The 127842-nt window shown below is 37.2% G+C and overlaps 5 protein-coding genes across 9 annotated transcripts; 3 read left to right on the top strand and 2 right to left on the bottom strand.

The window, feature by feature from the left end:
- The first annotated feature begins 24888 nt into the window (after positions 1 to 24888).
- mkxb (mohawk homeobox b) lies at positions 24889 to 37652 on the top strand. Of its 2 annotated transcripts, none has more exons than XM_065265983.1 (7): positions 24889 to 25095; positions 25271 to 25528; positions 26428 to 26575; positions 28573 to 28726; positions 29972 to 30289; positions 36835 to 36868; positions 36982 to 37652. In XM_065265983.1, exons 2-7 carry the CDS (start codon positions 25356 to 25358, stop codon positions 37172 to 37174), a joined length of 1020 nt encoding a protein of 339 aa, XP_065122055.1. In that variant the 5' UTR covers positions 24889 to 25095; positions 25271 to 25355; the 3' UTR covers positions 37175 to 37652. The 2 variants fall into 2 exon arrangements, with proteins under 2 accessions (XP_065122055.1, XP_065122053.1); XM_065265981.1 differs by having other exon boundaries at positions 26425 to 26575.
- Positions 37653 to 39454: 1802 nt separating this feature from the next.
- On the bottom strand, positions 39455 to 46614 carry rab18b (RAB18B, member RAS oncogene family). Its single transcript, XM_065269967.1, has 7 exons — positions 46458 to 46614; positions 45397 to 45452; positions 45176 to 45237; positions 44842 to 44914; positions 44638 to 44756; positions 43702 to 43768; positions 39455 to 40989 (listed from the first exon to the last, which is right to left on the bottom strand). The coding sequence occupies exons 1-7, from the start codon at positions 46523 to 46525 to the stop codon at positions 40817 to 40819; spliced, it is 618 nt and encodes a 205-aa protein (XP_065126039.1). The 5' UTR covers positions 46526 to 46614; the 3' UTR covers positions 39455 to 40816.
- A 20-nt stretch (positions 46615 to 46634) lies between these two features.
- On the top strand, positions 46635 to 51598 carry ptchd3b (patched domain containing 3b). Its single transcript, XM_065269965.2, has 6 exons — positions 46635 to 46741; positions 46837 to 46938; positions 47400 to 48737; positions 48887 to 49008; positions 49579 to 49724; positions 49823 to 51598. The coding sequence occupies exons 3-6, from the start codon at positions 48033 to 48035 to the stop codon at positions 51337 to 51339; spliced, it is 2490 nt and encodes an 829-aa protein (XP_065126037.1). The 5' UTR covers positions 46635 to 46741; positions 46837 to 46938; positions 47400 to 48032; the 3' UTR covers positions 51340 to 51598.
- A 1788-nt stretch (positions 51599 to 53386) lies between these two features.
- yme1l1b (YME1-like 1b) lies at positions 53387 to 64818 on the bottom strand. 2 transcript variants are annotated; one of them, XM_065269963.2, is made up of 18 exons: positions 64666 to 64818; positions 64157 to 64282; positions 63857 to 64034; positions 63418 to 63510; positions 63203 to 63312; positions 62884 to 63034; positions 62665 to 62748; positions 62259 to 62432; positions 61789 to 61941; positions 61510 to 61642; positions 61335 to 61397; positions 58316 to 58428; positions 58042 to 58197; positions 57789 to 57940; positions 56682 to 56808; positions 55279 to 55352; positions 54825 to 54911; positions 53387 to 54626 (listed from the first exon to the last, which is right to left on the bottom strand). In XM_065269963.2, the coding sequence occupies exons 1-18, from the start codon at positions 64696 to 64698 to the stop codon at positions 54483 to 54485; spliced, it is 2151 nt and encodes a 716-aa protein (XP_065126035.1). In that variant the 5' UTR covers positions 64699 to 64818; the 3' UTR covers positions 53387 to 54482. The 2 variants fall into 2 exon arrangements, with proteins under 2 accessions (XP_065126035.1, XP_065126036.1); XM_065269964.2 differs by having other exon boundaries at positions 63442 to 63510.
- A 2908-nt stretch (positions 64819 to 67726) lies between these two features.
- mib1 (MIB E3 ubiquitin protein ligase 1) lies at positions 67727 to 124574 on the top strand. 3 transcript variants are annotated; one of them, XM_065269961.2, is made up of 22 exons: positions 67727 to 69048; positions 71177 to 71348; positions 73986 to 74115; positions 75294 to 75398; positions 75996 to 76062; positions 77216 to 77420; positions 77534 to 77717; positions 79900 to 80044; positions 80238 to 80371; positions 82628 to 82735; positions 86595 to 86792; positions 88225 to 88376; positions 109861 to 109993; positions 113429 to 113515; positions 114107 to 114265; positions 118938 to 119119; positions 119208 to 119397; positions 119476 to 119554; positions 120147 to 120266; positions 121786 to 121857; positions 122233 to 122333; positions 123073 to 124574. In XM_065269961.2, exons 1-22 carry the CDS (start codon positions 68820 to 68822, stop codon positions 123211 to 123213), a joined length of 3093 nt encoding a protein of 1030 aa, XP_065126033.1. In that variant the 5' UTR covers positions 67727 to 68819; the 3' UTR covers positions 123214 to 124574. The 3 variants fall into 3 exon arrangements, with proteins under 3 accessions (XP_065126033.1, XP_065126034.1, XP_065126032.1); XM_065269960.2 differs by having other exon boundaries at positions 67733 to 69048; positions 121711 to 121857; XM_065269962.2 differs by lacking the exon at positions 121786 to 121857.
- The last annotated feature ends 3268 nt before the right edge of the window (positions 124575 to 127842 follow it).

Here is a 127842-nt window from a genome sequence, read left to right as displayed (position 1 = left end):
CCAACGGTGGATTAGTTCAAAACCACCACTCCTCCCTAACCTTCCTCAAACTGATAAAACACACCTTAAATTGTTCTTCATCTGCCAAATGGAAAGGTTTCACTACTTGTTTAATGAGGCAGATAACCGCGCCACGAGCATCGCCCTGGTGCCCTACACGCAGGTGTACGTCGAGGCTTTCTGTAAGTTGCTCACCCGGCCTTTTCCAGTGGCATGATTATGTTGGCCATAAAAGTGAAGAATTCCCCACAAACTTGTAGTGTTTAACCAAGCACGCATAGATTTCTGTCTCTCGCCGCCAAACGGCGGACTAAAGCGTGTAATCATTCTGACAGCTGGACAGTTTCAATTAAGCGTTATTTATGGAGACTTGAGGAATACAAGACACACACTGGAGAAGCAGAGGGATTCTAAACATATCGAGAGCCAATTACAACAGATTCAGACTTACTTACGGCTGACTGGAGCACATGAGATTGATTAGTTAATGAACCGCCGTATTCTGGGCGAATCAGACCTCATAATCAGTCGGTAAGCAATTCTGTGATCAATAAAGATCAAGATGGATAAAACAGACCACCTCTTAGAATGAAATATCCTCGGGATGGAAACATGTCATGAATGCTTCAATTTTATGAGAACTTCACTTAAACTCGAATCAGTGAAGGTTCTCCTCCTGCTCAACAAGCTGGGCTTGGGTCACGATCATAACCGTCAAACCACCGTCCTGTGTGTGATTCGTTTGAAAACACGAACCTTCGTTGTGGTATTTTGCCCCCTGCTAGTAAATGACAGACTGTGTGCTTGTATTCCTGGACTCCTTCTTCATGAGCACGCGACCCTGAAACCAGTAAGAGTAGCCTCTACGTTCCCGCTGGGATGGCTGTCTGTCAAACTGACTGCTTGCATATACTGTACATTCAATGTAAACTTTTCCAGAAAACCAGTGGGTGACTGCCAGTAACATCTACCTTTGCCATCAACTCCAGACTCGTTGCATTAAGCATAGAAATGTAGTTTCTTTAATAAATCACCTCCTCATTAAAACTCACGATGGACCATGAAAGCTCGATATGCTAAAACACCTTTGCCCATTATTTCTTTTTGCCCTTTGAATGAAAGTCAAACTTTAGGTTTCCACAGAAACTGATTTACGGCAATATCCGATCACTTTTTGTTAGTACAGAACCTTTGGGTAGCATGTGAGCAGAGCCGTGGGTCTGTAGGTTTAATGGACTATGACCAAAAAGCACATAAAGATCCAGAGAAACCCTTCAGTTTACCTCTTACCAAATCATTCACAAGACCATTAAAGGTTAAGTCTGGGACTACTAAAGTGTGTTTTTCTAACAGTTTTCTCCTGTGTTGTATACGTTCACATGTAAATATACGTTTGGGTGTAAAGTAAGCAGGGAAATTTGTGGCAGATTTGTATATGGAATATAACTTAAGTCCTTGGACTTTTCTGTTTTACTACACTGTAAAAAGTTAAAAGTTTAACTTAAAAAGTTACTTCAATTGGTAACACCTAAAAATGTAAGTTTATTCAACTTACATTTTTACCTAAAGTAAAAAGTGAAACATTAAGTTGAAAAAAAATTGACTTTTTACAGTGTTATAAGATGTGATAGCCTAGAAAATATATGATCCAGATATAAAAAGGATATTTTTTCAGTAAAAATGTATTTTGTATATTTGTTTTATATACAGTAAAAGAACCAAATAAAGCTTTTTCCTAAAATCTGTCCCCAGTTTTACAAAAAGACAAAATCTGTATAACAGCAAGGAAGAAAATCATAATGTTTCACATATTTTTCTTAAAGCACATCACATCTTACTGCAATATACGAGCAGAAAAGTCCTAAAGCATAAAATTATATTTTGTACACAAATCTGCCACAAATTCCACTTCTGATATTGTTGCTATTGCAGTAAATCGAGCTCTCTGTGGAAACTTTAACAAAAAAAAACCTTAATAGCATTCATGTTTCTGGCACTTCAGGATATTAGGGGAGGTGACTCGTGTTTTGGTTGCATACAGGATGGAATGAGGATTTCACATGCACTCAGTCATTTTTGTTTATGTTGTGCTGAAACCTGAAGTCACTCTAGTAAAGACTTACACTGAAATAAATGTAACCTGTCTCACTCTTGTGTTTAACTTAACTATTAAATCTGTAAAGTGGCATATTGGTGATTTTGCCATTGCCAATTTTAGGGCTCAATATACAGTATCTTATTTTAAGTTTTGACTTAAGAAAAGTTGACACCACTTATAAAAACAAGTTGAAATTGTTTAACTTAATTTGTAATCATAGGGGAACCATTTTTAGTGCTATATACGCTGCTACAGTCTCACGAGGTTTCGTGATGTAGTCACATATTTTTTTGATTCTTTTTTCGTGATATACGAATTTAAGCGTTTTTTCATGATCGTATAACGAATTTATTTTTTTATATGTCGCCTGGCGTTAGGGTTATAGTTGGGTTTGGTTAGGGATGTCATTTTATGTAAATCTAACCCTAAACCGAAGGGACAATGGTAAGAAAATAGGACAAAACAGTTATGTAACCAATACGTGATAATCACACGAAAACAGGAATTTGTTATACGATCACGAAAAAACGCGGAAATTTGTGACAATATCACGAAAAAAGAATTTAAAAAAAATACGTGACTATATCTATAAATTTCGTGAGACTGGGACCATATGGGGGTGATATAGCACCACTTTAGCACCACATAGGGTTCTACATAGCACAATATGGTTTTACATTTAGGTGCTATATGACACTTAAAATGGTTCCCCAATGATTATGAGCCAGTGAACCACTTTTAGTGCTATTTAGCACCGAGTGTAGGTTGAATTGACTTGTTTAACTTCATGCTGCATTTTTTACAGCATCATAAACCTTGTAATAATCAGAGGCAGACACTACTTGAGTATTTTAAGTACATTTTTCAAGCATTTGTGCTTTATCAGTGTTTGTCTTATAAAATTAAAAAAAATTACTTTACTTTACTAAAAAAATATTCACTACATTCTAAATCATATAGAATCATATGGTGTATTCCTTTTATATTGCATATTAAAATTGATTTAATACCTAATTTCCAAAGAAAAACACAGATAAAATATGAATCCTTAAAAATTTACTTTTATGTAGAAAGTAAAAATACTAAAGTAGTGTCCGCCTCTGATAATAATGCCCTGTAAACAGTCAGCTATAAATCTTTATTTTTATCTTACTTAATTTTTGAAAGAAACCAAACAGGCAATGAATTTAAACATATTACTGTGCTTTCACTTTGGTGGTTGTATTGTCCATTGCACTTATTTTTCATTAATTCCCATGTATGAATTTCTAAGACAAAATTGACGAATGTAAAGTTTCAGAAACGAAACCAATAAGAGCGCTTTAATCTTTATCCCATTGTGCATGCAACCAAAACACTCCCATGAGTCACTTCTCATATTTGAAATGGCAGAAACATGAATGCATTAATGAATGTTTTTGTAAAAGATCCACAAAGAGCTCTATTTACTGCAATAACCACCATCTACTTTCAGGTCATCTATTCATATGGATTTGGCATAAAGAAGCATTGGGCAGCACCTATTTTCCAACAAAAACACTCCTTTATGTGGCTATTGCAATATGGTGGCCATTCAAAGTGATACAAGACTCCACAAACAGGACGCCGTTCTCCCAGGAGTCTTAAAACATGCATGTAATGGTTTCTAAAGATACAAATAGACATTGTAAGCAGGTATGCAAGCAGAAGTGTCGCTTCTTTAGTGCCTAGGCATATTCTGGGATTTTTAGCCAAAAACATCAATTCAGAAATGAACACGAGAGCACATTTGTCTAAAACAGCTACGTTATGTTTTGTCAGGAGATCGCTTTAAACGGCACAGAGTATTCACCACAAAATCAGCAGGTCCTCTGAGAAGACGTGATTCGGACCATGACTTCAGCATCGTTGATTGTAGAAACTCCCATCGTGGTGATTTACGGATGTTTATTTTCCGACACGACGAGAGGCTGTGAGAGAGGCAGCAGCCATCTGGAGTGGTCCTCGGATGGGTATTAAGTCAATCTGCCCTGTTAACGAAATGTTATGCCTTTTACTCATGCATCAAAAGAGTGGGAAGAGGCTCAGTCATGCATTCTTCAGAGTTCTGCCTGAAACCTGAAGTCACTCAGACTTACACTGAAATAAATGTAACCTGTCTCACTCTTGTGCTTAAAACATCTTGATTTTTTCGTAACTATTAAATATCTCAAGTGAAGTGACATATTGTTGATTTCACCATTGCTATCTCATGGCAATTCGTAAGTATTTTACGAAGTGGCTAATTCGTATTAATTCGTAAAACCACGTTTTTGTACGGTTTGCTTTTATCCATGTGACGTTGGGGTTAGGGTTCAAGGCTTTTTTAAGGGTTGTTTTAATCGTATGTTTTTGTACGATTCACTTCATATGAATTTGTCAACTCGCAAAATATGTACAAATTCTCAGGAGATGGAATTCACACACTATTGAGAATGAGGACATGCGTCACGGTAGCTTGCTGTCACGTGACAAATTGAGCCCGTCCACCATTTTGGGAGGGCACGCTAACGGTTGCCAGGAGCAACAGTGTATGATCAATTCAAAGACGGAGCGGGAAAGAGCAGAAATTGTAATATAAATTTCGAGGAAAATTTAGCAGAAATGGAGAAGAATGCGGCAAAAGGGTCCTTACAGGGAGAAGCTTACAACCAATGCCAAACAGAGGTATTTAGAGAAGCTTTGCGGATATTAAAAACGTTGATCCATACGAGGTGCCTGCAGCTGAATGGAAGAGAGACCTAGACTCTTTACCACTGCACGTATTTGGAAATTGTTAATTACTTGGTTTTCGGCATCAGTTATTACACTATGCAAGAATTTAAAAGCCTGAAGTCATTGGAAAGCTACGAAACATTCTGCTGCGGCTGGGTGCGCGACTTGGTCATCTAACGTTACAAGCCTTCAAATTGTGAAAAATAACATTGTACTGGCAAAGGTAAGTTGCTTCACCTTTAGTCAAGTCACTTTTATTTATATAGTGCTTTTTACAATCCAGATTGTATCAAAGCAGCTTAACAGAAATAACAGGAAAATAACAAAGTTTGCTTCTGTGGATCAAACAGTGATGTATCATCCAGCTCAGTTAAGTTCAAATGAAGTAGTGATATATATAATGTTCGTTAATGTATTACATGCAGTGATGTACATTTTATGTCTTTGTAAAAGAGTACAAAAATAGTGTCAATGCAGGCAGATGAATTTTTTTTATTGAATATAAGGTGAATATTACTTTGTATGTTAATGAGTTTTAACACACTCTCATCGACTCGGAGATGCGGTCAAAAGTAATGTCCTTTCTTCTTACATCCACCCAAGAAATCCGACGTCGTCTTGTCACATAGGAGACATGCTCTCCTTGAGTCTTTTTCCATTTAGGGAAACGAAAAAACCGTAACAAATGGTTCCTAGACTTTCCACGACAATCGTGGGAGACACTGGTGCAAATTTTTTACACAGCAGTGTTTTCCAGGCATTCTAAAATAGCGCGACAACCTCCTCTACTACCAATACAAACAATGAACGAGTTTGGCGGGTTACCACCCAAAATGGTGGAAAGGGGAGGATGACTCGGTCTCTGGGGGCGGGGCACTGTGTCGTGACGACATCTCCTCATTCTCAATAATGCAGGCTGATCTCACGGAAAGTCGTGTTATAGTCATGAAAAATCCAATTAGTTTTTTCTTGTCCATGGCACAAATTCAGCTGCCTTGAGCATGAATGTCTTTGTCGTGTCACTTGCACAAATTTCTATAAATAGAAATTTTTGTGTTTTTTGTGTCTGTGGCACGACTTTATGTATTGTTTTCTCATTGTTTTTTTTATTTTCTTACCATTGTCGCTTGGGGTTGGGGATAGAATCACTTTCTGTAAAATTTTTAGACATCCAAACCCCAACTCTAACCCCAACTCCAGGCGAGAATAGTTTTAAAAGCGGAAGAAAAACATGTAGAAACCAATATATAAAAGTACAACCCCAAATCTAACCCCAACCCAAAGTGACAATGATTTAAAAATAGGGAAAAAAGAGAAAATAATAAATAAAATGACACGAAAAAGAAAGTCGTGCCACGGACACTAACTATTTATAGAAATTCAAGTGAGGGACAAAAAAAAAGACGTGTGCTCAAATCACGAAAAAAAGCTGAATTTTGTGCCAAGGACATTAATAATTATTCAAATTTTTTGTGACTATAACGACTTTTTGTGAGATCATGTTGCAATAATGTTAACAGGAAATGAATAAACTGTACTTTTTAGTTATTACTGAATATTAGTCTCATACCGCCGAATATAATGACTGAATTTTATGTTTATAGCTATCTTCTTCAGTAATACACAAATGTAAAGGATCGATGAAACCTGACTTATAAACATAAGGCAGAAGCGTGGCATTTTGGAAAATATGTTGGATTGCTAGCACTTTCAGCTAAAAAAAGTAACTTACAAAATTCCTATGCATGCAGCCAAATGTTATGTTATTCCAACGTGATGAGAGATTAATTTTCCACAGCAAAGTATCCTAATTTGTGTGTCTGGTCTTCAATTTTGGATGGTCTTTATGGAGGATTAGGCTTTGAGTTGTTTATCTTGGTTCACCTTAAAATATCGGGAATATCTTAAGTCTTTCTAAACCTAAAAAATAAAGATGATATTTAACCTGTTAAAGCCAGAGGGCCATAGTTGCCAAAGGCTCTACCACTCATTTTTCATGTGTAAATATTTTTTGCAGGACTCTGAAGGTTAGCTGTGGTTTGTTTTCATGTGGCGGTGTTTGATTCATTCATTTTTGGTTGTTTACACAATGCACCTTGCTTACTGTTTCAGTTTTGCACACATTTCTATATAAACAGTGTTCCTATAAGTGATAGAGCATTGTGTTAGGAGCACAGCAGTTAATAGGTTTTGGGGCAAATTTGTTGAATATATGAATAATTTGGATGTTACATTGATTGGGAATGCAGAGGTGATAATGTAACTGATTTACTGTAACACATTATTTGTATTTTTTTTTTGCTCTTACTTTTTTTTATGCATCTCAAAACTTTATTATAATGTCCATAAGTGTTCTGTCTATTAGGTGGTTGTAAAGGGGTGGGAGGGGGATTAGAATACTTTTTGTATACTGAATTGAAGCTGTAAGTCATTTTGTGAAGAAAAAAGGAAATAAACATATTGATAAAAACAAAGAAGTTAATAGGTTAAATCCTAGGGATTACACATATAGATTGTAGTTCACTAGTCACTTTAAATAAAACCATCTGGCAATGCATAAATCAAAATGAAATATAAATATAATGCACACACATGGTCCTTAACTTGTATATTTAAACATTTTATCTGGGTAAAATTTGGGCATTAATGTCTTAAAGGAACTGTGAAAAACACTTCAGTGTACATACTGTACAGTACAAGCTGGCATTGAATATGTGACCAAGCTAAAGTCTGTTTTTTTGTGATTTACTGTGTCCTACATAAAATCATCCTGCGTAGTAAAAAATATTCTGTGAAAATATAACCTTGGTGTCTTTAAAACTGACTAAGACCATACAACGATTGAATTCAATGTAAAATCAATGAGTGAGATCAAACATTGATGCTCCTAATCTCATAATTACAATAGATTATTACACTTTAGCCTGGATTTTACAGACAGGGTCACATATGTAAATAATTTAAATCTAGAGAAAAACAAATGCCTGTTCATACACCCTTTAGTTTCTGTCTGTACAATGATGATTACCACATGGCCCTCTACAATGCTGTGAGGTGCCAGCTGCCTCACAAATGTGCCAAAAGCAGCTTGACACTGTAAGTCACTACAGACCAGAATTATGCCATCATCATTCTCATCATCTTCAAGACAAACTCATTATCATCCCGACACCTCATTAGGCTCCATTTGGGCCAAATTACGCTCTAAACAGGGGGCCATAAATAACAATGATTACAGTAATGAGGGACATAATTGCAAGTGCAGTTTCCGTCGCGTCTTTAGCTCCATGTTCGACACTGACCCGTAATGTGTCCGATGAGAAACGTGAAATAACAAAGGTTTCATGGAAGCTCACCTTTCCTTTGGATCATATAGTCAATTGGCTGTGAGAGGCATAAAATTGCCTATATTGCTTGTCGACGGAAGCCAGCATGATGCTGAGTAAGATGAGGTTAATGTGCTACAAGGGATTTCTAACCTGAAGCTGAGGAGCTAAGCACAGAAACGTGAAAAATGAAACGAGAACGCTGGAACAGAAGGGGTGTCGGACAAAATTGCAGACCCTTTTGTTTATAAAAGAAACAAGGTATGGAACAATCTAAATAGAGATGAGAAATTGTACATTGTTCACGTCCAAGATTTAAGACGGATTGTATTTGTGACTTCACGACACCAACCAAACACTGACGAGACAAACCGATTCTGGTCCTCAATAAAAAAAAAACCTCTTGTGTAAAAGCACTCCAAGGAAGCCAGGAACTGGAAGAGGAAACTCTTGACACATCCTTGAAAAAGGATACATTCAAACTAAATTATCAATGACTGCCTAACTGGCAAACATGACCCAGCTCATTAGAGATGTGAAGCTGATGTAGCCCATAAGGTAGAGCATACACATAGGTATACACAGCTCTGTGGAAAATCATGTGGCAGGGATACAGGATTTGGACCAGAGGACTGGGTCTGGATGAACATATGTGAGCTATTTGTTGGGTTAATGATGCATTAGTATGAAAATGTGATTGATGGCGAAGTCATAATTATATGATATAGTAACTACAGTGTTCAAACACCCAGGGACTTCTGGGAGTAGACGTGGCACAGAGCAACACATTCACAAAGCAATTCATCACTGGAATGGCACTTCGGGCATTGACTCTACAGGCTTATTTTTCGGTAGATACCAGAAGTCTGAGGAAATGAATGTGCTTGATTGAGGCAGACTGTTTGAACTTTAGTGCGCAAAATTTTAACAGCATAAATAGAGTTTCCTGAATGATTTCTGTATCATCGTATTATTAATCAATTAGAAAATAATATGACTATCAGAGTTCATCAACAAAATATACATTCAGAATTCAATTTGAATCAACAGATGGTTTCAATGGATAAATACACCAACGCTGCACTAATATCGTACAATAACAATCTCAAAGAAACTTTTTTACTGTATGCTTATTGTATGCTGTAAGTACAATAGTGACAATTTTAACCCTTATGTGTGCACTGTAAAAAATCCAATTAATGAAATGTTGGACGGGCAAAAATATATAAGTTAAACCAATTTTTTGTTTGAGCTAGTTGAGAAGACATATTATTTTAAGTCTAGATAAATCTGTGTTTAAAACATTAAATGAATGGTTATTTTCAAATCCAGTCAACATTCAGAATGGCTAGTGTTGACTGAACTAATTAAGACAAATCAGGTAAATATGTGGACTTAATGACAGCTTTGTTTCCTGACAACAAAATGCTCAAAATATTACCGTTATTTGGTCACAAAATGTAATTGTAAGAGTTGTTCAGGCGTGAATGTATGCGCTTAAAGTTTAAATATGCGGTCGGTTAATAAAGATAGCGTCTATTTAAAAATTTGCTCGAACACTTTCGGACGGAGCTCCATATGAGCTCAATATGAGCTCCAGAAAATCACCGGCGCTTAAGCGCTCACACCCCGCCCAGCGCAGCCTCGCCTCGGCAAGCGCATCAGAAATCGACTGCTGGCTCAGATATCTCTGTGGCGTTTAAACGTGATTTAATTCATTTAAATTTCTCATACTTAACAATGAAAGGGTTATGTTTTAAATCATATTTTAGGATTGCACTTAATTGATATCGCTGTTGAGTGATGTTTCATATCTTTTACATTTGTTATAACCGGACTGCATGCGAATTTGAACTTCAGAGCTGAAGGAGCGGGTGGAGAAATAGTCCAAATATCATAACAATCTTAAATAAAACTTCTAAATATACCCGTGTGTGTACCCGTGTGCGCGCCTGCGTGCGCGCGACCCGCTCGCGCGCGTTTGTGTATGTACAGTATGTGCGTGAGTTTTTAATTTAAAATGTCTTAACTCGGAAGGATCTGGAACACAGGTCATTTCATCTGAGATCAATCCGCACCTAACAGCCTGAATCACTTACTGATTCACATGACACAAGTCATCAGCCGTTTCCTCAAGTTCACGTCAGGTAAGTGTTTGTAAATAAATGTTAATTTTAGACTATATTAATTGGCAAAGACGCAAATACTCGACGTTTTTGTAAAGATATAAGTTATATAAAGGTGTGTTATGTTATGTGTCCGAGTTAAAGTGAAGCTATTTTAGTTAAGATTACCGGACAGGGTTTATTACTCCATCTTAATTATAATTGGGACATTTTTACAAACAAACCTTATAAAATACAATACTGGCGTGCATTTTGAGACGAAACAATAGCACTCATAAGTTAAGAGATGTCAGTATTTTAGTCAGTGATAAGTCCTGTTCGAGAAAACCACCCAATAGTGTTTAATTAAATAACGTGTGATGTCTGAGGGAAATTTGGCAATTTTAGGGTATAAAGTCTTTCACCGTCAAGCTTTATAATATTAAACATCTATTTATGTATGTATTTATATTCCTCTGTTTATCAAACCAGAGCGGTGATGATGTGGAGAGAGGCAGACCAGAGGGTTACATGGCGAAAGAAGTTCTGCTAAATGGCCCTGCAGATGTTCTGACTGATTTTGGAGTGCTTTTTGGACTGTTTTATGCCTTCTATTTAGAGAAGACTTAATTCTGTATGTTCAGTCTGTATGATAAGTGAATAAAGCTTTTGTTTTTATGTGACTGAAGTTAATTATTTGTTAACAACACCAGCATAAATTATTTGATAAATAATTTAAAAAAGTTTATTAAGTATTCCCAAATAATAAATATTAATTGAAGTAACACATAAAACATTGAGTAAATACTTAAAATTTAATTGACAGAGTCTTTCCTGTAAGTTTTTAAAGATTCAACTGATTAAAACATTTTAGTTGAATGAGCTATAAAGCTAGTTGAGCAAACATACTTTTTTATATTTGAGTCAAAATTGGGCCAACTAAAAAACATCAATCCAGGTAACACTTTAAAGTCAGAAATTGAGTGAACGTAAAATTTCTGTGGAACTAGTTACTAAAAAATAAATAATTGAGCCAACATTTTATTTTTTACAGTGTGGTTGGGGCCATTTATTTTCTTAATTTGGCCACAACTTTCTCTGTGTTTCAGCAAATGAAATTATTTTTTGTGACAAATCTTATACACTGTAAAAAATGCTTGTGAAATCTACAGTAATTAACTGTGTTCATGCACAGCAAATAACTGTAATAAAGTTCACAGTGGATTACAGTGCATTCAGTGTGAAATCACAGTAGTGTTTTTAAACTGTAAAAATCACAGTAAAAAGGTATGTGCTGTAGAAAATCACAGTAAATAAAATATCCTGCAAAGATTCACAGTAACCAGCAATGTACTGTAGAGACTCACAGTAACCAACATTGTACTGTAGAGACTCACAGTAGGGGTGAGCAGGGGCGAAAGTACAATTTTTCAGAAAAACTTAATTTTAAAAGATTTTAGACAGATACATTTTTGCTGTGATCAGAACTCAAGTGTAGACTATGAATTCCAGGTGAAATTTTGGAAACAAAATGGCCTTAGACTCTGTCAGCAGGGACGAAAGTAACACACAAGTGGCTCAAAAGCAGAACAGAACAAGATAGATTTTTGAGTTACACTTGTTTTTAGTAAATAAACATGACTATGATCTTATATGTATTTTTGGTTAAATTTTGGTTTCATCAAATGTTTCTAAAGCAACCTGACAGTACAAACTTGAATTGTTGAAAAAAACAAACATTTTTAACAGTTTGAACACAATAAAATTAAATCAAATAAAAAAATATAAATTTTCAACATAATGCAACAGTATTGCCAGTAGGAGAAGAGTAACAAGTGTTACTTTCATCCCGACAGGAACTCCTGACATTTAAACCCGATTGACTTTTATTTTTAAAAACTCTGAGAAATCAAACTTCATGATGTGTTACAGCACATTTTACAGTAAATGTATTTAAGTCCAGTCAACAACAATTTTTGTTAGCAACATGCTGATGTCATGATACACAAAATAAATTGAAGAAAATTATTTCTTCAATAATCTTTGTTGGGAATACATTTTAAAGTACATTTATTATATTATATTTTAGTATTATGCTAGTAATGACAAATTAGATTTATTTTCTATTTCTTTAAAGGAGAAAGTCACTATGATTATTGTTTTGTCTACAATATGGTACACACTACATTCCATTAAATATGCTACCACACTGAAATAAATTGTAGGTTACACTTAATACTTATACAACTATAAATAACTTTTCAAGTATGTCAACCAACTTTCACTAATTTGCAACTATATCTCAACTAACTGTCTAACTGTCCTTAGAGTATTAGTAGACTGTTAGGGTTAGGGAAGAGGTTAGGCTTAGTGGAATAAGTTGACATGCACCTGCAAAGATACTTATCACAATATCATCACAATAAAGTGTGAATAGATATTAAGGAGACAGTCTACTAATACGGTAAAGATTGGTAGGATAAATAGTTGCAAAGTTACTTATAATTAGTAAAATGTCTAAAGTGGACTATCGAAAAAAAGTGTTACCAAATTGTATTGGCTGACTCGTCATGTTGCTTTGAGTATAATTGGTTAATATGACTTTCATTCAGTAAACTGGCCAATGACTGCTGTGTGAGCACTGGTTTAGTTTGAACAAACTGAGGGTGCATCCCAATTCAGGGTCTGGATCCTTTTAAGGCTGCGGACTTTGAAGGCAAGGCTCAATATTTGAAGGCAGCAGCCTCTAAACGCCACGGAGTGAAATGAAATGAGACGGTCTAGCCTACGGGGGCATCACTTGCTTTTCCCGCCCACTATGCTTGTCACTGGGACACAAAAGCTGAGACCTATCAGACTTTTAAAAATAAATATGGTGGCAGATTTTTTTTATTTTACTTTAGAAAATATAACACACTGATGCAGATTAAACTATCCAACAGTATGTAAAATTCACCAACCTTAGAAATATACAAAAGCAAAACGCAACACACAACATTGCAGCAATAATATTAATTTACATCACTAAAACATCATTTATAATAGTAAAACAGACACAAGGACCTTTAATTAGCAAAATATACAATTTTATTTAACTACAGTTTTGAATGTTTATTTCAAAATACCCAGACTTCATATTGAATTTTAGGATAGCCAAGGCTGTGAAGGATACATCTATGGATCCTCGGTAGGGCTGTAACGATTTATCGTGCAAATGCACGTTTTCTCAATTAATGAATTTGCATGAATTACGGTGAAATGCCGCCACATCCAAAAGCCAGGGGGCGCTCTCGTGCAGAAACTAACTTTGTGCCACAGAAGAAGTAGGCTAGCGTTGCAAACGCTGTTCCAGGAAATGTCTACAGGAATATTTATATTGCTGTTCTTCAAATAGTTTCAGATATTTTCATGATAATAAAGAATATTTTGAATGATTTTGTTTTATTTTGAATGATTATGATTTTTGATGCATAGGCTAATCAGGCAGGTCTTTATAATGGGACAAGCTATAGCGTTACAGCCCTAACTCGGTTTCAGTGGGGAAAAGGCCACAGTAAGAGGCTTTTATATGAAGGAGCCTTCGAATTGTGACAGCCTTCGTCACAGCCCAGTGATGTCATTTGCCTTCAGATACGGCCTTGGAAGGCCACAGCCCCTGAATTGGGATGCACCCAGTATGTCAGTTTAAAGGGACACTTCACCCATTTGCATTAAGCTTTGTATAGTTAGAACCCCAGTCATGTTTTTGAATGGTCATGCATCATTTCCTCAGTTGTCGCTGAGACAGGAGAAATACAGATTTCAGTGTTGCACTTCCTTCTTTCAATGATGTAAAAATCATCATATTGCATCATTGAAAGAAGGAAGTCCAATATCTTTGTTGAGGGAGGGAGACTACAAACACCCCTTTTCTCGGTCAGATAGGCACCAAATTCTAAATGTATGTTACATTTTGACTACAAATATGACACACTTTCAATAAAGATTAATGTTTCTATGGGTGAAATGCTCCTTTAAAGGGCGATTTATAGTCGTGCGTAGGTCCGTAGCCTGTGCATAGCTCTGCGTAGCCTGACGCGCACCTCACAAAATTTTTAACAGCGCGTCAGATCTACGCAGACCGCAAGCGCTGTGATTGGTCCACCAGAACCCCTCCCGTCAGGTAAAAAAAAACTGGGTCATAGGTATTTCCGTTTGAGACGGTGAAAACAAAGATGAGCCATGTTGAGGAGTGATTTAACTCAAACTGCAACATAAGTCGCTGTTTATTTACTTCCATCATTGCTGGTCTTCTCAAATTATACACAACAAGTTTACTTGTAGTGTACTTTTGATTTATAATTAATTATTTAGTTTTATTTACAGATTGTACTAAATTATATTTAGATATTTTTAGATTGTAACAAAAGTTTAAGATGTTTTAAGATACATTTCTTGGGAATTCATACTTTTTCATCCAAATTAAAATGTTATTTTACAAATGTTTTTAATTTAGTACATATCTGTGAAACAGTAGCATTTTCCCTCAAATCAGAAAACTTATTGTATTGTTTTGTAATTTAGCATATTTAAATTAGATCATTAACGTTGTGACATGATCACACAAGATACATGTTTTACCACTCATTATATTGTGACTTATGTATATTTGAGTTTAAATTAGTTTTACATGTTTTCTTAGCCATTTTATCCTTTTGCTATTTTATGTGTGTATGTCTTTTATTTTGCTTCGTCTGCCTGTCATGTGAGGGGTCACATGACATGGAACTTTGTATAAAAGGAAGGAGCAGGAGCACATGGTTAGCTGACGCTATAGCTAAAACAAGCGGTTGCTGGTGTGTGGAGTTTGTGTATTTGGGCTTACCTGTCCAGTTACGTTTTATGGACTTTGGATATCACTTTCTTGGATTTTATATACACAGTGGAAACTTTGCACATTTGGACTTTTAACACGCTTGGACTTTTATATTGTTTTAGATTTGTTTTTTGTATTTCCTTCTTTTAACAGTCTTGAGTTTTTAAATAATTGTAACTCAACCTTTAAGGCTGGCCGTTACAACTTTATTTTAACATTGATGAATGTTTACAGAAAATAACTAACCAATCAAATGCTGTAGGGAAAACCACAATGAACTATATATTAAAAACATATAATCTCTGCTTAGTTACTTGTCAATGACTGCCAGTAAATTACTGTGGAAAAAAATCACAGTAGTTACCTGGCAGCCATTGACAATAGTAATTTACTGTAGAAAAGAAATCACAGTAGTTAACTGGCAGCCATTGACAAGTAACTTACTGTGGAAAAGAAATAACAGTATTTAACTGGCAGCCATTGACAAGTAACTTACTGTACGGAAAAATCACAGTAGTTAACTGGCAGCAATTGACAAGTAACTTACTGTACGGAAAAATCACAGTAGTTAACTGGCAGCAATTGACAAGTAACTTACTATAGAAAAAAACACAGTAGTTAACCGGCAGCAATTGACAAGTAACTTACTGTGCTTTTTCTAAAGTAAGTTACTTGTCAATTGCTGCCAGTTAATTACTGTGAATTTCACAATATGTTTTTTACAGTGTATTTACACATATTTTAAGAAAATGCTTTAATTTTTTTAAAAAACTCAACAATATACCGTGAGCAAATCACCCTTTTGTGTTGTTTGTGGATGAAAAAGACACTGACTTAAAATGCTGTAAAAATTATCAGATTAATCAGATTATTACTTTTTTTTACCTATTAATCAACCTCAGTACTGATCAAAACTACCAAATGTTTACAAAAATTCCATGATTTTAACTCTTTAATTGCCAAGTTCATAAGTGTTGTCTCTGATTTGGGGAAATAAAAACCACAAAACGACAATTTTCAATATAAAAACTGATTGTGGACAATTTTTTTTTACCTTTTTCACAGTCTTGGAAATGTCAAAGATTAGTAAAAAACATTGGCTTTTGTGCAGCATCAGATAAAAAAAATTTCTCCCTCATTTATTGTTCGTGGCTGTTTTTGACCCATTGACGTCCATTATAACGACATTTTTTGACTGCAGGGTCATGACACCTTATTATCATGCATTTTTTATTGTTTGTGGTTTTTCCTTTTGTAAAGAGGTAACATTTGTAATTTTTACTGTTGATCACCATGTGGCACCATTAACCCTTTAGTAGGCCTGTGCAAAAACAGAGATTAATTTTTGGTTTGAAGAGAGTCCTGCTGGAAAGACCAAAACCCCATTCACACAGACCTCTGGTCCGAGAAAATACCCGTAAAATTGCCAGACAAGCGTCTGTGTGAACAAAAACTCGTTACGTTAATCTTCTGGGATCGTTGCCGGAAAGAGGACCTAGTAAGATACGCGGGTAACCCTCTGTGTGAACAAGAATCCCGTAAAGGGCGTGTCGAAGTGAGGACGCGCGCGTCATCATCACAACACAAGTTATGGTTCAGCTCCTTACAACGAGAGATAACATGCATATACACATTCACCACGAGAAATGTTGCAAACTAGATTGAAGCAGTTATCAGGAAATGATATATGAGACCCATAAACAATGACGCACGTGCCGTAGTGAGGACGCGCGTGTCATGGCAACATGAAGTTGGTTCAACTCTTTAAAATGAGGGATTTACAACATTCACTACGAGAAATGTCAGCATACTAGACTGAAGCAGATATCAGGTAAGTTAGCTCGTTACTTACTGCGTTGAAACGGAGATCATTCAGCAGCATAAAAGAATATCGCGTCACGTGCTCATTTGAGCTATAATAAACGAAAATACCCGCATGTCATCCCAACGAGATATATTGTTCAGCTCCTCAAAATGCGGGTTTTAAATGCATATAAACAATCACGATGAGAAATTTTTCTGAAAACTGTATCAAAGCAGAAATCAGGGAGCTTGTCAAATATCCACTCTGAAGCTGAGATCATTCACCAGCATAGAACTGTGCGTTCACGCGCTCCTTTGTAGTCTTATCATAAACAAAAATGCACGCGAGTTGTTTCTGGAGAGAGAAATAATATATAATATGCAAACTTCTGACGCTGCGTAGAAGAGAGGGCGGGACTTTCAACATGTCACGTGTCTTTCCGGGACCATCAGATGCCGTGTAATCTTGGCAGTGTGAACGAACAAAAACTCTAACTATTCCGGAAAAATCCAGAATGCATTTTACGGAATTTCTGTGTGAAAAGGGCTTAACACACACGTGCACACATACATGCTAAGAGTTAGTTTGATTGTTTAGTTCTCCATCCAACTCTTGCTTCATTTTTTCAGTTTATTTGAAGTTGTTTGTGTTCATAATAAATGATGTTCATAAATCTGATGCAGTGTAGATTTTTACAGAAAATCTTTTTTTCACGCACACACACGCACGCACGTACACACACACAGACACACACACAATAATGTGCTTTTATGGAGTTATACTCCATATAACTCAATGTACAAACCAGAAATGAAGCTCTGTTTTTCCCAGGCCTGCTAAAGGGTTAATGGTGCCGCATGGTGATCAACAGGAAAAAGGACAAATTTTACCTCTTTGCAAAAGAAAAAAACAATAACAATCAAAAATGCATGATAATAAGGTCATGGCTCTGTAATCAAAATATGTCATTATAATAGTAAATGGGGCAAAAACATCCACAAACAATAAATAAGAGAGACAAATCAAATCTGATGCTGCACAAAAACACTTTTTATATTGCAAATCAGTCATTTCACCTTATGAAATTGGCAATTAAAGAGTTAAAGTCTTGGGGTTCTATAAAGATTATCAGTAGTGAGGATGATTAACAGATTCATGCAAAAAATAGAAAAAAATTTACCTGCTAAATTTAATTTATTTGAGATACGTTTAATTTAGCGTTAAATGTATGTGCAGAAGTCAATCTGCAAATTTTGGAAGCATTCCGATGTTCTGCACTTGGTTTGCATCATTTGATTTGTTACAGGGAAACTATGAAATCACTTTACTGCCATGATTGTTATAATTCAACCATATCTCACAAAGTCTGTCTGTAATATTACAATCATCTAAACACAGTGCAGTCTTGTGTCAGCTTTAACACGCTGTCCTGGCTTATGTTAAACTAGAAATAAGAACAATGCTTTGAAGCTCTTATGTGTTGCCATTTGGCACGAGTATTAATTCTGTTTTTCTCAAACACAATGTCCAAAACTTTCGTGGTCATGTACCGTGCTAAAATAAGGTGAGCCCTTAAAGAGAGCCACCTGCACGCGCAGACAAAATTACACCTGTCCCAGTTATTGTCCTTGCCCCCAATACATTTAGCTGCTCCCAAATGGGTTAAAAGAGCAATTTTCAACATAACTTTAATGCAAACACTGTGGAGGTTCAGATACTATTGGAGACTATTCTATATGAGTTTCATCATCTCAAAGCTTTTTGTATCTTAAAGATTAGGAGCGGTTTCCCAGACAGTGAAGTACTGGATTAAAATTCATGTTTGATCTGCATTAATTTAAAAACTCTTCGTACTGACATATTTTAAAAAAATAAAGTACCTCAAAATGCATTGTTTTTTGTAAGGTTTGTTTGTAAAAACTACTTAAATGTCCTACTAAGGCCTAGTCCTGGATTAATCTATACCCTGTCCGGGAAACCACCCCTATGAGTTATACAGTCCTATTTAGCATCACATTGGGTTGATGGACTGTACGATTAGCTATAAGAAATATTCCAGAAAATAATTTATGGTCTGTTCTGGGACTTAAAGAAATACGTATACACAACATAAGAATTTTCATTGACTGGCAGACTATTATGGTACATCTTTCTAATGGATAATTCCCAAGCTAGCTAATGGGCAAAAGACGCTAACATTTGTATGTCACTGGGTTTAATTTACTCTAATTACTGTACTCTGTGGATATAATTTAACCTTGGTGGATTTATTAGCAAAGAAAAACATATGACGCATAAAGGCTCCACTGGGATTTAAACTTTTGTTAGACATGGAATTATGTTGATTTGAAAATGTTTAAGAAATTACGAGCAGACAATATTAGTGTGGCTGGTCACATATGGAAACGAAATTACATCAGGCAAGCTGCTAAAAGCAATGTGATTTTTTTTATAGTCTAGCCTTTTTAAAACAGGATTACAACCTTAAGCGCAGCACACTATTTATACATATCTTTATAACAACTTTTCATGTGCCAATGAAATTTTTTTGCACCTCAATTATCTAGTGTGATTTATGTCTAAGGGTTTTGATTATTTATTTATTTATATTTATTCATTTGGCAGATGCTTTTATCCAAAGCAACACAGTGCATACAAGGCATACATTTTACCAACAGGGGTTCCCTGGGTTTGAACCCATGACCTTTGCGCTGCTAATGCAATGCTCTACCACTGAGCTATACATTATTATTTACTGCTGCATCTTCTTTTTTTAATGTTTCAATTCTTAAATTTTTATAAAAAAAACATGTTTTAGTGCTGGGCAAAGATTAATCGCGATTAATCGCATACAAAATAAAAGTTATTTTTTGCATAATATATGTGAGTGCATTGTGTGTAATTATTATGTATATTTAAACACATACACATACATATATTCATTTCAGAATTTTTTATTTATATATATTTAAAAATAATTATATATAATATAGAATATATAAAAATACAAATAAATATATATATACAAATGTAACTGTTTCTTAAAAACATACATTAATGTGTGTGTATTTATATATACATAATATAATTACACACATGCAGAACACATTGTGTTACAAATCACTTTTATTTTGTATGCAATTAATTGCGATTAATTGTTGCCCAGCAGAAGTTTTTATACACCAAATGTATGAAATGTGCTACTTTAAACATAAAACATGAAATCCACAGCTGTTCTAAGTAAAGCACAATATTCAAAGTCCAAAAAAGTGACTTTCTCTACAGAGTAGATATGGCAATAAACATGACTGATTCATTGTGAGTATAAAAACAGAACTAAACTCAACTAACTAGTATCTATACTTCACAAAAAAACTACTGTTTTAGTAATATAATCTTGCGCTCCACACTTATCCTTCTTTAATGCTTCTGTTTCATTTTTGTATTCATTGGCATTACTGTCTTATCATTCAAAGAGAGATTTTTCCTCACCATGTAAATGTGGTATTAATGAACATAATTTGCTCTAAAGCCTTGAGGGTAATTCTTCAAAGGATTTAAATGAAGGTTTAATACTGTACAGCTATCAATTACTTAATGAACTACTTCATTTCTGTATGCGGTAAATGAGACTTCCTGCTCCTGGCTAAAAGTAATTTACTTTAACTGTACGGTGTACGAAGGTGAGGAATCACTATAATTTCTTTACATGAATGGTGCCGCAACTTCATGTGCCAGTACCAATTTAATTTTGATGTCAAAGACAATGACAAGGTAATCTGTATGTCTGGCTAGCACCGGGTGAAATGTGATCTGTCTTGGCGTGGTGCATATTTAGATAAGGCATGTGGAGTTGGTTACAGAGGGTCTGAGACAGTGCAAGGCTGTAGCAAAATGCTTTCTACAGACAGACAGTGATAGTCAGCTTTGACCTAGAGCTGCATGAGGATACCATGACATATCAGATCCACTGTTACTTTCTTAAAAAAACAGCAGCTGCCCATTTAACAAAATAAATGAAACTGTGAAAGCAACCTCTAACAATTGAATCTAGAGCAGCTATAAGGGACCAAACACAAATCACAGTGGAAACATAATATCCCACCATCCATTGGCTTTTAAAGGAAATGTACTGTAGGTGTTCTAAATCAATAAACTATAATATATGTGTGTTACATGCTAAGTTCACGTATCTGTTTCTCTGAAAAACAATACTGTAGCAAGTTATTCTCTTTTTGAAATGTGCCTTCCGGTCCGTAATGTCTGTTTTTGTTTTGGTCTGTGTCATACTGCCCACTGCCAATTTACCCAATGGTGTATTTCGACAGCTCGGTCGCAAGTTATCACGGATGGTTAAATGAGACCGCAATGGCCCATAAATGCGACCTCCAATGGACACAACCTCCGAAATGAGCTGCAAATTGAGTTATAAAATCCACAGTTTGTAATTTGAAGACAACAAAAAACATTGCAAACGTGAAAATTAGGAGATAAATGTATGCTTTACATTGTCAGTTTTATCAAATTTTAGTCTACCCTCTAGCCTCCTGTATGCATTTGGCAACCCAAAAAGGGGACAGGTGAAAAATGTCTCCAATATTTTGAATTTAGACTGCAGTATGACAACAAATACCACAATAGCGATTCAAAAGCTGTGCTGTTAGACTGTTCTCACCAAACGGCCAGTGCAGCGCTGCATGATGTCGAAGTTTTGCTGTTTATGAAAATATCGGGCCACGAACACTAAATTTTTTTCCTATGCCCAATCAAAATTGAGTTCTCCTTGCATCTCGATTTCTAGCTTTCTCTGACTTTCTCGGTCTGTTTCACAGACGTACTTTCTGTGATTTTCATCCAGCATGAATCAGAAAGCCATGTTATTTCCTCACACATACTGTAAAAACTCCAGAGCTGTCAAATTACCTGCTGATTTTGCTGTCTTCTGAGAAATCCTTTCAGAATGTGATGCTTTTTTGGCCTACGCGCATCTTCTGGCTGTTGAGCAGGTGGATAGGTATGATGTCGGTTGAAATTTTTCGAAAATTACTGCAGTCTTAAATAAAATTGAAAAAAGAAATGGAAAGAGATTTGAGTACAAAAGCAAGAAATTAGCCAAACCTGTTCATTTAATGTGCAAAGTTGTTATATTGTCTCAGTGTTGCGTAGGGCTGGGTATTGGCAATGGCCTCACAATACGATACATATCACGATACATTGCGCCATTATACAATGTATTACGATACGTTACAATACGTTGCATGTTATCAAAAATGTAAAAATAGAGCTGATTTTTTTTTACTTTTGTTTTTAAAGCCAAAGTGCTTCCTCCACACATCGACTTTGAAAGCTGCAGGTGTTTTTATATTTTCTGCCATTTTCTCACTCCCGCTAAGTTCTGAGACATTGGCCGAATGGCCATATATGACAGACAACTGGACAGCGTCAACTACAGCAGTGGCGGAGGAGGTCATTTGACACACACAGAAGGATTTGATGTTTTTTCCCTTAAATATCGAAAGTACAGATTGAAATATTGATACACTATCGATATTTTTGCACAGCCCTAGTGTTGTGCAACTTCAAAGCAAACAGCTCAACCTGAACGCATTCCTGCTTTTGTGTGTGAATAAGGAGGCTGCGTGTAGCTAACATCAACAAATGTGGTTTCGAGGCTATCGTTGAGAGAAAAGGATTTATGGTGTGTGTTGCCATGTTGGGCTACTGGAGAGGAATGTGCTGTCTGCTTTAAAGTGTCATATGGGGATGCTCTATGTGATTAGAAAAACTAAAACTAAAACACCCCTATCTGAGACCATCTGTGCTCAGGTCTGGAAGTCTACATTTCACTAAAGCCATAATGATTTAAATATAAACATTCCCATAAAAATAACATTTATTTTCAGCCAATGCTCCCTTATGCATTAAATCTAGCAAATCTAGTTAGAAATCATCATAATTAAACTAAAGTAAAGTAAGCCTATGGTGGGTGTTTTTTGTAGATTTTCAACACTAGATTTTCACTTTTTGATTTGCTATTAAAGAGTAACTAAACCCTAAACCAACTTTTTTAGTTAATGATCTGTAAGAATGATACTTTATTAGTGCTGTTCATTGATTTTAGTAATTTTTTGACATTTGGATATAAAGTGTTTCAATACTACAATATATGGTGTAAAAACGTCTGATTGCTGCCCTCTTCAGGTTGAACGGTGGTTACTGCAGTTGAATTTTCCCATTGGATGTTGGGTCCAAAAAATGACTCGTGACGTAAGCAGGTTCAAGATCACCACGCCCTTGTTACGATCTCACCACACACTTGATACGAGCTTAGTTCGTCCCCTCTATCTTCGTTGGGATCTGCCCACTTTTCTTGCATTTTTCAATTATTGCAGTGGGTGGAGTCAGGCTCTGACCAGGGGTTCAGTTACGCTTTACAAAGGGGACATATCGTGAAAATTTGACTTTTTTTCCTGTTTAAGAGCTATAATTGGGTCCACAGTGCTTCTATCAACTTAGAAAATGTAAAAACAGTAAATCATAATAAAATATGTCATTCAAATGTGGATCCCCTTGTGATGTCAAAAGGGGATATTATTATAATAAGATTATAATAAGATAATAATACCGCTGCTTAATCTTTACTATCCAACCACAGCACTGCCATTTAGTGCAGAGAGAGAAATAAATAATTGACACCACATTTGAGATATGAAGGATGTAGTACTACTACGTACTCCAGATTTACATCAGATATGCAAAAACAGCGTGCGTTTTAGGAGCTTTAACAACTAAGTTAAGCAGAAACAAATGGGTTTTATGAATGCACTGACAGGGGGCCCCTAACAAAGGTTTTCTTAGGGCCCCCATCATCTAGGACTGACACTGTTCCTGTCATGACGTTTATCTGAGTAAAACGGCTTCTGAAATGAAATAAAAAGGTAGGGCTGGACTTGAATTTCATTAAGTGAGAATTGATTGGATCGTTGTAAGTTGGGTCATGTTGCTATTTGCACATCGCTGTGATCTTTTCCCAGGCCATACCCTGTGACCGGAAGTAAAGAAAGATTGTTTGAAGGAGGGGATCCTTGAGGAGATTTGCATTTTTGATGAATTATTATGAGGCACATCACTTTTTTAATAATGAACTTCACAGATAAGTAATTTTATAAAAAATACCACAATATTACAAAACAAATTACGTTTTTAATTTCAATTTTATTGTGACAAAGGTTCTTGAAATTTCTTTCTTACCTTAATACCTTATTCTAAAGTGAATAACCTTTATCCATTAATGTTAAAGAACCTTTTGTGTAGCCTAACAGAGAGGTTCTGTGGACATTAAAGGTTCTTCATGGAACCACGCAACGACCATTTAAGAAATTTGTATTTTTAATACGTTCATTAAAATGTCACAGAAAGTAGTGCATGTGATTGATATTAACGTCCCTGTGGATAAAGCATTGCGATTGAAACGCCAAAGTCGTGGGTTCAACACTTTAGGGAACAAAATAATAAGCGTCTGCAAAATCAAATGCTCAGATAAATTACCAGGCAGCATTTTTGATCATGTTTAAAAATGGCCAAACATTTTTACGCATCTAGCCAAGTCAATGCTACGTTTAAATCGCTATAACAGACGTGTTTCATGTGACATATCAACTCCATATAACTTTTCATCCCAGCACATAGCATGAAACATGAAGACAAAAAGGGTTCATTTACCTTTTCGCTCGAAGCCAAAAGGTCCTAATTAATTACCAGTGCTGAGATGAGTTTCAACAACGCACCAATAAAAATGCTTTCCATAAGATAAGTCAAAAAAGTCTGCCTGAAAACTCCCCTGAGTGGAGTTTGGAGATTGTCCAGCCCGCTAACAGCCAGATGCGCACAGTAGCTAAACGGAGACGAGACCGCCAGACTCTCTCACCTGCAGTGCGGGAACAGGCATACATCATTTTCATGTTAACCTGTGGGCTGCACTTAAATATCTGGGAAACTCGAGAGGGTCTGTATATTCAGGTTCCGGGGTGCAATACTCTCTAGTGTTGGTTGATATAGTGGGGAGTCAGACGGCAGTTTCACAGTAGCTGAGCGTAGTGCTGTTGAATAGGGATGGAGGACACTGTGCACCACTAAAATAATGCCGTTGTAAACGGAGCTAACAGGATATGTTTGTAAGTGCTCGTGTTAAGCGAACATTTCCTTCTTTTTATTTATTTAGCTTTTATACGATTTAATTTACGCTAAAGTGCTGTATTGTTAGTCTGAAACCTTTTTTTTAATAAAACATAAAAATATAATGGAAAAATCCACATAAAAAATTAAAAGTAACATCTTATTCGTTCACAGGGGAATTTATAAGACAACATTTCGTGCATTCTTTGGAGTTTCAGGATCATTTTGGCACATGGCATTTATTTAAGCGCGCGCAGCGATGAACACGGTCGTCTTCAGTAAGTTTGATCACCTGCGCTTTGAGGATGGCGGAAAGAGTGTCGAGAGGACCAGCAGAAACTATTTAGAGGTGATCGATGGACAACACACAGATTTACTGTCAAACCACAAAGTGATGGATGACACCGAAGCTGTTAAACACAGGAGAAATGGGTATGTAAGACTGTGATCCATTACACAAAATTACAGTGCACGAGACTGATTATATAGGACCTTTTAACCAAACTCATTTTTAATGCGGATATTAACAATAACCTACTCCGAATTGACACAGGCTTTATTTTCAAATTTTGTTAATATTTTAAAACGTGCAGTATAACAATATTAATGCTTATTTATTTATTTATTTATTTGATTTAGACTATAAATTGTTTCGATAGTGGTGCTTATGAACAACATATTGATGGTGTTCATGGGGGAATAGTTTGAAATTAAATTAATTATTCAAGTTTTGGCTTGTGGAAAGTTGGCATAACTTATAAAATCAAGTTGAAATTGTTTAACTTAATTTTTTAAAGTTCAAGTTACATAAAAAAAATATATTTTGATTTGACAAAAATGCGTATTATTATACAGTGGGGGAATACAATCATTTAGCAGCTTATGCATTACTTCTCTGTACTGGATATTTAATGTAAAGATATGTGGTGTCACACATACTGTACAATACTTGCACTTGATCCACAGTGACATCTGCTGATTGTTTTGTATTTGGTGCTACATTTCTGTTTGGACACGACTAACATTTCACTTGAACATGTTTTGTCTTTGCGATTTTTTTAGTCAAAAGGTTCATTACCTTCTTACAGCACGTTGTTTACGACATCTGATCTCATGTACAATGTTTGGAGTACACTGACAACACAATAAATTGTGGTAATACAGTGTGATGAGTGGCATAGAAACTAGAGCCGCGAAGTAATTGATGGAAAATGTTCCAGGTTATATTCAGATTAATGGTCAATCAGGATCTGGGTTTTTTTAGTGACTAATGTTTACATTTGTGGCCCAGTCTTACATCTTTGGCTCTCTGTGGTGTTTTTCATTAGCAGCGGTGGAAAGATACGGCACAAACGGCAGGCCCTGCAGGATATGGCTCGACCCTTGAAGCAGTGGCTTTATAAACACAGGGATAACCCTTACCCCACCAAAACTGAGAAGATTCTGCTGGCTTTAGGCTCGCACATGACCTTGGTTCAGGTGAGATCAAAGCGATTCCTTACTCTGAATTACAGAGATCCTGATAGCTGAATTTATTTGATTTGCTTTAGTTTACAACATTACATTGGCAGAACAAGAGGTCATGAGTTCTAGGGTACAGACATAATGATAAAATGTATTGTAATACACTGTAAGTTGCTCTGGAGGAAAGTGTCTGCCAAATGCATAAATGTAAATTTACATCATGGTGAGGTGTTTTAATTGGTTAGTGGGTTGGGTTTGCACATACAGCCATGAAAAAAAAATAAGAGACTACTCCAGTTTTCTTTTTAATCATCATTTCTACATGGATTGTTACCATTCAGACCATTGTCTATTAAAATCCAATTTAAAATCCAAAAATTTCCATTTTAATTAAATAAAAACATTATTTTTAGTACGAATTTGGCAGAAATGTTATTGGTAGTTGACAGAATGAAACAAAAATAATCACTTTACTTAAACACATACCTATTAATAGTAAATGTAGAAAAAGATGAAAATAATCTTGAAGTGGTCTCTTAATTTTTCCGTGTCTGTATACTGTATGTGTGTGTAATGTAAGGGATAATGTATAGGCAGCAGGTGTGTTATTGCAGTTGCAGAAATCAGCCCCAACCGCTTGATCAGGAGGGTCTCGTATCACACTGTCGGGGCTTATTTTGAGATAACACCATCAGACCGGTATATAAATGTAAATATACACCAGCAGTGTACATTTAACACTGGTGATTTAGCTGTGTAACAATGTACAGCTTTGTATATTCATTGGTCAACAAGACAATGCCGTTAACAGGAAAGTTTGTAAACCCCTAAATTTTGTGACATGCGAATGTGCACATTGCGTATAATTTCAACCAAATGTTTTCTGTCACTCTAACTGTGACCCGCATCCCAGTTAGAAAGGACATTCCTCTGTCATGTTGTATAAACCATCTGCTTTCGGGGGAGATGACCTGACATTATGTTATTTGTTGGTTCGACTTGGAATTCATTGGTCCATAAATGATTGTAAACTCTCCAGGCCCAGAAAAAAATCTAATCAGCATCAACAACAACATCATGTTCTCTCCATCAAGCTTCACAGATGGAAAGAGGTTTTAGTGTTGGCATGCAGCGTTTAGTATTTTCCAAACATATGGCACTGTACAACTATCAAGATATTCAGCCTTTATCTTATCTACCTATTGATCAATGTCCCAGTAGTGCTGTAGAGGATCAGGATCTCTTTAGAAAATGGGACATAGGTTCATAAACACATACTGGACGTTATCAAGTGCAGAAGAAGCTTGCAGATCTAACTATCACAGTAGACTCGTGCCTTGCATGTTATCTAATATTTATATGTAATTTTTGCAGGACATTCAGTCCTAAGAGTATCAACTGCGTATCATTTGTAAACTATCACAGTGATTATGGACTGATGGAGGGCCAAGTCTGGAAATGTTTGCGTAACCAGTCTAATCTCATTAACATCAACAGATTTCTTCCTGAAGCCCCCTGACATCTATTTTGATTGATTCATATTGCAAATGAGCAGAATCCCCTTGTGAAGAGCAGTGGACTATGGGCTTTGAACAGGTCAATGAAAATGGTTTAAAGGCCCAACCCCACCCACCTCACCTATTTCGTATTTTAAGTGATCAGTATACTTAAGGGCTACAAACTTTCTTTATCAGTGATGTTAAATGTGAACAATTGCTTTAAGTAGGAAATAGCACTGCAAGTTTAAGCACGTGTTGTTTGTTAAATAAGGCTGTCTGTATTTAATAATGTGACATAGATGAAAAGTCTGATATAATTTTAGGAACAGCTCATGCAGAAATCCAGATTCCTTAAGGTTTGCCCAAAAGCGGGAGACAGCCAGCTCGAAAATAACAGTGTGACTTTGTATTGCATCATTTTGACTATCGCATTAAACCATTAATCATGAAACTGCAATAAAGATAACCTAATAAGTGTCCCCCAATTTAACAGTTGTGCTTTTGTGTTTTTAGGTCTCAAACTGGTTTGCGAATGCAAGACGTAGGCTCAAGAACACAGTTCGACAGCCTGACTTAAGCTGGGCTCTACGCATTAAACTTTACAACAAATATGTACAAGGCAACGCAGAAAGACTCAGCATTAGCAGTGATGACACAACATCAGACGGTATGGTTTATTGGTTATGAGATTACACATACAGTCAAACTTCTCATTTTGTATAATATACAGTACTGTGCAAAAGTCTTAGGCCATCATGCTAGAATTAGATTTGTTGTTTTTGCAATGTTATAGTGATCTTATATAATTGTTTATCAGTCTCTTTAATAGAAGAAAATACAGGAAATGTGTTTGTAGTATAAAACTGTATAAAAATGCAAACAGATGTATAATTTTTTGGGGTAAACTCCCCTTCCACTTGAGCAATAGCAGGAAACAGGATCTCTTAAACTTAAATGAAATTAAATCCTAATTTCTAATTTTAAAGAATTTTTTTACTTCATTCTGCTCAAAATTGATCAAGATGTGTTTAGTGCCAAGAGAGGTCACACTAAACACGGACGATACCTAAAGAAGACATTTAGTGTTGAAATTTTAAATTTTTTGTACATATTTCCTATATTTTCTGTTTGTATATTAATAAAATATATTGAAAAATAAATATGGATGAACATTAAAACAACAAGTCTAGTGGTGGTGGCCTTAGACTTTTGCACAGTACTGTAGATTTCATGTATATTTGTGACCCTGGACATTCATAATGATCACCTGAAAGCTAAATAAATAAGCTTTCCATTATGTTATTTTTTAGAATAGTACAATATTTGGCCGAGATACAACTTTTTGAAAATGAGGAAAATTAGGGTGCAAAAAATTTAAATATTAAGAAAACTGCCTTTAATGTTCAAATGAAGTCCTTAGCAACACATATTACTAATGATAAATATATTTTTTATATATTTACAGTAGGAAATTTACAAAATATCTTTATGTAACATGATCTTTACTTTTGACACATACAATATATACTACTACAAATATACCCATGCGACTGGTTTTGTGGCTCAGGGTCACATTTTCTACAGGACAAAAATATAGTCATCAAACTGTATAAAATAAATAAAAGTATTGGAAATATGCAGGGACCAAAAAACAAACAATCTTACAAAGTAGTCAGGCTCTGCCTAAATTACTTTTATGCAACCTTTTTAGCTATGTCCTCCTAACCAACTTTATGAAGTATAGAAGCTTTATAAACAGTAATAAAAAAAGTTCTTATGCGGCTCTGTTCCTGGACTATCTGTGTTTCTATTTCTCTAATAAAAAAAATCAAAGCCACAGTAAAGAAATTAACTAGTACCTATTATTATTATTATTATTGAGTCTTTTCAGCTTTAAATCTTTGTTCTACAGATGGGGAGAGCCCTTTGCTAATGCAAGCCAGTGAATCAGACTTTACTCGACCATCACACAAGGGTGTTATTCAGGACAGCCGTGGCAAAGGGGTGGGACAAAGCGCAGACCCCTCGGTTTGTGATGACCACGTCTCTCCACCGAAATATAAGAACAGTTTGTTGAACCGCTATCTAAACGATTCCCTTCGCCATGTTATGGCTTCCGAAAACGTTCGGAAGAGGAATCACTCCGGATCATTTAGCTCCAACGAGTACGAAGATGATTTACTCTCACCTTCATCATCAGAAGCTGAAGCTAACTTCACCTATCGTACAGGTAAGAGATGCCACAAGTCTCCTTTTAATCATTTTAGTATTATAAATGCAAAATGATATATTATGGGCACAGTAATTTTCTGTTATTAAAACTCATGGAGCTAAATTGGTACAAATTACTTTTCTGATGCAATGTAAATGAGCTTAAATATTTTCAGTATTTATTCACTGCCCAGATTGCTCTGACTAGCTAGCAAACTATCCTGAATTGATATGTTAACACTTAAATTTCGTGATCTCTCGTGTTAAAACAATATAACATAACCAAGCACAAGGTAAAATAATTGCTGTGGATCTTATTAGAGTTAATGAAGATGAATGTAAAGCTTTGGTTTCCTTCATAGTTTGGTGAATGGAAAGTACTTGGACTCAGTTCTCTTATAGTCTATAGGAACACCTGCTGATGTCCCATGAAAGCAAATGCTTTCCAGTGTTTCCAAAGAAGTTGAGTCTAATACATCATTAACATAATTCCACTTCAACTGTTCATGATGTTGAAGTCTCTGTTTGTTTTGCCTCTGTGCCCTTTTGGATAATACTGGGAAAGTTAAGGAATGTTCTGGATTTTATTATTAATGCGGGATTGCACTAGTGCAACGCAACATGCAGCTTCATATTTTCCAGTCAGACAAACAATTCAACAAAACAATGTTAACATTTAAATAACAGCACTGGTCACAGTCAGAAGACGATACATACACTCTCAGAAATAAAGGTACAAAACCCAAGTATTTTATTTTAGTACCTCAGAAGTACATTCTGGGACCAAAGACAGCTTATTAGTACCTCAAAATACATATAAGTATCTCAAAGGTACATATTGGTACTAAATGTTTACATATCTGTACCTAATGGTCTATACAATTACCTTTTTAAAGGGTGCTGCCCCACTGACAGCTAGGGTACATATTTTGACTTTTTTCTAACCATGTAGGTCCTTAAGGTACGGTAATCTACCCAAAATTGTATTCTGTTTTGTATTCCTGTAAAGGTATCAAACAGAAACTTAAAGGTACAGTTTTTGTACAGTGTAACAGACCATGTTTTTCTAATGCACAAAAGAGGCATCAGGTTTTAGCATGAGGCATCGATTTATTAGGCCTCGATTGTATAAACTGAACAGGAATACTCTAAACATGCTGCTAACCAATATTATTTTGTTGACCTAAGATACTTAAGTATTTGTCTAAAACATGTCCAAATTTGGAGTCATTTGAACAAACAATTTTACATTGAAAAATCGTTTGCGAATTCTCAGCAATGCAATGCAGCTTTAGGAAATTGAGTTGATATGGGCTTACAGTAATATTTGCTGCTGCTGTTATCAGTACTGTTAGGCTTGTGTGTTAAGGTCTGTGTGCATCTTATTTAGGATTGCAAAGCTCAGGAATTTTGGAATTAAACTCAAGGAAATAAAAATAATTGTTTGTAAATTTTGGGTAATTTATACAAACTGTATCACATACAAACATTTGCTTCCTCATTTTCATCAGTCTGCCACAATTCCCATATATTCCTGTGTAATTTAAATGGAAAGTTTTTAAAATTCCCAGAATTTTGCAACCCTAATCTTGATTTGAATGTCAAGGTAATATCTTGACTAAATTTAAATATAAATATTGCTACATTAATATCATGTGGCAGCTTTTATCATACATACAAAATTAATGATATAGCCTATAGACAGCAGGTTATAGCCTGTTCCCGTTACTGTGCTAGATATTTTAAATTTGCAGTTTGCAATTGAGAAACAGACACCAATAAACATCTGAGAGACAGGTATAAGAAAACTGCATGTCTCATGAGCTACAGTATGAAACCTCTGAGCAATAACATTTTATCCTGGACAGTACAGGGCTGGAGGTAAACGTGAGCTGGAAAGTTAAAGGGATAGTTAACCCAAAACTTTCTGCATCATTTACTCACTATGTTGTTACAAACCTGGATAAATGTCTTTGTTCTGATGAACACGAAGAAAGATATTTTGAGTAATATTTGAAGAGTTTGGTTCCAAAATGCGATGAACGCAATTTAAAAAAAATGAGATACTGCCAAAATCAGTATTATATCATGTCAGTACTTAAAAGAAAATTCTTAATTTTAAGCAAAATACCATATCCGCTGTGTTATTCTGTCATCTTTTCTCACTTTTTCCCAAAAAGCAATAAACGGCACTCCTCCTTTTCTACAGAACACAATAAATCCGCTCCACAAATTACAGCGCACCATTCCACGCATTGTAAACAAACAATGGCGGCGGGTTGAGTACACGATATCCTATTTTTCTTCATCTTGTACTTCATGATCAACAAACAAACAAAAACAAAATAATCCTTTAATGGCATTGATAAACGTGTGGTGGGTTTTTGTGACGGGAAAGAAACATAAGCCATCAACATCTAATAATTTACGCGAGAGGCACTCGGGAGACGGGTGCTTGTTCTCCCAACAGCATCAAGCTTTTCTCATGCTAACACATTATTGACCCCAGGGGATCTTATAAAAAAACTTTCCATTATTTTACTCAAAGTCAACGAAAATCGAGCAGGACCAAAACATTTACAGCTGATCGCTGTGAAAAATGTTAAGCGACAACGTCAATAACCGCAGCAATAACTATATGCTAAAAGTGTTTTGGTTAATGCCATTAATGTTTATTTTTTTTAATCAGTGTATACCACTGTTCAACTTAATGAATATAACATGGCAAAGATGAATGCACATTTATATATTGATTCAATAGATTTATAGTATTTTAAGAAAAAATCATTCATTTTTATAATAAATCTTAGAAAATCAAATTATGGATTTGAATTTTTTTATGTTTTTATAACCTAAAGATGCTATGTGAAAGTTTGTGAAAGAACATAGTGGTATAGAAAACACAAAATGGATTTATTGCGTTTTCGAACCAAACTCTTAATTTGTAACCAAACCGTTCCCATGATTATTCTTTTATCCTACTATGGAAGTGAATGGGGCTTATGATCAGTTTGGTTACAAACATTCCTCAAAATATTTTCCTTTGTGTTCATCAGAACAAATAATAAAAATTTAAACAGGTTTTTAACAACATGAGAGTGTGTAAATGATAACAGAATATTCATTTTACATTTATTCATTTAGCTCAGAGTGACTTACAATTGCTATATATGTCAGAGTTTGCACACCTCTGGAGCAACAAGGGGTTAAGTGCATTGCTCAGGGACACAATGTGGGTCACAGTGGATTCGAACCCAGGTCTCTCACACCAAAAGCGAGTGTCTTATCCACTGCGCCATCACCACCCCATTTTTGAGTAAACTATCCATTTAAATGTTAAAAAAGCTGCTGTTTGTAGTAATATTTATGTGGTATTGCTTTTGACTGTAAAAATGACTCTGAACATATACTTTATAAGCAGTTTATAAGACAAGACATTTATATTGGAGGGCGCAGGGCTAAATGCCATATTGTAAATAAATAACTGAAGCGGGACAGCTTCAGCATGATCATTGTGATGGCATCATTGCCTTCAAAAACCTTCATTGTTGATTCTTGTACTGTATCATTTGCTGTACATATTCTCCTTCACTCATTTCATATTATGCTGTCTATGGTAAATTGTTTTAGTGAAATGTGTCTGTGACCTCAAGATGAAAATCCACTCCACATCAATCACATAAAAGAAAAAGTCAATATTTTTACATCACAACTCCATTATGCTGTTTAAAATGGCTCATATGCTCAGCCACTGATAGCTGTGAGAATGGTGCACAGTAGACTGAGATAGACTTTTAAAAGACACAAGAGTATATTTAAAAAGCCTTTGGCTATTACTGAGGTCACAGCTGGAGGCAGTAAGTTCAGTGTTGACTTACAAAACAGGGTGTTTTTAAGAGTGTGTGAAAATGAGTCTTGTCTCAGAAGAAAACCGGTTCTTTAAATTGTTGAATGTTTGATTTTTGCAAGTAAAACTAACATGGCACATGTGAAATGCTCGCCGCCTAGATTGTATTGCCACATCTTAAATATTTTCAAAAGATTCAAGTATTTAATTTAATATATCCATTTAAATTCAATTAAAAGCCACATTTGCTTAAAAACCACAGTCTTGTTTATTTACATAGTCTATTTAATATTTGTGATCTCATTTTATAGTCTGTGTGACTTTGGTTTCTAATCATGTCTTTAACCAAACCAAAGCAAAGTACTTTATTTCTAATTAATTCAATTTAACCAATAAAAGTGAATAAATAAAGACAAGAAACAACCAGTAGCACAAAGGAAATGTGGCCAAATGATTTATTAATGGCTTATAGTAGTTCTTGGCACAGCTGCTGTTTGAGAAATCTGAGTTGGAGATGTTTTAGGCAAAGAATTTTGAAAAAAAAAGTGTTTTTTGTGCTTGTCGTCCAATTTTCCTTCTCGTAGGTCCCACAAGGGAGATTTTTTTCTTACTGATCCGAATGCTTTGAGCAAATAGAGAGGCAGGTTCAAGCCATTTCGTGTTGATATGCAAAACAATGGATGTTATTCATTTAAACTCCAAAAGATGACTTTCAACAAAAAAATAGGGGCCATATAGCACCACATATGGTTCTACATAGCACTATATGGTTCTACACAGGTGCTTCACTGGTGCTTCACCGGTGCTATATGGCACTAAAATCGGTTCTTCTATGATTACGAGCAAAGAACCACTTTTGGTAGCACCGTTTGTTTTTAGAGTGTATATGGTCCATGATTTGTCTTATAAAAAGATGCAGCATAAGGTTTAAACAACTTAATTATGCAAGTCAATTCAACTTACTTTTTTAAGTTTTGACTTGATAAATTGAAATAACTTGAAATAGTTTAACTTAATTTGTTAAGTTAAAGTAAATTAAAATATATGTTGATTTGATATAATTTTTTATCAATCTCAGTTAGTTTGAGCTGTGCTCTCTGATAACAAAACATGTTTCCTGTCATTTTGCATTTATTGCAATGTCAAATATTCTGTAGCGTTAAGATGATAAATAATTGAAGAGCTCAGATGCAAAACGCTTCAAATCCGCTTAATCCCCACTTTAGACCATTCAGAAATACCCGTTTATTAGTAAAATCTATTAAATGCCACATTGAAGTCCTTTATGATGGCGCACGTATGTCAAGCTTTAAAGGGATAGTTGACTTTAAAATGAAAATTCTGTCATCATTTACTTGTCCTCATGTTGTTCTTAATCTGAATGAATTTCATTTTTCTGATGAACACAAAAGAAGATATTTTGAAAAATGATGGTAAACACACAGCAGTAAGTGACTATAGACTTCCATAGTAGGAATAAAAAAATATGATGGAATATAAAGGGTACCATCAACTGTGTGCTTACCACCATGTATCAAAACATTTTCTTAAAATAGTAATTTATCATAAACTTGCGTTACTCTATTTTGTGATAAATGAACACTTGCAGACAAGACATTTCTGATCTAATGTCGCAGGACCGTGGTGGGCGGCACAATGAATAATAACACAGAGGGTCTGCAAGTGTTCATTTATCACAAAATAGAGTAACGTGAGTAACCAACTCATTTAAATTTCAGTAATTGTAACTGCGTTACTTGATTTAAAAAAAAAAAATACTTTGTTACAGGTTCATAACCGTTAAAAGTAGTGGAATTACAGTAACGGAATTACTTTGTAACACGTTACTCCCGTCACTGGTTTTAACACAACTTGTGTTGTTCCTTTTATTTATTTTAACATGAAATAATGCCTTAAATGGCATGACACACACAATGTGTAAAAAATTAACACATATTTTTTTCCGGTGTAAGCACTTTTGCTTTTTAATTCCTCTAAGGAAGAGAAAGACTTTTAGTTGCCTATGGCACTGCCATTTGAATTGGCAGTTGCCATCTAGGAAAAAAGTTAAAAGAAATATGTACAATACAAAGTGCAATAATTTAAAAAATGCAAATGAGTCGCAAAGTGGTGGAATAAAGTATCTGTCTCTGACACACAGCAGATATGCTTTTTCCATCTCAACAGCGCAGAAGAAGTGTAATTGCATTTGTTTTGGCCTGGAGCGCATGAATGTGGCTCCACTTTCTCCTCTAAGCTCACCAGACACCCACTTATTCACCCATATACATGCACACTTGAAATGCACTCGTGAAAACATATTTACACATCGGTTTCATCGATCTCAGTAGAGAGTAGCTCGGGGACATTACGTTTGCAGATATGTTAACTTTTTGCTAAATAACTTTGGTGACTCTCTTAAAAAATACTTCAACTTGAATGTACAATTCATTTCAAGTTTATTTTTATGATTTATAGCAACTACTCACTGTCAAGAAAATTTTAATAAATTTTAAATTCAAGTTAAATAAACTTAAAAATGTAAGTGCAACAAGGAATTTTCAGTGTGAATCTTGTTGGTTATAGGGTTATGATTGACCAGCATAGATGTTGGGGACATCAAAACATCCAGCATCCAAAACATTACATTTTCTTGCCTTGTATAAATATTCAGTTTAAACCTCATTTGATTCAACTGTATTATTATATGTTTTCAGTGACGTTAGACTGTGGCACACGCCGGAGTGAGAGGTAACATTTTTTATATTGAATTTATTGTATTGTGTAAGTTTGCTCATGAACAATAAGTCATTGAAGAACTATGAAAATCCCAAATTAACTGTTTCCTTTCAAATTGACAACAGTACTCATAAAGGTTGTGAACATGGAAACACTAAGACCTGCTGGAAAGAGCTTCATGCTGCCATGGCTCTGACCAACCTGGCCCAAGGAAAGCAGAATGCCGTACCAGGAACCACCAGCTGTATCATCCAGAAGTCTTCCCATATAGCAGAGATTAAGACTGTCAAAGTGCCCATAGAACCCAGAGATCAGTGACTAACAGATTGGATGTTAGTCCTATAAACTGCACCAGGACGTACTTGCACAAATGACTACCTGAACACTTGAGTATGCAGAGTAGATGCAATAATTTAGTTAGTATCTACAACTGACTTTCCTGAGAGGAAAACGTATGTTGATTGACCAGTGTGCCTATTTTTCTACGACCGTTCATGGGAAATAACAGATGGATTTGTTGCAATGGTGACTACCACTGAACACAGAAGCACAAAACTCTTATTCTGCACCTACATCGATTCTGAAATGTTGTCAGTGGCTAAAATGTAATATATTCACATATTCGATTTTTTTAAGTTATGTTGATTGTAATGTTAACTGACACAGGATTGTTGGCATCCTATGACAATGCTATATACATGTGGATTCTTGTGTTTAAATTAGTGCTGGGCATAAATTAATCTAGATTAATCTCATACAAAATTAAGTATTTTTTTTGCATAATATATGAGTTTGTGTTGTGTGTAAATATTATATATATATATATATATATATATATATATATATGTATACACACACACATGTTTTATTTATATATCATTTTTTATTTATATAGAATATAGAATATATAAAAATATAAATAAATATATATACACATGTAAATGTTTCTTAAATACATAAATAAATGTGTGTATATTTATATATACCTAAAAATTACACACTGCACAAACTCATATATTATGCCAAAAATTACTTTTATTTTGTATAAGATTAATCTATTTATCTGTGCTCAGCACGAATTTAAATAGGTATTGCATATTAAGGCAGTTCAGTTTTTTTTCAAATGTTTTGAATATTTTACCTAATGAGAGAATTAGCTTTTTGATTGGTTTGTCATGTTTTGGTTAAAAAAGCACTTGCAATAAGTTCATTTGGATGACTGTGTCATTTAAAACATCGACTGAAATGGGTTTTTTTTTTGTTACACTTAGTTACACTTTGACCTGGCTCTATTTTAAAATAATGAAAGATTTAAAACATTTTCTTAAATTAGTATTCACTATATTGACTAAGAAGCAAAATCATTTACAATAAATTGTTTTTAAGAATAATCTACATTTTAATCAAATTGCCAAATAGTTTTAAACGCAAGGCTCACAAGTCTCAGAAAAAGTATTGCCTTCACGCGTGCCCATTGTGAATTTATAAGAGGTGTTAACCGTTGTTATGATGTCGTGCTAGACATATTTTAACAGTCAGCAGTTTGCATAAGGAATATGGGAATATTCAGAATGGTCTGGCCTATATCTTCTTAAAAACCCGACCACACGATTCATGTTTTGCTCTCGAGTGTTTCTCCACGCCCAAGCTTCAAGAAGACTAAGGCATATTTTTCATCGTTCCTTTGGCTTGATCCTATTTTGCAGGCGTCCAATGGTCAACTGCTCCCACTGTATCAACACATAGAGCCCAATACAAATAGTAAAACTCAGTTTTGGAATTGAGAAGAACCAGGAAAAAGGTGCAACTCGGTGGAAATCTGTTGATTTTGGTCTTGTTTTAGTTCCAGACACCACAGAAATATTTATTTAAAAGTTCAATTCAGGGGTCGTTCAGCTTGTCCGTGTTTTGTACAGTTGCCCAGAGTGTGAGCTTTGGACAGATCTTACTGTACACATGAAATCAAAAGCTATGGATCAAAGAACCGTTAGATTTTCACAGGAATCCATTCATTTTCTGCTCTACACACATGGATTTCACTATTCCTTTAGTCTTGACTGGTTGTACGTAGTGATGGGTAAAGCAGAGCGATACATAATCAAAGCCTATTCTTTCAATTAAAGGACTGAATAATGATGACAAGAGCTATCATTTGAGTGACTGACCTGAGGTTTACCACATTTGGTTTAGATTTAAATTAAAACTTGATTTGAAAGTCCAATGGATATGTTGTTTATATTGCTATATAAAATGAATTTCAAAGCATTTAACTTGTCAAACTAGAAATATTAGTTTATATTTCCTGCCACTCGATGATTGCCATAGAGCAGTGCTTTAAACTGGGGTCCGAGGGGCTTCGAGATTGTGCCAGGCGGTCCAGATTTATGACATTTAATAAAATACTTTAATTTATCACAAATTCTGTGTAATTAAACCTCAGAAAAATAAGGGTGGCCTTGCCATGGTGAACCTCTACAACATCAATATTGTATAAATTACAGTAAGCCAAAATCATGTGTATATAATAGGAAAATATTCTGAAAAAAAATTAAAGAAAGTTTTACACAAATATCTTATCAAAACAAGATACTAAAACACTTTGAGAAGTTAGACGTTTTAATGCGGAAAACAGCACTGTTGCTCTCAAAGACATATAATTACTCCAAAGTTTCACTAAATAACAAAAATGTACTTTATCGTTCAAGTACAACAGCCTTCAAAGGAAAATACATCTACAGAACTGAGTATGAAGCATTCATGAGAACAACACTGTTCCGTCTAAACTCAATACCCATCAATTGTAAGAGGTCCTAATTATGGTACTGGTTAGTGTTTGGTTTTGTGGTTACAAGAAGTCCCAAGAAATTCTTGGCATGACCGGATAAATCTCTCTGGAGCATGGCAAACATCACTATAAGAGGAATGCAAGTGAAGAGCATTAACACTCAAATTTTATAAACAAGATGTGTTACCAGTTAAGTTAAATGACCACTTTAACCATATACCATTGGCCATTCTGACTGGCTATATTAACATTCACTGTGAAAGCCAGCGAAGATAATGTTAAACATGCAGCGCTAATAACTATTAAGGCATGATCAAATCTTTCATTCTTCAGGTTGAGATATCATAACCCAAGTCACAGGAAGCTATTGTGATTAAAACAAGTAATAATAGTTTTTGGTATTCATTTACTTATTGAACAGCCGTCGCAAATTTCACATCTAAAAACACAGTGGAGTTAAAATGTAATATTCGTACAAGCTGGGGGTCATCATGGATTAAACAAGCTTAAAAGTAGTGTAGTCCTCAAAACAAACTAATAGATACTGCAGCTGCATTTCATAGACAAATCTCTGCGATATTTCTGTGGAAAAACTGAAAAAAAAAACATCTAAGAAGGTAGGACCATGCTAGGCAACATTTCCAAGGAAAATATATTTTAAAAAAAAACATGGAAATATAAATAAACATTAGAAGATTTCAAAATAAGAGCAACAGATATATATTAAGCAGAAACAAGCATAGTGTATGGATGAAATTTAACAAGTAATAGTATATGTAAAGGACGGGTTTCTTGGCCCCTCCTCTTCTGTAATCCTATTGGCCTACAAGCATCAGGTCAAAGGTGACACTGCCATTGAGGGGGAAGCAAGTCAACTCTGTACTCTTTTTAGGGGTGTAGTAGTAACCTGCTCAGATTGTAATCCTCACTCGGATATATTTTGCATAATAACTGTTTACTGGCTACTGGTAAAATAGCATTGTGATGCATCAATCAATAATAACAACGACAAAATGCTCAGACTCAAAAGACAGCTATGTGACAGGGTGTGCAAACTGCAAAGGTCCCTTTGACCACCACTGAGGGAGCAGACCCTTCCCCCTCTGAATTTCTCATTTAGAAAAAAGATAACGGTGCTTTTCATCAGTTTGTGGTTTTAGGATGAGGCGAGTATGTTAAACCAGGGAGCAGTAGCCTCCGCAGGCACCACGACGCTGCTGCTCGTCATCAGACAGCTGGACACCTTGACCATGGACGCTGCTTTCCCAGAGCCCCGGAGTCTGCAAGATCTTCTCCACTAGTTCTTCAAAGGCACACTGAACTCCATCCCGTGTTTTTGCGCTAGCCTCTGATAATCGCAGCACAAAGGTAAGGATAAAGAAAGAGAAGAGATAAATGAATGTAGATCATTAAATTGATGCATTATGTGATTGAGTCAAAGCTTCAAAAGTGAGGCATCACGGTCCGATAATAAATTAATGATGCCGTGTGCGTTTACATGCACAGTCTCAAGCCGATTATGGTTATAGGGGACAGAGAATGAAAAACCATTTTTACCTTGTCTTTTTTGAATAATGGTAGTCTACCCGCATTCATACCAAAAGTGCTAGACATGCTAAACATCTGAGTCTCATAGAAATTCCTCTTTTAGAAATGTCAGCCAGAAAACGTCCCAATCTGAAAAACTGATGCTTATGACATCACAGGCATCTAACTGCCCCTACACTTTATAATAATTGGCTACATTTTTTGAGTGGCAGCAAAGTCAGCCAATCAGTAATGAGATTGTAAGTTAAGCCAGTAGGGGGAGCCAAATAGGTGCAAAACCACTTGTTTAAAATCCCCAACCCTAATAGAGCTATCTGAGAGAGGTTTTTAGGAAGCTTCTAAGGCATTACAGAGCCAAACAAAATATTTTTTGTCTACATGTCACATCACAGAACAAGGATAAATACCCCCTTCAATCATTCTATGTCACCTTTAATAAACTGATAACGTGTAAGGTCATGTATACACATAAAACTGTTTTCTTTCATCGTCCATAAATAGCTTAAGGAAAGACTGATCAGCACAGGTATAGTTTTTGCTCATTTTGTGGAAGCAAGCATAAAGTAGCGCACAAAAGTCTGCTCTCGAATGAGAAATTGCGCGATTTAAAGCTTATGCTACATTTACAGGTTCTGCAGACATGAGAAGAGTTACAAGTGTCAGCTTTTTGAAAAATAAGCCAGACTATAGGTAGTGATGTCACTGCCTGCGAGAAACCTGACCAAATCTCATTAATGCAAATAAAGGTACAAGCATAAGTAAATGCTAAAATTAACTAAGATTAATAAATACTATAGAAGTATTTTTCTTTGTTAATTCATATTAGCTAATGCATAAACTAATGATAATAACTATAACTTATTATTTTTTATTATTTTTTTATAATTATTAATTATTAAATACACAACTATATGGCACAAATTGAGATTCACACGGATAAAGTAATGAAAATTTGACCACTGTTTAGAACACATTTTATCCCAAAAATGTAAAGAAAATATGATGTAGTTATATTATTATGCATTTTGCAGACAGAAGACTTTTAGGATCAATAGAATTTTGGCTATGTGACTTTATTCTCAAAAAAATATAGTACTTACTTTTTAGGTCACCAATACGCTCATAAGCGCACAGTTCAAGAATTTAGTGCCGTTACAGATATAACTTATTATCTATTATAAGTAGTAATAATTATATAATCCTATGATTTCTCCAGGAACAAGGGCAAACATACATTTGCTATTGCTACAAACGTTATCTCTTGAGCAAGTTTGCTGTTTATAACTGAAAACATTCTGATATATGTGTCAGATAAGAAATGGCCCTCCCCCAGCTAAGCCTGGTTTTCTCACAGGGTTTTTTACTTTAAATCCCCAAAGGAGTTTTTTTTCACCCCTTGACTGCTGCTTACTGAAATTAGCTTAACATAGGATTTTCTTTTGTACATTACGTTAATACTGTTTTTATTATAATGGTCCACTTACAACTTAAAGATATCACTACTTAACTATAGTATTATTAAAACACTGTAAACCCAAATTAGTAAGCGGAACTCAAAAAATTGAGTGTATGTAGCAGATATTGTTTATATGATAAAGCGACACATATCTGTCCTACATCCTAAGCACAGGCACTACACTTCTGAACAATGGTAACTAACCATAAAACTAAAAAACAGCTAACTCTTCTAAATGTCCAACATGAATGAATGTTTAACACTATTGAGTCTTTGTTTTTACTGAAAACCTCATAAAACATCACATCATTTTAAAAAATGCAGGCTCATGTAAAGCATGCTGGGAATTGGAAAGCCTCCTAAAGCAATCATGTTGATTTAACGTTAAACTGAAGTAAATTTGCAGTGCCAGACTCTTTCTTAGCTTAAGTGGTAGATTGAATCTCATAAACCCAACATAAACATAACCACCAAAGGTTTGTAATTATTTGCAGTGTTTGTTTAAATGAGAATGTTGTATTGATTGATATGACTTGGTTTGGAAGTTGTAAATAAAAATGTTGTGTTCGCAAAGTACTTTGACTGATTTTATTTAAGATTGTGGAAGTCATTGTGGTGATATTGTTGAGACAAACATAAAACTTTTAAGTTGAGTAAACTTTTTCTCACTGTTTCAGTACAGTTCACTCATTTTAAATGAGTACATTGTATTGTTTACAGTGTATTATATTATTATTACCTAATTCATCATGCTATTAGGAAATTAATTTGAATACCTCCATGTCTTTCATTCTAAACTATATCTAAAAATCGCCATGCTTTTCTTGTTCTTTGCATTTCTGTGCTTCTATTTTATGTGAAGCTGCTTTGAAACAATTAACTGTGAAAAGTGTTCTATAAATTAAATTGAATTGATTCTCACTTTAAGGACTTAGATTCTCTAATGGCTAGCAATGGGACTATGGAGCCAAAAAAGCAAATAAGCCTAAATTCCAACTGGAAACATCTAAAACATTAAATATAGTTGAAACCATAATTAATAAAGACAGCACTTACCAATAAAAAGCATTGAGTGTTTCCGTGCAAACTTCAAGCCTTCATTTCGGTCTACGTCATGATTGTCCTGCAACAGAGAAGTCAGTTTATCATTCTGAAACATTCCCAATACAAAATCAATTAGATGTCACCACATGTAACTGTAACACTTCTATTTTAAGGTGATATTCTATATCTTCTCTGGGTTTGGACACCCCCAGAACTTTCCAAACAAGAAAACCGGACTTCATGTTTCAACATGACTTCATTCAAAGACCAAGCTGTACAATTACTCATTTGTTTTCATTCATTTGAATAAACCAGAAAGAATTTGTTAAAACCTTGTAATGCTTTTTGTTCTCCTCAGGAAAAGGTCACATTATTTACTTAATTTTTTTTGGCCATTAGGGCTGAACAAGTGCCAGTGTAAGATTCTGAAAACAGATTTAAAAGGTCTGCATTATTAAAGCTCCTGATGATAATACGCAAATGTGGAAATTTAACTTGGAAAATGTTAGAATCTTTGAGTGAACGTCATTTCCTCATGACTTGATTCGATTAAAACTGGTGACTCAGAATTAACTTCTTGGATTAGATCTAGTTTATGATGGTCTCAGTATGCTGCGATTTGTAAGGAACAATCAAACAGATGTGAAAAATTAATTCATGGTCAGGTGAATTAAATTATTTATGACACTTTTTCAAAACAACTTCTCAACATTCCAACTATAAATCCTGCTAGTTAATCACGATACTTTCATGGGTGAACCTAACACCAGGAGTGGACAGATTTGTTCATATAGGTGACACTTTGATGTCACTTGGTTAGAAAAAACTTAACACAGACACCATATACTTTATGTCATTGGATCTATTTATAGAACAGTGTTTACGTTTGTAAAATTGCTTGGACATCAAAACACCATTTAGCATATTTAAAAAATGAATTAAACAAACCTTGTCAATTTTATTTCCGACTAGCATTTTAACCAGGTCGTTGCGTGTGCAGTATGTCTCCAATTCATTGAGCCAGTTCTCAAGCTTTGTAAAAGTTTCCCGCTTTGCAACATCATAGACTATAAAGAATAAGAACAACAATGTAGTTTAACTTTAATACGCAAACTAGTCTGTAAAGAGTCTATTTGGATTACAAACACTAACCCAAAATGACACCCTGGGCTCCTCTGTAGTAGCTTGGTGTTAAAGTTCTAAACCTCTCCTGACCCGCTGTGTCCTAAAATGAAAATGGTCAAAGATTTCAGCTGCTTTTTCAACATGTACAGGACAATATGTCAAATATATCTACAACGTGTGTCATAGTGACACCTACTGGAATAGAAAGTAAATTAATTGTAAAATGATGTAAAAGAACATGTGAGCTATTGTGTACACTTGGCAAATAAATTTAAATATTTAATGCTTACAATATTTTGTGCTACACCCATTATTTAATGTCAAGTACTTATAAACAACCTAGAAGCATTATTGTACTTACCCATATGGCCAGCTTCGCTCTGTTGCCATCTACTGAAATAGTTTTCACTTTAAAGTCCACACCTAAATAAACAATTTGAGATGAAAAAAAATGCACCACAAGATAAGCTGTAACATATTTGTTTTTTTGCGTGTTGGAAAAAAATAAAGTCACCAATTCATGTCTGCTTGTATTTGTGAAGTGACATCTAGTAATGATAAACACTCATATGTGTGACTCACCAATAGTTGCAGCTAATTCTGGGTCGAAGGTGTCATCTGTAAACCGCAGGAGTAAACTGTGGAAAAAACAGATTACATATGAGCACAATAAAGGGATAGTACACCCAAAAATGAAAATTCGGACATCATTTACTCTCATGTTGTTTGAAACCTGTATAAATGTCTTTGTTCTGATGAACAGGAAGGAAGATATTTTGAGGAATGTTTGTAACCAAACCGATTATGGGCACCATTCATTTCTATAGTAGGAAAACAAAGAATACATAAAGCCATTCCTCAAAATATCTTCCTTCGTGTTCATCAGAACAAAAAATTGTATAGGTTTGTATCAACATAAGGAAACGATGAGAGAACTATCCCTTTAAATGGGCAATTACATTATACATTTAAAGTCACATTTTTATATCTAGGATTGGGGATTCAATTAATAATTCTGGAGAAGTGTTTACTTCTTAATTTAGTGTAAATGCACTAATTCAGCTGAATTACTTTGTAAATGTAAAATAACAATGTAATAAAGCCTATTCATAGTGTTATAACTGTTAACACTTATACAAATTCATCCCAACTCAGGCCTGTTTCATCTGGAGTGATCTGCCACATAACCAGCAGTTAACGTTAGCCGGATTGCTATACTAGGCGAAACTGTCAGCTAAAACTAAACCTCGTATTTTATTCAAGATATAAAGGCATATGACAACAGTAGCGCTTTACTTAGTATTCAATACCAACATGTTTTTAAAAGTCTAACTAACTAATGTAGCCTTTATGCTCCTGAACTACTGATAAAATGCTAACAAACAACAGCTTACAAAGAAGTCAACAGCATATTTATATTTCAGAATACTACGATAAACTTTATCACCAAAACTAGTTATGCTAAAATTTCTTTAGGTCTTTAGCCAAAAACAAACTTTACGTAAGTTTGACGACTGATGTTTTAAATTCGGGACACCTGCGACAGTCAGCATTAGTTAGCACGGTCAGGTACCGCTAATGCTATTTGACAGCTTAATTTTCGGTCGGGAGAGACTCAAAAATACTCAAATAAATACTGTTACCTTGATTTACCAACACCACTTTCTCCGATTATTAAAATTTTCAACGTCGTCAGTATATCGTCGTCCATGTTGCTGCTGTTTACACTAAAACTGGTTGAACACACGTTCACTGTTGCCTGTGCTGGAACTTCCGGCTAGAGCGTGACGTCACGAACATCATGTTCGGTTAGATGTTGCGTAAGAATAATTGTAGTTCATCCGAAGTTGCGAAACATTTGTAACTATTTAAATGTTTAATTAATACACCATTTTATACAAGATTATTGTTAATGCTGAAATGTCACGTAAGTAAATATAATTAAAAAATGTGTGTATTTTAGTTTGTAATGTGGTAACAAGAAGAAACCTTATTATAAAGTCTATAAATGTGCCCAAACAGAACAACCAAGTTTCTGAGTATGTACGGCCTGTGTCCTAAAAATACAACAACACCTCATCTCAGAGAGACAAAAACAAGAGTGGCCCTGGCCTTCACTGCAAGGTACTGTGTTACAAATCGTTAAGGACTTTATTATACATCATGTTAGCTAACATTCTACGCAAAGGGAAGGGTAAACCTAGATACTTTGAAGATGCTGTTTTTTTTTTAAAAAACAATTCATATTTACCTTTGTGTTATACAAATATTATAACACAGATATTTCTTAAGGTTTGTTGAGTTTACTGTTATTCTAAAAGAAATATAAAAAAGGAATGAGTATGTGACCCTAAACTTTTAAACAGTAGTGCAAGTGTCCGGTGTGAAAAATATTTAGACCTGCTGAAAAAGAAACATAATTTTTAATGCTGTGAATTTTCAAATGCATAATTATTATGTAAAGAATTTTCAAGTTTTATTTCATGAATGAAATACAATTCAGTTTAGTAATGTAAGTGGATAGTCATCCATTTTACATCTAATTATGCAAAATTAAAAAAACTGGTGCTCTTGACTTGTTACAGGTGGTTAGTTCTGGGGGTTGGGCCCTCCATGGTGAGGGGTCTCACTGCTTGGGAGTCTGGGAACCTGTCCTAGCTGTTATACCTGAAAAAGAATAAAAACCTTACAAAAATAAATAAAAACCTTGATCTATGAGGAAATCCAGTCATCCAGATTTTGCTCACAAACTATAAAAAAAAATGAAAATGAAAATACCCTATGCATTTCTAAAGTGTTTTTCATTGCTATTGTCTTTTGTTCTTTCATTAGGATAATTGCATCTATATGCAGGATGTACCTGGATCACTGCTTCAGAAAAGTATTTACTCTAATAAAACCTCTATAGGCTGACCATAGGCTTGAAAGATAATTGTAGTGGTCATGTATCCCCAATGGTTATCAAGACAACAAAGCCGCAAGATCTGAAGAGATCCTTTGTGTTAGCACTGTGTCCTTTTTGTTCTGCTGTGAGAAGCCAGCAGAAATATGAGCTGATCCTTTGATACTCTTCATTACCTCACATGCAAATTTGAATAAATTACCATAAACTAAAGTATACATGCACTGTCCTATAAGGACTTTCTGTAGCATCATTGTTATACAGTGATGGTTAGAAGGCACACATGTGAAGGTGTTTGTAGATCTTTGCTTTCACCATGGTGTCCTGCATTACAGACTGCATTGAAAAACCTATACGGCTGTGTTTTGAAAGTCTGGGTAAATTTGTAGGGCTTCACCCGTGGTGGTTTGTCACTCTTCCCCTGGTGATGTCTGCAGCACTCGGAGGAGGATTTTACTTTTTGCAGGACCTGAAATCCAACAACATAGTGGAGCAGTTCACACCGAAGAATGGACACGCAAAAGTGGAGAGGCGTTTCTTTCAAGAAACCTTTCAGCAAAATGATACACAGTTTTCAGTGCAACGACTTAACACTGATGGGGTCTTTGCATCTGTGATATTTTCCTCTCGGACAAATGTACTCAACGCTGGGGCACTGGATGAAATACTGCGCATAGATGGAGATGTTAAAGAATTTGTCGCAAATCAAATCACATACTCAGATATTTGTGCTACAGTGAATGGAAGGTGTTACTCAAATGCATTGCTTGATGTCTTAAGTTACAATGCAAGCAATTTTCATTTAGTCAACGTAACATTTCCAGTGCACTGTCAGTCAGAGATTAACTGTATCCACTTGGGAAATTACATTAGTGAGTTAGATGTGGATGACAATGGAATTGTTAAAAGTGCCAAAGCACTAAGACTTTTATATTACTTACAAGACAACTCTACACTGGGAGAAATGTGGCTTCAAGGCTTTGTTAACTTGCTCTCCAATGTGACAACATCCCTTACAGAAGTAAGTGTTTTTTGATATTATATAGTTCATATTGGACAAAATGTAGAGCTAAATATTAACACCAAATATTACTTTGTGCATTGTTTGTGCATGTAGTTTACAAATATAAAAGAAATTGATTTTAAAAATAATTTTGTCTCTGTTCTCAGGTTGCCTTTTTCACCTCAATATCAAGACAACAGGAATTTGAGAAGAGCACTGCATCTGTCACTTATCTTTTTGCAATCACATATTTTCTTGCAATTTCATTTTCAATAATATCTTGCCTAAGGTTTGTATAATACGCTTAATGTATTTTCTAGTTCATAAGATTGTAAACGTGTTTATATAATTTCTTTGCAGTGTTGGGGGTAATGCATTACAAGTAAAGCGCATTACATAATAATTTTACATTTGTGAAGTAATGAGTAAAGTAATGCATTACTTTATAAATGTACACATTAATATTTGAGTTACTTTAAAAAAAAGTAATGCAAGTTAATTTTCAGTTTAATTGATTCAATTTTAAAAATAAAATAATATTAACATATTAACATAGAATTACACACTCCATGCGCCTGAGCGGGAACAGTTTTAGTCAGAAACGGAGATGGCAGGCCAGAGCTTGACATTTTTGCGATCATAAAAAACACCTGCAAGGCCTGAAAAAGACCAAGCCTCAGCCAAGTAAGAAAAAGTAACGCAAAAGTAACTTAAAAGTAATGTAAGCATTACTTTCCATGAAAACGCAATTAGTTACTTTTTTGGGGAGTAACTTAATAGTGTAATGCATTACTTTTAAAAGTAACTTTTCCCAACACTGGATTTAAATAACTATACATCTCTTGACTTCACCCGACAGATTTGACAATGTCAGGAGCAAAGTGTGGGTGGCATCTCTTGGAGTTTTTTCAACTGCACAAGCAGTGCTGGCCAGCTTTGGGTTGCTTTTACTCATGAACGTGCCATTTGTTATTACCGTGGCATCATCTCCATTTCTTATTCTTGGTAAGATTAGCATTTCATTTAAATGTATGCATTTGGCAGACCTTTTAATTCAAAGCAACCTACAGTGCTTATTCACATATCGAAAAATGTATTCACAGGGATTGGTATCGATGACATGTTCATCATGATCTCCAGCTGGCAGAGGACCAATGTTCAAGACTCTGTGCCAGAACGCATGGCCTGCACCTACAGAGAAGCGGCCATTTCTATTACCATCACCACCTTGACTGACGTTCTAGCGTTTTACATTAGCTACAGCAACCCGTTTGGTTCCGTGCAGTCTTTTTGCCTCTACGCTGGGACGGCTGTGTTCTTCTGCTACATTTTTAACATCACTTTCTTCGGAGCGTGTCTGGCTCTGAATGGTAGAAGGGAGGGAGAAAATCGACACTGGTTAACTTGCATGAAGGTTCCAGAGGAGAGTCAAACAGGACAATCTAAAGCATACACTGTCTGCTGTGTCGGAGGAGCTTATAACCATACCACAGGAACCGAAGAAGAACATCCAATGATGCTGTTTTTCAGGAAGTACTATGGACCATTTCTAACCAGAATTTGGACTAAAGCATTTGTAATTGTTCTGTACCTCATATACATCGCGATTAGTGTTTATGGATGTCTGAGGCTTAAGGAGGGCATTGACCTCAAGAATCTAGCACTTGATGAATCATACATCGTCCAGTACTATGAGGCTGAAAAGACATATTTTAAATATTACGGTCCGAATGTGATGTTAGCTGTCAACGGCACGTTTCCATTTTGGGAGGAGAATGAACGCCACGAACTCGAGTCTTGTTTCGCACGGTTTAAGGAGCTGGATTTTGTCATGAACCTATCAACATCCTGGCTTGATTCGTTTGAGAAGTACGCAAAGCAAAATGGCAAAAACATTAGTTCTGAGGCTGGTTTTAAAACACATCTCGATCAGTTTCTGCAACACCATCCCATGTTCAGACAGGATGTCAACATAACCAATGCTGACATAGCTGCATCACGTGTATTTCTACAGACATTCAACATTTCATCGGAGAAGACCATGCTGAATTTATTACGGAAGACAGCAGAGAACTGCCAGTGGCCATTGGTGGTCTACCATCCAGCATTTATATACTATGATCAGTATACTGTGATCGGTCACAACACCATTCAGACCATCAGTGTAGCAACTGCAGTCATGCTAGTCATTTCTCTTGTGCTAATCCCAAATCCTCTTTGTGCCCTTTGGGTGACTTTTGCTATAGCTTCAGTCATTTTGGGAGTTACGGGGTTCATGGCATTGCTAAATGTTAATCTGGATTCCATCTCCATGATAAACCTGGTCATTAGCATTGGGTTCTCCGTGGACTTCTCCGCTCACATCTCCTACACGTTTGTGTCCAGTAAGAAATCGGATGTGAACGAGAGAGTTGTGGATGCACTGGCGCACTTGGGCTTTCCCATACTTCAAGGTGCCTTGTCGACGATTGTGGGGGTTGTGGTGCTTTCAGCTTCTGCAAGCTACATATTCAGAACTCTCTTCACCATTGTGTCTCTGGTGATTATGTTTGGGTTTTTTCACGGTATTGCTTTTATTCCCGTATTTCTCACTTTTTCTGGATTTTGCCACAAGTTGTAGTAGAACGATTAAACATTTATGTGCATTCGAAACACACCAGCTATATGTATCATTCTGTTGACACACATCTATCTTTATAATAAAATCAGTTGAAAATACGGATTATGCGACCCTCAACATAGGAACATTCAGTAGACCTTTGCCCTCACCCAAGTTGTAAAACCTTTGTTATTATTGTTATTATTTTATATTATGTTTTTGTATGTGTAATTTTTTTATCTTTTAGTTTACTGTTGTATTATGTAAAAAGAAAAAATTGAGCAGCAGGAAAATGCAACTACTTCTGACTTGAAATAAACGACTGCAATTTTAAACCGCATTAAAACTGTTAAATGTTGGGGTCCATTAAAGTCCATTAAAATGAGAAACATTCCAGAATTTTGGCATCAAAAAACATAATTTCTTTTTTGACTGAACAAAAAAAAGACATCAACATTTTGGATAACATGGTGGTGTGTAAATTATATAGATTTTTTAAAGAAAATTTACTAATCCTTTAACAATAAACCATGCAAACACAGAATTTTTTTTTGTTTTTTAGCAATGAAATAGGTGCACTTTAAAGGGGCCATGGCATGAAAATGAGACTTTTTCCATGTTTAAAGCAACACCAAAGAGTTTTTTTTACCTTAAAATAACGTTTCCAAAAAAGTTTTAGTGGTTCATCCACTCAAGACAGGGTGAATGGCACTTTCACATTCGCTTTGCAGCCCTCTATCGGCCAAAACCACACTAAAGAAGTTTCCAACCATCGGGTAGGGGTACTGTAGTTCGAGTGAAAACTACAAAAACTTGCGGCAGACCTACAATCCAATCAGAGCCAGCTATGCTGCAGTATTTACGACAGTTCTAATGAACAATTACGCGTCTAACCTGTAGGGGGAGCAAAGAGCAATAACTCTTTAGTGTTGCTTTAAGTGCTATAATTGGGTCCCCAGTGCTTCTATCAACCTAGAAAATGTGAAAAAGATCAACCCATTAACTTAGTTTTGGTAAACCATTCTCTACTAGCACATACAAAAATAGGTCGTTGAAATTTGGCCCTCTTTATGATGTCATAAGGAGCTCTTATTAGAATAATACTGCCCCCTTAGTCTGCACTATCCAATCACAGCACTGCCATTTAGTGCAGAGAAAAAGAGGGAGAAAAAATAATTCACAGCACAATTGAGTTTCAATTCAACAAACCACCATCATTGTGATCAGTGTTTGCACTTCATCAGCTCATTTGCATTTTAAAGGACACACCCAAAACAGCAAATTTTTGCACACACCAACAAAGTGTCAATTTTAACATGTTATTATAAATGATCTATTTGGTATTTTGAGCTAAAACTTCACATATGTGCTCTAGGGACACCAAAGATTTATTTGACATCTTAAAAAAGTCTTGTGCCATGGCCCCTTTAAATGAATGAGATTCAATAGGTCTACAACTGCTTGTCGCTGGTGGTCTGAATGGGGAATTATTAAAAGAGACAGGTGACACACAACAAGAAAGTCACTGGTGGTCTGAACGAGGCTTTAGTTATATTAGGACATTTAGTTTTTAAAAACCTTACAAAAAACAATACTGGTGTACATCTTTTGACAAAACAATGGCACTGATATATGTTAAGATATGTCAGTCCATTTTGTTTTTTGATAATGGTAGCTCAAACATTTATTTTAGTCTGCAACTAGGATAAGCACTGTTTGGGAAACCAACCTAATTGCATTGCCTGCAGATAACAATATTAAAACCAAATAGTTTCAACAAACAAATGTCACTAGACACATTTTACCTTTTCAGTCAGCTTGGTTTTATGATAATTTAGGTGAATTTTTTTTAAAATAACCTTTATTTATTTACAACTAACATCTTTTGAAAACAAATAATTTTTAAATGCTTGTCCAATGTTTTATTACAATTTTTTGCATTTAAGTCAATCCAAATTATGTGTTGTTATTAAACAAGTTTGTTTTAATGGATCGTACTGCTTTTCCAATGCAGAAGTTGCCACAATACAAATATGAGTTGAAAACACCAATCATAAAGAGTCTCAACTGTGGTATATATTGCTTTATTTAGTTCAGCCCATTCAATCTTTAATGTGCAACAGCATCAAAAGAAAACATATTTCAAAATTACAAACCAGGCAAGACTAAAATCAATCTATACACTTATATACAACGATACAATGTCCCTGTTTAGTTTTATTGATCATAAATATGTATTGTATACACAACTAAAATAAGCTTGGATAAAAGGCAAACATACATGGAGTCAAAGTTAACTCGTAGATGCAGAGCTATTGTACATGAATAAATAACACATGTATAGAATAAAACAACTCTGATTTTTAGAAGGGGTTTGAAAAAATTGTGCCCGTTTTGTAAATGCTTAAATTAAAGGTTGACTTAAATGAGAGCTACAATGTATAGCTTTCACTTCACTACATTAAAGGCAGGGTCAATGAGGATTTCATACTGAAACGCTTCAAGAAGAGGATCAGGAATAATCTGTGTTCAAGAATTGACCTGATGAGATTCTATAACATGATTTGTGTGTAAAACATGATTAAACACATTTAGTTTAGGAGTTAATTTGGCATTTTGAATTATTTTGGGGACATATTCAGAACAATATGAGGTTTATCGAATGACAGTGAGATTTAGAACCGAATTAATTTGTGAATGAAACAAATATTCCAGTACCAAAGGCTTGAAACATTTCATACTCCTTATTGAAAAAAACTTTATTCCCTTACATTTCTCAAAGGCCACCATGAAAGATACTCAGTCCGGCTCAGACAAGGTGAACAGCAGCAGTTACTTACTTGTGGTAAACTTACAGCCTAAGGATTTATGCAAAATCAGCTTCTGCTTCACTTAAGTGCCACATAAGGCATTACAACAGTCAATGGTACAGTGAAATAGATGCTGAATAATACAGATAACCACATTATTCAGGCGTTGGAAGAAAACAATCCCGGTTTACTTTTTTATGAGTACGTAAAGCAAATATTTAGAAATTATAAAAAGGACACAATTCAATCAATGGGAAATGCAGACCTACCAAGCTCATGTGGTTGCATATGTACATGTATGTCTTGCAAGGGTCCATTGTTCTCACGCAACTGCCTGACAATCCTGGTGAGCTCTCATCTGCTCTCGATCGCCTTTCCCTCCAAGACCATTCGAATCTCTTTGGCATCCAATGTCTCATACTTTAATAAAGCCTCTGCCAGATTTTTGTGCTCTTTTGCATGAGACTTCAGGAGCACTTTAGCACGCTCGTATGAATCCTGTACAACCAAATTACAATAGGAACACAGGTAATGCTTGTTAACTAAATGCAGGTAAGAACTTGAATTCAATATAAAAAAGCATAAATTATTCTAAATTAAAGTACATAATTTCATAAATGAGAAAATTTTTGTGATTAAACAAAAAACAAAAAAAAATAGGCAATACTGAATGCGTCAGATTAGAAACAGGTTTACCCTCAGAAGTATCCTGACTTCATGCTCAATGGCTGCCTGTGTTTCTGGGCTCTGTTTGGTGAGGTCAGTGTACGTCATAACACCCAACTATGACAAAACACCCACAAAAATTAGACAATCTGCATGCATATTTTCATAAATACAGACATTTTTGTTTCACAAACCTAGTTAACTGCCTTTCTGTGACAAGCAAGCATTATAGACTACATACAGCACCATAAGCATCATGGATCTCATCAGCAACTGATTTTAACACCCTGCACAGCCAACACCTTGTATTCCAGACACAAACAAATGTATGCACAAAAAAAATACAGACACTGACTGCACTATGTTTTTCAGCGCTATATATTATACTTATAATCAATGTTTATTTTGACATGTATTATTTATTAATGATACATTCAAAGTAAAACAGCCTGAGTGTGCAGCTATATTTGAAAAAATGACAAACCTTTTCACTCATGCCGAATCTGGTCACCATCATTTTGGCTATTTTTGTAGCACTGTCAAAATCACTTGATGCACCTACATACAAATAACAAAATCAATACAGAAATAATATTTAAATAAATGAGTTGGTATGTCTAATTTTAAGCTACATGCAAAAGAAGTGAGAAATGACAATTTCAATCAAACTTGAGGTTTTCATAAAAAAAAGTACATTAGGACCCTGTCTAGTGGTATCAATGCTCCAAATAGTAATTAAACATCTAAAATGATCTTTATTTATATGTTTACTGACAGGTGTAGCACACCTTCAATTGGAAGCAAAGCACTTTTGCGTCTGACGTTTTGGTTTCAGTTATTAACAGTTATTACGATAGATGAGTGATTGAGGTTAGAGTTATTATTAGAGATGCTCCGATCAGCATTTTTGGGGCCGATCACCGATTTCCGATCACCAAGATCATGATCTGCCGATCAGTGCCGATCACAGAATGGCAGTGGAATGGGAATCTTTTATCTATAATCTAGCAGAGTTTACACCATTTGTAGAAATGAAACTAACTATAAATTAGAGAATCAAATAAATAAGCACAACAAATATTTCTTCTTGCAAAGAGAAATGTAATATGCCTTAAAAAAGGTTTATGTCTGTTAAAAGTAATTAAAATAAAACACTTCAGTCTTTACTGTATGAATTAAATATACACGCATTCGTATGAAGTACAACAGTTTTTCACTGATGAGCAGAGAGTAATTTTGTTGAGAGATGAATTAGGATACTGTAGCTTTAAGACGTGGGAGGGATCGTTCTCTTCACGTGCACTGATGACCGGCTGCTGTGTATGCGTGCGGCCAATGTCCGCAAACAAGAGCAGCTGTGAGGAAAATGGAAGTTTAAACCTTCAAAACTTTAAAACGAATGCAAGTAATAAACTTTCCGCATGAGGATGCAATTGTCCGCGATAGATACGTGTTGTATACGCTGTTTGATAGGGATGTGAAGACGCATCGCGCTGAGGACCGGAGCGCGTCCTCATAGAAAATATGCATATCTCTGTAAAGGCAGAGAGAGAGAGATCCAAATTTGCACGTCACACATGAACAACGGGTTACAAAATGCTCGCACTGTCTAAAATGGTCTCTAATTGCAGCCGCTTCAGGAACGCTATGATGACAAAAGTAAACAGAAAGATCAGCTCATGAGATCGGCAAACTTAGCGAGTGCCGATTGCGTCATTTAATGCAGTTATCGGCCGATTACGATCGGCGGCCGATCGATCGGAGCTTCCCTAGTTATTATGGGCAATAAGACACAAAGATCTCAATTTGCCACATATTGTTTTTCAGCACATTGAATAAGCACTATTATGACATCACAACACCAGAGGAAATATTACAGCAACACACCAGTGGTGATATTCTCATTGCCAAAGATGAGCTCCTCAGCCACTCGGCCACCCATGCTGACATCCATTTGAGCCAGTAGCTGTGCACGTGTCTCGCTCCAGCGGTCATTCTCTGGAAGCATTGACACCTACAGAGAAAAGAACAAAACCGTGTGACTGTCCCATTAAAACTTATAAAAATCTTTTATGTTCTAACCTCTATGGCACACAGAAGTTAAAACATTTAAACACAAACTAAACAACCACTTAGAGAGACACTCCACTTTTTTGAAAATATGCTCATTTTCCAGCTCCCCTAGAGTTACACATATGATTTTTTCCATTTAGCTGATCTCCGGGTCTGGCAGTTTTAGCATAGCTTAGCACAATCCGTTGAATCTGATTATACCATTTACATCGTGCTAAAATAACCGAAGAGTTTTGATATTTTTTCCTCTTTAAAACTTGACTCTTCTGTAGTTACATCGTGTATTGAGACTGACGGAAAATGAAAAGTTGAGATTTTCTAGGCAGATATGGCTAGGAAATATACTCTCTTTATGGCGTAATAATCAAGGACTTTGCTGTTGTAACATGGCTGCCGCAGGCACAATGATATTACACAGCAGCCGAAAATAGTCCCCTTAGTAACTTTCAATGGCAGGAAACTATTTTCAGGCACTGTGTAATATCATTGCACCTCCTGCAGCCATCTTACAGAGCAAAAGTCCTTGATTATTACACCAGAATGAGAGCATAGTTTCTAGTCATATCTGCCTAGAACATCACAAGTTTAAATTTTCTGTCTGTCTTTGAACAATGTAATTACAGAAGAGTCAAGTTTTAAATAGGAAAAAAGTGGTAGCGCCAGACCCGGAGATCAACTGAATGGATTCCAAAACAGTCAAAATCAAATGTATAACTGTAGTGGAGCTGGAAAATGAGTATATTTTCAAAAAAAGTGGAGTGTCCCTTTAAATAGGGTTCTGCAATACATTAAATATTTACATGATATTTGTTCAAGGTAAAAAAAATATTACTTGCAGCATTTCGCTAGTCAAAAATAGTTAAATATTTCAGTTTAATATGTAGCTTTAAAAAATTTTAAATAACAACTAGAGTTACTCACATGACCTAAAGTGGGGCCTCTTGGCATAATAGTGGCTTTATTTATAGGCATGGCGCCTTTGGTGTAGTATGCAATAATGGCATGTCCTGACTCATGGTACGCTGTAATCTCTTTGTTCTTCTCATCGATCTCTGCACTCTTGCGCTCTGGACCTGAGGACAGAGAAAAAAAACTTATTCCTCTTACACTTCATAGAAACTGAGGTTCTATCCCAAACTCAATTCATGCATGCTAACTAGAAGAGAAACTTTACCCATCAGTATTTTGTCTTTGGCAAACTCCAGCTCCTTCATGGTCACCATGTCTTTACCATCCACAGCTGCCTTCAGCGCGGCCTGATTAACAAGATTCTCCAGGTCAGCACCAGAAAACCCTACCGTTCCTCGCGCAATGACTTCAGCCTCCACAGCTAGACATCCAGACACGAAATTGCGTTTCATGAGGGTATGCATGACTTTATTTTTACATGAAAAGAATGCAGTGGGTACACTCAAGTGCCACATTGGCTAGTACTGGGCAACACACACCTGTGTCTACTTTAATTTTCTTGAGGTACCACTTGAGAATTTCAGTGCGGCCTTTCACATCCGGTCTGGGGACGGTGACCTGCATATCGAAGCGGCCTGGCCGAATAAGAGCGCTGAAGAAGAAGATAATATTTAGATATTCTTCTCACAGTCTTGTATTTTTTACAGATTAACAAAATAAAGTAGATTTATTTGACATGTAGTGGGTCATCACTTGAGGGCAGACATTTAAAAACCATTTTGGTTCCGCTTTGCTACTGGGCACTTTTACTCACAGAACAGATTAATGATGGCTAACCACTAACAGCATTTCCACAATGGCACGAAAACATATGTTTTGCTATACTACATTCATGCCACTAGGTGTCAGTATCTCCCAAACAAGGACAAAAAAGAAATGCTCATTTTCCAGCTCCACTAAAGTTAAACATTTGATTTTTACAGTTTTGGAATCCATTCAGCGATCTCCGGGTCTGGCCCTACCACTTTTAGCATAGCTTAGGAAAATCCATTGAATCTGATTAGACCATTAGCATCGCGCTTAGCAATAACTAAAAAATCGCAACTTTTAATTAGGGGTCAAGCCCCGAAGGGGCGTAGAACCCTATTGTTATTGTTAGTTTTCTTATTATTATTATTATTATTATTATTGTTATTCTTGTTCCTCGTTCTTCCACCCAAAAGTCAATGGCAGCCCATAGAACCGTACGTAGGAAAGTTATGAAATTTGGCACACATGTAGAGGACAGTCTCAGAAGTTACTATAGCAACTTTGGTGTGTCTGACTCAAACCCTCTAGCGCCACCAACAGTCCAAACATCCACTTATGTTCATGCTCATAACTTCTGACCCGTGAGTCCTAGAAACTAAATTCTTGTTCCCTCTGAATCCTTGGCTCATGATGATTCAAATGCACACATTGATGTCATTTGTGTCATGCACATCTTTCCGCCATTTTGAATTTTCCGTAAAACCTACTTTTTCGAACTCCTCCTAGAGTGTTTGTCCGATTTGCATGTCCTTTGGTATCTAGCATCTATAGACACCCCTGACAAAAAGTTATCAAAAGCTTTTTGATAAACCAATGCGTTCTCGTATACCGTGACAACATATACGGCGGCGAGCACGCCAAAACGGACGTGAGGCCGTATCTTCGCAACACTTTGGTGTATCGACACGAAACTTGGTATATGTCATAACAGTCATGACCTGAGGGTGCCTGCAACGTTTCGTCACAGCGCCACCTAGTGGTCACGAGATTCGAAAAATGCCTATTTTCGCTTATAACTACTTCAAACTTGAGTCTAAAATCATGAAGGAGGTCTTGTTAGATTCCTTGAGGCATGCCGAGTCAAACGATACCAAACCGTTTTCGGTCGGCCATTTTGGGTGTCGGCCATTTTGAATTTTCTCATTAAGTTCAGTATTTCACAAACCGAATGGCGTATCGCTACGAAATTTGGCATGGTTCATCGGTGACATGTTCTGAGCGCACCTATAAATCTTTAGGACGGCGCCACCTAGTGGTGAGGATATGTAAATAAATTGTTAAAAATCTTTATATCATTTGATTAAATTGCCACTATGACATAAGACTTCACTCTATTGATTCCTTGGCTCATGCTGAGTCCGACGGTATCAAATATGTCTGAGTCAAACCTACTTCCTGTCTGCCATTTTGAATTATATTGAACACCTACTTTTTCGAACTCCTCCTAGAGCGCTCGTGTGATTGGCTTGATTTTTGGTATGCATCATCTAGAGACACTCTAGACAAAAAGTTATCAAAAGATTTTCGGTAGACCTATCCGTTGTCGTATAACGCATCAAAGAATGCGAGGGCGAGCACGCCAAAATGTGTTTGAGCCTGTATCTTCGCAAAACTTTTGCGTATTAATATGAGACTTGGTATATGTCATAACAGTGATGACCTGAGGGTGCATGCACCATTTCGTCACACTGCCCCCTACTGGTCACGAGATATAAAAAATGTCTATTTTTGCTTATAACTACTGCAAATTTGAATGTAAAATTATGAGACTGGTCTTGTTAGATTTCGTGAGGCATGGCGAGTCAAACGATACCAAATGGTTTTTGGTCGGCCATTTTGTGTGTCGGCCATTTTGAATTTTTCTTTAAGTTCAAGTATTTCAGAAACGCAACTGTGTATTGTTATGAAACTTGGTATGGTTCATTACCTACATGTTCTGGGAGGACTTGTAAACTTTTCGGTGCCCTCTAGTGGTCAAGAGATTTGAAGCTATATCTCTGCATCTCTTTATCGTATTTACACCAAATTTGGTGGGTGTCATCACAATCAAGACCTGAGTCACAATTTATTTTTTGGTCAGTGCCCCCTAGTGGTCAAGTCATTTAAGGCTATTTCTCTGCATCTCTTTATTGTATTTACACCAAATTTGGTGGGTGTCATCACAATCAAGACCTGAGTCACAATTTATTGTTTGGTTAGTGCCCCCTAGTGGTCAAGTCATTTAAGGCTATATCTCTGTATTGCTTTATCGTATTTACACTAAATTTGGTATGTGTCATCACAGTCATGACCTGAGGCACCATCTATTGTTTCTGCACCACGCCACCTAGTGGTCTCAAGATACAAAAAAATTGTTTTTTTTTTCATAAAAATAATGCAAACTTAGATCTTAAATCATGACAGTCATCACGTATGAATCATTTTTTGCCATGTTTGGCTTGACCCCGGTATCGCTGCTTGCAGCTATATTTTTCCATTGGTCTTATTACACAAATGTAACTACAGAAGAGTCAAGATTTAAATATTGAAACTCTTTGGTTTAGGCGCGAAGCTACTGGTCTAATCAGATTCAATGGATTGTGCTAAGCTATGCTAAAAGTGGTACCGCCAGACCCGGAGATCAGCTGAATGGATTCCAAAACTGTAAAAAGCAAATGTTTAACTCTAGGGGAGCTGAAAAATTAGCATATTTTCAACAAAAATGGAGTGTCCCTCCACACAAGATATTCTTCAAAAAAATCCACATACTTATCTAAAGCTTCAGGAAAGTTTGTTGCACCAATTATGATGACACCTTCATTAGGCTTAAACCTGCAGATGTTAAACAGTCAGTGAGTAGATATAACACTTCTAGGAATAAAAATAAACAAATAAATCACACAACAACATTTCAGTGGAGTTGCAAGTTGCAAGTGTGACCCACCCATCCATCTCAGCTAGAAGTTGATTAATAGTCTGTCGAGAATAGGGGTGCATGGGAGACTCAATCCTCTTGCCTCCAACACTATCCAGCTCATCAATGAAGATGACACAAGGAGCATTACTTTTAGCCTCTCCTGGAAGAGGAAAAAATCAGAATCACTTTCAGCTCAACCTTATCCACCCTTCAAAACATTTTCCCATCGGATCAACGGAAATCTCTTAGGTGACCTATAATAAGCACATCAGATTTGACGGCCCAGGGAAGTCTGGGGATACTCACTGAAAAGGTTTCTGATTCGACTGGCACCGACACCAACAAACATCTCATCGAACTCAGAGCCAGACGCATAGTAGAAGGGCACATCTGCCTCACCTGCCACAGCACGGGCCAGCAGTGTCTTTCCTGTACCCGGAGGCCCAACCAACAAAATACCTAAAAAAAAAATCCAATAGTAATTATTAATGTATGGGGTGTGGGATTTGCAGAATAACCACCTAATGTTTGGACGAAGTTATACCAAAGTTTTAAATTTCACTTTAATGATGATGCAAAAAAAACAAAACAGTAGCTTTCACAATATGTGTGGAAGTATTAGAAGTGTTACTACCTGTAGTTATCTATACTCAAATCACAAACTTGAAAAACTAAGGTAGGTGTTTATGTTATTTTATGCGGTCACTTGAAAGCCTCAAATGGTGGTGATAGCAACAAATGGATCTTAAAATTGTTTTGATTTTAAGAGATCTTGCCTTTTGGAAGCTTTCCACCTAAAACTGTAAACTTCTGTGGGTTCCGGAGAAACTCCACCACCTCCTGAAGCTCGTTCTTGGCCTCCTCAGCACCCTTCACATGCTCAAAAGTGACGTTCTTCATCTGGACCGGATCCACTGCTGAGTCCAGGCCTGATGTGGTTCGGAATCGCACTGTCGGACAGTTACAGTACAATTCACACTCCAAACACACGCGCACACAGAGCACTACACACAGATCATACTTAAAAAGCACAGAAGTCCTAACACAAATAAGAGAACTGATAATGTCATCAATTAACAGATTAAGATCTAAACCACTACAGAACATGCAAACATACAGACAACTGACAGACCCTCAACATCAGAGCAACCAGGCATGCAGATGCAGCTATGAAAATCCTACCTGACAAGAAAGGTGTTTTTGAGAGCCCATAAAGGCCGACCAGCAAGAGCACCAACAGAATCAGTCGCGTCCTCCTCAATGATTCTTTTGCAGAGAAATAAATAAATAAATATTCATAAATATGAAAATACACCAAAAACCAGCAGAACAGAAGACACTAAACAATAAGAACATGAATCATCCTTCCTGAATAGTTTTTGTTGTTAATTTAATACTTGCCTTGTGTTCTCTGTGTAAGGGCCTGAGCTTTAAGGAAGCCTTCTGCAAAACCAGTTTTAAAAGCATCATGTTGACCTTCAGGAATGTTTTTGTTTTTAAGGAGCTTGTCTAAAGTTTCAACATCTGGCCCTTTGTCTCGTGTGAGGAAGCCCTAAAGGCACAAATTATCAAATTAACTTCACTTAATTCACAAAAATACACACTTCCATATGAAACGCATATTATTCAGTTTGATTACACTATTCTATGGTACACAATAAATAAGGTCAATTAAAATGAAAAGGAATCATTATATTGTTGTATTGTATATCTAAGGGACCTTCATAAATGATGGTGTAAATCCCTCAGGCTCCACTGGACTGTCAAAGCCACCCTGCAGCCGCCTTGTTCTGGACTTTAGAGTTTTAAAGCCTCGATTTGGGACCAACACTGAAAAAATAAACAGATTTTAAAAACCGCCAAAAACAAAACAGTTTTTAAAAGACTATGCCCATAACTGTGTCATAAATGAATAATTAGAGCTGCACACTTTACATGGAAAATATGTGAGGTCTGTACTCAGTGTTTGGAGAGGCGATTTGTTATGTCTAGAAAACACAGAAGTAACACCACCCATCTTTGAAAAACCTGAAGAAAAAAAAGAGCAAGAAAACAACTGGTTAGGTACGATTTCAGCAGCAACAACACAAACAAACTTAACTTCCGATAGACTCCAGCAATTCAAATGACCTTAGCTCAAATCCCAGTTAAAGCATATTAACTACTGTAATGAGCTAACGTTACTGTGTAAAATAAATCTACACTATGTTAGCTACGTGTGCTCTCTTCACATAGAGGTAATACATGCTCGGTAATGTATAAAAAACTGAAACTTACATTACACAACACAACATGAAAAAGTCGCACAGCTAGGTATTAATACAAATACTCATCTAAGCCTATTAATAAAGAGTAGTATTCTTCTGCGTCTAACCATGTTTGTTGAGAAAGAAGGAATCTGAAGAGAGATGGGAGGTACTCCAGATATTTGGGAGAGTCCTTAATGGTGAAGATTCATGGCAAGTAACACGGGGCAGAAGCCTGTCCACCAGATCATTCAGCTGATCGATCCCTAGATCTGTCACACCTAAATCTTTAAGGTTCCATGATGGCTTTACGGTGCATGACCAAAAATTAAAAGATGAAAAAAGGTTCAACTGTGAGACTTCAGATAAAAAAAAAGGTAAACATGCTTGTTTCCATAAAACAGCAGGAGAATAATGCATGCAGTCACCTCTGTGCAGTTCTGTTCTGGTTCAGGTGTGTTTTCTTTGTGCTTGTGATTGGCTGATGTACTGCTGCTCACTGAACCCCTCAAAGAGTGCAGGGCATTGATGAGGTGACTTAACTGGACTGTTACCTTAGGTTAATAATAAAAACAAAGATTAAATTACAATTAAAGTTCCATTATTGTTTACATAAAATACACGTGTTTTAAATTATTGTTGAGATATTGAGATGTTATGATGGTCATCTAACGTTACGTCAGAACGAAACAATGTGACACACGGTTACTTACAGCGGTTTTGCAAACACGCACCAAAAATGGCACTTACTTACTTATGAAACATAAAATTCGCTAATGAAAGACAATGATTGCCCAAGCAAAACAGACTACGGCACAACAAGTAATTGTCCAGATCTTGAGCTTTAACATGTGTGATAGTTAAAATGTGCTAGCTAACCGGCTAGCCACCACGTATTTTATGAAACCAAACAGAGAGAACAGATGAAATGGGTTACCTGTGGCTGAAGGCAGGTTGAAAGAGAAAACATTTCCGAATAGGTAATGACAAACTTTTAACGACAACAGTTTACTGATTTAGCATTACATGGAATGCCCTCCACTGGTGTCCTCTTCCGTTCAACTAGCTTCGCTGACACTTCTCAAATTCGTCAACATGACGACATCCGGAATGAAGGCAAAATAAAAGACCTTTATTTTATGCCTTTTTTCTCTGTGAGGGGAAATAATTGACAACCATCAATATGCATGTTGTGTATGTATATTGTGTATATGTAGCAGTGCATTTTAAGTATTTTAGGAGTGTAGTACATAGTAAAATGAGTAAAATAGTATTTTTTTTAGTCTAATTGTAGACTGATGGATGTCAAAACATTTTGAGATTGTTTGGCATCCCTTTTCAGCCTTATGGAGTGCAACAACTCTTGACATCAGAGAGGCATGGTTCATAAGAGCTGATGCCTTTTAAGGACAGCAATATAAAATGTTTAAGTGTCTTTTAATCAATCACAATTGCACTAAACCACACATTTAAACTAATTTTATTAATTGGACTCCAGTTTGCCAGCTTCTGACACAAATTTGCTTTCATTACAGTAATTAGTCTATGGGTTCACTTACATTTATTCCAGCACTGTGGATGTTTAATGGGTGTTTTCAAAAAAGAGGGGGTTCACATACTTTTTCTTGCCACTGTATGTTGGCATCAGTGGTCAGGCATTCGCCTGGTTTAGATCCAACCACTTTTACTTTGTTTATGTAATAAGAAAGAGTCATGACATTGATATTACTTTTGAAGGTTTTTTCAACCTCTAGGGAGTCTGGCTTAACTTAGAACCATCTTCTATATGCCACATTATAACTATGCTCACTAGTACGTTTAATCTTAGCCATTGTACTACTTTTGTTGTCCACTGATTTTTCTTTGTTTTCTCCTGCTTTTATTAATGTAAAGCTGCTTTGAAACATTTAAACAATTGTAAAAAGCGCTATATAAATAATATAAATAATAATAATAATTTATGATTGTTTATGTGCGAGTATGCGTGTGTGTATTTGAATGTGCTGTGTGTATTTAAATGTAACAATAGAGAGCAGTCATGTGAAAATGCTAAAGTAATGTTAAAAGAGTACAAATACAATGCTTGCAAATCCTTCTGCCCCTTTATTAGATCATTTACTTGTGTAGCTTGACCCTTTTGTTTATGAAAATTTGGGCTTTAATCTCTAGATTAGAGGTTTTGTTAAATTTGTAAATGATGCCAATCCATTATTGCAAGTAGGCAGTACATTAATTAATTTAACATAAAATATCTGATGTACTGTTAACAGAAATGTATCTTTCAATAATTTGTGAAAATTTGCTAAAACTAATTTAAATGTGTATTATCGTAAAAAATATTGACAAAAAGTTGTTCTCTGATTTCAGAAGTGACAAAATGACCCCTACATAATGGAGGCAAAGCTCAGAAGGTCAAAATATTTGTCTCCCCTTGTGATGTCAGAAGGGGATAATACTGCCCCTGCACTGTCCAACCACGCCACTGCCATTTAGTGCAGAGATCAGCTTATTTGCATTTTTATTTACTCACACCTACAAAGTGGTAATTTTAACATTTTTTAATAAATTATCTAAGGTATTTTGATCCTGGGGACCGGTGGGGGCCAGTTACTTCTTGTTCGAGGGCGCACAATGCAAAGCTCATCCCAACATGTAAGTACCCATCATATATGTGGCTCGTCATTTCAAGATATGTGTTCGGCGTTTCATGTAAACTTATGTGCATCATGTGTGATGTCAAAATACAAGCCTGCTGCAGACTCGTCTAAAGGGTTTATGATAAAAGAGATGCTTGCGTTTGCCAGATACTCGCTTAATCTTATGTCACATAAGAGTATTTTGCGAGTCTCTTTGATCATAAATAGTTTGACGCATGTTTAGCAGGCTCGTTTTTTGACAAGAGGCATGATGCACATGGTTAACATGACGCAACAAACACATATTTTGAAATGACGAGCAACAAACATGGCACTCCGAACACATTTTTTGAATTCGCACCCCTTGGAAGAGAAGAAAGATTTGTTTGACATCTTAAAAAAGTATTGTGAAATGTCCCCTTTAATACTAGTATGAGATCAAAATGCAAGGGTAAAAAATATATAATAATAAAATAATTAGTGTGAATTATACACCAAAAAATCGAATCGTGTCAAATATGAAGTAAACAACTTGAAAGAATAAATTTGTGCAGATGTACATTATGCTCTACAAACGTTGCGCCTGTGCTCGTGTCGCTTTAAATCCTGACGTGACGTCATTTTACGCCACGAGAACTGTGCTGGATCCCAAAACAGTCCCACCTCCCTCCGCTCTGGCTCAAGCTCTGATTGACAATAATGGCGACGCGTTCATCTTGAGTCGCAGCCACTGATCTATATAAATGACTGGATTGCGCATGACGTCACACTTGTGAAGCCACCGCGCCGCCATGTTGGTATACCCAAACGTTCTATTAAATCAATGGACGTTATCAGATTTTAATGATAAAATATCACTTTACTCGTCTTCGTTTTTATATGTGAATTTACCCTGTACATTATTACAACACAAACGTCCAAATCATGTAAATAGTTATTTACTGAAAGTTGTACATTTTGCGTTTTAATCAGTTATTATACATTCATCTTTATTACAGTATCAGATCAGCAGACAGACCGCAGCATATTTAGTATTAATGACAATTAACGTGCTCATTCTGAAATCTATATAAATAATCATGCTTTGTACCGTATGTGCATGCAATAATTTGCTAGTTTTAAATTATGTTATCTAAACTTACAAGTTACCTAAACTTATTTAGAGAAATAACGCTGACCGTCACAGTGTAGCTGAATGTCAAAAAAACTTTATTTATACCCGTGTCATTAACAAATGCAACAGACACACTCACCTTAACGGTTTTTTATAAATCCATTATCCTGCCCGATTAACACATAAACATTGCAAAAAACACCAGGATTAACAAATAATTAACGTACACATATCCTAAAAATTAACCTTGGGTTACTGATACGCTGTAAAGGGGGTAAATTTTGATCATGATTTTGAATGGAAGTCAATGACGCTCTCTGGCGGTTGGGTATACCAAGATGGCGGCTCGAACTCTGCGCTGGCTTCACGTCACGCAGTTACGTCAAGCGTTCTATGCGCAATCCAGTCATTTATATAGATCAGTGGTCGCAGCCCAAAATAACGTCCTGCAAGAACGCTTTTTCATCAATTTTGGCAATTCTTGCAGGTGCTTTGAGGTTACCTTACCCAGTTAACCACATAACCATTTTCGACGAGGAAATTTCAGGTCCTGCTAGTGGATTCTTGGGAAAGCACTAACAAAGGTCTTCTCATCCGAGGCGATGTTGCTATTGTTTACAGACGCGAGTGTACATTTGTTTCAGGCGTAAAGAAATGCGATAAATTGACCTCAAGACACTTATTTCAGGAATTTTCACTTATTCAAACAGAGACGCTTTTGAAAGAAGGGCGCTTCTGCATTGGGAGCTTTTCCCAGGCGCTTTCAACGGAGAGCGGCTCGCGCAGACATTACCGCGTCACGCAAAGTTGGACCATCTGTTGAGCGTCTTCAGCCGTACTGCAAAGTTCACGATCCATTTTTCTATTTTCTTGACAAGAACGACGGTTAATTTTCGTATTTGCAGCGTTTTTGTTAACGTCTCGTAACTACTTTCAACTTTAAGGAGGTTAGCTATAGCTGGTTAGCCCAATTTAGCTAACTGGCCTCTGCTAATAGACGGGCCGTTAGAGACTGAAATTTACCGTTTTGCCTATGTTAATAATGTAAATAAAACTGAAGACGTTATTTTTGTTTACTTTGGTTTGCAAACTATATATTGCAAAACGACGTACATGATACACAAACTCGCTTGCTACTGGGGCTCTTGTTTGCTTTTGTTTTGAATTGTTCAAAGTCTATCGCGTGGTTAGTCCCACTTTTTTTGTGCATATCGATAACTTAAGTGTCCTTTTATCGTCAGTCACAGACCCAGATGTAAAACAGGGTCGATTTCGAATACTAAATTTCAGAGCTGGCTAACTGCTAGCTAACCTCTTTTGTTTTGCGCTACTTGCTCGTAAATGACCACCGGTAGGAATAACAGAGTCATGATGGAAGGAGTTGGTGCTCGAGTAATCCGCGGGCCTGACTGGAAGTGGGGTAAACAGGATGGAGGAGAGGGGCACGTCGGCACCGTGAGGAGTTTTGAGAGCCCGGAAGAAGTGGTTGTGGTGTGGGATAACGGCACAGCCGCCAATTACCGTTGCTCCGGAGCCTATGACGTGAGGATCTTAGACAGTGCGCCCACAGGTGAGACTGTTTTAATCGCATTCTTATCATCATCTTAACAACATTCATTTGGACATCAGGGCTCCAGACTAACTTTTTTCGCTAGGAGCACAGTGGCCCCCAACTGAAAATTTTAGGGGCGCAACGAGAAAATTTAGGGGCACACACCGTAAATCAACATGCCAACCAAATATTTACCTTTCTACTAAGTAATACACTGTATTACTAATGTGACCCGCTCTGGCGAAATGAGTCGGAAGTCGCAACGTTCCGTTTTAAGATATGAGCCGATAATGTGGAAAAACAATGAAATTATCAAAAAAAATATTTTTAGCTAATATCAAAGAACAGACATTAAAAAATAATCTCCCAAAGTTTTGTAGTCCAAATAATTGAGTAAAGGTGTTTAAATGACTATTAAAGTTTAAACAGTTTTACTAAATTCGCTGGAAATGAACATTGCTTCTCTCAAATCCTCTCGTCACCTCCGAGCATTTCGGGGGATCCCCTGAAACGTCACTCTCTCTCCAATTATGGTGTTACACGTTGTTTTAGAGCCAATCAGAAATCTTCATAAAGGCTGATCATTTGTCAATGGGAAACCCCGGGGCACGCGATTGGTCCAGCCATCCTCCTGTCATACTCACAACACTCTCCTCTCCTATTTAACTCCTTTTTGAATTGGTTACAGTGTTATTGTCAACTAACCTACACAAAGATATGATTACATAGGCAAGCATTATTGTTTTGTTTTTGCTTGTTTCTCTGCCTCTCAATTTCTCTCACACGCGAACGCGCGCGCGCACACACGCGAACACACACACACGTGCGCGAACACGCATGCACGCACGCACACACACACACACACACGCACGCACGCACGCACGCACACACACACACAGACACACACACAAACACACACACAAACACACATTGTTTTGTGGGGACATTCCATAGACATAATGTTCTATTCCCTTCCCCTAACTCAAATCCCAACCATCACAGAAACCTGTTACTTCACATTTTCAATAAACATCATTCTGTTTGATTTATAAGCTATTTTCCTGGTTTACTGTAATGGCATTAATATCAATGTCTTTGGCCAAATTAAGCTGTAAAATAAATAGTTTATCCCTTTAAAAATGCAATGGATTTTGAAAGATATCTACAAAAAACGGGCAAAAAACTTTAAAGGCGTTTTTCTCAGGTTTTCAGTTGGAAAAAGAGGACAGACAACCTTAATTCAAATGTCTATATCTTTAAAACCATTCAAGGTATGACTTTGACTAGGATATCATTTGAAAGCTTATGGTCTCCTCTTTTCATTGGTACCAAAATCTCGATTTTGAAATTTGGGTCACTGTGACTCATTTTGCTGGATCAGGTCACAATAAATACTTTGATGATAGATGCAGAAAGTACAATGTGCTGTTTTAAATTCAGTGTCACATCACAAAAAGGTCAAATTTACTGGTCGCACATGTGCGACTAGATGTAAAATTCAGTGGAACACTCTCAAATTTTGGTGGCAAAATGCGACCATTTGGTAGCATTCTGGAGCCCTGGACGTTAAAAGCAAATATGCATTTGTAGATAAGGACATTTTCAAAGATTATAACGATTAGTGTTCTGTATTTTAATTAGTGTAGAGCAGTGCGTTAGCTGCGCGAAGGTCATGGGTTCGATTCCCAAAGAATATGCATACTAAAAATTGTATACATTCAGTGGCACTGTAAGTCAAGTGTATAGAATGTTAATTAGCAAGCACACACGTAATGATATAGAGAGGAAGGGGGTCATACATAACACATAAAAATGTATAAATGAAATGTTTTGGTTTTAATAGTACAATGGGGTAAAGGAGGGTAAATGTCTTGGCTGCTGGGACAGGTCACAATTTCTTAAATTTTTTGTTTGGACCCTTTACTTGTTTTAATATTCACTATTGTAAATCACTCATGCAGTGTAAAAGATTTATTTGTTAAAGTACAAATTTTCCATTTAATGATACAGCTACATGGTTAAAAATGCTGTTTAAAATTACTTTAGATAAATTCAAGAAATATCAACATGTCATCTTTAAGAACTGTTTCTAAACTATCCTTACGTGTCGCCATTAACTTGTACACATGTAATTACAATGTTACAGGAATCAAACATGATGGCACCATGTGTGACACCTGTCGGCAGCAGCCCATCATCGGGATACGATGGAAATGTGCAGAGTGCACCAACTATGACCTCTGTACAACCTGTTACCATGGCGATAAGCATCACTTGCGCCACAGGTTCTACCGCATCACCACCCCTGGAAGTGAGAGGTGAGGATAGCTCTGCTCCCTGTACTCCTGACTCCTTAGCCCTTTTCACACAGTGATTACAGAAAATGTGTCCGGGTTTTGTCCGGGATCGCGTGATTTTTGGTTCATTCACACTGCCAATGATTTTTCGGAATCTGTGCGTACATTCACACACATACCATAAAGATTCTGTAAAGATATGTGAGGTATTTAAAGTCCTGCACTTTGCCAATTTTCCATGATTTCTCTTTCAAGCAAACACAGTCGTGCATTTTAGTTTATGACAAGATCATAACGAACGTTTGATGTACTGTTCTGTCATGCTGGTGAATAATCTAATCTTTCCCTGATCTTTGCTTCAGTCCAGTTTACCGACATTTCTCATCAAAAATGTTGATCTGCGTTTAAATCCCTGTGTCAAAGAGCTGAACCATAATTTCTGGTTGCGATGACACGCGCATCCCCTCACTACAGCACGCCCCTTACGACATTGTTTCTACAAATGCTTTCTGTGAATGTTATGGCAATATTACTAGTTTCTCTTTATGGGAGCGATCCCAGAACATTATTGACAATTACACGTTACATGAGGTCGCGCTGGCGTGTCACGGCTGATGAAGGATGAGAAGTTGTGGTTTAAAAGTACTGTGATGGTTAAGGCCACACTAGTGTTGGTTTATTTTGGCACAATTTTGTTTTATAAATTTGCTTTGTACTTAAAAAGAAGCTATGTATTTATGAAGTTTAGTTTGACCCTTAGTACATCTGCACGGTATATTGTTTATATTAATTCTCTTGCTAGAGTGCACTCTAGTAATTGTGTAAAAAAAACAACAAGCTTAAGATTTGGCTCTATAGACCCCTTCAAGGTTTGTAAACATTGAATGATTATCGGGTGCGCGCGCAGCATGGGGTCAAACTGTTCATTCCATCCAGGCTTTATAATTTAATCTAACAGGGCTGAAAAATGATGACTTACCTCAAATGAACTGAGCACTACAAACACAAGCCTCTTTGATATTTGCATTGTCCCAGTCTGCACGTTAATTGCTTGCAGCCGCAGGTGTTGTATTTTTTTGTTGTTGAGATTCTACATGAATTGCGAAAACTTAACGGAAGACCTGGTGCGATTTTCACAGCCCACGACGTAAGTACGATACCGAATAATACGCAACTCAATCTGCTGTAATGACTTTTCTGACCCCGACATGCGCAGTGGGAACAGCCTGTGACGTGAACCGTGAAGGGGTCTATTAATGGGCAAGAATCTTCACAAGTACAAATTAAAAAATGTTCCTGCCGAAATCTAGTTTTGCTAGATGAGACCCTTATGGCTCGTTTGGGATTATTTAGAGCCCTTTGAAGCTGTGTTGAAACTGCTATTTTAAACTGCATTATGAACGTAAACTGTAGAGGTCCAATAAAGTCTATTAAAATGAGAAAAATCATGGAAAGTCTACTGAACAAAGAAAGACGACATCGTTTTGGATGACATGGGGGTAAATAAATTTCAGGATTTTTTTTAAGAAAGTGGAATAATCCTTGATTCATTTAAGATCAAAACATGATTTTAAAGCCAGCTTGCTGCTCTTTGGTTGCCAGGCTGTTATGCTTATTGAGTGATGTATTAAACTTATGACTTATTATGTATTTTTAAAAACATATATAATTTAAATATACATTTGATTTACAGTCTGGCAGCCAATAGCTGTTGGCCCTGTGATAGCCTAGTAAACATTTTGACTTGAAATGTAGAAAACCAAGTTGTCATTTTGTGTCTCGAGTTGCCATCTTTTTCATTTTATTGCCGTGAGTAAAGTCTTTTTCATGGTCTCCATATGGTTAGGCTATTAAGAAGTCTAGCAGCTAAGATGTCTCTCGTGGCAGTCATCCATAACTGCCCTCAACATGAGCTCAAAGAAACAATAGGTCAGCTCAACAGCTGGTCCCCTTTCAACTAAGTGTGACTGCATTTCCCTTGTGAGAATGGTTACTGCAGTATAGCAGACAAAGACAGTGCAGAAGTCAGGCTTTGCTGTGAAGATGTTTCTGGGTGTTTCCTTTGGCAGCTGCTTTTTCATGATTTGGTTTACAGCTGCTAATTCTTCGCTTTTATGCTCAAAGGATAGTTCATTTGTCCCTTTGATGTGTATGTGAGAAATTGTCTCTGCATTTCACCAAAGCTGGAAAACCAAAGAAACTATCTGGCAAACTGGCTTGTGTGGTTCTGTAGGGGCGGTTTTGCTGACAGGGTTTATCCTAGTCCCAGAATAAATCGGATGTTTGAGCTGGCTTAATTTAAAAACATCCTGCACTGACATATCTTAACATACATCAGTGCCATTGTTTTATCTCAAAATGCAGACCAGTAATGTTTGTAAAAACTACTTAAATGTCCTAAAATACCTAAGTCCTAGTCTGGGATTAATATAAATCCTGTCTGGAAAACTGTCCCATAGAGTTGCAGGAGTTCAGTCTCCAACTCCACCTTTTTTATCAGTTCACATCTTTTTCTTTTCCATCATGTTATAGTTCTAATGCACTACATTTTTGTTATACTGCCTTTTTTCAGATTTTCAAGTTTGGTCATATCTGTTTTTTATTGCTTGATTTGTTTATTATTTTTATTTAGTAAATTACTTGTACGTGTATACACAGAGTTCTTCTGGAATCTCGTCGCAAGTCGAAGAAGATCTCAGCCCGGGGCATCTTTGCAGGAGGGCGGGTTGTGCGGGGAGTGGATTGGCAGTGGGAAGATCAGGATGGCGGGAATGGCAGAAGAGGGAAGGTAATGTCTCAACATGTTAACCTTGCCTCTTCTCTGGATTGAAGGCATTCCCCCTTTAAAGCTGCAACATGTTGTGCTTATGCATGTTCACTGCATGTTTCACAAAGATCACACACACACAAATCCCCTGCATTAGGTAACCTTAGGGTGCTTCAGTCCCTACAAAATGACTGTTTAAAAGTAAAACATAAAGGGTCTGTTTCCCGGACAGGGATTAGACTAGTCCTAGACTAAAATAAATGTAAGAGCTGTCCAAACTGAAAACAACTGGCATAGACATATCCTAAAATACATCAGTGCCCTTTGTTTTGCCACAAAATGCACACAAGTAATGTTTTAGTAAGGCATGTTTGTTAAAACTAGTTATATTTCCTAATTAAACTAAGGCCTAAAGAGCATATTTTTTATTTTTCTTGTCAAAAATGACAATCGTTTTGCTAGATAAGACCCTTATGACTTGTTTGGGATCGTTTATAGTCCTTTGAAACTCCGTTGAAAAAAACTGTTAAGTGTTATGGGAGTGGCTTCTGCAACTCCGCTTGCTTTCTGTAATCACATCACTACTAGAGCAAGCTCCTGATTTGCCGCGTTAACCAAATCCGGCAAAGTTAAAATTTTTCAACTCGCGCGTTTCCCGCGGCAACACCCAATTTGCGCCATTTGTGTGAACTAGATGCGCAAAAGAGGCAGAATCGTGTCTACGCACCGCACTACATGCCCAATTCGCGTCGTGAGACCTCCAGACGCGCGTCAACGCATCTTTTTATTGACTTACATTGAAATCACTCACGCTTAACCCCTCTACCGAGACTGGTCTGAACGCAGCATTAGAACAGTTCGGCGTTATAGCGGTTGATATTTTCTGTAATTGTTAAATATATGCATAAATACAATTTCAATTTAAGGCCGCCTTATTAAAAACTGACTTTTACATAACATTATTAATTGAAACATTTTACAAAGCACTTTTCTGCTTTCACATTGCATAATGATATTACCGAAACGTTCATGGTCCTTTGCAAGCTGACTGAATCAGAATGTAGTCTATTGTAGTTGTGGCTGATGTGGGAGCAACCATTAAAATTTCAACGATTAATAGTCCTCCTCAATTCCTACACACACTATATATTGTCTGGATCACTTCCTTTTCTCTACCTCACCATCCTCTTCTGTTTCAGGTGACTGAGATCCAGGACTGGAGTGCTGCCAGCCCCCACAGCGCAGCCTACGTCCTCTGGGACAACGGGGCCAAGAACCTTTACAGAGTGGGATTCGAGGGCATGGTGAGCCACCCCCACCACTACTCACACAAATGATGGCAGTTAGTTTGGCCTTTTGTGTAGCCACCCACCCCCCCTACACATACGCTACACCACACACAGACTTTTTGTCCCGCAGGCCGGTCTTCTTTACAAAGAGCCATGTGCAGGGCAGCCATTGTGAAAGGCAGCTGCATGAGCTATCTACATAATAAAAGACGTCTGTTCCCTTTCTCTGTCTTCACAAGAGAGAGATCAACATAAAGACCAAAGGAAAAGCAATTGGGGGCACGTCCTGCAGAAAGTGTGCCGGGGTCATGGAAGTCATGGGCTTTGCATTCATTGGCTGTGAGACACTCTGCGACATCTGAATTTCAGCCAATCATGTGTTTGGGCAAAAGCTTTTGTCTGTTATTGCAATACATCCAGAGGTTGTGCGCAGCCATCTGCCACTGGAATTATTAATAAGATCTGAAAAAAGAGGATGACATGCAGATGAATGTATCACAGACTGGGCTTTATGCTGTTTAGAATTAACCTAGTATTAAGCACATCATTTTTTTATTATGTGCCCAAAACACTTGTGAACAAATTTGTGATAATTAACTTTTTTGTCTTTAGTCTGATCTGAAATGTGTGCAAGATGCCAAAGGAGGAACTTTTTACAGGGACCACTGTCCAGTGTTGGGTAAGCAGTGAAATTGTCTAAATGTATCATCAATGTATCATTACAATATGTTTTGAAGGGGTAATCAAGCATTATGCGTCATGTGAAGTCATTTTTGTCTTTATAAAGCTGGATTGACTATATCCAACCCGCTTACATCATCTTTTGAAAGTGACTCGTATCCGGCATCTGCATTTACACTAAACAGTTGGCAAAACAATTCAAGGTAGACATACTGACCCGGGACAGTTTAATCTGGCCTTGCAATAAGTCGCAACAAAACGTCAATGGTTCGCCCTAATGTCACGTTATGCAGTGTACATAGGCAAAATTATTATGGGCAATTCCATGCAAATGTCAACCTTATTATAAAAAGGAAAGTTTTTACCCAAAACTTTTAACCATACTGATATCTCAGATGTCAATATTTGGTGGTTTAAATACTTTATCTCTGTTAAAGTGTTTAAAAGCATTTTTGAGTGCTTTTTAAGTTTTCGAATTGTCACGTCAATAACAAAGAAATGTCACATCCATAATAGTTCTTCCCCATAAATGGTCATACAAAAATTAAAATAAAATAAATATTCTTTATTCACAATTTTTTGGGTACTATTGCATCTCGTCTCTGCCTTTTATTGCACAGAATTCCTACAAAGAATGTTGTCTCCCAAAAACTTTTTATTTATTTCCACATATGAACGAGGCCTTAAACTAATATGAGAATCTATTCGCTTTTTTCCTGCTTACATGTTCGTCGGTCATATCCGATATCATATTGGAATTGAGTCACTTTAGACATGCAGTGTAAATGTGGCCTTGGTGAAAACTGTGAGTTGCCTCCACTAGGTGTCAGCACTAGATGCTGTGGAGAGGCTGGTTTTTAAGTTCAGTATAGCATTTCTTTATAAAAGCTTTTTTGAACTTGGGCCATAATTGACTTTTTACTGTCCCAACCAATTGTATAAGGTTTAATACAAGAATGGTATACTAAAATGACTTCTAATTAAAAGACAAAACTGTAGTCTTTGTGCTTTGCACACTTGCCCTGACTTTAATCTATTTTGCCCAGATTTTAAACTTAAAACAATAAAAAAACATGCTGGTCTAGATCATAATGACCCTGAGCAGAAATGGTGATGAATCGCCTAAACTTTACCTCTGTGACTTTATATAGGTGAGCAGAATGGGAACAGGAACCCAGGAGGCCTGCAAATAGGAGACTTGGTCAACATTGATCTGGATCTGGAGATCGTTCAGTCATTGCAGCACGGTCATGGAGGCTGGACAGATGGCATGTTTGAAACCCTCACCACTACAGGCACTGTCTGTGGCATCGATGAAGACCATGACATTGTTGTGCAGTACCCTAGCGGAAACAGGTCAGCAACACAGTACTGTATTAGCTATTCCTTGACTTACATAAAAACACAAACCTCCCGTGATTTTTTTCTTTTTGAAGCAAAAAAAACATTAAACCACATGTGCTTTGTAGGTGGACGTTTAACCCAGCTGTACTCACCAAAGCAAATGTGGTGCGCAGCGGAGAGGTGGCTGCTGGTGCTGAGGGCGGGAGCTCTCAGTTCATGGTGGGAGATCTGGTCCAGATCTGCTATGACATCGATCGCATTAAACTGCTCCAGAGAGGACATGGAGAGTGGGCTGAAGCTATGCTGCCAGTGAGTATCACCTGCCTTATTCTTACTGAATATAGAGTGCTTGTACATCAGGGGTTCCCAAACTTTTATTTCGCAAAATGGGACCCACCAACACAAAGATAATTTTTTTTAATGGGTCAATTTGATTAAATAAATGTAAGTTTAATTGCAATATCAAAATACCTTGTCTTATCAAAGTCATTATCATTGCTTGTCATTAATTGGACTAAACTGTTCTTGTGCCATCCAGACTACAGCCAAGCGGCACTTTGACCCACCTTATGCCACAAGTGTGTCCCAACCCACAGTTTAAACACCCCCGTAATACATTATATAACCCTTGCAGAATCTGTAAGATGCTTAGTGTTTAAAAAAAATAATAAATAAGATCTCATTTTTTAGTAGCTGCTTAATGAATGTTTAAATTTAATCTCCAATGCAAAAATTTGCACATTATCTTGTTCCTGTTATTCTCAGTTCTTAATATCATGTGTGAGAATCACAGCTTGCAGCCTTATGGGATTTGTTGTTTTTGAGTTGTCCTGTGTCCCAAATAACAGAATCATGCACAACAGTCATAAAAGACCACATATAGTCATTTTATTCATGCTTAGAGCCAAATCACAAGTTTAAAACCCGAGTATGTAAACTTCTAAACAGGATTATTTGTATAAATTAAATAATTTTTACATATGTATTTATATTTTGTATAAGTATAGATTTACCTGGTATGTTAAATAGTTTTGTTGTTGTACTACTAATATATTACAGGGTTTCCCACAGCACTTTTCAGTTTGGGCGGCCCACCTAAGCTGGGATACCCTACCACCTTAACAAGGTCGTCCAAAAAAAAAATTCGTTGCACAAAAGGCTGTCAAGTGCATCTCGGAGAATAGCGTGGACGCGCTTCACACCGCCAGCGGGCACGCGCCACATGGCCGAAATGAGAGAAAGACATGGTCCGTCACTGTCTGGAGGATAACTAGCCTGTTGATAAAACATTTAATTAATTAATAATCTAGTATGTGTTCATTTTCTGTCATAGTTTCTTCAAATTTGAGTTTAATTTGAGTGTTTTAAATAAAAATATTTTCATCATGATGCGTACACCCCGCCCCTTTGATTGCCACGCCCCCGGCCCGCCCACCGGCACAACCCTACCACCTTAACAAACACATTTTCTGCGGGAAACCCTGTATTATATGACCTGTATGAGCACCATAGTTCAAAGTGTTCAAGCACAAGCCTCTATGACAGCTCTAATATATTTTTGCTATGTTATAAAATAGCTTTTATTTCTTTATAAAAAGTGATTGATTCTTTTCAGATTGAAATAATAAGATAATTGACCCCAGCTTGCACAGAAAATTAGATGCTGACGAACAGTAGTTTAAACTACTCGCAATACACAGTGGTCATTATTCAGTTAAAGGACATTTACTGCTTAGAAAATGTGTTAAATGTCTCTGATTTGCCTACATATAAAATGGCAAGTAAATGCAACCTAATCATATGAACCAGTGTGTTTAATAGGCGGATGGGCATTGCGTCCCTACCAATAGCACAGTTGTTTTATTTTATCTACGTGCTGTTTCAAGAAGCTCTGCCTTTCAGAGGAGTGAAAAGCTAAGGGTGGCTTTGGTCCTGCGCATTGTTTATAGTTCTTGGAACACCTCACTTTGTTTTCCTCAATGGACAAAGCTTAACAGAATCCCAATAGCTGCAGTTATGAGCAATAGAAATGAGAAATGGTTCTGCAAGCTTGGGAGCCTTTGGGTATTCTCATTTTAAATGAGCCAATTTAGAAGGCAGACCTTACACTTATTGATTTTTCTCCCACGACCACCACTTCTCTCCCTCTCCGGCGCTTAGGTTGGTTCTCCTAGAAAGCACACGTACCTGTGCAACCACAAAGAAACACATACTTGAAGCACAAAGCCTGTTGTTGCTTGCTGATCTTCAGAGGGATACAAGAGTGGGTTAATTGCCGGTCTTGTTTTAGTGCTCACATGCAATTTTTGACTGCAATAAATCACATTTTTTGTGTATACATGTTATTCAGTGATGTCATCAAACATGTACGGCAACAATAAACTGATACGGAAAAAGAAATAATGGCTCGCCATATGCCACTAGCAGTTATATACACTTGGATGTTTTAGTTTAATTGGATGCTCAAATGCCTATGTGTTTTTCTGTGCAGACTCTTGGGAAGGTGGGCAGAGTTCAGCAGATCTACTCTGACAGTGACCTGAAAGTCGAGGTGTGTGGGACATCCTGGACGTACAATCCAGCCGCTGTCACTAAAGTGGCCCCTGCTGGTTCTGCTGTTACCAACGCCTCTGGAGGTATTACACACGCACATGCATGTTAACAAGTATCCTCAAGATGCCATGAACATTGTCATTTTTTTCCAGTTTGTCAAAGAGGCCTGTATTTCAATGGAACTTAATGGAGTAAACTAAGCAATCTGCCTTTCAGCAGTCATTTTGTACTCCGTATGATACTACAGCAATACCGACAGTCCTTTTGTGCCCACAGAGCGCCTTTCTCAGCTTCTCAAGAAGCTCTTTGAGACCCAGGAGTCCGGAGACATTAATGAAGAGTTGGTGAAGGCCGCTGCTAATGGTGACCTGGCCAAAGTGGAGGACATCCTGAAGCGATCAGATGTGGATGTAAGGGCTATATTATTGTAGATTCCATCATTTCATTGCTGTCATTCACCATGCCATTTGATTACATTTAGCAGATTTTAACAGACATCATGTTCAAATCTTTCACAATGTTTTACATGCATTTATTAACTATGTATTGTGGCTAATTTGAGTTAGCTTTAGCTACCAAAAAAGTTTAGTCTCAGCTCCAGTAGTTTTTCCACATTTACCATGTTTAATGTACTGATATGAAAATTCTGTACTGAAACCGAAAATGTATTTGCAGATGGTCAAAACCCGAAAAGTTTTGTATGATTGAATTATTATTAGACTTTGGAATTGGAAAAACATAAATATTCTTCATTATACAACAATCAAATTTAATAGCTTTTTATCCAAATGATGTAACGTTCTAGAAAACTCACGCAGCAACCCAGCAGCCTTGTTAATACTACGTTTAATTAAGATACATGAATTTTAATGAAAACAATTGTTAAAACAGAGCATTGCAGTGAGCCTCTGTTCTGTTTATGTCAACGGGCTTGAAATGGGCTTCAGTGATGTCCGCACCTTCACCATGTCAAGCATAAGCTACTAAAAAACTGACACACCCGATAAACATGAGCAACTATATTTATTAGCTTATGTTTTATGATTTTTGCGTTTCATTGGAGAACTTGGGCTGGATCAATGCGCATGATCTTCGGTCCTAAAGACACATTAAAGCATCATCACGGGCAGTGGCACTTTACACAGAAAGAGTATATAGTCAGAAAGAGTGTCCATGTTGGGCTCGACCGTATTTACCAAATTTTAAAAAGAATAAACTCCTACATTTTGGACAAGAACAAGTATATTAAGTATTAAGATACTTATGTAGGTGTAGCTGCTTGAATTTTAATTATAGTGTCATGCAGTTTGCAAGCATTCAGACCCCAGATCTGCTTTAACTTTGTAATAAGATCACACATGTATAAGGCTTTACTCTCTCTGAACTAAGCAGTTTGTGAAATCTAGAGTTATCTCATTACAAAAAAAACGTGCCAGCAGTTTGGGCACACGTCTCAAATGAAGATGAAAGTATTCATTTCTTAGGTCCATCAGTGCTCCTGTATAGCTCAGTGGTAAGGCAATGCTATAGATGCTATAGCAGCAAAAGGTCATGGGTTCGAATCTTGGGAACACACATGCTGCTTATTATGTATACCTTGTAATGCACTTCAAGTCGCTTTGGATAAAGATTTCTTCCTGCAATGTAATGTAAAAGTCTTGGATAGATTAAGGTAAAGGCAAGCATGATTAACCAGAATTTTTTGTTTTTCTGGGATGCACTTCAGTCTCATACTAGTATTTTTTTTTTTTTTAAATACTGCTATCTCATTATTTCATCTTAATTTAATTAATCTGCATATCATATAATTAAATCAGTTTTAAATTGATTCAAAGCTCTAATTTGCATGTACATTTATACATTTGGCAAATATGTTTATTCAGAGCAAGTTTGTTTTCGTGGGAGTCGAACTCAAGCTACTGTTTGAGCTTTAGGAATCTTCTATAAATAATAAATGGCTTAATAAATATCATTTTGCAAATAAAATTAAAGGAATAGTTTGCTAAAATTAAGTCATAATTTACTCACCCTCAGTCTGTTTCAAATCCCATATGACCCGCCAGATAAAATATTTTGATAACAAATAGTTTCAAGAATGTCTGAGCTGTTTTTTCCCTGAATACATTGGAAGTCAGTAAAGCTCAGCACTTTGGATAAAAGTGTCCGCCAAACTCATAAATGTAATGTAAGGTTTTGAGAGGACGCAAGGGTCAGAAAATGATTTTGGGTAAACTGTTTCTTGTTAGTTTGACAGCTAATTCTATAGTTCTGTTTTTCTTTATAGGAAAAAGTCATGCTTTTTTTCTCTCTTGTGTTGGTGCCAGAGCTGGCCCTGTGCCCTGCAGCTTCTCACTAAAGTAATTTTTTAAAGCAGAGAGAGAGAAAGGAAGAGAGGAAACAAAGTCTGATTGGCTGGAGTGACCAGCCAAATGATATGCTCAGCAGGACAAAACATGTCCTGCAAATACTCCAGGGACTCCAACATTAATATTCATGTCCTTGCATACTGGTTGAACTTACCGCAATGCTGCAGATTACACGCAGGCGCTCGTGCATACTTGCATATTTCTAATTACACGCGATCATGCATGCTATGAAAAATGACACATTGTTTCAAAAGCACAACCAGAGGCACATGCATAATCAGCCATGACTTTTGTTTCCAGGTGAATGGGCAGTGCGCAGGACACACTGCCATGCAGGCGGCCAGCCAGAATGGCCATGTGGATGTTCTCAAACTGCTGCTGAAACATAATGTAGACCTGGAGGCTGAGGTATGTACTGCATTGAACAATACATCTTTTTGCTCCTTAACCATCTTGGATCATGTAGAGCCTGGGCAACCATAATAGGCTGTCAGTTTTCTGCAGACTTTTTAAGCCACTTAGATCTGGTTACTTGTTAGTCACCTCAGGCTAACATTCTTGTTGCAAGGAAACCTCATAGAGCTGGTAAACAGCATGTAAAAAACACATTTTTTGGTGCTGCAAGCAAGGTTACTATTAAAGTTAAATTCAAATATATTTTATGTACATCTGCTTTTCTCTACTAAAGTTCACCCAATTGAAAAATTGCGACATAACAATAACAACAGAATATTTTATAGCTATAAAAAATTTTTTTTTACATCAACACTGCCATGACATTTCAACATTGTTTTAGTTTTTTTTATCTAAGTTCCTGTGATTCCTACAATCCAAAAGAACTTGAAATTTGATCTTGTTCACATTATCAGTCCAAATCTGATTTTTGTTCATGGTTCACACTTTATCACAACTGTTCAGATCAGATGGTGTTTTTTTCTCCATAATATTTGCACACTTTTCTATTGCAGTCACTTTGCATGCAGAGTTCTCTAATAGTGGTGCATGAAGACATTAAGACACCCTTAATGTTGTCTTACAATATGGAAATTTAACCAGCAGTGTTTGGACTACTGCATCTAATAAAGCAGTGGCAAAAACGCATCCTTCTACAACAACATAATAACCTTGCTTCTACTATGACTTCTGACATGTTTACATTTTATATGGCGCGAGAACCTAGCATAAGGAAAAAACTCCAATCAGCGTGATCAGACTAAAACGGATTATTCATATTAATACTGGCTGATATATCTGTGCATCTCTAATTTCATGTGATATTTTTTGTTTTTTTGCTGTTCACACTTGCTTAAAGGAAAACAACACCTTTTTTTATATTTTACTATGTTCTTACCTCAACTTAAATTAATTAATACATACCTATCTTTTTTCAATGAATGCACTTTTAATCTTTGTACGGCGTGTAGTGAATGTGTTAGCATTTAGCCTAGCCCTTTTTATTCCTATGGCTCCAAACTAAAGTTTTATTTTATGCCACCATACTTACTCGTGTAACTATTCATGTAACAGTCTTTAAAGAGTGAAAACATGGAAGTGTTTGGTGGCTTCTAAATTCATCCCTGTTTGGATCCTAAGGAATGAATGGGGCTAGGCTAAATGCTAACACATTCACGAGGCACTGTGCAAAGATTAAAAGTGCAGGCATTGAAAAAAGATAGGTATTATTGATTTGTCTAAGTTGAGGTAAGAACATAGTAAAATATTGAAAACGGTGGTGTTTTCCTTTAATGTGATCAGATTTTAACCAGATACAAACAAAGATTGTATTAGAACTGAAAGTGTGAAGGTTGCTTTTATGTTCTACACAAGTCACATGGACGAGTAAATTATGAATTTCTGCCTAAGCGAAGCTTATTAAATATTAGAAGAATATGGCTATGCATCATTTACAGAATAACATACAGTTCTTGTACTTCGTATTAATGACCTTACCCTGTACAGCAGAAAACATTCATAATGTACTGCATTCAATAATGAATAATTATGGTTCATCAGAGAAAGGAGTGTTTTAGACGATGTGGTACTTACTCCACCAGTATATTCTTTATTTTGCCATGTTGCCTCAAGTCAATAGTTTGCTTCCGGAAGTTAAAATCATATTAATTGTCTTGTAATTGATATTTAATGCTAACGTAATTATTAAAACTTCAAATCAAAGTTTACAATGTTGTGATACACATCAAAGCTTGCCTTTTTGGTTCATGAACTTTTCTCTTCCAAGAGGAATTATAAAAAAACACAGCCTTAAAATTTGTGCTTTTATACTGTGAAGATACTTTTCCTCCTTAGAATTCAAAGCTTTTTATATCCATGTTAGTATTGTACTGGGAGATTTTAGGCTTGTATTATTGTAGCAGGAATTTTAAGCATAAAAGGTCTCTTAATGTTTGTAAAGAAGAGACTTGAGGTGCCTTGGAGGCATATTGACATAAAGGAGTAAACTGAACTCCCAATTCCCATATTATGAGGATAAGTTAATGTTAGCATGCAGTCAGCGCCTCTGCTGTTTACTTGTGTGCAGAAGGAAAGAAAAAAGGGACACTTGGAACGCTGACATTGTTATTCCAGCCACATGAAGGGTTTTCCGCTCACAATCAAGCAGGAATATTTATTTCCTGTCGTCTGGTGGTATTTTAGGGGCAGGAAAGATCCTGTTGCTGTGGAGATCATATATGCTGTTGTGAATGTTGTTAGCTTTGATTGCAGCCCTCCACAAAGCACTTTTTATTGCTTTTGGTTGGTTGTTTGTTACGAATTGTGCGTGACGGCAAAATAATTGTTATTCTCAGAGAAGCATTAATGTAACAAAAATGGTCAACCTATGGTGGAAAAGAATCTAATTTATTTTTGTGTAAGTCTGTCAAACACTTCAAAAACACACCCTGTGAAAATCTTAAAAGAAAATGGTTCAGAGTCATCCAATAATGTCAATCTTATAATGCAATAATATAATAATAATAATATTATTATTAGGGCTGGGTATCGATTCAGATTTTCCAGATCGATTCAATTTCGATTCACAAGCTGTCAAATCGATTCGATTTCGATTCTCGATTCAATTTTCGATTCCGGTTCTCGGGGCGGTTTTTATACTCTATTCTCGATTCAACTCAATAAATATAGATTAAATACCAATACTATACTAATAAAAAGAACAGTGAACAGCAGGTTACAAGTGGGTAATTATTAAAATCGATGAAGCACCTGAAACCGCCATTTTAAGCACTGAATTTATGAATGACAGGCTTGCCTCTCGCTCCTTGGAAACCTCGCGCAAAGCAAAAGAGAGGGTGACATCTAGTGAAGAAGACTAGTAATTTGATTAACGTTAATCTTTCGTTCAATGTTTGCAGAAATAAATATGAAAGAAAAAAATCGATTCTGCTCTTTGAGAATCGATTCTGAATCGACCACATTTTAAAAAAATGATTAATCGAAGAATACTTTTTTTTGCCCAGCCCTAATTATTATTATTATTATATACCGTTAATAAACATTTTTATTATATTTATAAAGGAATTATTTAAGGGAAGAAGACAGATGACACATTATTTGTAAATAGTTTTTGTTCATTTTAACTTTGATGGTACAATATATGATTTCATGCTTGCTAATGTTAAATATGATCATTTTTTAAATGGTTTTAAATAGGAAAAATCTAAAAACTAATTTTTTAGCGTGATGCTAATGGTCTAATCAGTTTCAATGGATTATACTAAGCTATGCTAAAAGTGGTACAGCCAGACCCGGAGATCGGTCGAATGGATTCCAAAATGGTGAAAATCAAATGTTTAACTCTAGGGGAGCTAGAAAATGTGCATATTTTCAAAAAAAGTGGAGTGTCCCTTGAACAGTTATGATTTCCCTGAGTTTTGAAATAAATTTTCATCAGATATCCACAGGAATAACTATTAACTACTATACACACATGTAACCGATCTTGAAAACTAATTCTTAAAGGAACCCCTGGCATTATAAGCTATTGATAAAAGATTGTACTCAATGCAGAAAATGGCTCTATAGACTTCTTTCCACCCTAGAAGACCGATACTTTATTAAGGCAAATTCTAATTTATGGCTGCAAATGTCTTTTAACTTTTAATTAATTATTATAAAGCAGTTGCTTCAGTCCATAAACATAACTTGACGTTTAACATTTTCTAGGCCAGTAAAGCTAAAAGTTGTACTAAAAGCACTCTGATGTGTTGAAATGGAGATGCTGACCATGACTGACATGTGACTCCTGCAGGATAAGGATGGTGACCGAGCTGTCCATCATGCAGCCTTTGGGGATGAGGGTTCTGTCATTGAGGTTCTGCATCGAGGCGGGGCTGACCTGAATGCCAGAAACAAGCGCAGACAGACGCCCCTCCACATTGCTGTCAACAAAGGCCACCTACAGGTGGTGAAGACATTGCTTGACTTTGGCTGCCACCCCAGTCTGCAGGTGAACTATATCTTCTAATATTTTCCTTTTTACAGGTATATCAGTTCTCTTCACAAATAGGGGGCATAACTGAACAAGTCAGAATGAGGTAAAGGTCATCAAAAGTCACAGATTTAAAAGTCATCAAATCATAGTCTGTGTACGTTCAGAGCAGTGGTCACCAACATGGTGCTGACACAGAGTCTGTGAATTTTAATAAATTAATTTATTAGATATTTTATATATTAGCTTGGCTTCTTTTTATAAATGTTAACATTTTAAACAATGATAAAACATGACAAGTAAATAAAATAAAATGAAGTTAAACAAAAACATTTTGTGTAGACTATATAAAAAGTAGCCATCCATATTGTTTTATACATTGTGGTAGCCCTTCCTTACAAAAAGGTTTAGAGGGTCACTAAATATTTATTATATTATAATATTATTTGCAATTGTATTTTATTGTAAATAAGACTTGCATTTTTTCCATCCCATTTTCTAAAGTTGAGTCTAAAAGTTTTCTACATTGATAACTCTTAACAATAAGGTTGTATTTGTAAACATTATTAAATGCTTTAGCTTACAGGAACTATTAAGCAGTATAGCTAGCTTTTTAGCATGTATTCATCTTTTTAAATGCCAATACAATTGTTTGTTAATTTATTGTGCAATAATTATTTTTAGACCCTCTGATTTTACAAATGTTTAAGTAAAAGCGTAAATTAACATAAACTCAGATTTAATGTAGAATGATGTTCATTGTTAGTTTAGTTTGCTAGCAAACTCTTTAACTAATGGTAAAAAATAAAACATTATAAATTATTCTGGAAACAAAATACATTAAATAAAATAATGCATTGTATAATTGGAAAGAGAGTGCCAGATTATTCTTACATTTTTGTGTCACTGGATTAAGGTAAGCAAGTTTGGAAATAAATGTAAATCTAAAGTGTGAAGTTAATAAGCCACATTTTTTACAATTTTGTATCTTGAAATATCTGCAGTATATATGGACCTCTCAATGTTGATTACTGCTGGGACAGTTTTTTTTTTATTCTGTAAATAGTTTGTTTAATATGTTGTATATATACTAGACTAGACAAATAGATGCTATAGAGATTTATTACCAGGATTGACACCAACACTGTGAACAATGTGGTCCGGATGTGCCATGATTCATCACTTCTTGGTTAGCTGCACTTCTAAAGCTAAATAAATGGCAGCAGATTAAATATCACCATGAATCTCCATTATGTATTCCTGTAGCTGTTTAGCATTTTGCAAAATTCTCACCTAGCAAATTCTCAGCAAAGAGAAACTAGTGACTCTGCGTTTGTCTTTTTGTTTAGCTGTTTCATTCTGTGAATCAACTTCAGCAATGCTTCTATGGATTTATTAACATTGTTTCATGCTTTAAATTGAGTGTGTATTTTTGTGCTGCCCCCTGCAGGATTCAGAGGGAGACACACCTCTGCATGATGCCATCAGCAAGAAGAGGGATGACATGCTGTCTGTGCTGCTGGAAGCTGGTGCTGATGTCACCATTACCAACAACAATGGCTTTAACGCGCTTCACCATGCTGCTCTGCGAGGGAACCCTAGGTATGGCAAAATTGACTCAATTGGTATTGTGTGTCATTACTTGGGATCTTATTGGCTGATGTGGTCCGTAAGAATGATATGGCTCTAAAGTCTGAAGTTATCGACAATTTTCACCTCGTATTTGTATCTGAGCTGGACAAATAGTTGTATTCAGACATAGAAAGGTGTCATTGCAACAGTTATGATCAGCTAACCCTGATCCAAACTTAAAGAAGTTTTGATTATTTTGTTTCAGGTTTTCTTTTTAGCTATTCAGCCACTAGTAGTTTTATCGGATTTGATGCAGGTTGTGCTGGCAATTGGGCATTTCTAGGCAAAGAGTGGGCTGTATGATATAAAAATATACATTTACATATTTGCAATGATTTAAGATAGACTTCATAGATTAACACAGTCAGTCGTATTATATTTCAAACCTGCTGCAACTCATATTTTTCATTTTTAGATTTAACTATATAATATAATATAATATAATATACTTATTTGTTTAATTGGGAACAGTACCTGTCAGGAAGACTTGCATTTATACTGCTCTGAAGTTTCTGTGTAGGGTTAAGCTCCGAATGTAAAATGATCAATCTTGTCTTCAATCTCTCAATACGAAATAGGGATCCTCTTTATTGACTGTGTGGATGACAAACTGCTCAGAGTCTGTATTTATGGCTCACTTGTACAGTAAAGCCTTGCTGTGGGGCAGGACCTGTTCCTTTAACATCAGAAAGTCTTAGAGATATATCACTTTACTCCATCTCACCATTTACTTGTATTTCTCGCATGAGCTCCCTCCGCTGCAGTCTTTTGAACTGCACACTTGCCTGTGCCAAAGCCACACTTGGTTCCTACACTTTAGTTCTTACCTCTTTAAATTGTAGTTTTTATGGGAGATTAACTGTATACATTTTTATTATATACATTTTGGCTTTTATATTAATAAGTCAATTTCTGCAGAATCAATAGAGAAAATATCAAAGGATTTTAACATTTTTAGGCTTTATTTTAATAGGATAAAAATCTCATGGACATAATGAATACATGTAGTTAAAAATACTTTTTTTGTTATAGCCTACTGCTCATTTAAATGTTATACCATGGGGCTGTTGAATACTTTATACTGATTGGTTAAGTAATGTTCCACACGTATACATTATTTTAACGCAAATAAACACACACCTGACCTGTCAAATGGGTAAAGAATAATTGACGTAGAGCTGTTGAATTATTAAAAAAATAATGCACATCCATGCACATATATTTTCAAATAATTCAAAGGCCCATCGTCAATTATTCCTTAATTATTGGCCTCATATTGCTATTTTTAACTGTACCCATTCAGCTACTTTAAAATTTTCCATCATAGTGGAGACATTTGTACATTTCATAAGAGTATTTTTTTTTAAAAATTATTAATTTCAAGGATTTGTATGTAAATCAGCCGCAGCAATATCTTATTTTTTATTTTGTTGTTTATCCAGTAATTACAAGCTACTTGAAAAAATGGTTCCATTAATTATCATTAATTTATACTAAGACATTTGGTAGATATGCATTGCAAGTCTACAACGTTATTTTTCTTTATAATGTTACAGTTCAAATTTATTTGCCATTTAATAAATACGAATCTGAACCTAATACTCTTGTAATAATACTCCTGTAAATATTTAAGTAACCCAGTAAATATTAAAAAAAGAAGGTATTATTTATCTATATTATATTCCTTGTACCGTGTGAACCGACAGTAAAAGTCAGTAAAACATTTTACAGTGGGGAACACAGTTTTGCTTTTCTCATCCTTACATGTCCTCCTAACGTTCTTAACATAGTGATCTGCATCTGTCTCCGCTGTCCTGACTGTTGCGTCCCTGGTGGGCTTCACTGCTGGCTGGGTGAAAAGTACAATCGTAACGTTAAACAGGAATTTCAAACAGCCAGACAAATCAAATAAGTCCGTTGGGCTGTCAGTAAACTGCCGCACTTTATTTTGGTATGCGCATGCACACGATTATTAACATTTTCGCCACTAACCAGATTAAAACATTTTAACCTCAAATACACAATGGCTGTTTGTCAGGCATTCTTCATTCCCATCTATACATTGCGAGTTTGAACTCTAGGGATGTTGAAAATGTTTTTCTGTTCATGTGTGTTTATGACTGTCCCAGGCTAAGAGCAGGACTGGTTCCTCTCAGTGGCTCTCTGGATGGCTGCTGGAAGGCGGTTGTGCTCCAGCACTGTAAACAGTACGATTAATAGCCCATGACTCATAACACACTTCACAAACAGACCCTGCAGAGGCAGCCACTGCACAGCCCCTATTACTCTAGTACAAATGGACCAGCCTGTTTGTTAATCGCCTCATGGCGTCCCACCTTAAGATGCTGTGCTGCATGCCACCACAGAACTATTACAGCTGCCGATCTCCAACCTCGGCCAATAGCCGCATCTACAGTGCACTGGAGGTATTAGAGGAACAAAAATTGGCTCTAATGAAACGATTGCTTAATGAGGTGTTTTATGTGTCTGTTGAGAAATTTAAAAGCAAATGAACACCACAGATTATTACGGGCTGTTTGTGCCTCTATTGATACCAGGTTGTTAGGCACATTAACAATTTTTTGCAGTTGTGTGGTTTTTAATGAGAATTGGTGCAGACTTTTTGGTCTGCGTGGAGTTGGCATTGAACAGTGTCATGCTTCATCTAAAACATTTTTTTTTAAAGTATTTATGCATTTGTTGTATAATTATGATATCTACTGTTTTTATATTAGTTGAAAGAAATTTAAAACAAATAATTTGTCACACTGTGAGACTATTCAAATGAACAGCTTGAAAGCTGGAAACCTCTATATAAGATGAATATAAATGCCAACTATCTCTGTGTGTATATATACTGCTGTGGGATGTGGATATTGATGCAGCATGATGTGGTGGTGCCAAATCAGAGTAATTATGGAGGAAATTATGATGCAGCGTCGCGATCCGTGTGACTGAGAAAAGGATGCTGCTGTGATGCAGAGGAGAGGGAGGTTCACACTGCATGCCTGCGATGCGTCAGTGTGCCAGGGGGCCATAATTGGTGGACTCTCTCTGTGGATGATTTGTGTGTACAACCCCCCACACTCTAAAGCATCTGGCTTTCATCTCCACTCCCCTGTCCGCCAGCATAGGAGGGTTACCGTGAGGCAGCCGGGGTACTGATCACGCATGTGTCGCAGTGAGCTTATGCTGCAACCCCTCTCCTCCCCGCTCTCTCCTTTTCTCTGACTTTCTTGTGCTTTTTCTATTTCTACGTAGTTTGAGATATTCAGATATGTGGATGTCAATCCGCTGTCTTAGCTCAACTCTACGCCCCCAATGGATTACAGTATGCACTTTGTGTCCTTGTCTGCTGATGGTGACTGATTTTATAATTTAACCTGAGTGTTTAACCCACTCTTCCACAAAAAAAGCAGTAACAGTAGCGTCAGAGTCAGTGATGATTAAAAATGTCATGAAAAAAATCACAATGCATTTGTATTATGATTTATTAAAAACAGCTTTGAGATAGTGACATCATTTACAATTTACTGCAGAGGCAAAAGGGGCAAGATTGACCATCATGTTGTCATCAAAGCATAGCTACAGCTGGTTGAAGGGGACCAAATCCATTGATGAGGTGATTTGGTTCCATTTTACCAGCTTTAGCAAAGCATTGTGGTTCGATGTAAATAAGACCTAAAAAATGCTTCTGGGACATGGTCTTGTGACATTAAGCAGTCTAACTCTGTGAAACAAAGCACACATTTCATTTGCTGTATGATTTTTAAACTACATTGCATGTCAAGGCCTTGAAACAGACTTTTTACTTACGTTTCTATTAAGTATTACTCTCTGCTAAACTACATAAGTGTTTACTATTTGTTTTGCATAAGAAAGATATTAAATTGCGGCGATTGAGGGTCCGATTTTAGCCGTTAAAGCAGCTGATTGGTTTGGCCCGCTTAAGGGTCCCACATGGGGATCAAGGTATCAGGATGTGATGTCACATTCTAAATTTCACAAGGGTTTAGTCACTCCTGACTACATTGCAGTGCTTTGCTAATTTCCCGGCATAATTTCATAACCAGTTGCTAAGGTGCTGTAAATATGGCGAATACAGATATATTTTAATATGAATGCCTCTGGTTTTGACGATCATAAATAATCGGATGCAGAAGCCAGTACAAAAAAACCAGTTTAGTGATGCGCATTTAAAACAAGCTGTTCAGAAAGCCTCTTTAGCAGGTGGTTATTTACACCAGTGCTATTTACACCACCAATCCCCCTCCCCTGCACTCGGACAGCGCATTCTGGGCAAAGTTTGCCCCCCAGATACACTGGCCATAAGAGGGCAAAAGCCAGGGACAGCAGCTGAACATTTGATAATGTCAGCATCTGCTGTGGGTGTCACTCATGCTGGGGATGAGGGTGAGAAAGAGGGAACACAGCCACACTACTGACAGTAGAGAAGCATACAGCAAGACGTGCACAAAAATGGAAAGAGCACAGCCCTACAGAGGACAGACTGGAGTGTCTGACATTCAAAAAAATGGGCCACAAGCTCTCTCAGGCTCCAACCATGCCCAAAAAACGTTCCCCTTTCTTCCCTCAAACTGTGTCCATTCCATCCATCTTAAATGATAAAGCAGAAATTATATATTATAAACAGCAGCTTTGAGAAATGCCAATGATAGCTCTGAACTTGGTTATCACCATCAATGTAATCTTTTTTATCAGAGAGGGGTTTTGGTGCTTCAAGTAAATATAAAAAGTTGTGCCCTATCACCTGTTGAGGCATTAAGAGTTTAGCTTCAGACACATTGACTAGTAGCAGTTGTCATGTCATTTTCAAAATGAATGTCAATGTAACCAGGTGTACGCCAATAGAACAAAAGAGAACGTGCTTGGACGTCCTTAGCTAAATGCCCTCGTCCACCTTTTGTAGAGAACAATTGGAACCAGCTGACATGCAGACCCAATTCTGAACCTGCATTGTCACTTTTCCATGCTCTAATCTGACGCCACTGTGGTCCACCAAAGCATTTGGCAAGCCTAGCAAACGTGAACAATGTGGACAGGAGGGGGTGAGAGGGTGATACAGACAGCCATACTGCCCCGCAGTCTGAAAAAACTTGCTTTTAATAAACTCTTTACCTGAGCTACTTGCCCAAACGTCAAAGGACAAAAAAGTTGTCCAGAAGTACACTTTTAGGCAAGTATGAAAAGATTACGGTGGTATTATTGGCTTTGGTGCAGGCCGCTCCTACAAAAACAGGATCTAAGTTGCTGGCCATGATTCAAAGCCCAGAATGCAATAAATTATCCAATAATGAAAAGAGCTTCTGTTCCTATAGCGATGTCTCTGGCTGTTATTGGTGCTTTTACGCAGCATTGACTGATCTAAATCTGTCAGGAAAAAGGTGGGCCCAAATAGTTTCCAACCTGGGAGATCTAGAATTTGATTGCAGTTGAGGTTTTTCAGTATTTTTATTCTATGCTTGTTACCTGCAGCAATGAGCTATCTAGCATGCCAATTGCTGAATAAGGGAGGGGCAGTGTGGACTGCTGGTGAAGTCACTAAAAGAGCAGCAACTTCCCTCAGAATCCACTGCTGCAGTAAGTTTCTGCACCCCGGTTACAAAATTCATCATGCTGTCTCTCTTTATTCAGTAACCTTTGTGATGCAGAGTAACATTGCACAGATTATACACTGAGGATCAGCACCTGACCAAGAATACATACTTCTTTACATTCCATAGCTGTCATATGTTCATATGGGCACATAAAGAAGTATGTACACCAAGTAGGCAGCTTTAGACACAGCCGAGTGTTCTTACCTTCTCCGATCTGACGACATTTTGTTGGCGCAACCGTTATATAAACCAAACCTTGTTTTTTATCATCCATAGATCCACGGCAGAGGTTTTTTACATCAGCTAGCAGCATGCAGTGGATTAGCATTATACATGAGGTGACTTGCAGTGAATATGTCACACTTTCTTTTGTCCCAATCCAGCAGAGCTCACTGTCCCAGTACGCATTGCATGTATTCAGGTTCACACTTTGATGTTTTTTTGTTGACCTTGGTTGTCCTTGATAAAGTGATCCATAGGGATTAAAATAAATTAGAAACATTTGTTTTCTGATAAAAAGTTTGCTGTAATTAGTAAAAATGTATTTTTAAAGAGTAGAGTAAGAGTTAAAAGTAGAGTGTTCCTCCCGAAAAGTTGTCCTTGCCGCTGCTTGTGGTTTGATTTTCTTGCTGTCAATAAAAGTTGGAAGTAAAAAACGGCATCGCATTGCTAATGATTTCCCGAAAATGGTATCCATCTCTTTATCGGCTGTTGTAACTTTTAACCCTGACTTCTCTCTAGTTGTATGTTGTTTAGCCACATGTCACACCAAGTGTTGAGGTCTGAAAATGAGGTTGATCCAAGTAGAACAGGAAACTATTGTAAGCAGATTTTGTGCATTAGCCACAAAGACCAGGCCAGAGGTCACATGCAAGAGCTAATGCCCACTCAGCAATAGTGATTTGGAAAAAGCGTGCTGATTCTCCTTTCCTTTCATTTTCTTCTCTTAACACATTCTCTCTTTTTTAACCATGTTCCGTTTTCTCCCCCTGAGCTGACCTGGGTGTGTTTATTCTAGATGCTGATCTAGAGCTCTAATGCTATGTGCTAGAGATCAATAACTGCTTGCATGGCAGCATGAAATGTTCAGTGGCTCTCTAATGAATCTTGCTCCAGCTCCACACATTCCACAAGTCAACACCGCCCCAGTCTCATCCCCCCTCCCCTTATGAGCCTATCCAATACCAGGCCAAAATGAGAGGGGCAGGGGTGGAAACATTACAGAAGGACATCTAAACAGGCTATTCTGGGCCGGGGTGGAAATCCTGGATGGTGCTTGATGGAGTTAGATATGATGGTGAGGTTTGACTGGAGCAAGCTATGAATGGTTCACGCTCTTGTGGCGCCACAGTGTTAGCAAAGATTTAGGGATGAGAGTGTAAGGGGGGAGATGACACTGCAGCACTACGGCCCTGCCTAGTGATTGGAAAGCATGCAGAGGGACATAAAGAAAGTGGGTTACTACCCTGGGTGTAGTTGGTTCAGTCACTGAGACACGTATCACTAAACTGCCCCCCCTCCCCAGAGAATTAATATGCAACCATATCTGTTTTTCCTTCAGTCCAATTTACACCCCACCTGGCCCTAAACTCACGTCCCAATGTGACACATCGTCCCTCCGTCAGCTGCTAACCTACACCTGTCCCCGTACCGTGACAGAACCAGTCCTAAAACACCAAACATGGTTCCAGTAATTTGAGCTGACCACCAGAAAAATAAGAGTTGGCATTTTCGAAAAGGTAGTGCAGCGCAAGGTATTTTCATCCCGATAGAGTTTCCGTATTCCGTGGAAGTGGCTCAGAGTGAAAAAATCCAAGTCATAAATAAAACTAGAATGCAGTGGGTTGAAAAAAGATAAAAGCACACTTCAATGGTAGTGAATAGCAGTGATCGAGTCCATCTGTGGATATCTTCAGCGCTGCAGCCACAAAAAGGTTATGACCAGGAGAGTTCTGTGCTGCAGCAGCCTGCTTCCTGACCAGTGCTGGAAAATCAAGGCATGGGAAAAAGGTAAAGCAGACAAGAGGGAGAGAGATGTGGAGACAGAGTTAGCTAACAGGCAAGCAAATCCATGTGCATGACAGCAACTTTCCCCGGTTCCACCTTCACATGCCCCATCCGTCTGTTTCACGCTGGTTTACCCTGTGAGGTACAGTTAGGAGGGCGAAGAACTTACATTTTCCAAGGTGTTCCCACAGAAGTAGTTTTTGTCATTATGCCACTGCAGAGCTGTAAATTCCTCTCCCTCTTCCCGGCCACAGCACACACCGCGGCTGACCAGCCTCTCGCTTGACACCCCAGCCCATCCGGAAGAGAGTGGAGAGAGCGCAAAAGAAAAAAGCGGAGACGTCAGTGCGGAGCAGCCGGCATGGGGGTGAACTCCCGTCCAGAGGTTGAGAGATACAGGGAGCATATATTACCTGTCAGCTCAGTTTCCCGACTCTCCGCTCCTCCCTCTTTCTTCTCTTCTGCGTGTGAAGAGCCATAATGACCTCTGGAGTTCTTCAGCTGCTGCAGCCATCGCATGCCTGACTCGCTGATTCAGCTTCTCTGACGAGGGGGTTGGGGGTTTGTCAACGAGTGTTGTGGAGAAGGAATAAGAGCGGTGAAGCGGGAGGGGTGGAGCTGGGCGTAGAAAGCACACTAGCGGCTTACGTTTAGGCAGGGATAGACATCATGCTGACACGAGGAGCTGTCGCTGCTGCTCTAAAAACGGGCAGAGAAAACTGCAGCTCTTTCACCCCCTCCCTTCTCTAGCATGTGCATTCTCTGGGAATTCTGCACGGCTGCTGGAATTCTCTCTTGCACTTTTTTTCTGTAAAGTTGTTTTCTGACATTTCAAATGGGACGTTTTATTAATCTCCCCTCTGCCTTGGGCAGTTCCATAATGTTTTGACCTTTAAATTTAGAAGAAAATAAGAATGAAGGTGAAAAATCTCGTAAATTCATTAAGAAAGTTTTGCACATCATCCACCCTTTAAGATTTGAGTGTTGCTGCTATATTGTCTGCAGCAAACTTTTTTATAATAACTGTTTTACAATGTCCCCTTTCAGATAACCTTAAATGAGGCGGAGAGCTTTTAAATGTAGAGGTACCTCCATGAGGTTCTGTCTCTTAACGGCAAAAGATGAAAGTTGCGCTCTATGCTTGTACGTCACAGAGCTAAATCATTATCATTTAAAGAAAGCATTTGAAAACAGGCTCCGCTTTAGTATCTCGCTCACCTCCTTGTGACCATATTTAGTAAACCAGTGCAAAAAATAACAGCCCCCACCCCCCTGCACCAAAGCAGCTGTCCCCCTACAAGCGCTGCAAAGCTTCCTATCTGAAGTTCCACCTATCGATTGTGCATCCAACAAGGCAAGCAACCAGCCTGCATAAGCACAGCACACTGAAGCCTGTCTGCTATTCGGCATGTTATTTTTAGAACCGCCAAATAAAGTGTTCTCTCATGGTTCCCCCTCCTCAGCTTTTCTAACACCCATCCTTTTCACCCCCCGTTCGAACTCTTCATCTGAACACCCCCTTCGTACTTTCGGTTCTCTTTTAAATAGTGCCGGAACATGCTGCATATGGTAGATGTTGCCTTTGCTCAACACTATACATAGTAACATGCGCAGTTAGGTGTGAGAGAAGGGGGGACGAATTGCGCTTGGAGGTTAGTGAAAAATCTGTAGAATACACTAAAAAAGCAATTTGAATCCAACCTGTTACGTTATCTGTTCACAAATGCATTGAGTGCCTGTTTTATTTCAGTTCGAGAGCACACAAGGATCTCCAAGGTTTCAAGTTTTATTTCTTCCACTTGAGCTTTTCAAGAGCTACGTTAAGACTTTATAAAGCACAGCAATTGTAATATTTAATTAGGATGTCCCTTCATTTACTATGGCTACTGATTTTAGCCATCATTGTCATCACACTGCTTTGTCCTCCACTGCTGCACCTCTCTACCTGCAGTAACAATGCAACCTCTGCAGTTCGCCCACCCCCACACAAAGATAATTACAGCGCCCAAGGCACTGTCTAATCTTTCAAAGTAATGTTTTCACACCATTTAGTGTAACGTCTTTGTTAAATAATGTAAATCTTTGGTTGGAAATTGTCCCGAGGCTTCTCCTCTCCCACCTTTCCGAGCTCACAGCAGTGTTGGGCAAACCTTTGAGGATAAAGCGCAAAGAAAATAAGTTTCAGTAAATTACTAAAAAACTGATGAAAAAGAAATCCTCAACTCCACAGACAGGTCAACGTTTGGCAAAAGCTCACTTTAAGTCGTTTTTAAATCGTAGAGTACAATTCAATTCATGTGTCTGCAGTCAGTCTAATGTATTGGCATCCAAAAGCTCTATATTTATGGGTCTTATGGAAATTGACTATTTGCCAGGTGTAATGCACTCTGCTAAGTAATGCATATGCTTGAGGCCCAAACCGTAGCCAAACAGAGCCATTGAAGAAACTGCGTTTTACAGTTCAAGGGGATGTAAATATTAGCTTTTTGTGATTTAGCTATTCAACAACCAAGGACCTACGAAAGATTAATCTTCACAGAAACCCATCCCGCCACTGAACTAAAAAATTAACAATCTTTAGACAACGCTGCAATTTTTAACATTTAAATAGTGAGAGGTTGACAAGCTTAGCAATCACCGAAAGCATTTTGATATATGTGAAGTGAATGGATGTGCTCATAAGAGTGAATATCTAATGGCTCATTAGTGAGGTGATCTATTGGTCTGGTCAGCTCTTTTTTTCATGTCAGTACTCTCCTGAGTGAGATTCCTCTTACTGTAGGACAGAAGACAACATGCCTTGCATATATACCCTGCAAATATATACCAACTAATTTCCTGCCTTCAGTCATAAATTGTTGAATGTTTACTTAAAAGATTATCAATCAGTAAAGGCCACTAATTGATGACTTTGTTTTATCACTTTTTGTCTTGCAGCTGAAGGCAAGTGGTTTTGCATTGCATAGTGGAATAATGTGTTGTGTCTAACCCATCCTTAAATTGACCATTTTAAGGAACACCATGAAATTATTTGTTTTTTAGATTGTGAGAAAGACAGAATGCCGAAAGACTTGAGGGCAAACTTTTATGTGTATGCAAGAGTCCACGTACATTATTTGAAACCCTGCATGTGCGTACAGGAGTATGTAGCCCAGGAGATGCACTGCATTTTGCCGCAATGCGTGTGCGTCGATTGTCTGGTGTACACGTCAAGTCTCATAAACTATACTTTGACTGTGTGCGTACATTCACTTACACATACAAAACAGATTATTCTCCAGGCTTAAAGATAAATCTAATTTCTACATGTTGCATTGCTATAGACTAGAGAAACTATAGGGACGCAAGTTTTTGATTTATTCGCTTTTTGCCTAATAAAAACTGGTCTCTGACCTTCTTAAAACATTTTACATTTAGCTCATTACTTTAAGGTTAAATACTGAAATTGAAACTTTAAGACTTTAATGCTTTTAATTTGTTTTATTTATATAGCACATTTAATAAACCTTAAAACTTACAATGCAAACATACATTTTTTTTAAACAAACTTCAGGAACATATGCAATTAAGTTGAACCATTTTCTCTCTCAAATTTGCATCCCTGGGATTGTTTTGTTGTAAAATCTTTCTAATATTTAAATTACCTGAAAAATCAAACATGTTTAGATTTGCTACTGAAACACCTATGACACAGTTTTTTACCTGACGGGAGGGGTTCTGGTGGACCAATCACAGCGCTTGCGTTCCGCGTAAAACTGACGAGCTCTTAAAAATTTTGTGAGGTGCACGTCAGGCTACGCAGAGCTACGGATAACCTACAATCTAAAAAATCCTGGGTAATTTTTTCTACCCAACATTTGGGTAATTTTCGCAGTCTTGGGTAGTTTTTTGGGTAGTTTTATGTAACCCCACCACTGGGTTATTTTCTGGGTAATTTTCAATTTGGGTTGTTTTTAACCCATTGTTTTTTAGAGTCTACGGCGTAGAGCTTATGCACGACTATAAGTCAGGCTTTAGGCTTTTTTAACTATGATCTGAGAACCACGACTGCGCTTTACTCTGACAATCACTGGTTTGCTTGCGTGAACCACCCGTGGTTACTTCCCCATAGTTTTGACATTTGTCTTGTCGGTGCTGAGTTTAGGTACCTCTGTAACTAGAGATCTCATCAATCAGTACCTGACTGGAGAGGGTACAAATGGCTGAATAGTGATAAGTATTGAGTTTTAAGTAGGGCTTTTAATTACCATGGGCCTCGGGGTTTGTGGAAAAAGACAAATTACATTTTAAATGTTTTTTGTCTCTGATTAATTTTGGCGCGGTTTGTTAGTCTAGGTGCGATTGATTACAAACAACAGACGTGTCTGAGGAGCCAGATTTGATTTCGTATTTGACATCGTACAGCAACAAAAAGGTAGATGGATACTTTTAGGACTTATTGTTTGTGCAGGATTATATAATGCCATTTGACAGCATTATGTTCAGCCTAAACAAACATCTTTTATACTCTGTGCACTTGGTTATAAGTATCCTCCACCCTGTTTTTGTTGCTCTCCCTCGTTCCCCAGTCCTTTAAGCATTTCATCATGAAGAAGGTAAAGCTGCTGAGCGGCAGACGGCATAAAAGTGATTTATGGAAGGGCAGACCTGAGTGCTGTTGGGGGAAGCCTGTGGCAGCCAGTTTTTCAGCTCCTGGCCAATAGCCGCCTTTGCACTGCGAGCCAGGGCTTCAAATGTGCCGAGCAAGGACAATAGCCTCCGACCTCCAGCTACGAGGCTGCGATCAAGACGCGTTTTAACTGTCAGGCCAGTAGTGCGGCAACGCTTATGTAAACCGTGCCCTTAAGGGCTCGTTATAGTTGTGCGTAGGTCCTACAGCATAGCGGCGACGGTGTAGGTTCCGTGTCGGTTTTCATTTATACTTTACGTCGTCGTCCAGGGAAATACCTATGACGCAGTTTTAGGCTTGCAGTCCACGTAGAACTGATGCTCTGCACTGGCTACGGATAACCTACGGCGTAGGGCTAACGCACGACTATAAATCGGGCTTAATCTAACGTCACACGATCCCACCTGTTATAGCGTGAGGAGGAAGTGACTTAAAATTGACAGGAGGCAGGAGTTAGATTACATCATCATACAACAAACAAAATTAAAAAATCAGAGGGGGCTTTAATCAGAAAAACAATTTAGACACTGAGCATGTGAACCTTTCTTTCAGATGCATATGTCCACCTCCCTAGGGTGAAGGATTGTAAGCAATCAAGCCAGTCTATCCAAGGACAAACTTCTTTTTACCCAATCATTGAGCTTGTACTTATTCTGGGGGTTGGATAAGTCATGACTCCGAACCAATATTTGATATAGTCAGTGTCGTAATAGAAAAACAAGCTGAGCAATTATTAAAGTAGCAGATAGGGAGGTGGGTACAGCAAGTTAGACTTGGAATAGTTTAATGATAAATTAAGTCACTGGATTCATTTTTATCAAATAGTGCTAAATCAATTTATTTGTTCACCTTATTGCGGCAATGAGATACAAAGCAAATAATAAGAACTTTTTCTCATTACTCAGAAAACCCTGTTCACAGTTCTGTTTATCTTCTTTTAATGAAAGACTTGTGTTAATTAAGTCTTTAGTGTATCAGCAGAGATGCACAGAATACACAGAAGCCTTCAATTTCACTCATTAATGTATCTGCATTTATTTGAGAAGTTAGTGAGAGGACTTTATCCACCCACACTGAGTGAATCAGTTATATGTAGTGGGGTTGTGCCGATAGACGATACTATCCTGTATAGTAATATGTAATGCAAAATCTTTAGAGCTCAATATCTCAAAACTGCTCAGAACGCAGATAGAACCTTATAATTCCAAGGGGACGATATGGCCAATAGCAGGCTTTCATGGCGATATTTGGCGATTAGTTATTATTTTTATTATCATAGTAACATGCGCAGTGCATGCTTTTCCTAGCATAATACCCCCTTATGCTAGGAAAAGCATGCACTGCGTGGGCTTCACTTTGCACGAGAGAACTTGTAATGTGAGCATATTCCTTCTCGCACGCACCTGGACTTGTAATGCGCGTGTCTTGGACTCTTGCTCAGACCTGAATGCGAGTAGCATGTACCTGAACTTGTAATGCGCGTGACTCGGACTCTTCCTCGCACATGAGCTTGTAATACCACAGCTTTGTCATTTTCTTGCACTAGAGAGGTTGTTAGGCATGCAGGGGTTTCAAACCAATGAATGTTTTGTTCCCGCTCCCCGGCATGCAGGAATTTTAGAGCTCCTGTGCTTTATACCGCTCTCTGATTAATAGCATCAGTTTTAAGAAGGTTGCGGTCATGGCAGTGTTGCCCTTGGAGTAAATCAGCTTCTTTTTTGTCCACCAATCAAGTGGCTTGTCATAAATGATTAAACATTAAACAAATAAATAAATAAATGAGTAAACTATAGCCCCCTCTGATACTATTGTGTACTTCTTCTGATCTCTCTGATGAAGCCAATACGGAAATGATTTAAACTGCAATTCATCGACTGGCCGCAAGAGGCTCGCTCCAAAAGGGAGTCAATTCCCATAGATTCATTTCCCCATGTTAAAATGCCCAACTTTAGAGCAGAAAAATATATATTTACAGCATACAGCCTGGTACAAAATAGTTTTTGCTCTGTATAGCTAATTTTGCCCTTCATGACAACTGTAAGGGGGGTGATTTATTTATTTTTTTTTTTTTTGTCGTCCGTTTAAATTATATTAAGCCTTAAAGTTCTGCATAATTAAGGGTGTGGCCACTTGAGTGACGGTTAAACAGCCACTGCTGTCATTAGAGTCGAGCTAGGCAGCTTCACACACGTCCCGCCTCTTTACCCATTTCATTTATCTGCGAGTGATGCACGGTGATGTGCGGACAAGATGGCGATGGCAGACACGTCCTACTATTGGCTTCAAAAACGATGTTCAGAGACCTATGTGTGACGTCACTGACACTAAGTCAATCTTTTTATTACAGTCTGTGTTGGCACCCCAGACACACACACATATGACACACACACGGCAAACTCAGTTTTTCTTTATTATTTGTTTTAATAAATGATAACATGAACAACAGTGAAATAGTGCAACTAAATGATTTTAATTGTTAACATCGATAATACTGACCCATTTTAACAGCTCACTTGTCTTTGTCGACTACGTGACAAGGTTTATGACAGCACAAATCTGTTTGTAAGACGACTTAGGTTTAATTAAAGTTGTGTTAACAGTGTGTTGTAAAAATGAAATTCTCAGTACACACTGAATTCTTCATGAGAACGTATAAACAGAGCTGTATCATTTTGCATAATATTTAAAGATATAAATAATAATATATGTAATTTTATACACAAAAAATAAACCTATATGGTCTTGACATGCATATATGTTAATTCAATTCAGAGTACTTATTCGGTTTGGTGTATTCAGACACTAATTGGTTTAATTGGCAATATTTACACCTCCCATTCTCTCTGATCTTTGTAAAACATTAAAATTTATTCCACAGTTTTACATAGATTTTGCCAAAAACATCTCCAGAAATACAGGGCAGATTTAATCTTGCCCTACCCAAGCCCAAAATGGTTGCATAATTAATTCATGGTTGCCATAGAAACCCATACTGTCATTCGGAGGTTGACGTTTCTGACTGACATGTAATGGAAAGGTTGAACAGTGATGGCCTAGTGGTTCGGCTAGCATCTGCACTTTCTAGAAGTTGAAAAAGGAATTCTAGTTATGGCATTTTCAAATGTTGACATACTTCACAGATAACCTGGCTCACAATAACAAGCGTTTCTGTAATGTTTTCTGTTAGACATATCCACTAGAGGAGGAAAAAAATATTCAGCATTGTGGCATTATACATTCTCAAACATTTCTTGATTTGTTTTCCAGGTTTGTAATTTTTCAAGGTTTATTCTGTATATGGAAAAGCATAGAAATGACAAAACACAGATAACTGCCATTAGGTATAGCACTATGAATATTGTCATCACAACACAGCCTTTTAATGCAGCGCGGAGGCAATGGAAATGTATTTACATGGGAATCACTAATGTTTAGGTTGATTGTTCTTGGGCGCAGCTGCAACAACCGGCATGAGTTTATTGTTGCTAGATATTTTCCCCACATATTATATTTCTACTGTCAGGTGAGAGCCAGCGGATTTTGTGTGCCGTCTTTACACAGAATTTAAAAACTCACCTAGCCACCTAAGGGGCGATTCACATCGCGTATTTTGCACGCTCAATTTTGTTAATTCAAATGTAGACGCGGTGACCGACACGCTCATTTTTTCCAGGCGCTTCCGCACCGCATTAACTTAAAAACATCTCAACTTTTGAGAATGCCGCAAACGCACCGCACCGCAGGTCGTGTGACAAGAACCAACCGACGGTCGCATTTTTCGCCAATTTTAGATGCGAAATGTGAACCGGCCCTTATTTGCATAAGTTAGTGTTCTGAAAAAACCTGATAACATTTCATGCTTTGAGAATCAGGATCAAACCCCAAAGTGTTGAAAGATTTTCATCCCTAATATCCAAGGTGTCTGATACTTAAGCCTGGAGTATAGTCAGTTTTTTACATGCACGAACACACAGCCTTGCGAAGCATACACTGTAAAAAAATCCGTAGAAATTACAACGTTATTGCAGCTGGGTTGCCGGTAATTTACCGTAGATTTACATTTATGTTATTTACTGGCAAGAGTTTGTTCAAAGTTAATAAATTTTAGGGATGCACCGATAGGATTTTTTTGGGCCGATGCCGATACCGATTTAAACAGACAACTTCTGGCCGATACCGATATTAAACACTTGTATACAATACTATACAGTTGGTTTATTTGCTAGTTTATTTCTGCATCAAATTATTTTTACTGAACATGGATTGGATCTAATTAACATTCAACTGCCCAACATAATAAGAGAGGCACAAATTAAGCTAAAACAAATATAATTAGACAGCATGACAACCTTCAAAGGTGTTTTTTGCTATTCAGAATTTATTTTATTAACAACATTAACTCATTTTTTTACATATAATGAATTTCTTTATGCATTTAATTAATAAACAATCGGTATCGGCCTTTCTCGTGCTATTGCCGATATGCCAATGGTTTCAAATTCATCAAAAATCGGCCGATAAATATCGGCGGCCGATACATCGGTGCATCACTAATAAATTTTGCTGTTTTTTTAGTTTTACTCTGTAAAGACAAAGACTTGTAAATGTTTAATTTTCATTTAACATTGAACAAAATGTTGCCAGTAAAAAACATAAATTTAAATCTACGGTAAGTTACCGGCAACCCAGCTGCAATTTCTACAGAATTTTTTTACAGTGTAGTTTATTTGACTCGTATGTATACGCAGATGTTCATCGCATGCATTGCATTTTACCGCAATGCGCATCTTCTGGGCTACATACTACATTTTCCTTTACGCGTAAACACTATGCATGGTTTCAAAAATCTGGTGGTGTGCGTACAGGACGTGCACACTCTTCTGATGACGGCAATTGTGTCACGGGCACTGTATGCAGACTAGGGATGTGCATTTATGTCATTTTTTCATTTCGATTAATCCATAGGTCTGAAGAACGAGTACTCGATTAACTGGGGGCGGGGCAATCAAAGGGGCGGGGCGTACACGTCATGGTGAAAATGAAAATATTTTGATTAAAACACACAATTTGAAGAAACTACGACAGAACAATGAACACATACTAGATTCCTAATTAATCAAATGTTTTTAACAGAAACCTCTAACAGGAAAAGCTGCGTGATGAAGTGAAACTAAAGGGTTAATAAACACTGCGTGATGAAGTGAAACTAAAGGGTTAATAAACACTGCGTGATGAAGTGAAACTAAAGGGTTAATAAACACAAACCGAAGCCCTTTCTATTTGACGCACTCTGCATAATATTAAGCCTTTATACAACATAAATGTAAAACGTGCATCTATCTGCATAAAATGCAAGACTTCAACTAAGGTTTCAACTAAGTTATCTAAAAAAAAGAAAGTTTAACTCCCTTTGTGGATGTGCATCAAAAATAGCACACTTTTAAACACGTCCAGTCAAAGTTCAAGCTTCATAACATTAAGCAGCTTTAAGTGTTTTGCTATCATGCGCGTTTAGCTGTGTCGTGTCGTCCTCTTATCTCAGTCAAGATGTAATGGTAATGCTCATATGGCTCTCTGGTATCTCTTGACATTTGATGTTTAAATATGAGATGATAATCCATTGAACTTTTGACGGCGCTGTACATTTTGCACCTGACTGACTGTATTTCCGAAAATCACGACATCCTTTTAAACCATAGTGCCTCAGTGATGTGAGGTGTGTCTGGCTTCACGGGATCGGCGGGCTGGCGGGCTGCCGCGCATTGCGCGGATCGGCGGGTTTCTGTGGTGCGGTCGCGCGGAATTATCTGTTTGTTTTTGAATCACGCATGGTAATGTTACTGATGTCATACGTCGGTCTGCGTAGCTTGACACGATGTCAAACACGCATCTCCAGACCCAGTCTTTACTACCACATGCGCTTGTAATGCTAACCAGACATCCAAATGCCGCCATATCCACAATAAATAAATAAATAAACCCACATGATCATCGTTTTCGTGATCGATCATCGATGCCACGTTCGAGTATTCGAGCAATCGAGTACTCGTGCCCATCCCTAATGCAGACCCTTGCGTAAGCTACGTCTAAAAATGTTCCATTATTCGGCCTTAAGCATGTTTTGCATGTACCCTAGCTATGTATACTTACACAGCTTCCTTTGCAAAATTCACACATGCATTATAAATGCGCTTCATGTACCATTCTCAAATCAGTAAATCAGTTTGTCAGCAATGCATTATACTGCGTTTAATGGGCATCTGTCTTCAAGTACACCCAACTGTATCCTTAATACAAGCTTACTAGACTAGCTTTTCCAGAGAGAGCCCCATTCCACCTATCTGTCTGCTTTCTTGTTTGTCTAGGCATGCTTTGCTAGTTGTATCTGGCGGGCATGAACACCAGCTGAGCTGCTTTGGTGTATTGAATTTGCCCACCTCTGGTAAACAGTTTGGAGTGATTTAGGGGCTGCGATTTACAGCAGTGATATATTTCAGCGGTGTGTACCATTCCCCTAAGTGAGTGAGAGTCAGCCACCAATCAAAGCTCTGAGTCACAGAACGTTCTTTCACCGCACAAAATTATTCTCATTGTTTTGTTTTTTTTGGACACTTTTTTAGATTGATGGTCAAATTTAGAAAAAAACCATAGATTCACGTTTTTTGTGTAGTCTGACGTTTTTCTACTGGTTATATAGAAGCTGTGTGTTTTGTTTAAGTAGCTTTAATATTATGGTAACTGTTTTTCTTTTTGTTGCCTTTCATTTTTAAGCCATAGGAGTCATGTAATTTCTTGCCATTTGAACACGGCAATATTTTAGATTTGAAAAAGCTGAGTTTTTATCAGTATGCCTCAAGAAACGGTATTAGATAATTAGGTCATGGATATATTACTGTGCCGTCGGGTCCCTCGTTGACTCGGATAATTTCTATGAGAACGATGTATCGTTGAGGGAAAGCAACTGAAGGTTTGTTAAATGTTCTGCAATCCTTTCTTTCTCCATTTCTCTTTGCATTTATTGCTTCAAAAGCGTCATCATTAATAAAGACTTCTCACTAACAACCAATGTAACCGAACACTTTATGCTAATTTTATTACAGGTTTATATTCAACCATCAAATAAAGAGAAGATAGCAGAACGTCCCTCCCTTGCTTTTATTTGGAACCATCCTAGGCTTTAGATTGGCTCTTATTTTTCTTTTTCTTAATCGTTTTATTTACTTATTTCACATCCATTATTTTAGTTGAGTTGGCTATTTTTTGACCCGGTGCTTGACATGGCTTACATAAACTTAAAGACAGGATATCACAGTCACATGCCATGTTTTAATTTATATAAGCTTGTAAAATGTGAGGGATGATATCAGAAATTTTTCTAATTAACTTTTCTAATCAGATTTCGAAGAACTAGTTAATCATCTTGATCTGTAGCCCTATCACCTCCATCTTGTCCAGGCTTTACATAAAATTACTTCATTCTGGCTTTTAAAGTGATCAGTTTTGCTTTCATGAACAGCCCCTTTTACAGTAAGCTAGCAAAAGCTTTTCTCAATTACAGTGAGCTCCACGCCCATGACAAATTACCATGTGGCTACAAAAGACAACAGGCCTCGATGGTGCGCTCCTGAGGGATCTTCGTATCTCACAGGGTGACCCAGTTTCATTGTGCTTCTCCTTCACCTCTCTCCTCCTTTTGTCTTTCCCCATTTCCTCCAGTACTACGTTCACCCCCATTTTTCATTAGGGTGTTAACACTGTCGGCTCAGCCTCCCTTTCCCTCTGAGCCATTCTCTTTTAGTTTTTTATATGGCGGTCGCCTCACCCACACTCCCTGCAAGTCAATATAGGGCCATATAAAAGTTTGCCATCATGCATCTTCTAAGTTTTATTTTTCTTAGAGTAGAGCAAATCATTTCCAAGAATGAATTATAGGGGGTGTGTGCAGCATATTTTTGTTTTCTTTGAACTCCTCAACAGAAACGTTGACTGCAATGCAGTAATGCCAGCAAGCTGCATTCACATTAATGCCTGCACATTTCTACCGTTGTGGCAGCCTGTTTGTCAATCTGTACTGCATCTGGATGGGCTTACCACTTATTGTCACTGATCCACCAAACTGTTGCCAACACAAGGGGGCACCATTCCCAGACTGTCTTCTGTCCAGGGTGCATCAGTTCTTGTTTAACATCTTGGGTGCAGGTGTTTGAGTTTTTTGTACGATGGTTTTCTTTATTGTAATGATTTCTGTAACAATGCATTTTGAATGGATCATTTCTTAAATGCATAAACTATTTTTGAGGTCAATTGAGGATTTTTCAGTATGACTGAAAAACCATACGTTCAATAAGCAGCAAGACGTAGACCTTAATGGTAGTGTATGCGAACTCAAAGATTTAAAAAACTTGCAGTGCATGTGTAATGATATAACCAGCCTGTGCGTGTGCATGGCGTGTGCACTGCAGTACAACGGTTTTGCTGCACAGCATGCACTTCAAGTGTGTACAGAGCTGCCAACACTCATCTCTATTGCTGTATACTCTCCCCTATCTAAGAAACAAGAGAGCGTTTTGGGGTTTACCAAAATCCACCCTGCTGCAAAAAAGGAGCACCCCAGAGAATGCCACAAATCCAGCTCTTCTCTGAAATTACATCTTTTCTCTTAGCACGCATCATCACTACATTTGACCATCCTTAAAACTCTGATATATTTGAAAACTGTAACACTGCATATTTTCTGAAGGGAGTCCAGCCAGTTGAGCTCTACATTAAGTATTCAAATACATTTTCTATTCTTCATGTCAGAGGTGACAAGATGAATGGATGTTTGGATAATGTGAACCCTGTGACTGTTTATTTTCCTATTCTCATTGTGAGTTAAATGATGCACATTATTCAAGAGAAGCACGGTGTTCCTATTCGTAATTTCTTTATAAATGTAGTAATTCTGTAGTTGCTTCAACTTTTTGATCCCACCCCATCCAGCCGCTTGTGATGTACAGAGACCACCTTTCATAATACACTGTTTGTTCTGGATAAAAACCTGAAGTCCAGCGCTGCATTTTTTATTCTTGTTTACTCTGTGTCTTTTGGGATGTCATCACTAAAAGCTATCTTAAGTAAATCTTATAAATTATTTTTTTTTATAATTTTTGTTTTGCAGTGCCATGCGTGTACTGTTGTCCAAACTGCCAAGACCATGGATAGTGGATGAGAAGAAAGATGACGGTTACACTGCGCTTCACCTTGCTGCGCTCAACAACCACGTGGAGGTGGCGGAGCTCCTAGTTCACCAGGTCAGCTTTTCAACCACTCGCAGTGTATTCTCATGTACTGCATTTTTACATTTTGGTTATTTCACATAAGGTCATTAAGGACCCAGTGGACCTGAGAAGGGCACTTTGTTGGTACCAATTTTACTAGGTTAATCACATGCACAATGAATCTTAAGGTGGAGAGAGTCTAGAGAATTGAACATTTTATTAGTGGTGCTTGATAAGGCAAGCATCACTGTTACTATTGCTCATAATTGGGGTTAATGGTTCTATTAAACTCTAAAGTATTATTATACAATGCACAACTTGTCCCATTCAATTTATGCCACAGATATGATCAAGCAGCAGTTTTTTGTTTTTAATATTATGTTTGTTTGAATGGTTAATTCACATATTTAAAGGGATAGTTCACCCAAAAATTAAAATTCTGTCATCATTTACTCACTCATGTTGTTTCAAACCTGTATACATTTCTTTGTTCTGATAAACACAAAGATATTTTGAGAAATGTTTGTAACCAAACCGTTCGTTTTTCCTACTTTGGAAGTTTGGTTACAAACATTTCTCAAATTATCTTCCTTCATGTTTATCAAACAAATACATTTATGTGGGATTGAAACAACATGAGAGTGAGTAAATGATGACAGAATTTTTATTTTCGGGTGAACTGTCCCTTTAACAGAGATGTGCAATATAACATTACTCCAACGGTACATTCACACTTTTAATGGGTGATGTCATGCATTACCGAACTGATTTGTGCGTCCGTCTGCGCCGCGTCAGTGCCGTTGCTCACGGCAGAAGTTGAATATTTCTCAACTTTTCAAGCTCCAACACATGCGTCATCAATTACGTTTATGGAAGACCGGAGCATGTGTTGCGGCCACTGTGATTGGCTGTTGGCCACGCTTCAGACAAGCCTTCCGTCAAAACCGTAAAACATCTTAAAGGATTAGTCAATTTTCTTAAAAAAAAATCCAGATAATTTACTCACCACCATGTCATCCAAAATGTTGATGTCTTTCTTTGTTCAATCAAGAAGAAAATATGTTTTTTGAGAAAAACATTCCAGGATTTTTTTTCATTTTAATTGACCCCAACACGTAACAGTTTTAATGCAGTTTAAAATTGCAGTTTCAAAGGACTGATCCCAAACGAGGCATAAGGGTCTTATCTAACGAAGCAATTGTCATTTTTGGCAAGAAAAATAAAAAATATACACTTTTAAACCACAACTTCTCGTCTTCCTCCGGATGTGTGACACGCCAGGGCAACCTTACGTAATACGTCATCACGTCAAGAGGTCACGGATGACGTTTGCGAAACTACGCCCCAGTGTTTACAAGTGTGGAGAAAGAGGACCCTTCCGATGTTGTTGTCGGTCAAATTATACTAATTAATGTCTTTGTGTCAGTTTATCGTTTAAAATGGTCTGCAAATGTTCGTTTCACATATGTAACAAGTGACCTCCCTACGTCACTACTCAATTATTACTTTGAAACTGCAATTTTAAACTGCATTAAAACTATTAAGTGTTGGGGTCCATTAAAGTCTATTAAATGAGAAAAATCCTGGTATGTTTTTTTTCTCAAAAAACATAATTTCTTCTCGACTGAAATTAAGATAGACATCAACATTTTGGATGACATGATGGTGAGTAAATTATCTGGATTTTTTTAAGAAAATGAACTAATCCTTTAAAGGGATAGTTCACTCAAAAATGAAAATTCTGTCATCATTTACACATTCACATGTTATTGTAAAAAAGTTTCTTTATTCTGTTGAACACAAATTAAGATATTTTGATAAATGATGATAAGCACAAAGTTGACGGTACCCACTGACCTCCATAGTAAGAAAAACAAATACTAAACCAATAAATGATGGCAAGCACACAGTTAACAGGTACCCATTGACATCCATAGTAGGAAAAATGAATAATATGGATATATGAAACTGTGCGCTTACCATCATTCATCAAAATATCTTTGTTTGTGTTCAACAGAATAAAGAAACTTGTACAGGTTTACAATAACATGTGAATGTGTAAATGACGACAGAATTTTCATTTTTGGGTGAACTAGTGGAGTTTGATAAACATTATGAGATTGTGACTAATCAAACTTATTACACGGCTCTCTGGAATGCTTGATTCTGATTGGTCAGTTGAGACATTTGCAGGTTCGTTCTTTTCAAATAATAACCGCTTCAAAATAATAACGCATAGCCGGACTACTTGCACGAGTAAAATCGCTCCGCGCCAATAAAGATCAATAAAGATTACTGTCTGTTTGGCGCCATCTTGTGACAAACACTCGACAACCAGGACAAGACACAGACAGCTTACTGAGACCGAACTTGACAAAATAGAGCATGACAGCTACGAAGCGAACACACAAAAAATACAGAATGGGCATTAAAACTTCTCAAAGACTGGCTAAAAGAGAAAAAAATGGAGACAGACAAGTATGAAGCAGAGGATCTTAATAAGGTATTACGATCATTTTATGCATCTGTGCAAAGTTTCGCGGAAGGATAAAAATGTTAATTTAAAACAAATATGCCAATAAAATGTTTCAAATTCATATTCATGTCCAGTTTTTTTCTTATGTGGCAAGTAGCCGTGTAATAAGCGGGATAATGTAGAGGCAGCCGGTAGTTATTGGGAAATAAGCCCCTTCAGTGTGATACAAGACCCTCCGCTTCGCGTCGGGTCCTGATCACACTGTCGGGGCTTATTTCCCAATAACTACCGGCTGCCTCTACATTATCCCTTACATAATACACAGTTTAAATCTCCCGTTATGCGTGGAGAAAATTTTTTCCATGCAAACTGTGCTCCATGTGTGAATTTGGCCAAGCTGGCTCAGTGCCTCCCCTCCACAAGCCGCTTTACAGCAGGACACTGGCTCAACGTTATGTTGCTGCACAGTAACGTTATTATAACATTCTAGCAGCATTGTGAGAATGCAGCGCTGGCTCGGTTCAGTCCTTTGTTGACTACCTGCCATACAGAAAGAGAGAGAGAGTGACAAAGAAAGGGTTCACACCAGTGACTTTACCCTCAGCCTACGAACCACAGTAGAGCTGCACTGCAGTAGTGCAGGGAAGCTATGTTGCTATGGGGTTTCAGGGAATATCTGAATACAAATCACCATTACGCCCCACTAGCTCACATTTCTTAACACAACCTTTGGGAGTGAAAGGCATTCTTACAAGCAGCGATTTTTCTCGAGTAATTGAAAATCGCTATGGGTAAGTCACTGAAAGTCATATATTATAGTATGTACATAAATACTAACACGCATACTAAAAACCATTCATTTTTATTTTTTAATGCTCCCCATGTGTGTGCGTCTGTATGAACGTATGCATTATTGTAGTCGAAGTTTGTTGCTCTGCTTATTGTATCTCAAGAGGACACCCGATTGATTTGTTCTTTGTGCCTTTCCATAGGGAAATGCCAATCTGGACATACAGAACGTTAACCAGCAGACAGCACTGCACCTTGCCGTTGAGCGTCAGCACACCCAGATAGTGCGAGTAAGTGCTTCTATATTCATCTGTCTTCTTCTGTGTGACGTCTGCAGCCCTCAGCCACTGATCAGGCTTTTTTCTCCACACAAACACATTGATGAAGTAATGTTGCTAAGTGCTTCAGCTTTAGATTTAAGCGCAGGGAGTTGTGCTGCAGATTTATCCCCTCCAATTGAATTCATTTCGTCCTGAGCAATCCGGTCCATGCCTGGAGAGTGCGGGGGAATTATGCTTATCAACGGAGGCTGAAACGCCATCTAGTGGGCATGTGAGAGCAGAACAACTATCCTCATTTCTGCAGCAATTTCAGTGCATTCTGTGCCCTTCTTACAGAAAGCATATTTTGACATGGTCTATTCAGAATGATTCTCAAGTAATAACCAAATAAAAAAAGTGTTTTGTTATTAACGATTTGGAGGTGAAATAATAAGTTTTGATTAATTTGTAGTCACACAGCCCTTTGTTTTTACCATCTGGAACATCAATGTGATGAAATGTGTCACCTGTGCTTTAGATCGTAAGCTTAGACATCAGCATAATTAAATGTGCCAGCACTGAACAGATTGGTTGCATTCTGTCCTCCACGTTCTTGTCTAGCTGTTGGTGCGAGCCGAAGCTAAGTTGGACGTGCAAGACAAAGACGGAGACACGCCACTGCACGAGGCCCTGCGTCACCACACTCTGTCCCAACTGCGCCAACTTCAGGACATGCAGGATGTCAGCAAAGTAGAACCCTGGGAGCCGTCCAAAAACACAGTACGTACTATATACTTCAAGTAGTACAGGTTGCAATGCCCTTTTGTTGAACAGAATAGGATGTTGGACACAGTTTTTGGTGCAACAATCCGAACAGATTAGGAATAGTAGACGAAATCAAATCATCAATGCATAACGTTTCTTGAACAGTTTTGTATTGATCATACATAATTAATTGTACATAATGTAGAATATTATGATACTTATTCAAATTTAAAAATTAAATTAAATATTATCTGAACAAAGTATTACAGGTACACAGGTAGAGTATTACAGGTACACATAAATGCAATGCAGGGTGCGGCTTTGCAGAAACAAGACAGACAAACAAACATACACAGGAGCCTTCAAATAAGTTTAATAGCCATTGACAAAAAGGCTGAACAAGCTTTATTTTACAGCATCTTATAAGAAGCAACCAGTCGGCGTCATGAACTCTATATTTAAAGGCAACGCTACAGGACAATGACTGTGTGAATTCTGCTCTTGTATTTCCTGCATGATTCTTTACTGCAGCATAAAACCGTCATGAATGTATACAAATATTGCCGCATGATCCACTTAGCTATCGCAGTCTGGGAATTATAATTATATTATAATTAATAGGGCTTTTGCGGTTATGAAATTTGGCTGACGATTAATTGTCTTATAAATTATGACGATTAATTGCTTGTTTTATTGCTTTGATATTTTTAATTCTAATACATTATTTTGATTGCTCATGAAATAATTTTCACACGTTGTGATTATTTAAATAAATATTTTGCAAGGTTTACCTAGCATTAAATATTAATACACATAACACATATTTAAAAAGTAATTATTGAATGAAGATATCTTTCAAACACTGAAAATTCTTCATAAGAAATAAACACAATAAAGTGTCTGAAAAATAACTGAAAACAAAAATTCAATCTATACCTATACCAGAACAGGCCTTAAATAGTAGCCAATCCTACTAAGGTTATATTTGTACTGGACCATATGTCTGTAGTGGCTGCAAAAAATCAGTTCATTACAGATCCTTAAGAATAGCATCTTTTACCTCCCTAAATTATTATAATTTTTATTTAGTTTTACCTGGCAGTTCATATTGCTTATAAAAGTTTTGCAGCATTTCTTTAAATGCAGTTTTTTCACTGTATTGAATGGCTTTGCAATGTATTGCGGTACACTGTTAGTTAAGGAGCCCCGTCTGATACTGACTCGTTTATACAGGCGCTGGCCCTTGTTTTTTTTTTTAAAGAAATGTGCAATCATTGCGGTGATCTGAAATCATTGTGATCAGCCCCAAATAAATCTTTTGTTTTTGAAAGCTAAGAAGATTTTGCCATAAAACCAGAGCTTTTTCATAGAAACCAGTGGATTTGTTCATGTCCAAGATCAGTAGCAAAATCATAACACAGCAAAATAATTAACAAAAAAGTAAAAGCAATGAACCATAGCAGCACATTTAAAAAGGCGGCACTTTACGGCCACATGTCCGTAAAGTGACTGTCTAGTGTTCAGTGTTTAGTCATTAATCATTAGTGAATATGTATTTATTGTGTTTAGATGTAAATCTCAGTTTCTGCTCACTACTTTTTGTTGAGTGTATAATAAGAGACCACACTTCTGACATAGTATAATATTGCAGTGTAGATGCTTAACAGCTGTTGAGGTTGTTCACAAACTTCTACATGTTAACACTGATAGATTATATTATACTATATGAGCCTTTCCCTACTTTCACACAAGTAACCAGCTCCACTTCCGCTGAAATACCCACAAAATAATCCCTCCAGTGAAACATTCTCTCCTGATTATCCCTTCATCTTCCACAGGACTGTGTATTTATGGAAAACTTAGTGGGAGGAGAAAGAAAGGGAAGATGGCAGGCAGCAGCATAATTGTGACATCTCTCTGCTGTGATGGTGGCAATTGAATTACCTAAGCTATCGGCTCTATCAGAGCCGATTTAAAATGCAATGAATACCATTGTTTCCGGTAAACGTTCCCAAATGTGACAAAGTACAGAGAGTTGGAGCTTAATACAGAGAAATGCTTGCCCATAGAGTCATAAAGTAATCTGTTTGAGGCTGTCAGCCACCATTTGTTGAGAGATCAATGTTGTGTGATCAGTGCTTTTTTGTCATTCAGTGTTAAAAAAGGATTGATTTGGTCTCTTAACCCTGGACTGCATGGTTCAATACCTAGTTCTCAACTGTGCCCATTTACACCAAATCACATAGTCAGTCTTTCAGTTTTTGGACCACTTTCTTACAATTATTCGGTATTACTGCTTACAACATAAGGAACCTGAATGATATAATCTATTCCTGGATAGTTTGTTTCCACATTTATTTTGTTTATTTATACCCAGAATGTTATACTAGTTAATACTATTTTTAAATGAGCAACAGGACTATTTAAACTCACTTTAAAAAGAAGACTTCTTCTTAAAATAAACATTGAATAAATGGAAATTACATTTAAAATATACCATTAAAATCTACTCTGAAGTATTTTGCCTGACTTTGCTTTTAAGCTTTAGAATCTATGATGTGCTTCTGATGTGCAAAAGTTGTTTTTATTCATCTGACTAATTTGGGGTAGGTTGTCTAAACTATTCTTGGTAATATATGGCTGCTAACCATACACCCGTGGCCAAAGGTTCTGAGAATGACACATGTTAATTTTCACAAATTCTGCTGCTTCAGTGTTTATAGATCAGGTCTTATGCTATACTGAAGTATAATTACAAGCATTTCATAAGTGTCAAAGGCTTTTATTAACAGTTACATTAAGTGCCAAGAGTCAATATTTGCAGTGTTGAGCCTTCTTTTTCAAGACCTCTGCAATTCACGCTGGCATGCTGTCAATCAACTTCTGGGCCACATCCTGACTGTTGGCAGCCCATAATCAATGCTTGGAGTTTGCAGAATTTGTGGGTTTTTGCTTGTCCACCCACCTCTTGAGAATTGACCACAGGTTCTCATGAGATTAAGCCCTGGGGAGTTTCCTGGCCATGAACCCAAAATTTTGATGTTTTGTTCCTCGAGTCACTTGCACTCTAAAAATGGCTGGGTTATTTTTGACCCATAATGGGTAAATATTGGACAGAACACATGCTGGGTTAAAAATGACCCAATGTTGGGTTGTTGTAATGCCACCATGGGGTATAATAACCCAGCAGTTAGGTTAAAACAGCCCAGCATTGGGTCAATTTTAACCTAGCGGTGTGTTCTGTCCAATATTTACCAGTTATGGGTCAAAAATAAACCAGCTATTTTAGAGTGTAGTTATCACTTTTGCCTTATGGCAAGGTGCTCCATCATACTGGAAAAGACATTGGGTCTCATTCACTCATTAAATTTGCATACAAACGTTTCAACTTACAAATCATGATTCAACAAAAACTTTCATACTAAAATTTATGTTAAATGCATACAAAAACATAAGAAAAACTTAGACCACATGTACGCAATGATCATGAACAAGAAAAAAAATATATAACATATAGGATATTTTTCCTTGCTCATGATTATTGCGCACGTGTGGTCTAAGTTGTTCTTATGTCTTTGCAAACATTTAGAAGATCCTAGTATGAAAGTTTTTGTTGAATCATCGTTTGTAATTTAAAACGTCTGTACGCACATTTTACGAACAAATTCGTGCGTACCCATGCTTAGTGAATGAGACCCGACGTTTCTCACCAAACTGTTCTTAGATGGTTGGGAGAAGTTGCTCTTGGAGGAAGTTTTTGTACCAATTCATAATGAGACAAACAGATTATGCATAATAACAGGAACATATTGTCTGTTTATTGTGTAAGTTACTGGTTTGGTTGCTGAAGCAGTTTAATGAAATGCATTTAAAGACATTACATCTTGGAAATGGTTTGACAGTTTTGCACCATGTTTTGCTGTGTCTTCTAATTTAGATGCATGTAACAGCTGCTGTTGTACTGTTAGCATGTGTTATTAGCATGGTTAAACCCTGCGACGTTGCATTTGTTGTATTTTCTAGTACGTATGGGAACTGTAGTAGGTATTGCAGAGGTTAATAAATACTTAATAAGACGTAGCCAAAGAGGTAGGTTGTAGCTCTGTTTCCAAGAAAGATCCAAGCAAGACAAACAAATGTAAGGATTTGCACTCCAGCACTGCCGCCATCCCATTTCCCATCCCACGTCCTCTATTCATTAACACGTTATGCTGTCAATATGCTGTGAACGAACTGTCTCACCATAACATCTGACACCAGACTTACTGATGATGCGGTCTCAAGCATCATATCAACCAATGTAGCGTTCTTTACTCATGCCCGTTCCCAGCAAAGTAGTAAATCAAGCATTGTGCGACGGGGCTGCTTCCAGGCTAGCAGTTTTCCATTTATTATCGAAGACAGTGTGACAAATATCACCCTTATCAAACCATCACACTGTTACCATATGTGGGTGGAGAGTCGGCCCATCTATTTAAAACCCTCTCCCAGTTCATCAGTATGCAGAGAGATCTCCTCAGCATTCAGCTCGTTGTAGTCCATATTATATAAACTTATAATGCAAACTTTATACTGTATGTCACCTCTGTTTAGAAACTTCAAGCACTCACAAGCTTATGGAATAGTTGAGTTTCTAATATATTATCCATATAAATCTACATCATTTTATTCAAATTTCTCTTTCCAGTTAATCATGGGATTGGGGACTCAGGGTGCTGAGAAGAAAAGCGCAGCTTCTATTGCTTGTTTCCTGGCAGCCAACGGTGCTGACCTCACTATCCGTAACAAGAAGGGCCAATCTCCTCTGGACCTGTGCCCTGACCCCAGCCTCTGCAAGGCTTTGGCTAAATGCCACAAAGAAAAGACCAGGTATAAACATCTAGTCACAACATTTTAATGTTTTCAGATTGTTTTCCTCTATTCATTTCCAATATGTATTTTTAATCTCTCCTCTCAGTGGCCAGGTTGGCTCCCGTAGTCCGTCTCTGAACAGTAATAATGAGACACTGGAGGAATGCATGGTTTGCTCGGATATGAAGAGAGACACGCTCTTCGGCCCCTGCGGTCACATCGCCACCTGTTCTCTGTGCTCGCCCCGTGTCAAGAAATGTCTCATTTGCAAGGACCAGGTCCAGTCTAGAACTAAGGTACCAGACACCCACCTCATTACATGGACAGACTCGCTGGCTCACAGTAAAGCATGTTGTTGTTTTTTTCCCTCGCAGATTGAGGAGTGTGTGGTGTGCTCTGATAAGAAGGCAGCTGTTCTCTTCCAGCCCTGTGGTCACATGTGCGCCTGTGAAAGTAAGTCAAGCTGTCACTCCCCTCCTCATCCTGTTCATGACACCACACCTCTTCCCTCATCGTCCCACGTGATTGTCTCTCATCCAGCCAAAAACACTCATTCTGTCAGCTGGGTTGTCAGAATATCACACATTCGCATGACTGTGATTGAAGACATCTGGGTGTGTGCACTAAGAGACGTAGGACATCATAGATCATCACAAGATGGGTTTATGATTGAATCACGCTAAAACTGTCTTGAATGTATCTTGGTCATATTTCAACCCAAAATATATGAAATAATGTTGTGCTTAAGTGCGACAAAGATTTTTAGGACCCTTAAGATGTTTTACATTGTAACATCTTCCCTCAAATTCGTATTACTGTAATGGGACACTCTTATTCTCCTCAATACAATATTTATTCAGGCTGGTAGTATTTTTTTTTTGTGTGCTGCTTTAAATTTTTACTGGGGCATTATGCTAAAGGAGTGCTTATAGCGGGCTTTGTGCAATAAAAAATTATTTATACTCAAGATTTATTCTTATTGCATACCTTTTTTGTGTGAATATTTACATGATTTTCCATTGGCTGCTTATTTTGTGTCTTACAGATTGTGCGAGCCTGATGAAAAAGTGCGTGCAGTGTCGGGCCGTGGTGGAGCGTCGCATACCTTTCGCTTCGTGCTGTGGAGGGAAAGGTATGGAGGATGCCACTGATGATGAGGACCTTAGTGAGTGAACTTCCACACGTTCCCGTTTTTCATTTCTCTTTACCTTTCTTTGCCTTCGTTCTCATGTCTCTCATGTTTAATATTTATGTTGGCCTTGGTTGGTGCTTCTCTGTTTCTTTTGCCCACACACATTTCTTTCCCATTGTTATGACTAATCTGCAATTTCCCAAATGTCTTTCGGTGACTCGAATCAGACACCGAGCCCCTCCTCCTAATGTATAATAACAGCCTGGAATGAGCTTCGTAACCTCTCTGGAATGTTCTTATAACATGCAATACGAAGTTATAAGGGTTTTTAGGGAGCCACTCCAAGCAAACAAGTGAGAACGAATCTCTTGAATTTATTATTTATCCAAACACATAGCATATTTCCATAATTGGACACGTCAAAGGGGCGATCCAAAGATTTAATCCAGTCCCATCTTATTTTGATTTGGTACTCATCACTTTTCCTTTATATGTCTCTCATGACACTGTCCATGCTCTCTTTGTGTTGGTTTAGTTTGAGTTCAAAGGGAAACTGGTGTGAGTTCACTTTTTAACAGTGTTTATTTATAGAGCAGGAGATCTGTTTCTTCTTAGCCTCGCTTAGATGTCCAGCACATCCATCCATGTTGACGTCTCTGCTGACCTACAGACATGCTCATGCAGAGTCCAGTCAACAGAGGAATGTAGCCCTTAGCTCTTATCTTGGTCTGTCTTTAGTGCCTGAGCTCTGTTTGTTGTAAGGCGCCACTTTTCCCCACACACACACACACAACTGAACAGCATCTCTAATAGTACTTACACCCACTGCTGCGAAATGCCACCATAGATGGGCGTTTCTCCTGCTTCAGTCACTGTGAAGCTCAGCTATTCTATGTTCCACTTTGCGGACCCCCGAGGTTCCCACGTATAAGAGGTCAATAACTCTAAAAGAGGAAGTGATAAGCCTTATGGAGCTAAGGCTAATGCCAGTCACCATATCACATGGTTTTAAAAACAAACATCCCCTAAATGTATCGTCAGGCAGATCCCATATTAGTGTTTGGAGTGAGGATTTTATAGTTGATCGAATCGAAGCGTTGTAGACTTCCCCTGGCACCTCAATAAATATCTCATTGTAAAGCCATAAATTTTCCTTTTATGGTAAATGTCTAATTTTCTACTAACTTCTTGCAGTTAAAAATTTCCCACTTTGTCAACTACTACTTTTCACACTAAACCATCATAAAATCTTTCTGGCCTCCTAACTTTTTGTTTCAAATATTTTTTTTGTAGTGAAATGCATAACTTGTCTATTAAATGATGGTGACTCTTGTCGCACTAGCAGCAGTGCTTTACATCAAGCACTTTGCTTTGTGAACGAGGCCTCCCATCCTCAAAAGCTCTTTTTAAGACAATCATGCTAACTTGCTCTTCCCTTTGCTCCCTTTAATCAATTCGTGACTGGAATTGATCATAGGCCAGGATGAATTGGCCCCCCAACCAGCAGCAAGGGTGCTTGCATTACATAACAATGTGACTGGTTGCTTCTCAGCAGGGAGCTCTAACTCTATGGCAGGGGGGTCGCAGGATCTTCTCCAGCCCAACAATCTGGCACTAAGTTGGTGTAAGTATCTTATCCTTCACCCCAGTTCTTCCTGCCTTAACTCCTTCCTGCTCCTTTGGGCTCAGTCCATCTGTCCGCTCCGGCGTACGCCAGCGTATCTCGGCGTCAAGTAAGACCTCAGGCCTGCTTGCAGCATTCTGCGCCGGGTGTTAGCATGGCTTGATTCCCAACAGTTTGCACCATATACACCACATGAAGTGCCAAAACAGAGACGAGACCTATATATTCATCCTCCAGTTATTTCCATGAATGCGGCAATAAGTTAGAATGCTCTGGGGTCTATTTAAGGCAAACTGGGGTCCGCTGTCACCTACTTGCATGATTTGCTGGTGACCTGCTGATAAATTTCTCAAAGCGCTCTACTTTACCTTCCAGCCAGTGGAAATATCCCAGCCATGCAGAGGGACAAAGACAACACTAATGTCAACGCCGATGTTCAAAAGTTGCAGCAGCAGCTGCAAGACATCAAAGAGCAGGTGAAGATTCTTAACCAGGCAATGTAGTCTACAACTATTTAAAGGATTGGTCAGTTTTCTTTAAAAAAAAAATCCAGATAATTTACTCACCACCATGTCATCCAAAATGTTAATGTTTTTTTTTTGTTCAGTGGAGAAGAAATTATGTTTTTTGAAGAAAACATTCCAGGATTTTTCTCATTTTAATGGACTTTATTGGAACCCAACACTTAACAGTTTTAATGCAGTTTAAAATTGCAGACTCTAAACGGTCCCAAACGAGGCATAAGGGTCTTATCTAGCGAAAGGATTGTCATTTTTATCAAGAAAAATAAAAAATATGCACTTTTAAACCACAACTTCTCTCTTGACGCGATGAAGTATTACGTGAGGTCGTGCTGGTGCGTCACACGACCAGAGGAATACGAGAAGTTGCGGTTTATAACTGCATATTTTAAATTTTTCTTGCCAAAGACCCTTATGCCTCGTTTGGGATCGTTTAGAGACCCTTGAAACTGCAATTTTGAACTGCATTAAAACTGTTAAGTGTTGGGGTCCATTAAAGTCCATATAAAATGAGAAAAATCTTGAAATGTTTTCCTCAAAAAACATAATTTCTTCTCGACTGAACAAAGAAAGACATCAACATTTTGTATGACATGGTGGTGAGTAAATTATCTAGATTTTTTTTTAAGAAAATGACCTAATCCTTTCACATTGTGTAGCAGTGACCCATTTAACATGTCTGCCTTCCACTTAGACCATGTGCCCCGTGTGTCTGGATCGGCTTAAGAATATGATCTTCATGTGCGGCCACGGCACTTGCCAGCTCTGTGGTGACCGAATGAGCGAGTGCCCCATCTGCCGCAAGGGCATCGAGCGTCGGATCCTGCTTTACTAGAGGCACGGTGTGTGCTGCTGCTTTCATAAGCACCGCTCCTGTATCGGCAAGGCTCTCTGTGTCTCATCTAAGCTAAGAGTCATCAGTGTTCGGTCATTTATATTTTGTCTTAAGCATCTGAAATCAGACTCCGTATTAGTCGGAGAATCCTTTTTCTTAACGCTTGGATTATGCCCACCGCAACAAGAAACATGAACTGGTCATGCAAGTTTCCACTTTTTTATGTATTTTCGTGAGTTCACCACAACCTAAAATGGCATGAACTGGATAACCTTTCCTCTTTATGATTTCGGTGTGTAATGCTTATGTGTGCTGATGCAAAAACACAGTTGTATCTGCAGTATCAGTGTAGGTCATGGTGACGTTATAAAATATGACTGAGGTTTTTGATGTTATGGAGCATCTTAAAGTGAGTGAACCTACCATTGCGTTTGAAATAATGTGTTAAAGCATCTTGTCATGTGAAATAAACATGCAAATTCAGTTTTAGCTGTACTTTTAGTACTGTTGCATGTTCCTCACTTGAAATTACAGTATATACTTTACAGTACTAGAGTATTATGGTCACACCCATGTTGGAGGTGACGTCACATGATCAGGTGCATGCTTTTCATGCTACCGATCTCCAAAAGATATGCATTTACTTATCATCATCATTAGTGGACTGTTCTCCAGCTCTCCTATGTAACAGATATTTAATATAAATGTTTGAAACTGCCAGTTTTGTGCCATTGTTCCAAAAAAGTAAAAGCATTTCATTACCTTTGGGGAATAAGGTGCTCTACCTTACTATAGTTAATTTATGTATTTTTCACTAGAATTAAATGAGCTGGAATATATCATCTAATATATTCTCAAGCTGAAATTATTAAAGCTTGGCAGCAAGAAAGCCTGACCATTTGTAGCTGAGGACTTGTTGTCAAGATGTATTTTAAAGACCTCTATCGCATTGCTTTTTCCATGTGGCCCGTTCCCATGTCTTCATCATGGAGACGGTTTGTTTTTTCCACTGCGGACAGACGTTTTTACTGGAAGCAAAAGTAGTTTCATACTTTCCCTTTTAAAGATTTGTATCATTTTAACATTAAAAGCTAGATGCACTAATATACCTTAATGGTAGTATTGTATTGTTATGGTTACTCAAGCGGTCTCTTTTGTACCTTATTTTCACTATACAAAAACTGCCCTGGTTTAAAAGACAACACTGATATGTTTTTCTTTCAATGAATGAATGAACGAATGAATGTTTGATGTATGCTGTACAACATTTATCATAGAATAACGTCTTTTTTTGCCTTGTATTGCAATTTTGCTTTTCAAATGCATTGCAGAATAAAGGTCTAACAAATAAGTGCAGTAAATTTGTCAAGTTTACTGGTGACAACACATGCGATTTTGCTGAAATGAAAATCATTTGATTGATATCACAATATCATTTTGTTTCCATGTTTAATTTTTTAGCACCGATATTATTGCTATTCCCAACCATTCCGTTTCACAATCTAATAAAATGATGGCAGGTAGCCTGTCGCACAAATAGTGAGAGGCTGACGGCTTGCGTATTTGAAATAATCCAATTAGACAAAACGATCCATGAAAGGTGCTGTGCGGTCATGCTTGAATACATTAGAAGATTAAACTTAACTCATCCATAGACAAATATCTAATGGAAAAAGGCAGCATGATATATTTCTTGAGCCTTGATACGGTAGTTACTGAGAGCTTTTATATTGCATCTATCGACAGATTAATTCATGTTTTGATGACAGAGTAGCCTCTTTCTGAAAAAGATGCATTAGCCAGTTAGCAAGTTCTCATCTTTCCCCCATAAACCTGCAGATCCTTAAATTTGACACGGTACATTACTAGTGATTTGTAACATCTGAAAATTCATTCTTGGCTCTTATCTCCTTGTTAATATCCCACGCTCCGCAGAAGTGTGTTTTGAGCTGTGCTGCATCAGCAAACAAGTCGTCGGAGCGTTTTGGACTAAGAACAGAACCTACTGGGCCGCCTCGAATGATGAGGCTGATTAAAGAAATGGGTCTCTGTAGGATGTGCTGACATACAGATAGCCATATGTCTTTCAGACGGCAGCCATGCACCACATTGAAGTGTCTGTTTAGTTTACTATTAGTAACTGTTGGGACTTTCAAGATGACATTTAATCGGATTATTATATGAATAGATGGATTGATTTGTTGGTTTTATTTTTCCCATAAGGGGGTTGTAAGTTTCCATAAATAAGTTTGTGTTAGACTGAATGAAATGTGCCATGTAAATTGTCCATAAATGTTTTACATTAAATTTAGCTGTTGCACTCTAGTTGAGCACCAATGAGATTGAGGTAAAACTAATAACTGTAATATAAAGATGTTACGCATCAACTGAACAGGGTAATCGAAAATAGATTTTTATGTATTACAAGTAGACAAATGGTTGTGGTCCAGTGTCACAAAAACCTGCCCTGCATGACTAAACTATTGGCTTGTACTTCAAACACTTATTGAAAAAATATTAATGAATAATTTTATAAAATATGCGAATAAATTATAGTAATTATATATTACTTTCAAAAGATGATCTGCTGTGAATTTATGAAAAGTTTTGATGCGTTTTCGTTAAGATATTAAACAAAGAGTGTTTTGGAGGCATGATAGTAAATTTCTTCATTTTTTGAGTTGGGTGTGTAAGTCACCAAATCCAACCTTATATTATTTTAATCCGTGTCGTGTTACCTAAGTAGGGGTGTGCCCCGGCATCCTGGCCAAACTTGCCCATTGGCCTACTAATCATCCCCATATCTACTAATTGGCTATGTCACTCGGTCTCCTCTCCACTAATAAGCTGGTGTGTGGTGAGCGTTCTGGCGCAATATGGCTGCCGTCGCATCATCCAGGTGGATGCTGCACATTGGTGGTGGTCGAGGAGATTCCCCCATTCATATGTAAAGCGCTTTGAGTACTGAGAAAAGCGCTATATAAATGTAACGAATTATTTGTAGCAGGGATATGTGTTGATAAAAAATATTAATCTAACTTAAAAAAAAACAATGAATGACAGAGCCAAAACCAAAAAGCATTAGGTTGTGCCCCGCTCTCACCTACACTATAAAAAATGCTGGGCTATTTTCAACCCAAAATGCTGGGTTGTTTTAACCCATTGTTGGGTCATATATAAAAGAATTCTGGGTTGATTTCAACCAAGCGTCTGGGCTTGTCCCTTTTTGACCCAACGCTTGGTTGAAAATGCATTTAAATATGATTAATGGTTTTGTATATTGGCAAACGACTCCATATATCTTGAGATCTGGTTGGTATCATATGGACATTAAACATATTTTACATGCCCTGTAGAGAATTTACTTTATTTCTAATTTCAGATGATGAAATAACAAGGCCACTTCTCATTCATTCATCCCTAGTCTTAGCGATACTTCACCCAAAAATAAAAATAAGGCTGTTTGTTCACAAACATTGCTAAAATTTCTCCCTTTGTGTTCAGCAGAACAAAAATTTATATAGGTTTGGAACAATCATTTTTGGGTGAACTGTCCCATTAAGGGACACTACAGTTTAGTGTCATGCATATGCAGTAGATTAGGAGATTTTGGAAGAAGTAGAGTGCTGCAGGGAAGACGTATTTTTGTAGACCTGGGGTGCCCAACCCTGTTCTTGGAGGGCAACCGTCCTGCAGATTTTAGCTCCAACCTCAATCAAACACAGCTGAAGCAGCTAATCAAGGTGTTCAGGGTTGCTTGATAATTACAGACAGGTGTGTTGGAGCCGAGCAGAAACTGAAGTCTGCAGGACGGTAGCCCTCCAGGAGCAGGGTTGGGCACCTCTGTTGTAGACCAACACTGGTTCCTCACCTTAAAGCCCATTCATTTTTCCAGTAGACTTTGGGTTTATCGCAAAAAATTAACACTTACACATTTTACACATCTCTACATTTTCTAGATTATCTTCACAGATGAACACAACTTTTATGAAGTCTAAATGCGTTTACTAGAAATGAAAAGCTATTAAAAACATATTTCCTGATAAGGGAATACTCTTGAGGATGAATGTTTGTTGGGAGTTGTGCCAATGTTGCACTGTTTTTTAGATTTTCATGTGTGATAGCATTTAAAGTCTGTAGTCCTATGTAGCAACTTGTTAGCAACCACCCTTTTAAAGACACATGTGTGTATTACTGGTGTGTTTTATGTTGTAGAATAAAACCTACCCAGTCTCACAAGGTTTTGTGATATAGTCACATAATTTTTTGATTCTTTTTTCGTGATATTATCACAAATTTCCGTGTTTTTTCGTGATCGTATAATGAATTCCTGTTTCCGTGTGATTGTCACGTATTGGTTATTCAACTGCTTTTTCCTATTTTCAAACCATTGTCGCTTCGGTTTAGGGTTAGATTTGGTGCTTGCATTAGATTGTCACTTTATGTATTGGTTTATATACTATTTTTTCTGATTTTCTTTTTATATGTCGCCTGGCATTAGGGTTAGAGTTGGGAAAGGATGTAATTTTATGTAAATCTAACCCTAAACCGAAGCTACAGTGGTAAGAAAATAGGAAAAATCAGTTAAGTAACCAATCCGTGATAATCACCGAAAACAGGAATTCGTTA

The sequence above is a fragment of the Paramisgurnus dabryanus genome, chromosome 6 (assembly GCF_030506205.2).
Source record: "Paramisgurnus dabryanus chromosome 6, PD_genome_1.1, whole genome shotgun sequence".
In the NCBI taxonomy this organism is placed as follows: domain Eukaryota; kingdom Metazoa; phylum Chordata; class Actinopteri; order Cypriniformes; family Cobitidae; genus Paramisgurnus; species Paramisgurnus dabryanus.
This window is presented reverse-complemented; position numbering and strand designations above follow the sequence as displayed.

Bases quoted from the DNA above. Each gene is read 5' to 3' on its own strand.
- mkxb (XM_065265981.1), top strand. From the start codon at position 25,356: ATGAACACGGTCGTCTTCAGTAAGTTTGATCACCTGCGCTTTGAGGAT. The intron at 26,576-28,572 runs GTGAGATCAAAG...TTGTGTTTTTAG, and splicing joins CGCACATGACCTTGGTTCAG to GTCTCAAACTGGTTTGCGAA. The intron at 36,869-36,981 runs GTAACATTTTTT...AATTGACAACAG, and splicing joins GGCACACGCCGGAGTGAGAG to TACTCATAAAGGTTGTGAAC.
- rab18b (XM_065269967.1), bottom strand. From the start codon at position 46,525: ATGGACGACGATATACTGACGACGTTGAAAATTTTAATAATCGGAGAA. The intron at 45,238-45,396 runs GTGAGTCACACA...TTGTTTATTTAG, and splicing joins AGAATTAGCTGCAACTATTG to GTGTGGACTTTAAAGTGAAA. The intron at 43,769-44,637 runs GTTTGTTTAATT...TCTCTGTTGCAG, and splicing joins TCGGAAATAAAATTGACAAG to GACAATCATGACGTAGACCG.
- ptchd3b (XM_065269965.2), top strand. From the start codon at position 48,033: ATGGTGTCCTGCATTACAGACTGCATTGAAAAACCTATACGGCTGTGT. The intron at 49,009-49,578 runs GTTTGTATAATA...TTCACCCGACAG, and splicing joins TCAATAATATCTTGCCTAAG to ATTTGACAATGTCAGGAGCA. The intron at 49,725-49,822 runs GTAAGATTAGCA...ATGTATTCACAG, and splicing joins ATCTCCATTTCTTATTCTTG to GGATTGGTATCGATGACATG.
- yme1l1b (XM_065269963.2), bottom strand. From the start codon at position 64,698: ATGTTTTCTCTTTCAACCTGCCTTCAGCCACAG. The intron at 58,198-58,315 runs GTGTGTGTTGCC...CTGGATGTCTAG, and splicing joins GAAAATTAAAGTAGACACAG to CTGTGGAGGCTGAAGTCATT. The intron at 55,353-56,681 runs GTGTGTTGCTGT...ATTTGTATGTAG, and splicing joins CAATGAGAATATCACCACTG to GTGCATCAAGTGATTTTGAC.
- mib1 (XM_065269960.2), top strand. From the start codon at position 68,820: ATGACCACCGGTAGGAATAACAGAGTCATGATGGAAGGAGTTGGTGCT. The intron at 113,516-114,106 runs GTAAGTGCTTCT...GTTCTTGTCTAG, and splicing joins AGCACACCCAGATAGTGCGA to CTGTTGGTGCGAGCCGAAGC. The intron at 119,120-119,207 runs GTATAAACATCT...CTCTCCTCTCAG, and splicing joins TGCCACAAAGAAAAGACCAG to TGGCCAGGTTGGCTCCCGTA.